Source organism: Bos taurus, chromosome 11 (genome assembly GCF_002263795.3).
Source record: "Bos taurus isolate L1 Dominette 01449 registration number 42190680 breed Hereford chromosome 11, ARS-UCD2.0, whole genome shotgun sequence".
Taxonomy (NCBI): domain Eukaryota; kingdom Metazoa; phylum Chordata; class Mammalia; order Artiodactyla; family Bovidae; genus Bos; species Bos taurus.
The window spans coordinates 33,914,835-34,059,013 of NC_037338.1; positions in this window are offsets into that span (position 1 = coordinate 33,914,835).

Here is a 144,179-nt window from a genome sequence, read left to right on the forward strand (position 1 = left end):
TGGAATCAAGATTGCCAGGAGAAATATCAGTAACCTCGGATATGCAGATGACACCATTCTTATGGCAGAAAGTGAAGAGGAACTAAAAAGCCTCTTGATGAAAGTGAAAGAGGAGAGTGAAAAAGTTGGCTTAAAGCTCAACATTCAGAACACGGAGATCATGGCATCTGGTCCCATCACTTCATGGGAAATAGATGGGGAAACAGTGGAAACAGTGTCAGACTCTATTTTTGGGGGGCTCCAGAATCACTGCAGATGATGATTGTAGCCATGAAACTAAAGATGCTTACTCCTTGAAAGAAAAGTTATGACCAACGTAGATGGCATATTGAAAAGCAGAGACATTACTTTGCCAACAAAAGTCCATCTAGTCAAGGCTATGGTTTTTCCAGTGGTAATGTATGGATGTGAAAGTTGGACTGTGAAGAAGGCTGTGCACTGACGAATTGATGCTTTTGAACTGTGATCTTGAAGAAGGCTCTTGCGGGTCCCTTGGACTGCAAGGAGATCCAACCAGTCCGTTCTAAAGGAGATCAGTCCTGGGTGTTCTTTGGAAGAACTGATGCTAAAGCTGAAACTCCAGTACTTTGGCCACCTCATGCGAAGAGTTGACTCATTGGAAAAAACTGATGCTGGGAGGGATTGAGGGCAGGAGGAGAAGGGGACGACAGAGGATAAGATGGCTGGATGGCATCACCGACTCGATGCTCATGAGTTTGAGTGAACTCCAGGCGTTGGTGATGGACAGGGAGTCCTGGCCTGTTGCGGTTCATGGAGTTGCAAAGAGTCAGACACGACTGAGTGACTGAACTGACTGATTGACTGAAGCACAAGGCAACAGGCAGAGGAGTGGGTAAGAAGACCTTTTGTCCTCCCTCTGAGCTATCATAACATGAGAGTAGTGCTGGCTAATATCAAAATAATTTGCAACCTCTACAGCCTAAGGGCTTCCCTGGTGGCTCAGACAGTAAAGAAATCCTCCTGCAGTGCAGGAGACCCAGGTTCAATCCCTGGGTCAGGAAGGTCCTTTGGAAAAGGAAATGGCTACCCACTCCAGTATTCTTTCCTGGAGAGTTCCATGGACAGAGGAGCCTGGCTACAGTCCATAGGGTTGCAAAGAATGGGACACAACTGAGGGACTAAGCACAAAGGCACACACAGTCTGAAGGAGGTAAGGTGGAAGACAGAATGAAGTGTAGCTGCAGAATCTGCAGAACTTTTTCTTTGCACAACGAGGACAGAAAATAACCAAGGACAAAGAATGGAGCAAAGCTTCTAGACCACATGTCCATTTCCTTTTTTACAACTCAGACCTCAGCACAGGAATGTGCAATGGTAGGAGGCTGAAAGTGGGCTGTGGACAGAGGTTCCCAGCATCACTTCAATCCTGTGAGTACATATGTGTGGCAGTGAGGAAAGTGGGCTGTAGCCAGAAGTAAGCAGAAAGAAAAGTCATGTCTCTGGTCTCAACTGCAGTTTAGGAACATTTAGGTTCTTTCTTCACAACTTGTTAATTTCTCTGAAGGGATGAGAAAACAAAAGATTTACACCTGTATAAAAACAGACAACATTCAGATTTGTGCTTATTTGGACTATATTTCCTTGTGCTTGGGTGATGTATACATAGTATATCAAATTTATAGAAATATTAAAGAGAAATAATTGCTTGCATTGTCTAAGAGTAGTACATTTTCTTAATTATCCAAGGGAGAGATATGCAAAGTTTGACATAGGATGCAAGTTGATAATAGTATCTAACTAGCCTGGATCAGGTAAATTTTTTTGTTTATGTTGTTAATGTAAAGCTATTTAAAATATTTACTTGATGTTTAATACTTTAAACTTTTAATAACATTTTTATATTACCTTGTATTGCCAGGATTTTGGTGTTTGTAAAAACAAACAAACATGCTCAAAAGGAACGTTCAAAATGTGTAAAAGCAAGGGAGAAACACTTTCTTCCGCTGATAAAGGAGTTAGATATAACTTCTTTCTCAAATAGAATGCTCAATGGACTTGTGAACTCTTGTTGCAAATATATATATATTATGGATTAGGTTCAGGAATATTCTTATAGAACTAAAAATACCATAAAATCTTTAACCACAGTGCAAAAATTCTTTCCCAAGAATTACACAATTCATAAATGATTTTTGCAAGCATACTATACAAAAGTAAACTACAAACAGTAAGACAATTTCTAAAGGTGTTTTGGGGTCTAAAATTGGACTTCTCCTCTTGCTTGAAATGACATTTACTTAACACAAAATAATTTGATATAACCATCAAAAGACAACTGGCCGATGAAGACTATTGCAGCTGATTGAGGAGGGGAGTCAGTAGAGACTGAGTAAAAGAAATTTAAACACCAGGTTTCTTCCACTGATAAAGGAGTTGGATATAACTTTTTTCTCAAATAGAATGCTCAAAAGACTTGTGAACTTTTTGTTTCAACAAATATATATATATATATATAAATTTCATAGCTTTAAACATGTCTCCATACAATCATTCCTGTATTAAATATCACTGATACATTTAAAGTTTTAAGTTTGACGTGCTTTTTCCCATTTTCTTTCACATTATCATAGAATCAGCAGTTCGATGTTTCTTGTTTATACTAATGTTTATAAAATAATGTTGAAAGGCAATAAAATATTTAAATGACTTTAAAATGCACTATTGTATATGCTAAAAATGGTGAGCTAGCTGAAACAGGAGTATTGGCAGTCAAATCTTGCCGCATCAATTAAGAAATGGAGGACAGTGAAGCTAACATTTGACTTTGGTATCCTAACTCTCAATTTGAGGTTCTTCTGTCTCTATCTCATTGCTCTCTATCTCTAAATAACTAAAATGAGGTGAGAACCATGAAAGTGTAGACTTTGTTGGGATTTTTCAGTTCTGTGTCCTTATGTACAGAATAACTTGGAACATATTAGGCCTATGATGAATGTTTGTAATATCAGTAAGGAGAATCAATTCTTATACATGTTGCACAGCATTTTTGTCTCCTCATTGCAATAGATATACCAGATGATAGTTATCCAACATAAAAACATATCCCATGACTTGACAATAGAATACATGAAGGGAAAGTTCAACCCAGAGACTGTAAATTTCACAGACAAGACAATAATGATAGATGTCAAGAGTAAAGGAAAAATTCCCCAGGTGGCAAGGGAAGCACTTTGTTTCCTGGAAATGGTTAAATTAAGGAGCTAGATGGTAGACCCTAAGCCCCAAATGCCAGGATATTATGCAGGGGTAAAATGGGGTCAAAGCATTCATTTGATCACCAGCAAGAGATCTACTATTGGGGCTCATGCAAAGTTAAGCTCTGTATCTATAACTAGCGCTAGCTTCTAAGAAAATAATCATTCAAGGATTATAAAATATCCTGGCAGATAACTTTGTCTACCAACATTCACATGATTATTTTTAGTGTATTTGATGTGCCTATAAGAAAGATTCTTGAGTTTGGCAGTTTATGCCACTGATTTCAAAAATATCATTCCAAACCTAGGGAAAATATCTTGTAAATAATATTACATAAGGGCATTAAGAGAAACAAATAAAACAAGAGATTTGGCTTAATTTATTTTAAATATGAGTATTAAATCATTATTTGTTTTTAAATAAAAATAAATTATAGCCATGGATTGTTATGTATGAATACAATAAAATGAATAACCATAAATTTTGAATTCCTATCTTCCTTAATTCTTACCTTCACTAGAAAATAGGTAATTATTTTCCCTTCTTATGAAGCAATGAAATATACACTTGTAAATTAAATATTATACTTCAATATATAAAACTTAAGCAATAATATACACATATATAAGATACAAAATAGATAATTACAACACCATCAGAAGTCATCATCATTATGGTACCTAATACAGACCAAGATAAGTCTTTCTATTCTATTTATGTTTCAGGCTTGGAAAGGTTTTTATTTTTGTTATTTTTTCTAAGAGCAAAGAACTGGTAAATAGCAGATACAGTTTCTGAAAAAGGGACTATTTGATTCTAAGTATTAATTATATGTCTGGAGAGCTTAAAATATTAATCCCTAAGTATTTTTCAATAAGTGCAATATTTGTTCCTTTATAATAAGTATGTTTATCATTTTATCACTCTAAAAATCACATATAGGTCTGTTCTTCTCCATCATAAACTTTCATAAACAAGCTAAATAAAATATTTTTATTTGTGCTTATTTGAAGAAATGTAGTACTTTCTAGCTAGAACTGTATCTATGGAACACTTAATTTCCATGCTATAAACATGCCTGTGTGTCACCCTTGAAACAAACTGCTAAAGGAAAATTTATCTTTCAATGGTATGAAATCCAGCTACTAATGAGAATTAGGCTGTACAGTTTAGGTATTTCAGTAATAGAAATTATTCTGTCTCATTTTCCATAAATTAACATTATTAAAAATAAGCTTATCTACTTAAATATGTGACAAATTAATTTAAACATATTCCATGACAGCCTGATGCTATGCATCTATGCAAGAATTAAGTGAATCTGTTCAAGAAGAACATCTAGATCAATCAGTGTATTTTCCTGCCTGAGTCAATTCGTGTTGTTACTATCTCTAGGTTCAGAAATAGAAAACTTAAAAATTTTGGCAGAAACTCCTTGGAATATTCATTTTAAAAGGGAGATTTTGAGAGTCCTGTGTTCCAATCCCAAACAATCAAGGTAAGGATGGAATTAAAAAACAGAATCCAATTATCCCATTCAGCTAGTAAAGAATCCACCTGCAATGCAGGAGACCCCAGTTAGATTCCTGGGTTTGGGAAGATACCCTGTAGAAGGGATAGGGTATGCACTCTAGTATTCTTGCGCTCCCCTGATGGCTCAGATGGTAAAGAATCCACCTGTAATGCAGGAGGCCTGGGTTCGATCCCTGGGTTGGGAATATCCCCTGGAGGAGGGCATGGCAACCCACTCCAGTATTCTTTCCTTGAGAATCCCCATGGAAAGAGGAGCCTGGCAGACTACAGTCCATGGGGTCACAAAGAGTCACAACTGACTGACTAAGCACAGCACACAGCACAGCATTCAGGTTAAGAAACAAAACAAAACAAAATAATCAGAGATCAAAAACAGATGTAAGGAAGGAAGGTTCACAGGTCAGACCAAAGTATAGAGCAAGAAAAGAGAAAGATCAGTAGGAAAGGTGACTCATACAATGAAACTGTTGGAGGCTTGTGAGAATATCTTTCCCTTTATCTGACTCTATTGTAACCAACCCCATTCCTGCTACTGATGAGTTAGGACCCCAGACAACCTGCTGGTACTTGCCTTTTCTCCCTGTTTGTATGCAGCAGTTTGAGTTTCTGCATTCCCAAGAAGACTAGAAATATGGGAATAAACTGGCTTGAGATGCCAAGAAAATATGATTACAGGAGGAAGAAGTTGAGGAAGATATTATTTTGGGATTTGGACCATCTTGTAAGGTTGTATTTCTAAACTAGTTTGATTATAAAGATTACCTAGAAAAATAGGGATTCTTTTTTTTTAGCAGATGGCCAGGTCTTCTCCTTAATTCTTGATGTATGGGAGGGCTCAAGAATCTATAAAATATTCTCAAAGTATATTATGATTAAGAATGGCTGATAAACATTAGTGCATGTTAAGATTAAGAGGTTTGTACATATTTAGGCTAGAAACAACACTAAAGCATAGGAAGAGCAGCATAATGGTTGATCTTAATTATTTAAATTAAGGATGTGGAACACAAATGGTAGACACGTGTTCTAGAAAATAACATGTGAATTTAAGAGGCATCTTAATTGAATTTTTAAATTATTCTATTATATAATAAAGTTTAGCAAGCCAGTAAAAAATGCCTATGACAGAAAAATAGAAAATGTATTAAACAAAAAATTACAAATAACTAGCCATACGACCATCGTGACAAAAATGAACCATGACTAATTTAACCATGACTAAATATAATAATATTTCAACACTTCAGGGACGTGTTTCAGAAGAGTCTCCATCCTACAGGCATAAAATCTATGTTTAGCAGATATTTCTATAGGAAAAATATTTAAAGAAATCTATTAAAAATGACATTCAATATATTAAATACAATAAATAAACATTCAAGAGGATCCCCTCTTTGAAATCAACTGTTTGTGGTGTGCAAATAGATGGGGAAACAGTGCAAACAGTGTCAGACTTTATTTTTCTGGGCTCCAAAATCACTGCAGATGGTGACAGCAGCCATGAAATTAAAAGACGCTTACTCCTTGGAAGGAAAGTTATGACCAACCTAGATAGCATATTGAAAAGCAGAGTCATTACTTTGCCAACAAAGGTCCATCTAGTCAAAGGTATGGTTTTTCCAGTGGTCATATATGAGAGAGTTGGACTGTGAAGAAGGCTGAGTGCTGAAGAATTGATGCTTTTGAACTGTGGTGTTGGAGAAGCCTCTTGAGAGTCCCTTGGACTGAAAGGAGATCCAACGAGTCCATTCTAAAGGATATCAGCCCTGGGTGTTCTTTGGAAGGAATGATGCTAAAGCTGAAACTCTAGTACTTTGGTCACCTCATGTGAAGAGTTGACTCATTGGAAAAGACTCTGATGCTGGGAGGGATTGTGGACAGGAGGAAAAGGGGATGACAGAGGATGAGATGGCTGGATGGCATCACTGACTAGATGGACGTGAGTTTGAGTGAACTCCAGGAGTTGGTGATGGACAGGGAGGCCTGGCGTGCTGCTATCCATGGGGTTGCAAAGAGTCGGACATGACTGAGTGACTGAACTGAACTGAACTGAACTGTACTTAGTCACTCAGTCATGTTCAACTCTTTGTGATCCATGGACTGTAGCCCACCAGACTCCTCTGTCCATGGGGATTCCTCAGGCAAGAATACTGGAGTGGGTTGCCATGCCCTCCTTCAGGGGATCTTGCCAACCCAGGGGTCAAACCTAGGCCTCCTGCTTTGCAGGCAGATTCTTTACTGACTGAGCCAACAGGGAAGCCCAAGAATACTTAAGTGGGTAGCCTAAGGATCTTCCTGAATTGAACCGGGGTCTGCTGCACTGCAAGTGGATTCTTTACCAGCTGAGCTACCAGGGAAGCCCCAATCAGCTGTATTATTGTAAATAAAAATACTTTTCCTGTGGAAAGTCTTAAAAAAAATATATATATATATTTATATATACACATATATATACACATACATACACTTTTTTTAGAGGCCCTTCTGTGAAAGAAATATTATATTATGATTGTATATTTTGTGTTATGTTCGCTAGGTCTGTGAAGGGATACAAAGACTTGTACACACTTCCTCTGGAATGTGATATTTAGATAAACCAAATGTAGTCAACTTTCAGAGTGTTCCCTTAGTAACTGAACAATCTAATTTTTGGAGAATAAAGGGGAGTTAAAAAATCAAAAGCAGAAAACCAAATGGTTCTTCTGAAAGACATTCATCAGTTTTTAACAAATCATTGTAATCTACTGAGGAAGATTTGTTTGTAAGTCTTATGTTAATAAATCATTTTGTACATGTTCTGGAGTTGTTTTCTCTATTGTTATGGCAAAATATAATGTAAAAATTCAAGGTCTCATATTCTATATCTATATATGTATGCATATATATATGTATATACACACAGACACATATATATATACATAATACATACACACATTATATTTAGAAAGAAAAAATGGTTCTAGTCTATGTATAGCCAGTTTCATTTCTGTCCAATTTTTTGAGGCAAATATAACATTATATAATATTAACTGAGTATTTTATGACTTTTGGTAGCCATACTTTAAAAATACAACTTTTAAATTCAAATCATCTATGCACTGTGAAATGCACTGTGATTTCACCTTAAATTGCATGAAATCTTTCTGAACTAAAAATTAGTACTCAACAAGAAGACTGAGGAAACAACGTTCTCATTTATCGGAATCTGAGGAATGTGTATACTGAGTTTCAGGGAAATGCCAGATATATAACTTGTGATGCTAACACAGTAAATGCTAACCAAGAATGGGACACACTCGTCCCATCTCTTCCTCTGCCAAGTCAAATATGAAGGTAGTTTCTATTAAAATTCCTATTGATAAGAGTATTGGAGATTAGATATATTATAGAGAGAACTTCTAGCAATAAAAGCCTGGCATGGTAAAGGAAGTAAAAAGTAATCACTTTTCATTCTTAGAGTCACCATCTGGGGAAATGTAAGACAGTATTTCTTAAGCCTTAGCTACCACATCATTACAAACACTTCATTAGTGTTTTCAGCTGCTCATTTGTCTCTCTCCTCTCCACCTGCATATCCGCCTAGCCAATTTTCAATAATGGCTGTCCCTTTTCCCAGTCCTCAATGTGCCAAGCACTGGACAGATTCTGAAAGGCTTTGCTTCAATGGATAATGGAGAATTTGGCCAGGACTTAGCTGCCATGGAGACACCCTCGATATTTTCCTACCAGTGCACGTTTGTCTGAATTGAGTATTTTTTTTGTCTTTTCACTTTCTTCTTAATGGTACCTCTTTCCCAGATGCTTCAGGGACACTTCTCCCAATTTATGATTGAGACAACCAGCATTTTCCTTGTTTTTTCTTCTACTTGTTTAGTACAATTTAAGCACTTCTTCCTTTGAAGTCTATAATATTTACTTACTTGACTTCCTGTTCTTATTGTACCTCCTATCCTCTAGGATTTCTATTTCTATTGAAGACTTCACAACCTATTTAACTTACTTTATTTCCATCCAAGCATCTGACAGTTTGATGTTTAATATCAGCCCTTGCCATGAAGACTCACATAACATCCTATACATATTTAGCCTATTCATTTCAAAGTATCCTAACTTATCCGTCCAAATCATAAAATCAACACTCCTTGTACCTGTCACCATTTGGAACTGTTCTTGATTTAATCTGAAAATAAGACAATGTTGAAACTCTCTTCTAATTCTAACCTCATCATCCTGTCCAATTACCATATCTCTGTGCTGGAATGCTAATAGTTTTATATTGGTTTTCTCTGAATTCCCTTTTCCATTCTAATCCATTCTCCATCCTGCATCCAGAGTATTTTTTTTCAAAATGCAAATTTAATCATGTTCCAAATCTTTAGCCCCACTTCCACTTTAAAAATTTTCAAATTTTTCACTGTTAGATAGAGGCAGTATTCTGCTGTTAAATGATTGAAAAATAATTGAGGATGAAAATTTGGGAGATAACACCACCCCCGGGCCAATCTGTAGCATTTGCCAAATTTCTATTGTTTACTTCTATAATGGCTGATTTCTAGCTCCGCTGATTTCTAGCTAGCGGTGCGACATTTCTGAGTGTACTGTTGGAAAAATGTACACTCAAAAAAAAGAATGTAAAAAAAAAATGTACTGTCCCCATGGACAGCCAGTGTAAGCTAACCAACTCTAGAACACCACTGGACAGTGGAAAATTCTTAACTTTAGGTTCTTGCTTTATCTGTCCCTTTTGACCTTGTTGTTAACCTAGACTGTCCACTGACCTCTCTGAACCTTTGTTTATTTATTTATTTTTAAATTTTATTTTATTTTTTAACTTTACAATATTGTATTGGTTTTGCCATATATCAACATGAATCCTCCACAGGTATACATGTGTTCCCCATTCTGAACCCTCTTCCTTCCTACCCCCCTGTACCATCCCTCTGGGTTGTCCCAGTGCACCAGCCCCAAGCTTCCAGAACCTTTGTTTGTATCTCAAACATTATGCCCTCTAGGCAGAGGGACCCTGCACATGTTACTCCTTCCTCCTGGAACATCTCTCAGTTTTAATTTTGCCAAATTTAAGATCTCATCTCTACTGCAATTTTCTTAGAGAAATCTTACTTGATTTCTACTGCACTCAGACTAATCTGCTGCTGGTGCTAAGCTGCTTTAGTCATGTCCGACCCTGTGCAACCCCATAGACAGCAGCCCACTAGGCTTCTCTGTCCATGTGATCCTCCGGGCAAGAATACTGGAGTCGGCTGCCATTTCCTTCTCCACAGACTAATCTAGACCCTCTTATTGTATGCACAGTGGTCATCATTGTGCATGTATGTATGTATTGTATGCACTCCTTCCTCTCTTTTTACATTGTTCTCATTTTTATATCCACTTATATAAATTTTATTAATGACTATCTCCTCAACCAGACTGTAAGCTCTGTAAAAGAAGTGTTGTGCCTGGATTGACTCATTATTGGATCATCAATGCCTATGTCTAGCATAATTCTAAGCATATATTAGCTTCTAAAAAATAATACTGATACTAACATATGTTGAATGCAATAATGAAAAAACTTTATCCTCAACTACATGATATTTTGTATATAGTAGAAATTTATTTGATGTTTATTGAATAATTAGTTGAAGATTTATATACTGTATTTCTTCATTTATGCTAATTTTTTCACTTTTACTATGATCTTTATTCCTCAATATCCTTCAATTCAAAATTATTCTCCAACTAGCTGCTATCTTACAGTTCTCTACTGCATCAATTATGGCTATATTCTCAATTTTATAATGCTCAAAGGCTATATTCTAAATTTTTAACATGCTGTTGTTGTAATCATAACCTGATGAACCATGGACTTTTATCACACTTGATATGGGTAATTCTTATGAATTAGGAAAAATTTATTGATGTTAATTCTGTTCAGTACATGTCATACCGAAAAATGGTAGTAAATCAAATAATGATGATTTAACAAGAAATTACCAAAAAAAATCATATATGAGAAAAGAATATTCATCCTGGACATAGATAATTTATGAGGAAAAAAAGTGATTATTACAAGTAAATGTGAGTAAGATCTTGAAAAATGCTTGATAGTACTCTATCATAGATACTCAGAGAAATGTAAATCATTATATATGATGGATTTAATAAGCTCACTCTGACGTTCTAATTGCTAATATGGATGACATATATGAATGAACCTAAATAATTAAGGAAGGTTCACATAAAATCACCAGTGACATTTAGTAAACACGATTCCAGCGAACCATCTTATGTAGTTGTGATGCTTTAACATAAATAACTTAACGGTATAAAAACAAACACACCAAATCAACATACAGTCTTTCCTGCTTACAATGTCTGATTTTCTTTTTCCTGATAGTATGTTCAATAGAACATGTTGAGATCGTGTCTATTGTTTTGTTTTATCTCTAAAAGTGAGGTGACTTTTTGCCTCTGCATTTTTTGCTTACAAACTCAGACACTTCTGTTTCTTAGAATAAGTCAATTTTTATAAACTAACTTTAAAAAATAAGAGACAGAGAATATATTCTATTTAAACACTGTGTTTAAAGTGCTTGTTGCCTAGTGTTTTCAGAAGCTAGAGGTATTTCTTTTGAAGTGTCAATCTGACTATTACCATGATTTTGATGGTAATTGTAGTGGAATGCCCATATTTCAAAGAATGAGATCAAAAGTTTATTTTAACCTTTGTACTGAATGAATCTGGCAGTGTTTCTATGGCTTTTGAGCCCTGAGTGATACATTTGCAATGTATTTTGATGTAATAAACTTATTGTTTTGGTTTATCTGCACGGTTGACCAGTTGGCTGTATTAGCAAATAGTTCAGTAATTTAAACATAAGACATCTAATATTACAATCAAATTTGGAGCTTGTTTTAAGCACAGATATTATTAGAAAGATACTATATGCTCTTCTATGGAAATTATTTTGAGTATAATTTAACCAAAAATTGAATAATACATAAATGTTTATTTTACTCTTTACTTAGGGAAGGAGAAGGCACTGGTGAACCACTCCAGTACTCTTGCCTGGAAAAATCCCACGGACGGAGGAGCCTGGTAGGCTGCAGTCCATGGGGTCGCGAAGAGTCGGACACGACTGAGTGACTTCCCTTTCCCACCAGGCTACTCCATCTATGGGATTTTCCAAGCAAGAGTACTGGAGTGGGATTTCATTGCCTTCTCTGTTCCCTTACTTAGGGATACCTTAAAATAGATTCTATGAAGAATACAAAAAGGGAAAGTCACTCTTTGATCCCCTCTTGTGGGAATAAGAAAATGCACTGAAAATGGATAAAAAGAAAAGAGTAAAATAACTAACTATAGAAGTCAAGAACAGAGCAAATCACAATGCAGCATCTGGATAATTTAATGGATTAGGCATCTATGTATAAAATCCCATAGCAGCTTCTTTCCAAAAGTAGAAACAGGAAGTGCAAGAATAAATAAATGGAAAAACATAGCACGGATAGTTTTTCACACACTGTTCCCAATCCAATACAGATAAACAGATAAATATAAGTGAGGATAAAGAAAAAACTAACATAAGAATAAGGTATATATTATGATAATATATTGAAATTGGCCCCAGATAGTAATAAATACACATTTTCAAATATATGTATAAGATATTTATGAATATTGACCACATAGTAGTTAGCAAAGGCAAATACAATGTTTAATAAATGTAGGTTAATATTAACAATTTCTTATTCTCATGAAATAAAACTAGACATTAGTAACAACGTCAAAAAACAAGACTTTTCTAAACTGAAAAAAATAAATTATTGGGTCAACAGGGAAATGCACACGAAAAATTTTTAAGCAATTTAAAAACAATAAAGATAATAAAAGTAAGTACATTCTAGAATCTGTAAGATATTTAAAAAAAACTTTATATAGGAAAGCTCACAGTTTTAATTAGTCAGATAAATAAAAATACATTAATGAAAATAAATGTATTAAAATTCAGATGAAAAATGTTAAAAAAAAGACTATATTGAAAGAAAAATAGAAGAAATGGTAAAGAAAACAGCAGAGAGTAATGAGTAAGAATAAAAGCTTTAAAACTAATGAAAACATGTAATAGTTGGTGTTTTATAAAAATTAATTAAAGTAGATAAGTTATTATTCAACCTAATTAATTTCAAATGAGAAAAAATATAAGTTTAAGAGAACATGGTAAAGGATAAATAACTAGAGAGACAGATTTTCTATTATAGGTGAGTGCTGGTCTGTGGGGTTGCACAGAGTCGGACATGACAAGCAACTTAGCAGCAGCAGCAGCAGCAGCTGCCAAGAAAACATTCTTCTCTTTTCTCCTAGTTCCCAGCCAATGGCTAGAGTTTCTCTCCAAAAGAAGAAGACCACCATTTTCATCTATATTGCATCAGCATTTCTCGTCTATATTGCATCAGGTTTTGGTTGCAGAAGCTCTATTCCAGGTAAAACCAACTGAGAAGTCTGGGGCTTACTTCTTTCACACTTGGCTACCAATCACAGAACAGAAGTTCTACTCCAACAGGACAAGAGATAATACTGGACCCCAATTATTCACCCTCACCTGTTTTATAAGATAGAAATTCCGTAATGGAAGATAGGTTGAGAAGAGCAGGGGCTACTGCCCTGACTCGGTGACACACCATAGAACAGAGGTGTCCCCATTTGTGTCTTAAAAGCAGTGACCCAGAGTTCTTCCCCGGGAGAGAGGCAAGTCCTAAGAACAGAGAGCTCCATAGTTAATGGCTTTCACTAATGGGACTGACTTTATTTTCAAAGAGATGGGAAAGTTCAAGGCTAAGAGCACTGTCAAAAACAATGGAAGTATTGAAAGCAAGCAATTAATAGGAGATTGTCAGTTCCATGGCAGCAACAAGTGAACCCACAGGGCTGCTAGAAGTTTAATGGAGAGAACCAGAAGAAGAGACAGATAAAAAGGGTCTTTCTGAGTTCAGAGCAACATCAAAGATTGGTCTCAAAGACAACTCCTTCAGAGTTCAAATTTAATTAGATTATACTGTGGAGTAATTTATTCCTCAGGGATAAATTATTATCAAAAACAATAGAGCAATCAGCTAGCAATTAGTGGAGGCAAACAGCTGATAGGATTTGTCACTAACAGACCTCCCTTACAAGAAATACTAAAAGGAATTCTTGAAGCTGAGAGCAAATAACACCAGAAAGTTAAAGAAGGTGGGGGTGGGGCGGCGCAGAGAAAGCAGTATCTAACATAATAGGACTAGAAGAACTTTAAACAAGAAAATAATAATAGAAATAAAGAGGGATACTAAATGATAATAAAAAGGTCAACCTACAAGGGAGATATAATAAATATAAAGATGCACGCACCTAGCAATAAACAAAATGCACGAAGCAAAAACTGATAGAATTGAAGAGAGGAAAAGACAAGTCAAAGTTAATATCTGGTGGAGTAATAGGAACTCTCATTGATTTCTGATGGGAATAAAAAATAGTACGGAGCCTGGTGGGCTGCCATCTATGGGGTCGCACAGAGTTGGACATGACTGAAGCGACTTAGCAGCAGCAGCAGCAGCACAGTCACTTTGGAAGACAGTTTTGGTAATTTCTTACAAAACCAAACATACTTTTTACCATTCAATTCAGCAATTGCAATCTGTAGTATTTTCCCAGAGAATATGAAATCAATGTGTTGTTCTTTAACATATACATACACATTAATAGTATATATTCATATTTTATATATAATATAAAATCACATATAAATATAATATATATTTATACACTAGTCAAAATAAAGATTTTAATTTAATGAGACTGGATATATTCAGTGAAATTAAGAAAAGACAAAAATGCTTTATATATCTACCACTTTCATATTTTATTGGAAATAAGCTATTAATGGTGAAATATATGACAAAACTTCAAAAATTATGACAGGAAGCTAACTTCAGATATTAGAATATATTATGAAGCTTATATAATGAAAACAACAACAAAAAAAGAAGATAGAATAATGGAAAATAATAAAAAATCCAGTATCTAAAATCATATTCAAGAATAAATGGAAATCTATATGCATATTTCACATGCTAGCAAAGTAATGATCAAAATTCTCCAAGCTAGGCTTCAACAGTAATGAAATTAAAGCTTCCAGATGTTCAAGCTGGATTTAGAAAAGGCAGAGGAACCAGAGATGAAATTGCCAACATCCATTGGATCATAGAGAGCAAGACAATTACAGAAAAAAAAATTTAACTTTGCTACATTGACTATGCTAAAGCTTTTTACTATGTGGATCACAACAAATTGTGGAAAATTCTTAAAGAGATAGAAATACCAGACCACCTAACCTGCCAGACTGGTTCCAAATAGGAAAAGGATTACATCAAGGCTGTTTATTGTCACCCTGCTTTTTTAACTTATATGCAGAGTACATCATGAGAAACACTGGGCTGGAAGAAGCACAAGCTGGAATCAAGATTGCCGGGAGAAATATCAATAACTTCAGATATGCAGATGACACCACCCTTATGGCAGAAAGTGAAGAGGAACTAAAAAGCCTGTTGATGAAAGTGAAAGAGGAGAGTGAAAAAGTTGGCTTAAAGCTCAACATTCAGAAAACGGAGATCATGGCATCTGGTCCCATCACTTCATGGCAAATAGATGGGGAAACAGTGAAACAGTATCAGACTTTATTTTTCTGGGCTCCAAAATCACTGCAGATGGTGATTGCAGCCATGAAATTAAAAAACGCTTACTCCTTGGAAGCAACATTATGACCAACCTAGCTAGCATATTCAAAAGCAGAGACATTACTTTGCCAACAAAGGTCCATCTAGTCAAGGCTATGGTTTTTATGGTAGTCATGTATTGATGTGGGAGTTGGACTGTGAAGAAAGCTGAGCGCCAAAGAATTGATGCTTTTGAACTGTGGTGTTGGAGAAGACTCTTGAGAGTCCCTTGGACTGCAAGGAGATCCAACCAGTCCATTCTGAAGGAGATCAGCCCTGGGTGTTCTTTGGAAGGAATGATGCTGAAGCTGAAACTCCAGTACTTTGGCCACCTCATGCGAAGAGTTGACTCACTGAAAAAGACTCTGATGCTGGGAGGGATTGGGGGCAGGAGGAGAAGGAGACGACAGAGGATGAGATGGCTGGATGGCATCACTGACTCGATGGACATGAGTTTGAGTGAACTCTGGGAGTTGGTGATGGACAGGGAGGCCTGGCGTGCTGCAATTCATGGGGTCGCAGATTCGGACGTGACTGTGCGACTTAACTGAACTGAACTGCACCTGCCTCCTGTGAAACCTGTATGCAGGTCAGTCAAGAAGCACCAGTTAGAACGGGATAGGGAACAACAGACTGGTTCAAAATTGGGAGAGGAGTACATCAAGGCTGTATATTGTAACCCTGCTTATTTAACATATGTACAGATTACATCATGTGAAATGCCTGACTGGATAAAGCACAAGCTGGAATCAATTTGCTGGGAGAAATATCGACAACCTCAAATATGCAGATGACACCACCCTTATTGCAGAAAGCAAAGAGGAATTAAAAGAGTCTTTTGATGAAGGTGAAAGAGGAAAGTATAAAGCTAGCTTAAAACTCAAGATTCAAAAAATAAAGATCATCGCATCCAGCCCCATCACTTCATGGCAAATAGATGGGGAAACAATGGAAACAGTGACAGAATTTATTTTCTTGGGTTCCAAAATCACTGCGGATGGTGACTTCAGCATGAAATTAAAAGACGTTGTCTCCTTGGAAGAAAAGCTATGACAAAGCTAGACAAAGTATACAAAAGCAGAGACATTACTTTGCCGACAAAGGTCAATATAGTCAAAGCTATGCTTTTCCCAGTAGTCATGTATGGATGTGAGAGTTGGACCATGAAGAAGGCTGAGTGACAGAGAACTGATGCTTTTGAACTGTGGTGCTGGAGAAGACTCTTGAGAGTCCCTTGTACTGCAAAAAGATCAAATCAGTTGATCCTAAAGATAATCACACCCAAATATTCATTGGAGCAATTGATGCTGAAGCTGAAGCTCCAGTCCTTTGGCTACCTGATATGAAGAGCTGACTCATTAGAAAAGACCTGTATGCTGGCAAAGCTGAAGGCAGGGAAGGGGATGAAAGAGGATGAGATGGTTGGATGACATCACTGACTCAATGGATATGAATTTCAGCAAATTCTTGGAGGTGGTAAAGGAGAGGGAATCCTGGTGTGCTGAAGTCCATGATACTGCAAAGAGTGGGACATGACTGAGTGACTGAACAGCAATAACAATATGCATCTTATAAAAGTAGCACCTAAATCACTGGATGAGAGAGAGAGATTCTATACTACAAAGCTATAGTAATTGAAACAGTATAGTACTGGCACACAACCAGAAATAAACCCATGTAATATGGTCAATTAATGCATGACAAAGGAGGCAAAAATACACAATGGATGAAAGACAATCTTCAATAAGTGGTGCTGGGAAAACTGGACAGCTGTATGTAAAAGAATGAAATTAAAACATTCTCTAACACAGCACACAAAAATAAATCACAATGGATAAAAGATATAAACATAAGGCCAGAGACTATAAAAGTCTTAGAAGCAAACACAGGCCGAACACCCTTGACATAAATCACAGTGATATCTTTGTGGATCTACCCCTTAGAGAAATGGGAGAAAAAAACCCACAAAAACAAATGGGACCTAACTAAACTTAAAAACTTTTGCACAGCAAAGGAAACCATAAACAAATACAACCCACAGAATGGGAGAATATATTTGCAAATGGCATGACCAACAAAGGATTAATCTCCAAAACATACAACCAGCCCATGTAGTTTTATTTCAAACAAAATCCAAACAACCCAATCAAAAAATGGGTAGGAGATCTAAACAGACATTTCTCAAAAGAAGACATACGGATGGCCAATATACATGAAAAGATGCTCAACATAACTAATTATCAGAGAAATGCAAATCAAAACTCCAATGAGGAATTACCTCAGACCAGCCAGAATGCTGCCATAAAAAAATCTACAAAGAGTAAATGCTGGAGAGGCTGTGGAGAAATGGGGACCCTCCTACACTGTTGGTGGAAATGTTATTTAGTACAGTCTCTATGGAGAACAGTGTGGAGGCTTTCTAAAAAACTTAAAAATAGAGCTATCATACAATCCTTAAATCCCATGTGTGGGCATATATGTGGAGAATACCATAATTAGAAAAGATATATGCAACCCAATGTTCACTGCAGCACTATTTACAATAGCCAAGACATGGAAGCAATGTCCATCAATGGAAGAATGGATAATATATATGTGAAATATATATATATATATATATATATATATATATACTTACACACACATATACGTATATATGTGTACATATATATATATATAGAGAGAGAGAGAGTGAGAGAGAGAGAGAGAAGGCAATGGCACCCCACTCCAGTACTCTTGCCTGGAAAATCCCATGGATGGAGGAGCCTGGTGGGCTGCAGTCCATGGAATCACTAAGAGTCGGACATGACTGAGCGAATTCACTTTCATTTTTCACTTTCACGCATTGGAGAAGGAAATGGCAACCCACTCCAGTGTTCTTGCCTGGAGAATCCCAGGGACGGGGGAGCCTGGTAGGTCTATGGGGTCGCACAGGGTAGGACACGACAGAAGCGACTTAGCAGCAGCAGCAGCATATATACATAAATGCATACATACAGTAGAACATTACTCAGTTATAAAAGAATGAAATAACGCCATTTGCAGCAACATGGATGAACTTAGGTTATCAAACTAAATTTAGTAAGTAAGAAAGAGAAAGATAAATATCATATGACATCACTTACATGTGGAATCTTTAAAAAATGATACAAATGAATTTATTTACAATCAGACTCAAAGACTTAGAAAAAGAACTTATGGTTACCAAAGGGGAAATGTGGGGGAGAGGGACAAATTAGGAAGTGAGAGTTGGAGTATAAAGAAAGCTGAACACCCAAGAATTGAGGCTATTGAACTGTGGCATTGGAGAAGAATCTTGAGAGTCCCCTGGACTGCAAGGAGATCTAACCAGTCCATCCTAAAGGAAATCAGTCCCGAGTATTCGTTGGAAGAACTGATGTTGAAGCTGAAACTCCAATACTTTGACCACCTGATGGGAAGAACTGACTCATTGGAAAAGACCCTGATGCTGGGAAAGATTGAAGGCGAGAGGAGACGGTGAAGACCGAGGATGAGATGGTTGGATGGCATCACTGACTCAATGGACGTAAGTTTGAGTTAACTCTAGGGGTTGTTGATGGACAGGGAAGCCTGGCATGCTGCAGTCCTTGGGGTCACAAAGTATCAGACAGACTGAGCAACTGAACTGAACCGAACTAAGAAAAGTATCTGAAAAAGAATGGATACATATATATGTATAACTAAATCACATTGCTGTACACCTGAAACCAGTACAACATTGTAAATCAACAGTCAATTCAGTTCAGCTGCTCAGTTGTGACCAAATCTTTGCAACCACATGGACTGCAGCACATCAGTCTTACCCATCCATCATCAACTCCCAGAGCTGGCTCAAACTCACATCCACTGAGTCGGTCATGCCATCCAACCATCTCAACCACTGTTGTCCCCTTCTCCTCTCGCCTTCAATCTTTCTCAGCATCAGGGTTTTTTCCAAGGAGTCAGTTATTCATATCAGGAGGCCAAAGTATTGGAGCTTCAGCTTCAGCATCAGTCCTTCCAATGAATATTCAGGACTGATATCCTTTAGGATTGACTGGTTTGATCTCTTTGCAGTCCAATGGACTCTCAAGAATCTTCTCCAACACCACAGTTCAAAAGCATAAATTCTTCGACACTCAGCCTTCTTAATGGTCCAACTCTCACATCCATACATGGCTATTGGAAAAATGAAAGCTTTCATCATATGGAACTTTATCGGTAAAATAATGTCTCTGCTATTTAATATGCTGTCTAGGCTTGTCATAGCTTTTCTTCCAAGGAGCAAGCATCTTTTAGTTTCATGACTGAAGTCACCATCTGCAGTGATTTTGGAGCCCAAGAAAATAAGGTCTGTCACTGTTTCCATTGTTTCCCAATCTATTTGACCTGAAATGATGGGGCCAGATGCCATGATTTAGCTTTTTGAACACTGAATTTTAAGCCAGCTTTTTCACTCTCCTCTTCACTCTCATCAAGAGGCTTTTTAGTTCTCTTCACTTTCTGCCATAAGGGTGGTAGCATTTGCATATCTGAAGTTATCGATATTTCTACTGGCAGTCTTCATTCCAGCTTGTGCTTTTTCCAGCCCAGTGTTTCTCATGATGTACTCTGCATATAAGTTAAAAAAGTAGGGTGACAATATACAGCCTTGATGTACTCCTTTCCAATTTGGACCAGTCTGTTGTTCCATGTCCAGTCCTAACTGTTGGTTCTTGACCTACATACAGATTTCTCAGGAGGCAGGTATGATGGTCTCTTATTCCCATCTGTTTAAGAATTTTCCAGTTTGTTATTATCCACATAGTCAAAGGCTTTAGCATAGTCAATGCAGCAGAATTAGATGTCTTTTTTTTTTTTTTTCCTGGAATTCTCTGGCTTTTTATGATCCAATGGATGTTGGCAATTTGATCTCTGATCTCTCTGCCTTTTCTAAGTCCAGCTTGAACATCTCAGTTCACATACTATTGAAGTCTAGCTTGGAGAATTTGGAGCTTGTAAGCTTACAAGCTTTGCTAGCTTGTAAGATGAGTGAAATTGTTCAGTAGTTATAACAATCTTTGGCATTGCCTTTTGGAGAAGGAAATGGCAACCCACTCCAGTATCCCTGCCTGGAAAATCTCATGAACAGGGGAGCCTGGTGGGCTGCTGTCCATGGGGTCGCAAAGAATTGGGCACGACTGAGGGACTAACACTTACTTACTTTGTGGGGTTGGAATGAAAACTGACCTTTCCCAGTCTTGTGGCCCCTGTGGAGTTTTCCAAATTTGCTGGCATCTTGAGTGCAGCACTTTAATGTCATCATCTTTTAGAATTTGAAATAATTCAACTGGAATTTCATCACCTCCACTAACTTTGTTTGTAGTGATGCTTCTTAAGGCCCACTTGACTAGACTCCAGGATGTCTGGCTCTAGGTGAGTGATCACACCATCATGGTTATCTGGGCCATTGAGATCTTTCTGCATAGTTCTTTGTATTCTTACACCTCTTTTTGATACCTTCTGCTTCTGTTAGGTCCATACTGCTTCTGTCCTTAACTAGGCCCATCTTAGCATGAATGTTCCCTTGGTATCTCTAGTTTTCTTGAAGAGATCTCTAGTCTTTCCCATTTTATAGTTTCCTCTATTTCTTTGCATTGCTTACTTAGGAAGACTTTCTTATCTCTCTTTGCTATTCTTTGGAACTCTGCATTCAGATGGATATGTCTTTCCTTTTCTCCTGTGCCTCTTCACTTCTTTTCTCAGCTCTTTATAAGGCCTCCTCAGACAACCATTTTGCTTTTTTGCATTTCTTTTTCTTGGAGATGGTTTTGATCACCCACCTCCTTTACAGTGTTATAAATCTCTAGGCACTCTGTCTATCATATCTAATCCCTTGAATCTATTTATCACTTCTACTGTATAATCGTAAGGGATTTAACTTAGGTCATATCTGAATGGTCTAATGCTTTTCCATATTTTATTCAATTTAAGTCTGAATTTTGCAATAAGGAGTCATGTCTGAGCCACAGTCAGCTCCTGGTCTTCTTTTTGAATAGAAAAGCTTCAAGTTCTTCCTCTAATTGGGATTTTGACTTTAGTTCAAAGTGAAGTACAGAAAATTCAGAAATTATCTTTTACACTTTGTTAATGTTGTTCAGTTGCTAAGTCACGTCTGGCTCTTTGCAACCCCGTGGACTGCAGCACACCCGGGTCCTCTGTCCTTCACTATCTCCCAGAGTTTGCTCAAATTCATATCCATTGAGTGTGATGTTATTTAGACATCTCATCCTTTGCAGCCTCCTTCTCTGTTTGCTTTCAAATCTTTCCCAGCATCAGTCTTCTCTAATGAGTGCGATGTTCATATCAGGTGGCTAAATTATTGTAGCTTTAGTCCTTCCAATAAAAATTCAGGGTTGATTTCCTTTAGGATTGACTGGTTTGATCTCCTTGAAGTCTAAAGGACTCTCAAGAGTCCTCTCCAGTACCACAATTTGAAAGCAGCCCCAACCACTAAAGCTGAAGAAACTGAAGTTGACTGTTCTATGAAGACCTACATGACCTTTTAGAACTAACACACACATACACACACACACACAAAAGATGTCCTTTTCACAGAGACTTGGAATGCAAATGTAGGAAGTCAAGAGATAATTGGAGTAACAGGCAAGTTTGGCCTTGGAATACAAAATGAAGCAGGGCAAAGGCTAGCAGAAGTCTGTTAAGAGAACATACTGGTCATAGCAAGCACCCTTTTCTAACAGCACTAGAGATGATTCTACACATGGACATCACCAAATTGTCAATACTGAAATCAGACTGATTATTTTCTTTGCAGCCAGAGATGGAGAAGCTCTATATAGTCAGCAAAAACAAGACTGGGAGCAGACTGTGACTCAGATCATGAGCTTCTTATTGCAAATTCAGGCTTAAACTGAAGAAAGTAGGGAAAACCACTAGGTCATTTAGGTATGACCTAAACCAAATCCTTTACACTAAAGTTGCCATAAGCTTGAGGCCTTCACTCACTCTCAAGAACAAAAGAATGTTATCTTGGACATTTTATCAATTAAAGCAATTTGCTTTTAAAATTTCAGTTATATTTTTATATGATAAGAGAAACATCTTCCTTAGATGTGTCACTGTAAGTTCGTAGATCCTTGCTCTTTGAATTGAGGCTTAGTGTACTTTTTAACTTAACATATCCCTATTAGGCACTTACTATGAGCAAGAACTTCTCTAAGTTCTTCACAAATTTTAACACACTTAATTTTCAAAAACTCATATGATATTATGAGTAATAATACAGCTCCTAGTTTAGAGATATAGAAAACTGAAGCATGGAGAGCTTAGGTCATATCATTGATGTTCACAGAGATGGTAATGACAGGGGAAAGTTTCAAATTCGTGATATCAAAGAACTTCTTAAACTTAATTATTACAGTGTGTGGGTGCTAAGTTTATTCAGTCACGTCTGACTCTTTGTGACCCATGAACCATAACCCACCAGTCTCCTCTGTTCAAGGGATTCTCCAGGCAATGAAAGAATACTAGAGTGGGTTGCCATGTCCTCCTCCAGGGGATTGTCCCGACCCAAGGCATGAATCCTAGTCTCCTACATCTCGTGCATTCACAGATGGGCTCTTTACCACTAGTGCCACCTGGGAAGCCCCAATCATTACAGTAGTCAATACAAAATAATTCATTAAATCAGAGTTATCATAAAATTCTTTAGCAACTATGCATTTTATGTTAGAAGATACTGAAAATGTTATTTATATGTTAAATCTGGAGTGGATTCATTTTATGTAATAATAGATAACAGCTTTATAGGCCTAGAATATGTTTTCTATTTTATGAGATATACATGAATATGAAAACACAAAAAGGAAAATACAAAGGTTACAATGGAATAGTAAGCTAAAATTTAATTATCCATTACCATTTTCAAATTCATTGACTGTCCACCTTTTCAAATGGGTTTTGGGTGATAAGAGTGAAAATTAGTTGTTTAATATGTGCTTTCCTTTTAAAGAAGGAGTATTAAAGTAATTATGTGAACATATAAGTTTCACTAAAGGACTCTAGGGTGCTAAATCACTTTATTAGAAAATTTAAAGCTCATTAACATTCCATCCATGACTTTTCCAGCAGCAGCCATATTTGTGGAACAATTTATATGCAAATTTAAAAAATAAATTGATATTGAAGTTATCTAAGGATGGCTACTTTATATGTATGATTTATGATCAATTGTGAGCATGGCATTTATTATGCAGACACAAAAAATAAATTGAACAATGAATGAAAATCATAAAAAGTGAAGAAAGGTATCCAAAGACTATTATATTGACACATGTCCCCAGAAAATTGTATCTCCATTCATATTGTCTTAAATTGTTGATATATGCCATGAAAAAATTTTTCCATGTCTAATAAAATATGTTATAGATGTACTAGTTCACATGAAAGGACTTCACTGCTATTTAATATCAAAAGCCTCTTAAATGTAAGAAAACTCAGATAGATAGGTTTTCATATAGATAGATTGACTTTGCTGATAGATAATGGAAATACTTTTAAACTCTAATTTCCACATATTAAATATTAAAAATGAAAAGCACAGTTACTTTGAAAAATGTGTTCTTATCTTTTTTGCAAGTATCCAAGGAGACAATAAATCTGGATCCTTTTTTCCTTGGCAGTACAACAGAGTGGGGGTGTAGATCAAAGAAGTTAAGAACTAATTAAGACTGGATATTCTGTTTAATATTTTTCAAATTTATGTAGAAAGGTCTTTGATAACATTTCAGCTAAGAGCTGGTTTCATACTAAGCCAGTTGATTTCTTGGCAAATACCACTTAGTCCTACAAAAACAATAAAAAAGTGGTATAAGAAATTCTCTGTAACTATGATCATATATCAGTTTATAATCTATGTGTACATACTACCACAGATTAATACTGTCTAACTTTAACCTTTTTTTTCCTTTTGGGAATGATTACATGAATGTTTCAGCAAGTGGAATAAGCCATGATACAACTGCAGATGAATTATCTCTGTGGAGATGGTAATTATTTTTGAGAGAAGATAGTGACCTACTCCCCTAAGTTATGAGGTAAACAGTTTCCTTTCCTGCATTGACTGGCATTTTCATTCCTTAATCCATGTTGGGTAACATGGTGCCTATTGCTGCTGCTACTGCTGCTAAGTCGCGTCAGTTGTGTCTGACTCTGTGTGACCCCATAGACTGAAGCCCACCAGGCTCCGCTGTCCGTGAGATCCCTAAATATGTTTGAATGTGGCATCTGTAAAAGTAGTTTCTAGACTGGTTTACTATTACTATAAATCATAAGCATAGATCCCATTTGTAGAATTCTCATTACATGACAAGCATTGTGTTAAGCTCTTTAAATACTCATATCAGCATCCTCAAATCCTACAGGGTAAATTCCATGGTTTGTCATGGCTTTGTTCTGTATTATATGTTTAGTGCATAGTATTTACATAGTAAATGAATAATATACAGAAAACAATGATGCACAAATATTTGTATTCAAGTTTATGAACTTAAATCTCTATGAAAAGCATACTTGATTTAATTGACTTCAGGTTATAAACCCTTGCATAAACCTCAGTTGACTAAATTCTAACCAGAATTGTGGTCAGATTCCATTGTGTTTGGCCACTAGTTGGGAGGCTGGTCCTAGTGACCACATACCACTTTGTATGAACTATGAATTCTCCCCTAAATATATTCTCTGTACTGACTGAATACACAGACATAAACTAAAATATATTTTATTTTAAATATTTGATCCTATTGTCTCTATTAAGCATATCTGCATTTTTATATGAAAATGGGTTTCACTTTATTTCAGAAAATGATGTCATGATGTATCATATCTAAATTTAGAAACATCAGTGTTGCTTTGAAGCTGGCCAAGATAATACCCAAATGCTCCACTGGGGTAGCCTGACCTTGATCTTCATTGGCATGTTGAAAACTACTTAAATCAAACAACTGCAATATCGTCAGTGGAACTTTTTACATAATTATCCATATCCATATTATGTCATCCACAACTGAGTATTGTTTTTGCTTTGGCTCCATCCCTTCATTCTTTCTGGAGTTATTTCTCCACTGATCTCCAGTAGCATATTAGGCACCTACTGACCTGGGGAGTTCCTCTTTCAGTAACCTATCATTTTGCCTTTTCATACTGTTCATGGGGTTCCCAAAGCAAGAATACTGAAGTGGTTTGCCATTCCCTTCTCCAGTGGACCACATTCTGTCAGATCTCTTCACCATGACCCGCCCATTTTGGGTGGCCCCCGGGCATGGCTTAGTTTCATTGAGTTAGACAAGGCTGTGGTCCTAGTGTGATTAGATTGACTAGTTTTCTGTGAGTATGGTTTCAGTGTGTCTGCCCTCTGGTGCCCTCTTGCAACACCTACCGTCTTACTTGGGTTTCTCTTACCTTGGACATGGGGTATCTCTTCACGGCTGCTCCAGCAAAGTGCAGCCGCTGCTCCTTACCTTGGACAAAAAGTGTCTCCTCACCACCGCCCCTTCTGACCTTGAACGTGGAATAGCTTCTCTAGGCCCTTCTGCACCTGCTCAGCCACAGCTCCTTGGAGGTGGAGTGCCAGCAAATTTGGAAAACTCAGCAGTGGCCACAGGACTGGAAAAGGTCAGTTTTCATTCCAATCCCAAAGAAAGGCAATGCCAAAGAATGCTCAAACTACCGCACAATTGCACTCATGTCACATGCTAGTAAAGTAATGCTCAAAACTCTCCAAGCCAGGCTTCAGCAATATGTGAACCATGAACTTCCAGTTGTTCAAGCAGGTTTTAGAAAAGGCAGAGGAACCAGAGATCAAATTGCCAACATCCGCTGGATCATGGAAAAAGCAAGAGTTCCAGAAAAACATCTATTTCTGCTTTATTGACCATGCCAAATCCTTTGACTGTGTGGATCACAATAAACTGTGGAAAATTCTGAAAGAGATGGGAATACCAGACCACCTGACCTGCCTCTTGAGAAATTTGTATGCAGGTCAGGAAGCAACGGTTAGAACTGGACATGGAACAACAGACTGGTTCCAAATAGGAAAAAGAGTAGGTCAAGGCTGTATATTGTCACCCTGCTTATTTAACTTATATGCAGAGTACATCATGAGAAATGCTGGGCTGGAAGAAGCACAAGCTGGAATCAAGATTGCTAGGAGAAATATCAATAACCTCAGATATGCAGATGACACCACCTTATGGCAGAAAGTGAAGAGGAAGTAAAAAGCCTCTTGATGAAGGTGAAAGAGGAGAGTGAAAAAGTTGGCTTAAAGCTCAACATTCAGAAAACAAAGATCATGGCATCCAGTCCCATCACTTCATGGCAAATACATGGGGAAACAGTATCAGACTTTATTTTTCTGGGTTCCAAAATCACTGCAGATGGTGACTGCAGCCATGAAATTAAAAGATGCTTACTCCTTGGAAGGAAAGTTATGACCAACCTAGACAGCATATTGAAAAGCAGAGACATTACTTGGCCAACAACGGTCCATCTGGTCAAGGCTATGGTTTTTCCAGTGGTCATGTATGGATGTGAGAGTTGGGCTGTGAAGAAAGCTGAGTGCTGAAGAATTGATGCTTTTGAACTGTGGTGTTGGAGAAGACTCTTGAGAGTCCCTTGGCCTGCAAGGAGATCCAACTAGTCCATTCTGAAGGAGACCAGCCCTGGGATTTCTTTGGAAGGAATGATGCTAAAGCTGAAACTCCAGTACTTTGGCCACCTCATGTGAAGAGTTGACTCATTGGAAAAGACTCTGATGATGGGAGGGATTGGAGGCAGGAGGAGAAGGGGACAACAGAGGATGAGATGGCTGGATGGCATCACTGACTCGATGGACGTGAGTCTGAGTGAACTCCGGAAGTTGGTGATGGACAGGGAGGCCTGGCGTGCTGCAGTTCATGGGGTCGTAAAAAGTCGGACACGACTGAGCGACTGAACTGAACTGAACTGAATTATGTCATGCTGCTGCTGCTAAGTCACTTCAGTCGTGTTCAACTCTGTGTGACCCCGTAGACGGCAGCCCACCAGGCTCCCCTGTCCTGGGATTCTCCAGGCAAGAACACTGGAGTGGGTTGCCATCTCCTTCTCCAGTGCATCAAATTGAAAAGTGAAAGTGAAGTTGTTCAGTCGTGTCCGACCCTCAGCGACCCCATGGACTGCAGCCTTCCAGGCTCTTCAGTCCATGGGATTCCCCAGGCAAGAGTACTGGAGTGGGGTGCCATTGCCTTCTCCTATTATGTCATAAATATCTTTAAAATGGAATATGTTTTAAATGGCTTTCCAGATGGCTCAGTGCTAAAGAATCCTCCTGCAAGGGCAGGAGATGCAGGTTTGATCCCTAGATCAGGAAGATCCCTTGGAGCAGGAAGTGACGCCTGTTCCTATATTCTTACCTTGAAAAATCCCATGGACAGAGAAGTCTGGTGGGCTACAGTCCATGAGGCCTCAAAGAGTTGAACACAACAGAGCACACACACACATGCATACATTTTAACTATTTTTCACTCATTATTGGTAAAATGTTCTATTTTTTTTCCACCTCTGCAATGCTCTTGTAGTACGGAATATGCACTATTTAGAGATGTTCATAGACACAAAATTGCTTATTTACACAATCTCTTCAGGATAACTTTTTTTATGAACTTCAAAGTGGAGATATTTTGAGGTTGAAGTCCCCACTAGAACTTAGTATAAATCTCTCCTACAGATACAACAACAGATAATGATTGCCTGGGAACTTAAAAAAAAAACTTTTATAGCTTTGGGCATTGTCTTCTTGCCAAAATGAACTATCTTCCCATTTATTCTAAATTAAAATTGTAAAGTTAACAAAAATCAAGACAATTATAAACATGGTGCAAAGTGGCTCAGTGGTAAAGAAACCGCCTGCCAATGCAGGAGATGCAGGAGACCTGGGTTCAATCCCTGGGTCAAGAAGATCTCCTGGAGGAGGAAATAGCAAACTATCCCAGTATTCTCACTTGGAAAATCCCATGGACAGAGGAGCCTGGCAAGCTAGAGTCCATTGGGTTGCAAAGAGTCTGATATGACTGTGCAACTGAGCATACACACACACGTGCAAAGCCAGAACAGCATAGCATTTAGTTTTTCTTTTGTAAATACTGCTTTCCCACACTTATTAGTCAAGTACTATTTAAGATTCTACTGGGCCTTAATAGATTGCTCACATCATTAATACTTTAAGCTGGACATTAAAACATGTATGAAGTTCTGTCAAGTATTATTAATGATTAAACAATGAGGAAATATGTTATTACAGTGTATTCAATCTTTAATGTCCATTAAATCCACTTGGCAAGTGTAAGTAGAAATAATACTAACTGCAATTCTTGCTCTCAAGTAGTCCTTTACACATTATAAAGAAATGAGGGTCTACAACACCAATCAATAAGTGATGAAAGGAAACCACACACAGTCACTGTAATTTGAATGGGCCTTTCACAGAAATGATATTATCCTACTAGGGATAGTGATAAACAGACATCCTGCTTCCTGCTTTATAAGCAAATGCCTGTGCATGTAGCACTGTGATTATATTACTATCTTAGGCCTTAGATCATCTTCAGCATCACAGAGTTCTGAAAATCCCATTAAGAAATAATTTCAAGGAAATATAAATATTCTTTGAAATAATCTTCAATACTTTTCTAATTTTTTACATAAATGTTTCCTCTAAATCTCTTCTCAGAATGGGGAATAAATTCATTTCTATATATGCACAGGGAGATACAGATATATAGTTTATTTTATTTTCATTTTAATTGGTCTTCCAACTAAATATAAGACAGATAATGCAAATGTTTGCCAAACTTTATATGCGCTATGCTTAACATGAGAATTTATAATTGAATTGAACCTAAAAAGCCTTTCTGAGTAAAAGCTTATTATTATATTTTTAGAATAGCAAAAGTTTTGCTTTAAAATTGAGTTTTTACTTTTTCTTATGATACCTCCTGAGAAAACTGCATGCAGGTCAAGAAGCAACATTTAGAACTAGATGTGGAACAATGAACTAGTTTGAAATTGGAAAAGGAATATGTCAAGGCTGTACAGTGTCCTTCTGCTTACTTAACTTATATGAAGAGTACATCATGCAAAATGCCAAGCTGGATGAAACATTAGCTGGAATAGAGATTGCTGGGAGAAATATCAACAACCTTAGATGTGCAGATGACCCCAACCTTATGGGAGAAAGCAAAGAGGAACTAAAGAGCCTCTTGATGAGGGTGAAAAAGGAGAGTGAAAAAGTTGGCTTAAAACTCAACATTCAAAAAATGAAGATCATGGCATCTGGTCCCATCATTTCATGGCAAATAGATGGGAAAACAATGGAAACAGTGACAGACTTTATTTTCTTGGGCTCCAAATCACTGCAGACTCCAGATCACTGCATGACTTCAGCCATGAAATTAAAAGATGTTTGCTCCTTGGAAGAAAAGCTATGGACAACTTAGACAACATATTAAATAGCAGAGACATTACTTTGCTGACAAAGGTCCATCTAGTCAAAGTTATGGTTTTTCCAGTAGTCATGTATGAATGTTAGATTTGGATCTTAAAGAAGGCTGAGTGTCGAAGAATTGATGCTTTTCAACTGTGGTACTGGAGAAGATTCTTGAGAGTCCCTTGGACTGCAAGGAGATCAGTCAATCCTGAAGGAAATCAACTTTGAGTATTCATTAGAAGGACTGATGCTGAAGCTGAAGCTCCAGTATTTGGCCACCTAGTGGGAAGAGTCGACTCATTGGAAATGACCATGATGTTGGGAAAGATTGAAGTCAGGAGAAGGGGACAACAGGATGACATAATTGGATGGTATCACCAACTCAATGGACATTAGTTTGAGCAAACTTTGGGAGATGGTGAAAGACAGGGAAGCCTGCCTGGTATGCTGTAGTCCATGGGTCTGCAAAGAGTCAGACATGACTGAGCAACTGAACAACAATGAAAAGTAAATACTTCCTAAATTTAATCTAATTTCTTTTCACTTTTGATTGATTTTCATGGACTTGAGGGAACTTCTCTTTACATATATCCCCAAGGAAGACTTTCCACTTAGCTTTTTTAAGTGAGTCAGCATAATTCAATTTTCAATGTCCAGAGTCCTAAAATAGGTACAGAATTTACATTAAATTCCTTATTTTCTAAAGTATTGTTGGATCAGCAGAAGGTTCACATTAACTATACTAACTGTAAGGGTAAAGTGGGCAACAGATCATGAAAGCTTTGTATTTTCTGATTTTTTTTAAAGTATCATTTTTTTCTCTTTAACGCTTACTCTCGTTTTAATTGTGAAGACTCATAAGTTACTCCTGTAAACTGTCTTAATCTTCTCAGCTATATTTAGAATTCTTGTGTGTCAAAAATTGTTGTCATTTGGACATTTGTTGAATTTCTTCCTGATATCCTGACATGATTAAAAATGCAATTATTCTAATCAAGTTACAAAAGTAAGCATCATTTGTGGTGCCCACCAAGTCCTAGTAATACCTTTTCCTCTGAGAACATATCCTCCCAACCTCCCACTATTGGTACATCCCAGAAAAATAAAAAATAGCAAAACTAGGGTTGTCCTACAGAGTTCTGCTTCCTGGCAATAGCTAATCAGGGAGAGATGACTGCTCTAAGCCAAGCTATATTGAGATTCTCTTTTCTGGGAATATGAAGTGAGAAAGATTTTAATTCAACTGTGTTGTTTGCTTGGACTTGAGTTATACAAACCTGATAAGCACAGGTGGGGAGGAGCTGCTTTATGCATGGAAATGGAGATAAAGCCAATTCATTATAGAGAATGAACACATGTGCAACTAAAGCAGAAAAGTATAAGGAAGAACAAGAGAAAGAGAGAGAAAGGAAGGGAGAGGTGTGCAAGAGTTATTTCTTAGTTTCTTACAGCTTTCCAGTTCTTAGTTTCACTTACTTTAAAGACAGCCAGTTTTGAAATTTTTTGGTTTCTTTTATTAATGTTAAATCAATGAGTTCCACTACTTTGTAGCAATTTATACATATATATGTATATATACATATATACATACATGTATATATATATATATATATATATGAAGGCAAAGATAAGTTCTCATATTTTTCTCCTTGAAATACACGTGAGAAGTCATATATCTAAGTCCTACAGCTCTTTTTCTAAGTTTGGGAAACACACTTCAAACTTTTAAAAAAACCTGATGCCTGTTAAATGTGCTGTGTGACTTGGTTTCCTAGGTAACAGTGTATGTTGATTTAGTTGTAAAATTTCTACTTCTTTGAGCTCAGTCTTGAGTGGGTAGGGAGTTCTAAAGTGAAAGTGAAGTCGCTCAGTCGTGTCCGACTCTTCGCGACCCCATGGACTGCAGCCTACCAAGCTGTTCTGTCCATGGGATTTTCCAGGCAAGAGTACTGGAGTGGGGTGCCATGGGAGTTCTAAAATATATATAAATCTCAGGATCAGAAATTTCCCTCTCATCCTCCACTTCTTGCTACCTGCATCCACACAGGATCTATATTTCCTAACCTTCAAGCAAGATTTGCTGTTCTTCAATTTCCCCATAAGCCCTTAGGAGCTTATTTCTAATTTTATGACACTCTCAACTTACGTTACCTAATGAGTCATAGGAATGATTTAAAAATTTATAAATAATGAAAAATCATAATATTAAGTCATTCACTGAGCATTCATGAATATGAAGCACTTTGTCCTTCACATGCATTATTACATTTGATTTGCACAATCCTAGACACTAAATATGATTATCATTTATTTTTTAAAGCTTTTTGCTTTATATTAGAGTATAACTGATTAATGGGTTTATGTGGTGGCTCAGTGGTAAAGAATCCACCTGCCAGTGCAGGAGACATGGGTTTAGCCCCTGGGTCAGGAAGACAGCAACCTACTCCTATATTCCTGCCTGGGAAATCCCATGAACAAAGGAGCCTGGTGGGCTATATTCCATGGGGGTCACAAAAGGGTTGGACATGACTTAGTGACTAAACAACAACAGAAACAACAACATAGTTGATTAACAATGTTGTGTTAGTTTCAGATGTACAGCAAAATGATTCAGTTAAACATGTAGGTATATCCATTCCTTCTCAGATTTTCCCCAGATAGGCTGTTACACAATATCGATCAGAGTTCCCTGTGCTATATAGTAGGTCCCTGTTGGTTATATATTTTAAATATGTCAGCATATACATGTCAGACATTTCTTTTTGTTAGGTGAGGAAACTGACATTTACGAAGATAAATGGCTTAAAGTCATAAGTTTGTGAGATCAAGACTTAAATCTTTGTCTGTAAATGCCAGACTCATGCTCTGGATCAATATATCACACCAGAAATGCACATCTATGTGTTCATCTGATATTTTTGTATCAAGGCATAGGAGGAGGCAGGAAGAGAGTCAGGTCTCCTCTCTTTGAAGGCACAGAGACTAAAAGGGAGATACACTTGGGATTTGACTCGTAGCATTTGCCACCATTTATTTATTTATTAAGGGCAGGGAGAACACTGCATTATCTTCTTGTCTCACCCATTGCATAATGTCTTACTGGTGACAGGCTTTTAACAACAAGTTGATTGATTAATAATTGGAACCATGAATACAGCCTCTACTGCCACTGCCAGGGCATCTCCCCTAAATTATAGCCTCTCCTTTTACTGCTATAACATAGTTCAACAAATGTAATCTATAAATAATGTCTGTTTTTATTTTACAAAACTTCTTGTATATATACACAGAAAGTGACTGAGTAAACATCTAATAAAATATATGAGTATATGCTAGAAAATTTTTGGTTTGAAATTTTTTTGTCCATTTGAACTCACTTCATTACTTCTCCCACTTTGAACCTCCTATTAATACTATTTCTATAATGATGTGACTGATTTTCCTTCTAAGAACATTAGGGGTTGAAGGAATCCTGTACTTTCTCATTATTTTTCAGGTTAAAAAAAAAAAAAAACCCTGAAGGTTTAAGAGATAAAGGGGCTCACCTAATGATCTGCTCCATATACAACTGGAGATTGCAGAATGAGAAGTAAAGTTAGGGTTTTCCAATCATCTATCTGTTGTATCTCATGTAACAACTTTGGTATATACTGCTTTGGTCATCTCTATTAGCTTTGTCTTTAGTTATGATATATAAAATGAATAGACTGGACAATTGGGAAAGATTTGAACATATTTGAAAAGCACTTGAAATTGCACAAAGTTGGTGGGATGTTGAAGAATCAGATTCAAAAAGTTTCAAATCCTGAAAGATGATCCAGTGAAAGTGCTGCACTCAATATGCCAGCAAATCTGGAAAACTCAGCAGTGGCCATAGGACTGGAAAAGGTCAGTTTTCATTCCAATCCCAAAGAAAGGCAATGCCAAAGAATGCTTAAACTACCACATGATTGCACTCATCTCACATGCTAGTAAAGTAATGCTCAAAATTCTCAAAGCCAGGCTTCAGCAATACGTGAACCTTGAACTTCCAGATGTTCAAGCTGGTTTTAGAAAAGGCAGAGGAACCAGAGATCAAATTGCCAACATCCACTGGATCATGGAAAAAGCAAGAGAGTTCCAGAAAAACATCTATTTCTGCTTTATTGACCATGCCAAATCCTTTGACTGTGTGGATCACAATAAACTGTGGAAAATTCTGAAAGAGATGGGAATACCAGACCACCTGATCTGCCTCTTGAGAAATCTGTATGCAGGTCAGGAAGCAACAGTTAGAACTGGACATGGAACAACAGACTGGTTCCAAATAGGAAAAGGAGTACGTCAAGGCTGTATGTTGTCACCCTGCTTATTTAACTTCTATGCAGAGTGCATCATGAGAAACGCTGGACTGGAAGAAACACAAGCTGGAATCAAGATTGACAGGAGAAATATCAATAACCTCAGATATGCAGATGACACCATTCTTATGGCAGAAAGTGAAGAGGAACTAAAAAGCCTCTCTCTTGAAAGTGGAGGGTGAAAAAGTTGGCTTAAAGCTCAACATTCAGAAAACGAAGATCATGGCATCCGGTCCCATCACTTCATGGCAAACAGATGGTGAAACAGTGGAAACAGTGTCAGACTTGATTTTTCTGGGCTCCAAAATCACTGCAGATGGTGACTGCAGCCATGAAATTAAAAGCGGCTTACTCCTTGGAAGGAAAGTTATGACCAACCTAGATAGTATATTCAAAAGTAGAGACATTACTTTGCCAACAAAGGTCCGTCTTCTCAAGGCTATGCTTTTTCCTGTGTTATGTATGGATATGAGAGTTGGACTGTGAAGAAGGCTGAGCGCTGAAGAATTGATGCTTTTGAACTGTGGTGTTGGAGAAGACTCTTGAGAGTCCCTTGGCCTGCAAGGAGATCCAACTAGTCCATTCTGAAGGAGACCAGTCCTGGTATTTCTTTGGAAGGAATGATGCTAAAGCTGAAACTCCAGTACTGTGGCCACCTCATGTGAAGAGTTGACTCATTGGAAAAGACTCTGATGCTGGGAGGGATTGGGGGCAGGAGGAGAAGGGGACGACAGAGGATGAGATGGCTGGATGGCATCACTGACTCAATGGACGTGAGTCTCAGTGAACCCTGGGAGTTGGTGATGGACAGGGAGGCCTGGTGTGCTGAGATTCATGGGGTCGCAAGGAGTCGGACATGACTGAGCAACTGAACTGAACTGAGCTGAACGAGATTGGGCACCCAGAACAATTGCCAAAGTCCCGTCTTCCTTCAGGAGCACAGTCAAGAGCAGTGGGGAAAGCAGTGGTCACCATGTTACTAGTGGTCCTGCTGCTCCAGACAAAGTTCAGCCTTTACTACCACTGCTCCTGGAATAATTTCCAGACTGGATCCTGCATATTTGCACAAACCGTTAGAGAGTCAAAATCCCAATAAGGCATAGCTCAAGGCAAGTTAGGGTCAGAGACTCACATTTCAGCTGCCCAGGACCTAGAAGACAACCCCCAATGCTTTTCAGTTTTTGTAGTGGGAGATAAAATTTTGTCTTTCTTTCTAGAGATTTCCCCAAGCAGAAGGGATTTAGAGACTGGGCAGCTGCAACTGAGATATGTCCACTAAACACTTTCAAATGGTTTCTTTTATTGACGAAAAGTGCCTTGGATAAGTTACACTGACAAGGAAGACTCTAAGACTGTTGCAGTAGGGGAGAAAACTTGAACTCAAAAGCAGGAGAGTTTTTGAGTGCTGGGATAAGCTAGTAGAAAAGTACTGGAGAAAGTTGGAGGGGAAGCTGACCATTGAGATTAGGCCATCTGATTTATTAATTGGTGCTTATTACAGTGGGATAAATTGAGAAAGCAGCATATCACCATCCTTTTAAAATATAACAGTGGTAAAAGATGACTAAGTATTGAATGAACATAGTGGAAAGTCATGAAACTTCTTTTAGCTTCCTTTTTTCTATAATAAAATGTTTTGGACAATAAAAGATGTCACAAATAACCAGAGGATAAAAACAAGAGATATTTCTAAAGATACAAATATATAATTAGATTAGATGCATTTAATTTGAAGGAAAAGTAATTTCCAGGCTAAATTTTATTTTTGGTTGTCAGTGAAGGCAATGGCACCCCACTCCAGTACTCTTGCCTGGAAAATCCCATGGATGGAGGAGCCTGGTAGGCTGCAGTCCATGGGGTCGCTAAGAGTTGGATACGACTGAGTGACTTCACTTTCACTTTTCCCTTTCATGCATTGGAGAAGGAAATGGCAACCCACTCCAGTGTTCTTGCCTGGAGAATCCCAGGGACGGGGGAGCCTGGTGGACTGCCATCTATGGGGTCGCACAGAGTTGGACACGACTGAAGTGACTTAGCAGCAGTAGCAGTTAACTCCGGGAGATGGTGATGGACAGGGAGACCTGGTGTGCTGCGTGACCACACAACTAAGTGACCAAACTGAACTGAAGAGATATTGATAAGGAAAATCTGAATTTTTTTCAGCAGGTTATTTAGAGAAATGACAGTAAGTGAAAGTGAAATTCGCTCAGTCATGTCCAACTCTTTGCGACCCCATGAACTATAGCCTGCCAGGATCCTCTGTCCATCGAATTCTCCAGGCAAGAATACTGGAGTGGATTGCCGTTTCCTTCTCCAGGGGATCTTCCCAACCCAGGGATTGAACCTGGTCTCCAGCACCGCAGGCAGACTCTTTATCGTCTGAGCCACCAGGGAAGTCCAAGGGAATATGTGTATGTGTGTGCAATATCTTAGACAAAGATATAATTATTGATATTTATACCCAGCTAAATTCCTAAAACAACAATGTTCATGCCTTAATCTATTTTCGTTTGTGAATAAAAAAACCACTATCAAAATATGGCCTTCACATGATAATCTCTATAAGGGATAATATACTAACTTAAAGATTGACAAAGGCAAAACATCTTTATCCTGCAAAGGTAGATCCTGCAGATCTTTAGAGAACTCTAATTACCTACAGTAGAGACACTGAGCATTGCAGAAGAAGAAACCCTTGAAATAATGAGTGAATACTCTGATGGTGTTTTTGTTATAGTTAGTATTAAAAAGGACTATTTGGAGGACAGTATTTGAGACATACAGTTTCCTTTTCTCTGGAATTTATACCTAACTGCTTGAAACATAATATAATAATGATTCATTTTTATTGATGTGCTTTAACATTCACTGTGTATTTTTTACATGTTGTATGTATTTGAACCTCACTGAAGCACAGTGAAGTCTACAGAGTAGGTTTTGTTTACATTTTATAGGATGAGAATGAGAACACTAATGTCATTGAAAAGGAAAAGCTCAACTTAGAATTCACGTTTGCTGATTCCAAGTTCACTGATGTAATGGATATAAAGAACATAACACATTTTTGATGTACAGAAAATGCTAGCCATCAGTATTATTACTATTATTACTATCTTAACAAATCTTTTATAATATCTCTTCTCTGAGTCAACTGTAAACAATTTATAAGATTTTTGCTCTGAGAAAGCATTTTCCTAAATTCCTTTCTCGTAAGATCTTTCTTATTATTCTACTTTAAAGGAGACTGCTGATTCTTCCCAAGACAGCAGGACAGCATTGTAGGTAGATGGGTTGTTTGTTAGTATGTATGAGCCTGATATCTAGGGTTAGCCTAATAAGAAAGACATATTATTTTCTTCCCATCCAAATGCAGGCTCCTATGTTCCAACTAATTCCTCTTTTACCACAAGTACACAGACCCATCTGGGAGCCCAGGGTTCTATTGTTATTTAAGATGGTAATCTGCTACAGTTGTCTGCCTTTATTCACAACCAGTCCCACTGGAAATCTCAATCACAACTTGGATGACATGGAAGTTAAGCAAAAGAGGAATCATTCACTAGAGTGGAACTCAGAAAAGAGTAAAGAAAGATGAATCTGACTGTCAAGTAAGTAATTTCTATTCTGCAAAACTGACTGTTGCACTGTGATCGACAGCTAATTTTGACAGACACTGAAGTGAAAAGATTACAAATTAAACCTCCACCAAGATGGAAAGCTGTTAAAACCTCAACTGGATTAGGCCTATTTGATTTTTTAGAAGTTGCATTCATTCATGACGTTTTGTCCCAATTCTTACTGTCTAGGTAATTTTGTCGGTCTTTTTTCCATGAAATCTTTCTGTAAAGGAATATATGATTAACAGAGACCAAACACACAGTACAAGCCTAGTTCTTTCAGGCATGTAAAAATCATTTTAGCCTTCACAGATCACAGCTTTGTCGTGGGCAAGGAGATTGAGTAACTCAAGTAAGCCATGAGCCTTGCCATGCAGGGCCAATCAAGATGGACAGGTCATATTGAAGAGTTCTGACAAATGGTGGTCCCCTGGAGAAGGAAAAGGCAAACTACTTCAGTAGTTTCAGTTCTTCTTGCCAGGAGAATTCCAGGAACAGTATGAAAAGGCAAAAAAATATGACACCAGAAGATGGGTCCCTGAGGTCAGAAGGTGAAGGTAGAGGGCATATACTAATAGCTTCAGAAAGAATAAACCATGGGGAGAGCAGAGGGCAGATAATATAGGGAGAGTATGCTACTGGGGAGAACAGAAGGCAGATAATAATAGCTCTAGAAAGAATAAACCAACTGGGCCAAAGTGGAAATGACAATCAGTTGTGGATACATCTGTAGTGAAAATAAAGACCAATAATGTAAAGAACAATATTTCATGCAAACTTGGAATGTTAGGGCCAGGAATCAAGGTAAATTGGACATGGTCAAGCAAGAGATAGCAAGACTGAACATCGGCATCTTAGGAATAAGTGAAGTAAAATGGGTGGGAATGGGCAAATTTAATTCATATGACCATGATACCAACAGGCAAGAATCCCTTAGAAGAAAAGGAGTATCCCAGAGTCAACAAAAGAGTCTGAAATGCAGTATTAGGGTGCATCCTCAAAAACTACAGAATGATCTTGGTTTATTTCCAAGGCAAACCATTCAACATCAGAGTAATACAAGTCTATGCCCCAATCGCTGATGTCAAAGAAGTTGAAGTTGACCAGCTTTATGAAGACCTACAACACCTTCTAGAACTAATGAAAAGTTGTTGCTGAACCATGAAAGATCCAGGATTCTTGGCCTCAGGAGGAAAAGAATTCAATCCAGGGCCAGAGACGAGCCTTGGTCACTCAGGGCTTTTGTGTAATAAAGTTTTATTAAAGTATAAAAGAGATAGAGAAAGCTTCTGACACAGACATCAGAAGGGGGCAGAAAGAGTGCCCCCTTCCCTAGTGTTACCAAGGGAGTTATACACTTTTAAATTAGTTATTACAATGAATCAAAAGAATGTTTGGAGATTGTAATATATATAATTATAGTATATATAATAATATATATATAATTGTGATATATATAATCTTTAGTACAGAGTTTAAACTGAGTTGTTTGTTGTGTAGTCATCAGTTCCAGGCTTAAAGATAAAAACGTTGTATGTGACTAAGGTTATGGAATATAAAGAGAAAAAAGTGTCCTTCCTTCCTCCTTGAGAATTCCAGACCCCTATCTCCTCCTTGAGAACCCCAGACCCCTCTGTCCTTGGGGACCCCCAGACATCTTATCAACCTGCCTAGAGAATTGACTGTCTCACTAACACCAAGAAAAGATACACTTTTCATCACAGGGGATTGGAATGCAAAAGTAGGAAGTCAAGGGATACCCAGAATAATAGGCAAGTTTGGCCTTATAGTACAAAATGAAGCAGGGCAAAGGCTAACAGTTTTATCAAGAAGACACACTGATCATCATAAATGCGCTCTTCCAACAATACAAGAGATGACTCTACACATGGACATTACCAGATAGTCAATACCCAAACCAGATCAATTATATTCTTTGTGGCTGAAGATAGAGAAACTCTATATAGTTATCAAAACAAGACCTGGAGCTGACTGTGGCTCAGATTATTAGCTCCTTATTGCAAAATGCAGGCTTAAATTGAAGAAAGTAAGGAAGACTACCAGGCCATTTAGATATAACCTAAACCAATACTCTTATGATTATACAATGGAAATGACAAGTAGATTCAAAGGATTAGATCTGATAGAGTGCCAGAAGAAGTATGGACAGAGGCTCATAGCATGGTACAGCAGAAAGTGACCAAAAACATCCCAAAGAAAAAGAAATGCAAGGAGGCAAAAGTGGCTCTATCTGGAGGCTTTTGAAATAGCTGAGGAAAGAAGAGAAGCAAAAGGCAAGAGAGAAAGGGAAAAATACACCCTAGTGAATGCAGAATTTCAGAGAATAACAAACAGAGACAAGAAGGCCTTCTTAGATGAACAATGCAAAAAAAAAAAAAATCAATAAAAATAGAAGTAAAAACAGAATGGGAAATACTAGAGATCTCTTCAACAAAATTGGAGATATCAAGGGAACACTTCATGCAAGAATGGGTATGATAAAGGACAGAAATGGTAAGGAGCCAGTGGGGCAGAAGACTGGGCTGCAGGCATCCATAGAGAAGACTGTTTAAGACAGGGTGGCCTTGCTGGCTGCTCCCAGAATCGAAAACATTTTTTAAAAAAAGGAATGGTAAGGACCTAACAGTAACAGAAGAGCTTAAAAAGACGAGGCAAGAATATACAGAAGAACTATACAGAAAAGGTCTTAATGACCTGGATAATCACAGTGGTGTGGTCACTCACCTAGAGCTGTACATCCCAGAGTGTGAGGTCCAGTGGGTCTTAGGAAGCATTACTAAGAACAAAAATAGTGGAGGATATGGAATTCCAGATGAACTATTTTAAATACTAAAAGATGGTGCTATTAAACTACTGCATTCAATAGGTCAGCAAATTTGGAAAACTCAGCAGTGGCCACAGGACTGGAAAAGATCAGATTAGTTTTCATTCCCATCCCAAAGAAGAATGATGCTAAAGAAAGTTCAACCTATTGCACAATTGCACACATTTCATATGCTAGCAAGGTAATGCTCAAAATCCTTGAAGCTGGGCTTCAACAGTATGTGAATCAAGAACTTTTAACTGAACAAGCTGGATTTAGAAAAGGCAGAGGAACCAGACATCAAATCGCCAACGTTCATTGGATTATAGAGAAAGCAAGGGAATACAAAAAAAAAAAAAAAAAAATCTAATTCTGTTTCATTGACTATGCTAAAACATTTGACTGTGTGGATCACAATAAACTGTGGAAAATTCTTAGAGATGGGAGTATCAGACCAACTTAACTTTCTCCTGAGAAACTTGTATGGGAGTCAATAAGCAATAGCTGGACCCATTGACTGATTCAAAATTGGGAAAAGAGTAACACGAGGCTGTACATTGCCATTCTGCTTATTTAACTTATATGCAGAATAAATCCTGAGAAATGGTGGGCTGGATGAATTACAAGCTGGAGTCAAGACTGCTGAGAGAAATAACAACAACCTCATATATGCATATGATACCACTCTAATGGCAGAAAGTAAACATGAACTAAAGAGCTTCTTGATGAGGGTGATGGAGGGGAGTGAAAAAGCTGGCTTAAAACTCAATATTTGAAAAACTAAGATCATGGCATCTGGCATCATCACTTCATGGCAAATGGAAGGAAAAAGTGGAAGCAATGACATAATATATTTTCTTGAGGTCCAAAATGACTGAGGATGATGACTGCAGCCATGAAGTTAAAAGATGCTTACTCCTTAGAGGGAAAACTGTGACAAACTTAGATAGCATGTTAAAAAGCAGAGACATCACTTTTCTAACAAAGGTCCACATTATCAAACTTATGCTTTTTTCCTGTACTCATGTGCAGATGTGAAAGTTTGTCAATAAAGAAAGCTGAGTGCCAAAGAACTGATGCTTTTGAATTGGGGTGCTGCAGAAAACTCTTGAGAAATCAAACCAGTCCATCCTATAGAAAATCAACCCTGAATAATCATTGAAAAGAGTGATGTTGAAACTGAAACTCCAATACTTTGGCCACTTTATGGGAAGGTCTAATCAAGATTGAAGCCCATTTCTATGATGCTCTTTCAAAATCTAATTGGTATGTAAAATAGTACTAGACATCAAGAAATGACTGAATGAAAACATGCTGACTATTAGACGTTATAATTCAAAAAGCTGAATTTGAATTATTTAAAGTAAAATCTGAACTTTAGTATTTTAAGGCTTCTCTTGTTGAGGGTATGGGTAACTTTTTAAAGTCTCCCATACCATTTTTCATGAGATCTTTCCATTCAAGTATATGTGTATCTGTAAATAGGAAAAAAAAAAAACTTGCTGTGAATAAAGAAAACATCTTTTACTTTAAACAAACTCTGTCATACAGCTATAAAATTTGAATGTTTGAATAAAAAAAATACAGCATGAAGAGTGTTTTTCTCCCATTTTCCCTTAAAGAGGACTTTTGGAGAAGGGAAAGCTTAGCAGGTGTGTTCAACAAAGACATAGGATAGAATGACATATTGAAGAGATCCTGGAGTACACAAATTGAAGTGCTGTAAATAGATAATAAAAAGAGACTCAGAAAACGTCACTTTTTTGCCTCTCTGTGGGGAAATTAGAAGGTAAACTTTTACATCAAACAGAGAGATAATGTTTCCTCCCCAAGGTGATGGACAAGCAGTTATTGAATTTCTGCTTTTTCACTATGCAAAGCATTGTGGGATGTACAGGGGATTAAAAGCCCTTAATCTTGAGCAATTTAGATTCAAGATGAAAGTGAAAGAGAAAGTCACTCAGTCGAGTCCAGCTCTTTGCTACCCCATGGACTATACAGTCCGTGGAATTCTCGAAGCCCGAGTATTGGAGTGGTTAGCTTTACCCTTCTCCAGGGGATCTTCCCAACCCAGGGATCGAACCCAGGTCTCCCGCATTGCAGGCAGATTCTTTACTAGCTGAGCCACCAGGGAAGACCAAGAATAGTGGAGTGGGTAGTCTATCCCTTCTCCAGTAGGTCTTCCAGACCCAGGAATCCAACCAGAGTCTCCTTACTTGCAACCTTATAACACTAAAAAATAGGAAAACAAACATTTATGAGATAAATTTTGTTATAACGATGTAGTCTAAGTTTTACATAGATTCACAAAGCAGAACAGAGTGCTACACTGATTGCTGTTGATTTGACTTGAACTGAACTTAAGTGATTTAAATTAGCAAAGGATTCCTAAAGAAAACATACCTTGAGACAAAACAAAATGACGCAATGGAAGGTTGTCTTTTATTTATTTTTTTGGTAGTTATATCAGTACATATACAAAACTCCTATTTTACCTCTATATCTTTGTAAATGGGCCCTTTGCTTCCTAAATATCTAAAGTGAATATCAAAACAAAACTTGTGGCTTGCTCCATTGTGGCTTAATAACACCACTGACCCTGATATTTCTCTAAGAAGAAACTGCATTTTTCCTTCCATAGTTTTGTATTAACAAACTGTTCTCCAAAACCAGTACATAAATAATGCAAGGAGACAATCAAAAGTGAAGACAATTAGGTATGATTGTCTTCTTTACAACATATGGTCTTATGAGCATTTCAATGACTATTACCTGTTATGATTGAAATTACCATGATCATTTAATGCTCTCCTGTACTCTGATTGGGGCTTCCCTGATGGCTCAGATAGTAAAGAATCTTCCTGCTATGCGGGAGACAGGGGTTCGATCTTTGGGTCAGGAAGATCCCTTGAGAAGGGTATGACTACCTACTCCAGTATTCTTGTCTGGAGAATTCCATGGAGAGGAGCCTGGTGAGCTATAGTTCATGGGTTACAAAGAATTGGACATATCTGAGCAACTGACATTTTGACTTTGACATTCTGATTAGCTAGCGACAAAAAAATACTTAGTTTCAGGAAATAAGGTTATGGATAGAAAACCAGTTTCTGGCTATGAAAGTAAAGTTACAACTAGGAATATTTAATGCTCCCCTGAGTTTCCTGAATACTTCCATCTATATGTTTATTTGACTGATTTAGATAGATGTTTTATCCACATTCAATTTCTATTCTAAAATGATTTCCTCTGCCACACAAAATGATTACATTGAGTACTTCTAACATGTCATATATTTTGAATGAACAGTTGAAAGAATATAGGCTGTGTAAATTTATAACTGGGAATCGCCTGATGTCATTTTTTATGTTAATAAGAAAACAATTAGGAAGTAAAAACATATTTATATTGCTTTACTCATATAGATAAAGTTACATGAATGGTACAATTATTATATACACAGAGATACATATGTATGGATATGTACTCATATGTAAAGAAATATAAAAATGTTACTAGAAGTAAAAAACGACATTATATATTAAATTTATATCTCCCTTTCTAATTCTCTCCCATCTCAAAGTTTTATGATTTTGTAGTTACCTTTAAAATTTTTTTTCAGACTGAATTATCATAATAATTTCTTGATATGTATTGCAGAGTTTACTGTTACTCTCTCCATCTAAGTCCACTAATGTTAAACTCCTATCCGAACTATTCTTGGAATAAGGAAATAATGTAAGACAGATGGTCCTCTGCAGTTTAAAATATGATGCTAACATCTTTTGGTGATTACAACAAAAGGGTAACTCTTTATCCTGCCTACAATGATCTATGTGATTTGATATCTAGCTACCTTACCAAACCTATCTTCTAACTCTCCCATACAGTGTCCTATAGCCTCACTGGGCTTTGGTGTTTTACATGTAGCCATTCCTTTTACTCCTTGGAACATGTGCATGTGTTGCTTCTTTGTCTGCAGTGTTCTTCCTTTAGCCCTTTCCACAGCTGGATCCTCTTCAGAAGTCAGCTCTCAGCTGACTATTATCCCCTCAGTAATACTTTCCTTGATTATGCATACAAAGTGGCTTCATAGCTTCTTCTAGCTTGCTATCTTCTTTATTATATTCATGGTACACATCACAATCTGTAATCATCTTGTTTACTGATTTATATTGTGATCTAAATTTTCTTAGAGGGATTTCCCATTAGTAATATTTTGAGAAAGGTAAAGAGAAAAAGTAAGTCTATGACAACAACTACCAAATCTCTCAAGCAAAGAGATGCAGAGCACACTCCAGAATTTTATAACCCCAGAAGACAAAGCATTTTGAACTGAAAAGCATTCTACTCCTTTATGATATCAAAAGGAACAGTAAAATCTAAGAGGATAATGGAACAAAAGGAAGGAAAATGGTATCCCAAGCAGAGGAAACATTTACAAAGGCCTTTTTCTGGAGATAAGAGAGAAGAGAAATTATATTATGAGTATGAAAAACCAAAGAGAATTTAGCTTGGATGAAGCAGAAAGTGGAAAGGGACAGTAATGCAAGATAATGTTAGAGAAATAAGCTAAGGGAAATGAGGGTCATGATTTTACCTGTAAGCATCAAATAACAAATGTTAAAATAACTTCAGAGAGGAAAGGAATAATTCAGGTTTAGGGTATTCATTTTAGAAGAAGCAAAGTGAGGTGCAAAGAACGCTTGTTCCATCAAAAGCCACAAGACCTGGGAATATGGGCTTGGCACTACTAGAAATAAGCCATGTGATTTTGAATAAGTCATTTTAGGATTGCAGACATATTTATAAGAATAAATATTTGAACAAGTGATTTCTATGTTCTTTTTTTTGCTTAAAAATTGGAAACACAAATGAATCTTTATAGCCACTTTTCCACTGTTACTCCCTGCAAAAACTATTTCAAATGAATGATGATGTTTCTTCTGTCTACTCTTAACTATCCTTGCAGATTGTTACTTCTTTTATTTCATTGATATTTATCAACTGGTTACTTTTCACTTTCTCCATAATATGGCATCATCCTGTTCATGACTGGTGTTAAAGAAAATAATGTTATGCTTACTATATACTGTATTTGTTTTTTGGTCCCTTATATTGAAGTTTTAACCTGACCTAAGTTCTAAGCTCACAGGTTGGTGGAAGATGCCATCTCTGGGGCTGAGACTATAGCAGCCCCTTGCCTTCTGGCTCTTGCATCTCAAGCCTGCCTCTATGCCTCCAGGTGGGGAGGGGACAGTACACAGTCGCTAGCTTCCTTTTGGTATTCACTCAGTCCTTTGTTCTGTGAGCAGGCCAGGCTGCGCTTTAGTTTGTTAGGTTAGAGCCTTTCTCGGGAAACTTTTCTTTTCCACAGTTGTGATAAGAATGTATTCAGTAGGTCTTTTGTTTTGTTTTGTTTTCTTCTGGTTATGATATGTTGCCTTCTGAGATTCCAAAACTCCCCACAGACTCAACTGTGAGAGGGTTTCCTACTATGTGAAAACTTCTTCTCCTTCTGGACTCCCTCCCCAGGACAGGTCTCCATCCCTAACTCTTTTCTCTCTTTTTGTCTTGTATATTTTGTCCTACCTCCTTTCGAAGAGAACTGGCTACCTTTCTGGGTGCCTGGTATTCTCTGCCAGTGTTCAGAAGTTGTTTTGTGGAAGTTTCTCAGCATTCAAATGATCTTTTGATGAATTTGTGGTGGAAAAAGTGGTCTTCCTGTCCTATTCCTCTGCCATCTTGAAGCTTTTGATTATATTCTTTCCAGGCAAAGAAGGAGAAGTTCTAAAAAGTCATAAAAACAAGACAGGGAGCTGACTGTGGCTCAGATTATGAACTTCTTATTGCTGAGTTCAGACTTAAAAGCCAAATTCAGAATTAAATTGAAGAAAGTAGGGAAAACTACTAGACCATTCAGGTATGACCTAAATCAAATCCCTTACGATTATACAGAGGAAGTGAGAAATAGATTCAAGATTTAGATCTGATAGACAGAGTGCCAGAAGAACTGTGGACAAGGGTTGGAACATTGTACATGAGGCAGGGATCAAGACCATCCCCAAGAAAAAGAAATGCAAAAGGCAAAATGGTTGTCTGAGGAGGCATTCATATCTGTGAAAAGAAGAGAAACAAAAGCAAAGGAGAAAAGGAAAGATAAACCCATTTGAGTGCAAATTTCTTAAGAAGAGCAAGGAGAGATAAGAAAGCCTTCCTCAGTGATCAATGCAAAGAAATAGAGAAAAACAATAGAATGAGAAAGACTAGAGATCTATTCAGGAAAATTAGGGATACCAAGGGAACATTTCATGAAAAGATGGGCTCAATAAAGGACAGAAATGGTATGGACCTAATAGTAAGAGGAAGACATTAAGAAGATGTGGCAAGAATACACAGAACTATACAAAAAAAATCTTCACAACCCAGATAATCGTGATGGTATGATCACTCACCTAGAGCCAGACATCCTGGAATGTGAAGTCAAGTGGGCCTTAGGAAGCATCACTATGAACAAAACTAGTGGAGGTGGTGGAATTCCAGTTGAGCTATTTCAAATCCTGAAAGATGAGGCTGTAAAAGTGCTGCACTCAATATGCCAGCAAATCTGGAAAACTCAGCAGTGGCCACAGGACTGGAAAATATCAGTTTTCATTCCAATCCCAAAGAAAAGCAATGACAAAGAATGTTCAAACTACCACACAATTGCACTCATCTCACACACTAGCAAAGTAATGCTCAAACTTCTCTAAGCCAGGCTTCAACAGTACAAGAACTGTGAACTTCCAGATGTTCAAGTGGATTTCAAAAAGGCAGAGGAACCAGAGATCAAATTGTCAACATCCGTTGGATCATTAAAAAAGCAAGAGAGTTCCAGTAAAACATCTACTTCTGCTGTATTGACTATGCCAAAGCCTTGTGGCATAGTCTGTGTGGATCACAATTAACTGTGGAAAATTCTTCAAGTGATGGGAATACAAGACCACCTGACTTGCCTCCTGAGAAATCTGTATGCAGGTCAAGAAGCAACAGTTAGAACTGGACATGGTACAACAGACAGGTTTCAAATCGAGAAAGGAGTATGTCAAGGCTGTATATTGTCACCCTGCTTATTTAATTTATATGCAGAGTACATCCTGTGAAATGTTGGGCTAGATGAAGCACAAGCTGGAATCAAGATTGCCAGTAGAAATATCAGCATCGTCGGATATGCAGATGACACCACCCTTATGGCAGAAAGTGAAGAAGAACTAAAGAGTCTTTGATGAAAGTGAAAGAGGAGAGTGAAAATGTTGACTTAAAACTCAATAATCAGAAAACTAAGATTATGGCATCCAGGCCTATCACTTCATAGCAAATAGAAGGGGAAACAGTTGAAACAGTAAGAGACCTTATTTTGGGAGCTCCAAAATCACTGCAGATGGTGACTTCAGCCATGAAATCAAAAGATGTTTATTTCTTGGAAGAAAAGCTATGACCAACCTAGTTCAATTCAGTTTAGTCACTCAGTCGTGTCCAACTCCTTGCAACCCCATAAATCACAGCACTCCAGGCCTCCCTGTCCATCACCAACTCCCAGAGCTCACTCAAACTCACGTCCATCGAGTCAGTGATGCCATCCAGCCATCTCATCCTCTGTCATCCCCTTTTCCTCCTGTCCACAATCCCTCCCAGCATCAGAGTCTTTTCCAATGAGTCAACTCTTTGCATGAGGTGGCCAAAGTACTGGAGTTTCAGCTTTAGCATCATTCCTTCCAAAGAACACCCAGGACTGATCTCCTTTAGAATGGACTGGTTGGATCTCTTTGCATCCAAGGGACTCTCAAGAGTCTTCTCCAACACCACAGTTCAAAAGCATCAATTCTTCAGTGCTCAGCTTTCTTCAGAGTCCAACTCTCACATGCATACATGACCACTGGAAAACCATAGCCTTGACCAGATGGACCTTTGTTGGCCAAGTAATGTCTCTGCTTTTCAATATGCTGTTTAGGTTGGTCATAACTTTTCTTCCAAGGAGTAAGTGTGTTTTAATTTCATGGCTGCAGTTACCATCTGCAGTGATTTTGGAGCCCGAAAAAATGAAGTCTGACACTGTTTCCACTGTTTCCCCATCTATTTCCCATGAAGTGATGGGACCAGATGCCATGATCTTCGTTTTTTGAATGTTGAGCTTTAAGCCAACTTTTTCACTCTCCACTTTCACTTTCATCAAGAGGCTTTTTTGTTCCTCTTCACTTTCTGCCATAAGGGTGGTGTCATCTGCATATCTGAGGTTATTGATATTTCTCCTGGCCATTTTGATTCCAGCTTGTGCTTCTTCCAGCCCAGCATTTCTCATGATGTACTCTGCATAGAAGTTAAATAAGCAGGGTGACAATATACAGCCTTGACGTACTCCTTTTTCTATTTGGAACCAGTCTGTTGTTCCATGTCCAGTTCTAACTGTTGCTTCCTGACCTGCATATAGGTTTCTCAAGAGGCAGGTCAGGTGGTCTGGTATTCCCCTGTCTTTCAGAATTTTCCACAGTTTATTGTGATCCACACAGTCAAAGGCTTTGGCATAGTCAATAAAGTAGAAATAGATGTTTTTCTGGAACTCTCTTGCTTTTTTGATGATCCAGCAGATGTTGGCAATTTGATCTCTGGTTCCTCTGCCTTTTCTAAATCCAGCTTGAACTTCTGAAAGTTCACGGTTTACGTATTGCTGAAGCTTGGCTTTGAGAATTTTGAGCATTACTTTACTAGCATGTGAGATGAGTGCAATTTAAAAAGCAGAGACATTACTTTGCCAACAAAGGTCCATCTGGTCAAGGCTATGGTTTTTCCAGTGGTCATGTATGAATGTGAGAGTTGGGCTGTGAAGAAAGCTGAGTGCTGAAGAATTGATGCTTTTGAACTGTGGTGTTGGAGAAGACTCTTGAGAGTCCTTTGGACAGAAAGGAGATCCAGCCCGTTCATCCTAAAGGGAATCAGTTCTGAATATTCATTGGAAGGACTAATGCTGAAACTGAAACTCCAATCCTTTGGCCACCTGATGTGAAGAACCAACTCAGACCCAGTGAGTTGGTTCTTCACATCAGGTGGCCAAAGGATTGGAAAGATGAAGGTGAGAGGAGAAGGGGATGACAGAGGATGAGATGGTTGGATGGCATCACTGATGCAATGGACATGAATTTTAGTAGGCTCCGGGAATTATTGATGGACATGGAACCCTGGCATGGTGCAGTTCATAGGATCACAAAGAGTCAGATATAACTGAGCAACTGAACTGAACTGAACTGAAATTCTAGGCTCACATAGTTGTTTGGAATCCCTGTTCTAACATATGTGTAACCTTTATATCTGTCTTTAAAAAGTATATACATATATTTCCTAAAGTAAAGAGAAACTGGTAAACAGAACAAAAAACCCGATTGAGGTTGCATCAACAATTTCAACAAATCAACGAAGAAATTAAAGGGAATGACCTTAGTTCCTTTCAAATAGCAGTTTAGTTTGTTTCCATATTGCCCTCTTTTTCCTATCATTATGCAGTTAATGCAATTTATTCAGTAATGTCTTCTGGCTGATTAAGCCATTTATGATTGAACCTGTTGTAGAAAATGAGAAAAGCCTCTTAAATATCTAAATAGTATAATTCCTATTAGCTGTTGTAAATCACAACCAAAATGCTACTGAATTCAACATTTTGCTCAGGCACAAATACTTCCGGGATTGAATCATTTTTATCAATGTTTGTAATGAAACTTAGAAAAGAAATGAGAACTCCTGACCTTAGACTATTTTTATGGTTTGTTGAATTTTCTCTCTGAAAGATGTTTTGTAGAGATGTCTGTGTTCCCTGTTCAAGAACTTCAAGTGGAAAGATTAGGACAAGTAGCAGATTTTTCAAGCTAATGCCCTTCAACATATCAAGGGGATTAACAGTCTTTTTAGAGTCTGATAGTATCTGATATTATACTTTGCAGCATAATTCAGATTAAATTCTGAAAATTGTAAAGGGTACAGGACAATACACAGTTGTTTAGCTTGAATTTTTAAATATATATATGTTAGTAATTTTTAATGTTAATAGACATGGTCCTCCATATATGCCAGTTACCAATATTAACTATTTGAATAATATAAATGCACTAATTGTACCAGAAAGTTTACTCATGTTAACATAATCCTTGAAATAAATATGCTTTGCTATCTCTGCTCACACTTTTAAATGGCTTGTATATGCATGGTCAATGGTTAGAAGTTTATGGCTCTCTAATGATTTTTTTAATCTTAGGTTTGAACATACATCTCTCTTCCAACTTGCATAAACAGGGACACTGCGCCATTCTGTAGTTCCAGGCTCAGTTGATGCCAGGCAAGGTTAATATACATCTGTTCCTGCATGTTCTTGGGTGGAATATTGGTTTGTTGCAAAATAACAATCATTATTGTTATGTGTTGTAATAACGTAATATTACAGAAGGTTTCAGATCATTTTTTATGGTTGCTTATCTAATACTTTTGTATATATGTTATTTTATTTTAAGTAAAGTGAATACATTCAAAAGACCATATTTTACATAGGTGAATAAAATAATTTCCCTTAAGTATTTTTTAAAATGACAGATCAATCAGGATTTACAAGACATGACACTACCAAGACCAGGTAATTCTTCAATGACTTGACAGAATAGAAAGCTATATAAAATGAAAAAAAGCGACAGAATCCATACTTCCACACAGTCTTTCAAAGGAAGAATATATGTTCTGCTCTGAGACATGGGCTAGTGGGGCCTCTGCTTGAGGTCCTATGCCCCTAGGAGTCCATAATTTAGAATATCTTCCTTGAAATTTTCTGAGCTCGCCTCTGTTGTCTGGGATAGAATAGGCTGTTGGTGTCATCTGGATAGTATTTCCCAGATGTCACCTGGGGTCCATGTGGGCCTTGGAGAGCTCCTCAATCCTTCCCTCATGTGTGAATTGGTCAAATACTCCTGGAAACTTGAAGACTCATGCCTTTGATATTGTCCTAGGGCCTTGTAGCCAGTTTAACCTCAGCAGCAAAATATCTCTTCACAATATCATGCAAGATTGTGTCAACAGTATGGTGCTGAAGACATTAGTTTAGATGCTCAAACTGTTTATGTAGATAAGACTGCCACAGAAAGTTTTGTCCAGGATCCCACATATTATAGAGGCAATCTGAATTACATGCTGTGTAAAAATCATTCAATTCTTATGTTTTAGTCTATACATTTGAACAATAGATGCAAGTACAAAGTACAACAAAGTCATTTTGAAGCAAACATAGTGAACATAAAAATAAATCTCTTGGTCTCTTCCATTGAAAATAAAATAAGCTAATATTATCAAACATTATATCAATAAATGTTGAAGTTGACAATGAAAATGCTATTCTAACACCACTCAGGGAAGTTATTGCATCATATACCAGGAGGAAACATATATAATTAGGAAAAAAATTGAAGTTTATGTTATTGACAGAGTGATGTTCTAGTGAATTGCCATAACACAAACTTGTCCAAAACCCACTGGTGTTTAGAGAAACACAATAATTTATTTTGGTCACAGATCTGCAAGTAGGTAAAGTTCATAATGGATGGCTTTAATTGTTCCATACAACAGTAGCTGGCACATATCAATTAAGGCTGAAGGATCCACTTCCAAAATAATTTCCCAATTTTATGGCAAAGTTGTTGTTGGGCATTGTCTGGTAGCTCAGTCAAGGCTGTCAGCAGCCCTCAAGTCCTCTTCATGTGGACCTTTGCTAGTTGGGCTTACTTATAGTATGGCAGCTGGATCTAAGAATGAGTATTACAAGTCGTAAGAAATGGCAACTGCCGGTATTTTCTTGACTGGTACCAGAACTTGGGTCAGTTTCACTTGTACAATTCTATTAGTCAAAGGAGCCACAGAGATTCTACTGCCGATTTAAGGAACAAGGACATAAATCTCATTTTTCAGTGGAAGCAATGTCAAAATACTTATTTGTTCAGTTCAGTTCAGTCACTCAGTCATGTCCAACTCTTTGGTGCCCGCATACTCTGCAGCATGTCAGGCTTCCCTGTCCATCACCAACTCCTTGAACTTGCTTTCAAAGTACTTGTGATCTTCTTTAATCCACCACAGGTAGGCAAAAAAGATTACTACAAAAATATGATTAGAATTACTGTTTGAGTCCAAAGAAACTGTTTAGATTCCAGAGGAAAAAAAAATGTCTATTCTAAGAATACAGTATGAGAAGATGAGTGTCTAAAATGTATTTTGCCACTATGAGTCTATGAGGACACCCAAACAGATAAAACCACTTCACTGGAGGCAAGGGTATCAGTTTTACCCTTAATTTCATAAAAGAGGCAAAAAAACTACTGCTACATGCCATTGTTTAACTGTTTAAAAAAAGCCTCATCTGAAGCTCTATGCCAAATGTGAAATTTACAGGTATGTGAACAACTAAAGTTATGACCAACCTAGATAGCATATTCAAAAGCAGAGACATTACTTTGCGAACAAAGGTCCGTCTAGTCAAGGCTATGGTTTTTCCTGTGGTCATGTATGGATGTGAGAGTTGGACTGTGAAGAAGGCTGAGCACCAAAGAATTGATGCTTTGGAATTTTGGTGTTGGAGAAGACTCTTGAGAGTCCTTGGACTGCAAGGAGATCCAACCAGTCCATTCTGAAGGAGATCAGTCCTGGGTGTTCTTTGGAAGGAATGATGCTAAAGCTGAAACTCCAGTACTTTGGCCACCTCATGCAAAGAGTTGACTCATTGGAAAAGACTCTGATGCTGGGAGGGATTGGGGGCAGGAGGAGAAGGGGACGACAGAGGATGAGATGGTTGGATGGCATTGCTGACTCGATGGACATGAGTCTGAATGAACTCCGGGAGTTGATGATGGACAGGGAGGCCTGGTGTGCTGCGATTCACAGGGTCGCAAAGAGTCGGACACGACTGAGCGACTGATCTGAACAACTAAATTCCCTACATTTGTTTAATCTAATTTCAGTGATCTTTTCTATTAGCTGGAATTAAGATTATACTAACTAGTTCAGTCATTTAAAAATATAAAAACAGAGGTTCTGTTAGCTAAAGTGATGATTTTCAAACATTTAAACAGCCGTTTGATAGTAGAATTAGTACTCAATCTACTGCTTCTTTTTCCCTACTTTGTATCAGATATTTCAATCATGCTACATTTATCCTCATATATTATTTTGAAGGAGTTGTTTTTATTTTTATTTTTTATTTTAATTTTTTTAACTTTACAATATTGTATTGGTTTTGCAATATATCAAAATGAATCTGCCACAGGTATTCATGTGTTCCCCATCCTGAACCCTCCTCCCTCCTCCCTCCCCATACCATCCCTCTGGGTCGTCCCAGTGCACCAGCCCCAAACATCCAGTATCATGCATCGAACCTGGACTGGTGGCTCATTTCATATATGATATTATACATATTTCAATGCCATTCTCCCAAATCATCCCACCCTCTCCCTCTCCCACAGAGTCCACAAGACTGTTCTATACATCAGTGTCTCTTTTGCTGTCTTGTATACAGGGTTATTGTTACCATCTTTCTAAATTCCATATATATGCGTTAGTATACTGTATTGGTGTTTTTCTTTCTGGCTTACTTCACTCTGTATAATAGGCTCCAGAAATTATTTGATAAGGCAGGGATAGAAAACAAGTAAATATATTAAAATAAGTACAATGCCATAACAAATTTTTCTATAAAAGTTAAATAGACATAATTACCTGAGGATTCCTCTTTTTCATAGTAAATATTCTTATCCATGGCACTCTTAAAAACAAATCATACAAAGATATCTAGGCCAAATATCAGTTGTTGAATCATTTTAAGGGCTGCAAAAGTCAGGTCTGCAGTGTCAAAGTGAATGGTTTTTCACTTTGAAATGTTGCCTGAGAATTATTTTCAGATTTAAAGATTCTTCCTTAAGCTTTTTAGAACAGACTCTTTGGCATGTAACATTGTCCTATTCATCATTAATTGTCCTTCAGAAAAGAAGACGTATGAGTTTTGCACGTGTGTGCTCAGTTTCTCAGTTGTGTCCAGCTCTTTGCGACCCCATGGACTGCAGCCTGCCAGGCTTCTCTATTCATGGGATTTCTCAGGCAAGAATACTGGAGTGGGTTGCCATCTCCTCCACCAGGGAGTCTTCATGATAGAGGGATTGAGCTTGCATCTGCTAAGTTTTACCACAGGCAAAATGGACTCAATTACAATTTTCTCCTATGCCAAATGGCAGATTTGTGAGTAAATGATGATTCACAAGTATAAGGCTTTAAATATTTAAAAAAGAAATTGTAAAATATCTTGGATATTAAATTAGTAGAGCTTAATGATAATATTAATATATAATGGTAATTCATTCATTCATTCATCTGTCCATCCAACTAGCATTATTGAACCCTTGAAGTAATTAGCAAGATTAAGTATCCAAAAAATTATAAAGAATTGAGATGGGAAATAGCTTCCAAAATATTAGCTAATAATAGTAGCTGACATTAATAAATTTACTTCTGTGCTTGAAACTTGAAATTCTAATTTTAAGCATCATCTTATTTAATGTTTATCATGAGCTGATCAGTTAATTTCTGAAATTATCTCCTTTTCAGATATGAGGTAACTGAAATGTTGCCCAAAAGCTTCATGCTGAGAATTGAGCTCACTGAGAAATAGAGATGAAAGGGATGTTGACAAAAATTATGTAGAATGAAAAAAAAATCATTTTTACTGTATGTTAGTATTTTTCTATTCAGAATTTCTATGAGCAATTTCTTCTGCCCTTCTCTCCACCATCATTTAAGTAACAATCAGATTCTCCAGAAGAAGAGATGACAAAGCAAAGCATAGAGATTAAAAGAATCCAATTACTTAACCTCAAAAACTGTTTCAAAAATTACACAGTTCAAAAACTGTGGAGTAGACCTAAGACAAAAGAGTTGAAAAATATCCAGAGCTAGATTTTGCTGCTCTAGAGGTTGGCAAATTTCCCCTGAACTAGAGAAAGTGAAAGCCCCTCAGTCGTGTCCAGCTTTTTGCAATCCCATGGAATATCAGTCCATGGAATTCTCCAGGCCAGAATACTGGAGTGGGTAGCTGTTTCCTTCTCCAGGGGATCTTCCCAACCCAGGGATCAAATCCAGGTCTCCCACATTGCAGGGGGATTCTTTACCAGCTGAGCCACAAGGGAAGCCCAAGAATACTGGAGTGGGTAGCTTATCCCTTCTCCAGCAAATCTTCCTGACTCAGGAATCGAACCAGGGTTTCCTGCATTGCAGGCAGATTCTTTAACAACTGAGTTATTAAGGAAGCCCAAACTGGAGAAAAGGGGAAGAAAATAAATTTTCCTCCAAACTGGATAAAAGGGAAGAGAATAAAATTGGAAATGGCCATTTCCCCTCAGGCTCCCTTCATGGATGAGAAGAGAAGTAATGTGTGTAAACTATGTGGATGCCTAGACAAAAGGATCTGAGAGCTCTCCAGTGTTGTCCAGATTAGAAATGACAGGGTAGAGACACTGAGAAACCTGAGTTCTTGTGGTCAAGAGAAAAGAATAGCCATTATAGACTAATAAGTGAAATCCAGATGGAAATGCAGATATCATAGCTATCTTCATCAAGGAGAGGTGACAACATGGAGAACCAAACATCTCTGTCCTTACTCCTCTCTCCATTATTCTTTGAAACCATATTAGCCCCTGAGATTAAATACATCATTGGAAAAGTAAAGGGAAATCATAGCTTGATCGAGATCAACTTGTATTGCCCTTTATAATGATGTTTAAGTGGAAACTAAGTTCACTTATGGGAAAACAAATAAATATGTATTTCTTAGAAACCTGATACTAATTATTGCTATCAATACATTTACTAGATTAGTTTAGAAATAAAAGGATACAAATAATGCTTAAAAAAATCAAGCAGTGATTTATATTTCCTTTTTTTCTCTTTCTTGATGATATTTTCCCTGATATAAAATGGGAAAGAAAAAATGAATCTGGCCAGGCCTCGTGGTAACCATTTGTGTGAGTTATTTTATGACAGGAGGGTCTAGTAAGGAACACAGGACTAACAAGCCACCATTATCTGGGAAGAATGTGGGAAAGGTCAAAAGGGGATGCCACATGTCCTACCAACTCCCAGAATCCTCCTCACTGAAATCCATTTTAGCTGAGCAATCCATGCACCACCTTGTGGTTCCAGCTTACAATGTATTTAATATCTAGAGAATATATAACTGATTACAGATAGTATTTGTTGGGGAAGTAAGGCACAAGCAGAACTACTACAATATAAAGCATTCTTATATTCAGTCAAGTAGAGAGAAATGAATTGGATTATCATTGGTAAGACTATACTGACAGTTTTATTCTTTGTGTGTCAAAGATTGAGATAAAGCAAATGAAAATTTCATGATAATCCCATAAACGCACACACACAGCCACCTGAAAGTACTTTCCAACATTTCCTAAGAAACGGAATTAACCAGTGTAAAGAAGAAAATGTCATTTCCTAGACGGGTAGGTTGTTATTATTATTTTGCAATAGCTTTTAAAATATTCATAAAATTTGGCCCCAAAATCCTAGTTCTAAATATTTAAACTTTAAAATAATTATAAAACCTAAAACTTCTTGACGAGTCACATATAAGTCATTCTTCAGAAAGATATTTGTAATAATAGAATAATAACAACAATGTAATTTCCTAACAAGAGAAAATTGGTTAATTAAATAGTATGCCAGTAGTTCTTAAAAACTCTGAATTTGATACTTATTTAGCAGCATGGTTAAACATTTCACAAAGCAGTAAATAACACAGATTAAAAGCAAAAATTAAAGCTATGTTATTTTAGAGAAATAAAATTATTTACAACAGTTACATCTAGTGTCAAGGTTATGGATAATTTTTATTTTCTTTATAACTTTCTGTATTATCCAAATTCATCTTCTAAACATATTCCTTGTTTTTGTGTGATATTTATAATAAAATGACATTATTTAAAAACAAAGTAAGCATACAAAATGCAATGTAAAAACCAAAAACTTAGGTAGAAGCTGTTACTTGGTATTCTACCTGCATGGGTCCATCTTTGAATGCTGCTGAGAAGGAAGAAAATCAAACCACAAGGTCAACACACACCAGTGCTCAATGAGTCTCCAAAGGATGAGCTTGGATGAGCCCCAAAATATTCAGCTGTGCTATTGAAAATTAACCTGTACCATCTGAACCTCTGAGGTTTATAATATTACAGATAAAAATTGTCTGAATAGAAGAGATAAAAGTAGAAAGAACAGTACAACTCTGAATCAAAATTTCTCATTGAGATTAAAATTTATTTTAGCCATTATTACTAAGGCTGAATGAAATGATAGATTTAAATCTACAATAAAGTATAAGCTTGATCATGGTTATCTAAAGCATGATTTCACTAGACACAATTCTTTTTTTAATTACATAACAAAAATGGCTTCACTGTTTGTTTTATCCCTTTTGATAAATTTATAGGTGCTTACTATAAACATACCTCACCAAACATGTATACACACATAGAAACACATAGAGAAAAAAATCAATCAACAAATAGAAGACTAGGTAATAAAACCTTGACACATATTCCAATATTTCAAGTATTTCTGTTTATAGGTACACACACAGTATAGCATTTCAAAACTATTATAAATATTTTCATCTACTTCTCTCAGATAATATGACTTAAACTAATATATTCTTAGCTTTAAATCTGCATTAAAATATTATTCTCCAATTTATTTTAATTAAATATAGTATAAATATTTCTTTGTCAATAGAACTAAATTTCTGTCACCAATTTCACCAACAGAATACTATTTTATTGTATGGCTAACCTGTTATTCAATGTTTCTTCTAATAATGTACATTTAGGTTATCCACTGCATGAGTCACTAGATAAAGTACATTTTTAAAAGAAATACAGAGTAATTACCTCAAGAATTATTATGAATGAACTCAAAATAGATTAAAGACCTAAGTGTAAAGCCAGATACTATAAAACTCCTAGAGGAAAACATAGGCAGAACACTCTTTGACATAAATTGCAGCAATATCTTTTTAGATCCACCTCCCAGAGTAATGAAAATATACACAAAATAAACAAATGGGACCTAATTAAAAGTAAAAGTTCTTGGATAGCAAAGAAAACCATCAATCAAACAAAAAGACAACCCACAGAAAGGGAGAAAATATTTGCAAATGATGCAACCAAGAAGGGATTAATCTCCAAAATATACAAACTGTGGCTCTATATCAAACACAAACTCAATCAAAAAGTAGGCAGGAGTTCTAAATAGACATTTTTCCAAAGAAAACATACATATGGCTGAAAAGCACATGAAAGATGCTCAACATCATTAATTATAGAAAAGCAAAAATCAAAACTGCTATGAGGTATCACCTCATGCCAGTCAGAATGACCATCATCAAAGAGTATACAAACAAAAAAAGTCTGGAGAGAGTCTGGAGAAAGGGGACCCACCTACTCTGCGGGTGGGAATGTAAATTACTGCAGTCTCCATGGAGAACAGTATGGAAGTTCCTTAAAAAACTAAAAATATAGCTACCATATGATCCAGCAATACCACTCCTGGATGTATTCCCAAAGAAAATCAAAATTTGAAAAGATGCATATACCCTAATGTTAACTGCAGCACATTTACAATACCCAGAACATGAAAGAAATCCAAATGACCATCAACAGAAAAAATATTTTTTTTTAAAAAATATGTGGTGTTATATATACAGTGCAATATTACTCACCATTCGAAAGACAAATATATGATATCGCTAATGTGGAATCTAAAAAATGGTACAAATCATCTTATTTATAAGACAAAATCAAACTCATCGACATAGAAAACCAATTTATAATTACCAAAGGGGAAATAGGTATGGGGGAAGGATAAATTAGGAGGTTGGGATTAAGATATACAGACTACTATATATAAAAACAGATAATCAACAAGGACATACTCTGTGTCACAGGGAGGTCTATCCAATACTCTGTATTAACCTATACTGGAGAAGGGAATGGCAAACCATTTCAGTATTCCTTCCTTGAGAACCACATGAACACTATGAAAAGGCAAGAAGATAGGACATTGAAAGATGAACTCCCCAGGTCAGTAGCTGCCCAATATGCTACTGGAGATCAGTGGAGAAATAACTCCAGAAAGAATGAAGGGATGGAGCCAAAGCAAAAACAACACCCAGTTGTGGATGTGACTGGTGATGGAAGCAAGGTCTGATACTGTAAAGAGCAATATTGCATAGGAACCTGGAATGTTAGGTCCATGAATCAAGGCAAATTGGAAGTGATCATACAGGAGATGGCTAGAATGAAGATTGACATTTTAGGAATCAGTGAACTAAAATGGACTGGAATGGATGAATTTAACTCAGATGACCATTATATCTACTACTGTGGGCAAGAATCCCTTAGAAGAAATGGAGCAGCCATCATAGTCAACAAAAGAGTCTGAAATGCAGTACTTGGATGCAATCTCAAAAACGACAGAATGATCTCTGTTCGTTTCCAAGGCAAACCATTCAATATCACAGTAATCCAAGTCTATGCCCCAACCAGTAACACTGAAGAAGCTGAAGTTGAGTGGTTCTATGAAGACCTACAAGACCTTCCAGAACTAATACCCAAAAAGATGTCCTTTTCATTATAGGGGACTGGAAATGCAAAAGTAGAAAGTCAAGAAACACCTGGAGTAACAGGCAAATTTGGCCTTGGAGTACAGAATGAAGCATGGCAAAGACTAATTGAGTTCTGCCAAGAGAACGCACTGGTCATAGCAAACACCCTCTTCGAACAACACAAGAGAAGACACTACACATGGACATCACCAGATGGCCAACACTGAAATCAGACTGATTATATTCTTTGCAGCCAAAGATGGAGAAGCTCTGTACAGTCAGCAAAAATAAGAATGGGAGCTCCCTGTGGCTCAGATCATGATCTCCTTATTGCCAAATTCAGACTTAAATTGAAGAAAGTAGGGAAAACCATTAGGTCATTCAAGTATGACCTAAATCAAATCCCTAATGATTATACAGTGGGAGGGAAAAATAGATTTAAGGTTCTAGATCTGATAGAGTGCTTGAATAACTATGGACAGAGGTTCATGACACTGTACAGGAGAAAGGGATCAAGACCATCCCAAGAGAAAGAAATGCAAAAAACAAAATGGTTGCCTGAGGAGGCCTTACAAATAGCTGTGAAAAGAAGAGAAGTGAAAAGCAAAGGAGAAAAGGAAAGATATACCCATTTGAATGCAGAGTTCCAAAGAATAGCAAGGAAAGATAAGAAAGCCTTCCTCAGTGATCAGTGCAAAGAAATAGAGGAAAACAAGAATGGGAAAGACTACAGATCTCTTCAAAAAAATTAAGGATACCAAGGGAACATTTCATGCAAAGATGGGCTCAATAAGTGATAGAAATGGTATGGACCTAAGAGAAGCTGAAGATATTAAGAAGAGGTGGCAAGAATACACAGAAGAACTGTACAAAAAAGATCTTCATGACCCAGATAATCACGATGGTGTGATCACTCACCTAGAGCCAGACATCCTGGCTTGTGAAGTCAAAGTGGGCTTAGGAAACATCACTATGAACAAAGCTGGTGGATGTGATGGAATCCAGTTGAGCTATATTAAATTCTAAAAGATGATGCTGTGAAAGTGCTGCACTCAATATGCCAGCAAATCTGGAAAACTCATCAGTGGCCAAAGGACTGGAAAAGTCAGTTTTCATTCCAATCCCTAAGAAAGGCAATACCAAAGAACGCTCAAACTACCACACAATTGCACTCATCTCACAGGCTAGCAATGTAATGCTCAAAATTCTCCAAGCCAGGCTTCAACAATACGTGAACTGTGAACTTCCAGATGTTCAAGCTGGTTTTAGAAAAGGCAGAGGAACCAGAGATCAAATTGCCAACATTCACTGGATCATCAAAAAAGCAAGAGAATTCCAGATAAAACATCTATTTCTGCTTTACTGACTATGTCAAAGCCTTTGACTGTGTGGATCACAATAAACTGTGGAAAATTCTGAAAGAGATGGGAATGCCAGACCACTTGACCTGCCTCTTGAGAAATCTGTATGCAGGTTAGGAAGCAACAGTTATTACTGTACATGGAACAATAGACTGGTCCCAAATCGGAAAAGGAGTAAATCAAGGCTATATATTGTCACCATGCTTATTTAACTTATATGCACAGTACATCATGAGAAACGCTGGGCTGGATGAAGCACAGGCTGGAATCAAGTTTGCTGGGAGAAATATCAACAACCTCAGATATACAGACGACCCCACACTTATGACAGAAGGTGAAGAACTAAAGAGCCTTCTGATGAAAGTGAATGAGGAGAGAGGAAAAATTGGCTTAAAGCTCAACATTCAGAAAACCAAGATTACGGCATCTGGTCCCATCATTGCATAGCAAATAGATGTGGAAACAGTGGCACACTTTATTTTTGGGGGCTCAAAATCACTGTCGATGGTTACTGCAGCCCTGAAATAAGAAGAGGCTTACTCCTTGGAAGAAAAGTTATGATGAACCTAGACACCATGTTAAAAAGCAGAGACATTACTTTGTCAGCAAAAGTCCATCTAGTCAAGGCTATGGTTTTTCCAGTAGTCATGTACAGATGTGAGAGTTGGAGTATAAAGAAAGCTGAATAGCAAAGAACTGACGCTTTTGAACTGTGGTGTTGGAGAAGACTCTTGGGATTCCCTTGGACTGAAAGGAGATCCAACCAGTCCATCCTAAAGGAGATCAGTCCTGAATGTTCATTGGAAGGACTAATGTTGAAGCTGAAACTCCAATACTTTGGCCACCTGACACGAATAACTGACTCATTTGAAAAGACCCTGATGTTGGGAAACATTGAAGGCAGGAGGAGAAGGTGACAACAGGATGAGATGTTTGGATGGCATCATCGACTCATTGGACATTAGTTTGATTAAGCTCTGGGAGTTGTTGATGGACAGGGAGGCCTGGTGTGTAGTCCATGGGGTCGAAAGAGTTGGACACGACTGAGCAACTGAAATAACTAACTAATAACCTATATTTGAAAAGGATATGAAAAAGAATAGATATATGTATACGTATAACTGAATCTCTTTGCTGTACATGTGAACCTAACACACTGTTAACCAGCTATACTCCAATATAAAATTTAAAAAGATTTATTATGATGACTGTTTATACAATGTACCAATACATTTGCCACGATATCATAAAGATAATGGCTAAAGCACAAATCTTTAGAACTATATCCATAATTTATTTTAAAGTACACAATATATTGCAGATGATCACCTTAAACTGCCAAACTAGGACCAATTTAAGCAAGTAACAAGTGGCACAAGTAGAAAATCCAAAAGGCTGAAAGAGTGTGTGTGTGTGTGTGTATATATATATAGAAACACTTCATATATAAAGGTGTATATATATTATATATAACTATATATAATCTTTATATATATTTATATAATCATTCTTAATATTTCTTTGGTGAACTCATTCACAACTAGTAATATATAAATATAAATATATATACATATATATATATATATATAAATATATACCTTGTGAACAAGTTCACAGAAGAAAGATTAAACCCTTAGGTATAGTATCAGGAGATAAAATCAAGGCTAATAGGGGAATTACACAGAGAAATATGATGGCTCTGATGTATACTGGTTATAAAATATCTGTAACTTAATCAAATTACCCCAGCTACTCTGTTTCTGGCTTTTATGAAGTGCCATAAATTTGGCACCCATGAAATTAAAAGATGTTTGCTCCTTGGAAGAAAAGCTATGACCAATCTAGACAACATATTAAAAAGCAGAGACATTACTTTGTCAACAAAGGTCCGTCTAGTCAAGGCTATGGTTTTTTCCAGTAGTCATGTACGGATGTGAGAGTTGGACCATAAAGAAAGCTAAGCACTGAAGAATTTTGGCTTTTGAACTGTGGTGTTGGAGAAGACTCTTGAGAGTCCCTTGGACTGCAAGGATACCCAACCAGTCCATCCTAAAGGAAATCAGTCCTGAGTGTTCATTGAAAGGACTAATGTTGAAGCTGAAACTCCAATACTTTGGCCACCTGAGGTGAAGAACTGACTCATTTGAAAAGACCCTGATGTTGGGAAGGATTGAAGTCAGTTGCAGAAGGGGATGACAGAGGATGAGATAGTTGGATGGCACCACTGATTCAATGAACATGAGTTGGAGTGAACTCGGGAATTGGTGATCACAGGGAGGCCTGGCATGCTGCCGTCCATGCGGTCGCAAAGAGTCGGACACGACTGAGCAACTGAACTGAACTGAACTGAGGGAATATCTGACATAATATATGAATAATGTATTTCAGTTCAGTTCAGTTCAGTCGCTCAGTCATGTCTGTCTCTTTGCGACCTCATGAACCTCAGCACGCCAGGCCTCCCTATCTATCATTAACTCCCAGAGTCCACCCAAACCCATGTCCATCGACTCAGTGATGTCATAACCATCTCATCCTCTGTCGTCCCCTTCTCCTCCTGCACTCAATCTTTCCCAGCGTCAGGGTCTTTTCAAATGAGTCAGCTCTTTGCATCAGGTTGCCAATGTATTGGAGTTTCAGCTTCAACATCAATCCTCCCAATGAACACCCAGGACTGATCTCCTTTAGGATGGACTGGCTGGATCTCCTTGCAGTCCAAGAGACTATCAAGAGTCTTCTCCAACACCACAGTTCAAAAGCATCAGTTCTTTTCTGCTCAGCTTTCTTTATAGTCCAACTCTCACATCCATACATGACCACTGGAAAAACCATAGCCCTGACTAGTTGGACCTTTGTTGGCAAAGTAATGTCTCTGCTTTTGAATATGCTATATAGGTTGGACATAACTTTCCTTCCAAGGAGTAAGCGTCTTTTAATTTCATGGCTGCAGTCACCATCTGCAGTGATTTTGGACCCCAGAAAAATAAAGTCTGACACTGTTTCCAGTTTCCCCATCTATGCCATGAAGTGATGGGACCAGATGCCAATGATCTTAGTTTTTGGAATGTTGAGCTTTAAACCAACTTTTTCACTCTCCTCTTTCACTTTCATCAAGAGGTTTTTTAGTTCTTTTTCACTTCTGCCATAAAGGTGGTGTCATCTGCCTATCTGAGGTTATTGATATTTCTCCTGGCAATCTTGATTCCAACCTGTGCTTCATCCAGCCCAGTGTTTCTCATGATGTACTCTGCATATAAGTTAAATAAGCAGGGTGACAATACACAGCCTTGACGTACTCCTTTTCCTATTTGGAACCAGTGTGTTGTTCCATGTCCTGTTCTAACTGTTGCTTCGTAACCTGCATACAGATTTCTCAAGAGGCAGGTCAGGTGGTCTGGTATTTCCAGCTCTTTCAGAATTTTCCACAGTTTATTGTGATCCACACAGTCAAAGGCTTTAACATACTCAATAAAGCAGGAGTAGATGTTTTTCTGGAACTCTCTTCCTTTTTCCATGATCCAGCAGATGTTGGCAATTTGATCTCTGGTTCGTCTGCCTTTTCTAAAACTAGCTTGAACATCTGGAAGTTCAAGGTTCACATATTGCTGAAGCCTGGCTTGGAGAATTTTAAGCATGTATTTACCAAAACCAAAAAAGTATTGAGATAAACTAAACTGGATCTAAATAAATGGAGAATTATATCACATTCTTAATACTTTTTTTTAAATTAAATTTTGTTTTAATTAGAGGCTAATTACTTTACAATATATATATAATATCGTATAAGAAACGAATCACCAGTCCAGGTTCGATGCAGGACACTCTTAGTATTGATTTGAAGCATAGTAGTTGTAAAGAGGGAGAAGGCAATGGCAACCCACTCCAGTACTCTTGCCTGGACGGAGGAGCCTGGTGGGCTGCAGTCCATGGGGTCGCTAAGAGTCCGATACGACTGAGTGACTTCACTTTCACTTTTCACTTTCATGCATTGGAGAAGGAAATGGCAACCCACTCCAGTGTTCTTGCCTGGAGAATCCCAGGGACAGGGGAGCTTCATGGGCTGCCATCTATGGGGTCCCACAGAGTCGGACATGACTGAAGCGACTTAGCAGCAGCAGCAGTTGTAAAGCTGTCAGTTCTCCCCTAACTGCTTTATAGATGCAAAAAATAACAATCAAAATTCCAGTTGGCATCTTTTGAAAAAGATACTGACCAAATGATTCTAAAAATTCATACAGGAATGTAAATGAACCAGAATTTTGAAAACAATTTTGAACAAAATTAAAGTTGAAGGATTAATACTACTTGATATCGAAACATTAAAACCCTCCAATAATTGAAACAGTGTGGAATTGGAGTCAAGGAAGACAAATAGATGGATAAAACAAAATAAAGAGTCAAGAAACAGACTCACATATTTATAAAACAAACAATTTCGGCAAAGATGCAAAGACAAATTAATGAAAATTTATATACTTTTGAATGATAATTCTGGAACAATTAGGTGTTCATATATGAGACAGAACTTTCATTCATATCTCATATCACACTAACATTAAATGATAATGAATCAAAGATTTTAAAATATAAACCTTTTGGAAAACATAAGTGAACCATTGTCACTCTGGATTAGGCAAAGTTTTCTTAGATTAAAAACAAAAGCATAATCATAAAAGAAAAAGGATGAATTGGACGTCATCAAAATTAAAATCCCCTGCTGTATAAAAAGACACAGGAAAATGAAGAGACAGTAAGAAAATGTTTGCAAATCATATATGCAATAAAAGATTTATATAAAAAACCTCAAAAGATAACAATAAAAGTACTAAAAATGGGTAAAAATATTTACCAAGGAAAATATTGGGATATCAAGTGAGCTCACAAAAAGATACTCAGGTTCATCACTCATTAAGTGGCAGAAAGAAGTGAAGTTGCTCAGTCGTTTCCGACTCTTTGCGACCCCATGGACTGTAGCCTACCAGACTCCTCCATGGGATTTTCCAGGCAAGAGTACCGAAGTGGGTTACCATTTCCTTCTCCAGGAGATCTTCCTGACCCAGGGATTGAACCTAGGGCTCCCGTTTTGTAGGCAGATGCTTTACCATCTGAACCACCAGGGAAGTACATTACTCATTAGGGAAACACAAATTAAAACCAAAATTAGATATGATCACAAACCAATTAGAATGACTAAAATCTAAAAATTCTGAATTCTAAATGTTAACAAGAATATGGAAATCTGGAGCTCTCAAATACTTCTGGGGGGAATGTATAATGGTATAACTAATTTGGAAATCATGTTGGCAGTGTCTTGAAAAATTAAACCTTTTTTAAGACTTCAATTTTACTCTGGATGAGCTGTAAAATTATGTCACCATTTCAGCAGGAATAAAAATGGCTCTAATCATTGTATTCCAAAAGATATAACTTAATCCAAACGCACTTACAATGCAGTATAATTAGAAAACAAAGTAAAAATCTTCATCAGGAAGCTATTCACTAGTGGCCCCTACATTAGCGAGTAAAGATTATCCCTACCTCCTTGAAGGCTCTGGCTATTTGGCACCAAGAAATCACATGTTACACATCCTTCTCATTTATTATTAGGGACTAGAATTCATGCCTTTTTTCCTTTTTCCTAATGCAATATTCTCTCAAGTGAATGATTATGTCTACATATTGAATAAAAATCATTATTAGTATAAAATAATCTTAATTTCTAAGAAAAAATTACTTAATTTGCATGAATGAAGTCTATAGTTAATACAGCAAATTTAACTCTTCAATCCAGGGATCCAGTGGTCTCCTTTCTGTTAAGACTTAAAGCTGAAAGCTCAGACTAAACCAATCAAGTCAGTTCATATTTTCTAATTCCTGAAACTCTCTGGATTTCAACTTAAGTGCAAATTAATATCATCTGAGTATAAAACAGAAATTATTAGGCAGTTATAGATGTTGTATAATCTCTAGGGATTTAAATTTAAAAAAATACACTTCAGATGTAAGGCTGAAAACTACTTGATTTATGTTAATACTGATGTGTACTTAGTGATTTAGAAAAGGATTTTATTACTATCTAAAACTTACTTACTAGTTTTAAACTCACAAATTAGCTTCTCTTTTGTTGGAATCTAATTATTTTTATGTAGGGCAACAGTCCAGCTAGCCAGGGGCAAAATTTTACCTTTTAAATGGAAACTTGAATAGGGAAAATGATAGATTTCAAAGCTAAACAATATCTACTGCAGAACGTCCACATGGGACTGGGGTGAGGAAATATGAACAGCACAAAGGTGTGTGCTGCCAATTCAAGGGTAGATAGGGAGGTCCAATTTTTCCTTGACATTTGATGAGGTTTTCATCTTTCTTAGAATGTATTCAAAGTTAGTTCTTATTTCTTGCTTAAAAAAAATCCTTTTGGGTACTCAATTCTGTATCAAAAACATACTAGCTGTCACCTCTTTTCAGGCTTTTGTAAAGATCAAGTCTCCATCTTTTATGGGCATAGCATGAAATCACTAATTTAATAATTTTCATTTCTTTTATCTTTTGCTTTTATGATCTACCATTGATCCTACACATTTCTTTAAAGACTCAAAGGCAGTGACCAGGCAAGTATGGAGCAGACATGCTTGTAAAATATCCATACAGAAATAAACCTGGCTAAAAATAATCCTAAAAGAAATAATTTTTTTACTTGATAAAGCTAGTTTAGATACTTTGAAGTATGATTAGTAATATAGAAAACTGACTAGAGGGATTCCTAGGATTCTGTGATAAAGAAGAATTAATAGAAAATGTTTAAAAAGCACACTAAGGAATTGATTATATAAATTTAGAGGCTATTAGACTTAACTCAGATAAAGCAATGGCACCCCACTCCAGTACTCTCGCCTGGAAAATCCCATGGATGGAGGAGCCTGGTGGGCTGCAGTCCATGGGGTCACGAAGAGTCGGAAACGACTGAGAGACTTCACTTTCACTTTTCGCTTTCATGCATTGGAGAAGGAAATGGCAACCCACTCCAGTGTTCTTGCCTGGAGCATCCCAGGGACGGGGGAGCCTGGTAGGCTGCCGTCTATGGGGTTGCACAGAGTCGGGCACGACTGAAACGACTTAGAAGCAGCAGCAGCAGCAGCAGCAGACTTAACTCAACATGAGGGTAAACCACAAATTGTTATATATTGAAACTTCCATACCATGCTATCTAACAGAGCTTGTTAATGCATTTAGGCATGCATTGTTAAGAGGATTTCCTTATTCTTTTTTAATTAAATGAAATTTATTGAGCATCTTCTCTGTGGGGTATTATGATAACCACTATGGTTATTTCTCCACTCCATATGTGGCGCTGTGCAGCCAAGGTCAAAAAAGCAGTTAAGTGTCATCCAGGGAAGAGACTAGTTCCTGATTCAAGGTCACTGTGAGCAAACACCCAAGTGTGCAAGGCTCAAGTTGTACGGTCTTTCCTTACAAGAGAGAATAGAGCGTGCACATAAGATCTAGCCTCTTGCAATGTGCTAGTCTCCTATGGCCTAAGTGGACCCACTGCACACCCAACAAGTGTTCTAACTGCAAGCACCACACCACTTTATGCTCCTGCAGAAGGATCACAACACTGCCCCTATGGGAGCTTTCTGTGAAATATAAAAAGTGAGGGATATGCCTGCGGGCCAGTGATGCACATCTTATGCAGAACTCAAGCCCAGCACAGGCTGCCAAAACTCTTAATCTTTCTGTAAGGAAGTGTTCCAAGACCAAGGCCATTCTTATGTTACTGCACAGTAGATGGGGAACTAAGTCTAACTACCTCTCCCAACAAGAAATACAATGGCGAACAAGGCATAAAAAATATTGCCTTTCTTGTGAGATGAATATAATGAGGAAAAAGACTAAAGCAGTTTTTAGAAAATACCCTTTGAGGAAATTAAGACAGTGAAACCTAAACTGACACCTGATTATTGAGAAGGGGCTGGCAAAGTGATGAGAAGGGGAACACAATATAATGAGATAAGGCACAAGTTTGAAGACCCTTTGCCAGAATTAGTTTCATGCATTTTAGGAATGAAAGAAGACTATGAAGTTGGTGAGTTAAAGTGCTGAAGAAGAGGAGGGCTATGAGAATAGGGAGAGGAGAGGAGGGGATAGTGGCATGAGATGAGCATGCATTGGGAAATCAGCAGATACAAGACCACAGAATGCTTAGATTTCTTACTTTCTTTATATATGACTTTACTTTTTATTGTATGTCCTCCTGAAATATAACTTGATATTATCAGTTCTTTTGACAGTATTTGCAGATGGTAATTAACACATATTCAGTTCAGTTCAGTTCAGTCGCTCAGCCAGGTCCGACTCTGTGACCCCATGAACCAGAGCATGCCAGGCCTCCCTGCTCATCACCAACTCCCGGAGTTCACTCAAACTCAGGTCCATCGAGTCGGTGATGCCATCCAGCCATCTCATCCTCTGTCATTCCCTTCTCCTCATGCCCTGAATCTTTTCCAGAATCAGGGTATCTTCAAATGAGTCAGCTCTTTGCATCAGGTGGCCAAAGCACTGCAGTTTCAGCTTCAACATCAGTCCTTCCAATGAACACCCAGGACTGATCTCCTTTAGGATGGACTGGTTAGATCTCCTCGCAGTCCAATGTCTCTCGAGTATTCTCCAACACCACAGTTCAAAAGCATAAATTCTTCACCTCTAAGCTTTCTTTGTAGTTCAATTCTCACATCCCTACCTGACTACTGGAAAAATTGTAGCCTTGACTAGATGGACCTTTGTGGCAAAGTAATGTCTCTTTAATAATATGCTTTTTAATATGCTGTCTAGATTGGTCATATCTTTCCTTCCAAGGAGTAAGTGTCTTTTAATTTCATGGATGCAATACCATCTGCAGTGATTTGGGAGCCCAGAAAAATAAAGTCTGACACTGTTTCCACTGTTTCCCCATCTATTTCCCATGAAATGATGGGACCGATGCCATGATCTTAGTTTTCTGAATGTTGAGCTTTAAGCCAAATTTTCACTCTTCTCTTTCACTTTCATCAAGAGGCTCTTTAGTTCTTCTTCAGTTTCTGCCATAAGTGTGGTGTCATCTGCAGATCTTCAGTTCAGTTCGGTCACTCAGTGGTGTCCTACTCTTTGGACCCAATGAATCGCAGCACGCCAGGCCTCCCTGTCCATCACCAACTCCCAGAGTTCACTCAGACTCACGTCCATTGAGTCAGTGATGCCATCCAGCCATCTCATCCTCTGTCGTCCCCTTCTCCTCCTGCCCTCAATCCCTCCCAGCATCACAGTCTTTTCCAATGAGTCAACTCTTCACATGAGATGGCCAAAGTACTGGAGTTTCAGCTTTAGCATCATTCCTTCCAAAGAAATCCCAGGGCTGATCTCCTTCAGAATGGACTGGTTGGATCTCCTTGCAGTCCAAGGGACTCTCAAGAGTCTTCTCCAACACCACAGTTCAAAAGCATCAATTCTTCGGTGCTCAGCTGTCTTCACAGTCCAACTCTCACATCCATACATGACACAGGAAAAACCATAGCCTTGACTAGACAGACCTTAGTTGGCAAAGTAATGTCTCTGCTTTTCAATATGCTATCTAGGTTGATCATAACTTTTCTTCCAAGGAGCAAGTGTCTTTTAATTTCATGGCTACAGTCATCATCTGCAATGATTTTGGAGCCCCCAGAAAATAAAGTCTGACACTGTTTCCACTGTTTCCCCATCTATTTCCAATGAAGTGATGGGACCAGATGCCATGATCTTCGTTTTCTGAATGTTGAGCTTTAAGCCAACTTTTTCACTCTCCACTTTCACTTTCATCAAGAGGCTTTTGAGTTCCTCTTCACTTTCTGCCATAAGGGTGGTGTCATCTGCATATCTTAGGTTATTGATATTTCTCCAGGCAGTCTTGACTCCAGCTTGTGCTTCATCCAGCCCAGTGTTTCTCATGATGTACTCTGTATATAAGTTAAATAAGCATTGTGACAATATACAGCATTAACATACTCGTTTTCCTATTTGGAACCAGTCTGTTCCATGTCCAGTTCTAACTGTGGCTTCCTGACCTGCATACAGATTTCTCAAGAGGCAGGTCAGGTGGTCTGGTATTCCCATCTCTTTCAGAATTTTCCACAGTTTATTGTGATCCACACAGTCAAAGCCTTTGGCATAGTCAATAAAGAAGAAATAGATGATTTTCTGGAACTCTCTTGCTTTTTTGATGATTCCAGCGGATGTTGGCAATTTGATCTCTGGTTCCTCTGTCTTTTCTAAAACCAGCTTGAACATCTGGAAGTTCACGGTTCACATATTGCTCAATTCTGGCTTGGAGAATTTTGAGCATTACTTTACTAGCATGTGAGATGAGCGCAATTGTACAGTAGTTTGAGTATTCTTTGCCATTGCCTTTCTTTGGGATTGGAATGAAAACTGACCTTTTCCAGTCCTGTGGCCACTACTGAATTTTCCAAATTTCCTGACATTTTGAGTGCAGCACTTTCACAGCATCATTGTTCAGGATTTGAAATAGTTCAACTGGAATTCCATCACCTCCACTAGCTTTGTTCATTGTGTTGCTTCCTAAGGCCCACTTGACTTCCCATTCCAGGATGTCTGGCTCTAGGTGAGTGATCACACCATCGTGATTATCTGGGTCATGAAGATCTCTTTTGTATAGTTCTTCTGTGTATTCTTGCCACCTCTTCTTTAATGTCCTCTGCTTTTTTTAGGTCTATACCATTTCTATCCTTTATTGAGCCCATCTTTGCATGGAATGTTCCCCTGGTATCTCTAATTTTCTTAAGAGATCTCTAGTCTTTTTCATTCTATTGCTTTCCTTTATTTCTTTGCATTGATCACTGAGGAAGGCTTTCTTATCTCCTTGCCATTCTTTGGAACTCTGCTTTCAAAGAGGTATATCTTTCCTTTTCTCCTTTGCTTTTCTCTTCTCTTTTTTTTCACCGCTATTTTTAAGGCCTCCTCAGACAGCCATTTTATGTTTTTGCATTTCTTTTTCTTGGGGGTGGTCTTTATCCCTGTCTTTTTTACAGTGTCACGAACCTCTGTCCGTATTTCTTCAGGTGCTCTTTCGGATCTAATCTCTTTATTTGTCACTTCCACTGTCTAATCATAAGGGATTTTATTTAGGTCATACCTGAAAGGTCTAGTGGTTTTCCCCATTTTCTTCAATTTAAGTCTGAATTTGGCAATAAGGAGTTCATGATCTGAGGCACAGTCAGCTCCTGGTCTTGTTTTTGCTGACTGTACAGAGCTTCTCCATCTTTGGCTGCAAAGAATATAATCAGATTTCGCTCTTGACCATCTGGTGATGTCCATGTATAATGTCTCTCTTGTGTTGTTGGAAGAGGGTGTTTGCTATAACCAGTGCATTCTCTTGGCAAAACTCTATTAGACTTTGCCCTGCTTCATTCTGTACTCCAAGGTCAAATTTGTCTGTTACTCCAGGTGTTTCTTGACTTCCTACTTTTGCATTCCAGTCCCCTATAATGAAAAGGACATCTTTTTTGGGTGTAAGTTCTCAAAAGTCTTGTAGGTCTTCATAGAACCATTCAACTTCAGCTTCTTTAGCATTACTGGTCAGGGCATAGACTTGGATTACTGTCATATTGAATGGTTTGCCTTGGAAACGAACAGAGTTCATTCTGTCATTTTTGAGATTGCATCCAAGTACTGCATTTCAGACTCTTTTGTTGACTATGATGGCTACTCCATTTCTTCTAAGGGATTCCTGCTCACAGTAGTAGATATAATGGTCATGTGAGTTAAATTCACCCATTCCAGTCCATTTTAGTTCACTGATTCCTAGAATGTTGACGTTCACTCTTACCGTCTCCTGTTTGACCACTTCCAAGTTGCCTTGATTCATGGACCTAACATTCCAGGTTCCTATGCAATATTGCTCTTTACAGCATAGGACCTTGCTTTTATCACCAGTTACATTCACAAGTAGGTGTTGTTTTGCTTTGGCTCCATCCCTTCATTCTTTCTGTAGTTATTTCTCCACTGATTTCCAATAGCATATTGGGCACCTACCGAACTGGGGAGTTCATCTTTCAATGTCCTATCTTTTTGCCTTTTCGTACTGTTCCTGGGGTTCTCAAGGAAGGAATACTGAAGTGGTTTGCCATTCCCTGTAAAAAAAATATTTCTCAACGAAATAGAAAAAAATATCACTTTCTTTGTTATAGGCACATATGCTTGTCTAGTTGAGCAGAGCTATACCAGCTATTTCTAAAAAGTTTGATAATTAGAAGATGTAAGTTATTTTGAGGTCCTAGGTTGATTGTCTTTACCTTTGAGAATAGGCCACATTTCTAGTTTTAATTTGCAGGACAAGGGCTCTTAGATTACACTTTGGAAACTGAAGACATTATGCTGTAGATAATATAAACCCTGCTTATTTCTCTGAAGAGTATTACTTTTTTGTTTTAGCAAGGCAGTAACATATTTAGAATAAAACTGAAGATTTGTCTTGAGTACCTGCCCAAATAACATTTCAAAAAAAATTTTTTTTTCTCTAGGTGAACTATTTTGTGTCTTCTTTGTGTATGAACAGTTAAGGGCCAGCCAGAGATTTGGGCATAATTTATAATCTCATTGCTTTCTTGTGGCAGTAGTTGCCATGGAAGCAAGATGTAATGACTGACTTTATCTCTCAGTTCCTCAGATCAGTAAACGGCAGTTTTTAAAAAAAATCATCTGAGTATTAGTTGTTGTGGCAGTGATACATCTTCAGTACACTCTCAGGATAACACCATAACAGGAGAAATTTCAATTAATGCTAGCTTCTCCTTCCAAGGTTCAGTTCTCCAAAATCTGCTTGCTTTTCATGCATTCTCCAGAGTCCAAAATTTCATAGGATGTATAATTCACAAAGCATTTCAGAATTTGGTAAACACATTATAGGTTTGTTTAATTATCACTTAAAATGTCATAAGTAGGGATTATCTTCTCCTAGTTTTTGTTGTTATATAATGTTAAATTTATAAGTATATTTTATATTGCATGATTGGTTTACAATAACTTATTTAATTATTACAAATAATAAATAGTGTGACTCTCTGGGTTATATCTGGAAAACAGTTTGGTATCATCTTTCAGAAACAAAATATAAATCTCTAAGATCTCTTTCCTGAATTAAGACCAGAACCTGTAATTTACACAGAGTTAATATAATTTATTTCAACAAGAACAGCCTTATGTATAATCACATGAAATCTATTTTAAAGTAGCTGTAAATGAGATTAATGTTGTCATGATGTCAATTTAGAAGAATTAAAAAAAAAAACACTTCTAACTAATAAATTATACCATATAATTAGTGGTTTGGCTAGTAAAATAATAGTGGTCAGTACACTGGAATGACCCAGAGGGATGGGATGTGAGGGAGGTGGGAGGGGGGTTCAGGATGGGGAACAAATGTACACCCATGGCAGATTCATGTCAGTGTATGGCAAAACCACCACAATATTATAAAGTAATTAGCTTCCAATTAAAATCAATTCATATTAAAAAAAAAATGGTGGTCAGAGTTTCACCAAAAGGAATAAAAGGTTTTTTTTTTGGGGGGGGGGTCCATTATTTTCAAAAAGCTCTTTTATAAAGTTCAGAATAACAAATAACGTAAGAGCATATTCATTTATTGTTGAACCATTAGACACTTGGTAGGGATAATCATTGGAGAAGGCAATGGCAACCCATTCTAGCACCCTTGCCTGGAAAATCCCATGGACAGAGGAGCCTGGTAGGCTGCAGTCCATGGGATTGCGGAGGTCGGACACGACTGAGCCACTTCACTTTTCACTTTTATGCATTGGAGAAGGAAATGGCAACCCACTCCAGTGTTCTTGCCTGGAGAATCCCAGGGACGGGGGAGCCTGGTAGGCTGCTGTCTATGGGGTCACACAGAGTCGGACACGACTGAAGCGACTTAGCAGTAGCAGCAGCAAGAATAATCATACATGTTGATTGAAATGGTGGTTGCTAATGTTATAACTCCAAGGTAAGGGACTTCCATTGATTAAATGTTCCTATTTTTAGATACTTGCACATATGTTTAAATTGTCGACTTTCATAAAATCCCTGAGAGTATTAATTGCTTATTGTATATAAGAAACTAGGACCAAAGAAATTAAATATCTTACGCACAATCATCTCAAAACCACCATGTGAGGAATTTGTACTCTGGACAGTTTTAATTATAATTTACAGCTTCTAACCACTCTAAGAAAGGCCTCCATTCCTCTAAAAACTTTCCCCTTTGTTTTTACTGCTTAAAATTCAGCACGTGAAATGTGTAAAATTTAGAAATAATGTTTAAAATGCAAGCCTCATCATCAGGAAAGATATTACATTGATTCAAATTCAAATTTAGGGAATTCACATCATATGTCAGGGTCCATTATTTACTCAGTATCGTATTCAACATGTACTATGTTCTTTGCCTGTCATATCCAATTCACAGTAGATTGCAGAAACAGGTTATGATGGAGTAAAAAACATGGTGATAGATGAAGGGAAAAACATAAAGGATTGAACGTTACTGCATAGCACAAAAACACTGATAGGAAAGCTTCAGATGGCACATTCATCCTTGAAGAAATTTCAGTTTTTGCTAAGAATGAGTCAGTCAGTCTGTATCCTCTTTACATTAATTATGAACCAAAACTCTCCTTTTAGAGTAATGCAAAATCTTTATTCTGAATGTGGTACTAAGTAACAAATATACTTTCACTTTTATTGACTGAAACTAGGTGATGATTTTATGAAAACTTGAAAGCAGAGAAACCATAACAAAAGGTTATTAAGTGCTATGCCAGGCAGCTTTGATAGCATAAAAGCAGTTGATAAGCCTTATTATTTGGGGAAGGAAAAGGCAACTCACTCCAGTATTCTTGCCTGGGAAATCCCATGGACAGGGGAGCCAGGCAGGCTAGAGGCCAGGTTTGGGGTTGCAAAAGAGTGTAACACGGCTTAGAGACTAAACAAAAACAAGCTTTGTTATTAGGGTGATATGATGACATTTACTTTCAGAAATAAAGTTAGTAGAAAGTAGGCTATCACAAAAAGTTTTGTTTGTTTTTTAAATAATACATAAAGTTAATGGTTATTTCTAAAATATTGGTTTCAAAAATAAAGCCTCAATCACATTCTATTGAGATAAATTCAGAAATCTAAGTTTGGTGAGCTTTTGAAAGCTCTTTCATAGAAATATTACTGGATACTACCCAACAAGGATATTTTCTTAGTCACGAATCTCCCTCACATAACTCTAATTTATAAAATAAGATCACGTAGTGTAGAATTACCCTGTGATTATACCCAATGATAGTAATATTTTGAGAAACACTAGGAAAAGATCCAGAAAAAGAGAGAGTAGGGATAGGCAGATGGTGATTATAAATGCAATAACACTGTTTAAAGGCAGCAGAATCTCCTATTTTAGAAATATCATATTGATATGCTTTAATTATTCTCAGACCTCTGATCCCAAACATGATTATTCATTTAGAGAGACATGCTACCAATACTAGTAAAAATAAAGTAAAAATTAAAAAGAACACTTCGATCAGCTTAGTCTTTTATCTCTTCTCTTTGTTCATATAAAGAATCATTAAATACATTTTAAATAATGATTCACAAGGCACACTTTGAAATCATAGTCTTTTCAGCCGAACTTTCATGAGAGGATATTTATTGAGATAAATTCTCCATCCTTTAATATTTAAAATCACATTTTAGCTTTAGCTTATGAACTGGATAATTTATTTCCTACTCTTCTAAACAAATATGCTACATTGTTTTACCTTGTGTAACTTTTCTAATTAGATCTGATTTTCAGTGCAAATAAAATTTACCTAAAGAACTAGATTGGTTCAGAAGTCTGAACACTATCAAATAAGCATCTACATTATTTTATTTTCCCAGAATTTTTATTATAAAATGCATATCTATCTGATTAGAGTCTGAATACCCTTCAGAGGAACCAGAGATCAAATTGCCAACATCTGCTGGATCTTAGAAAGAGCAACAAAATTCCAGGAAAACATATTTCTGATTCACTGACTACACTAAAGCCTTTGACTGTGTGGATCACAACAAACTGCAAAATCCTTTAAGAGATGGGACTAACAGACCACATTACCTGCCTCCTGAGAAACCTATATGCAGGTTAAGAAGCAACAATTTGAACTGGACATGGAAAAACAGACTGGTTTAAAATTGGCAAAGGAGTGCAGCAAGGCTGTATATTGTCATTCTGCTTATTTAACCTATATGCAGAATATATCATGCAAAATGCCAGGCTGGATGAAGCACAAGCTAGACTCAAGATTGCTAGGAGAAGCATCAGTAACCTCAGATACATAGATGACACTACCCTTATGGGAGAAAGTGAAGAGGAAGTAAAGAGACTCCTGATGAAAGTGAAAGAGGAGAGTGAAAAAGTTGGCTTAAACCTCAACATTCAGAAAACTCAGATCATGGCATCCAGTCACATCACTTCATGGCAAATAGATGGGGAAACAATGGAAACAGTGACAGACTTTATTTTCTTGGGCTTCAAAATCACTGCATATGGTGACTGCAGCCATGAAATTAAAAGAAGCTTACTCCTTGGAAGAAAAGTTATGACCAATGTAGACAGCATATTAAAAAGCAGAGATATTACTTTGCCAACAAAGTCCATCTAGTCAAAGTTATGGTTTTTCCAGTAGTCATGTATGGATGTGAGAGTTTGACCATAAAGGAGGCTGAGTGCTGAAGAATTCAAACTGTTTTGTTGGAGAAGACTCTTGAGAGTCCCTTGAACCGCAAGGAGATCAAACCAGTTAATCCTGAAGGAAATTAACTCTAAATATTCATTGGAAGGACTGATACTAAAGCTGAAGCTCCAATACTTTGGCCACCTGATGGAAACAGCCGATTCATTGGAAAATCCCTAATGCTGAGAAAGATTGAAGGCAGGAGGAGAAGGGGATGACAGAGGACAAGATGGTTGGATGGCATTACTGATTGAATGAATATTAGTTTGAGCAAGCTCTGGGAGATGGTGAAGGACAAGGATTCCTGGTGTGCTGCAGTCCATGGGGTCACAAAGAGTCAGACACAACTGACTGACTGAAAAAATTCATATGACACTAGAAGATACAATATATCATTTTATTTTTTGAAGTGAAAACTGAAAATGTCTATGAATTTATTGAAAGTAGGAACTTATATCCTAGAAAATAGTTCAGATAGTAGATTGACCGGAGAAGGCAATGGCACCCCACTCTAGTACTCTTGTCTGGAAAATCCCATGGACGGAGGGGCCTGGTGGGCTGCAGTCCATGGGGTCGCTAGGAGTCGAACACGACTGAGCAACTTCACTTTCACTTTTCACTTTCATGCATTGGAGAAGGAAATGGCAACCCACTCCAGTGTTCTTGCCTGGAGAATCCCAGGGACAGGGGAGCCTGGTGGGCTGCCGTCTCTGGGGTCGCACAGAGTCGGACACGACTGAAGCGACTTAGCAGCATCAGCAGCAGTAGATTGACATGTCAGTGTGTATGAACTAAGTGAAAGTGAAAGTGGAAGTCACTCAGTCCTATCCGACTCTTTGTGACCCCATGGACTATACAGTCCATGTGATTCTCCAAGCCAGAATTCTGGGGTGGGTAGCCTTTCCCTTCTCCAGGGGATCTTCCCAACCCAGGGACTGAACTCAGGGCTCCCGCACTGGGGGCAGATTCTTCACCATCTGAGCTATAACGAACTAAACTAAAGCTATGTAAGTTGTACTGGTTTTACACCCATCACTTTTGGACTTCTCTCTTGTCAATTGAACATTGCTATAAAACAGTGTTCTAAAACAGGGATCTAGAAAACCCAGGAGTTCTCCATATAATGAAACAAGAATCAGCACATTTGGAGTGCTAATTTATAGCCTTGTCAACATATAAATCACATTTTCTGCACATGCATAATACAATTAAAGCTATGGCTTTTCATGTATGTACGTATATTATTTATATATATATAAAACACAGGACACATATTTCTAGACATACAATGAAAAGGCAGCCAAAAAATATAATTTGTGGACATAAAAACACTTTTTGTCCCAAGAATTTTTTTTCCCATGGCATTGCTGCTACTACACACACATTGTGTGTGCGTGCGTGCGTGTGTGTGTGTGTGTGTGTATACATGTATATATATGTTAACTTAAAATTACCAAATGCAGCAAACTCCCATCAGGAATATACTTGGGAGTATGATATCACATTGATGGTTCTGGGTATTAATAATGTATTTTGAACCTGGGAGGAAAGAGAAACTGAAGGAAAAAAACAAAGACTGCTCAGGACAAATTTCACTTACCACTAAATGTTTGGTAAGAGCACACAAAGCTTATTTCTTTTCATCTGTGTCATCTACATCTGGTACAGATCTCTTATCTGTGTTAAAAAACTTGTGGTTATTGTTAAGAAACTTCTGACTTTACCAAGTAAAGATACTTTTTTAGGATATAGAGGAATTGAACCTTTTTATCTACCCTTTGGAATAGCAATAGAGACAAGCAGAAGAAAGATACAGGAAAAAAAATTAGGCAAAGTCCAAGAGGAGAAAAGAGGCAAAAAATTGAGAGCAAAAATATAAGTTATATGTAAGGAAGGGTAAGAATAAAAAGTCTCTGAAAAAAATGTATTGAACACTATTCTGTTCCCTCAGAATAGGTTTAATTCATTTGATAGTAAGAAGAGGCTGAGAAAGGAATGAAGATATCAAGCTGCCACAGTTGATAATAATTAAGTCAAAGCATGAATCCAGCAGAATATGCTCTGCCATGTCCCAGTCCAGGGCCCTTGGAACAGGAAAGTGAGGCTGATTTATAAACACTTCTTTTATTTTATTTTTCATATATACCATGCTGCTGCTGCTGCTGCTGCCAAGTCGCCTCAGTTGTGTCTGACTCTGTGTGACCCCATAGATGGCAGCCCACCAGGCTCCCCCGTCCCTGGGATTCTCCAGGCAAGAACACTGGAGTGGGTTGCCATTTCCTTCTCCAATGCATGAAAGTGAAAAGTGAAAGGGAAGTCACTCAGTCATGTCCAACTCCTAGCGACCCCATGGACTGCAGCCCACCAGGGTCCTCTGTCCATGGGATTTTCCAGGCAAGAGTACTGGAGTGGGGTGCCATTGCCTTCTCCGATATACCATGCTAGTAGGAATAAAATGGCAGGCTGGTAACTAAGTTCAAGGATCCAATTGCTCTTGATATTTCCTGCCCCATTTATACAGGCCAATAACTGCAGTTCAGTGTATGCAGACAAAGGTTTGTGCTCTAAAATCAAATAATTGTTGTCTGATGTTTCTATTACCTCAAGAAACAAAATGTTTCCAAGCTTAGGTAACAACAATGTTAAGCCTTTATGAATATTCCATTTTAACTTTTTTCTTATACACCATTATATTTATATACTTAACATTATATATGCCCAGCTCTGATTTCTTAATCTGACCTATAGCACTCATGGAATACTGGAGTTGTTAAGCATGATCCTTGACTTTTCCAGATAGTCTTCTGAATGAAAAAGTAAAAATAAAATTAGAGAATTGGGTAAAATAGTAAAAAATATGCTTCAGAGAGATAAAAGATGACAAATGCAGAAATATAAAGTTACTGAGCAATATTAAAGAGAAAATGCAGATTGACAGGCTTGAAAGCACAGGAAGCAAGTTATAATAGTTAACACATAAAGCATTGTACACACATAAAGCAATGTACTGACATTCTTATTGTAGTAGCATATACTAAGCTCTATACACCGTTCCTCACTCCCTACTTATTTTGGAAAGGAAACTTCTCATTCTGACTTTCAATGGAAGGATTTCAGTGGGACAACTAATCCTGGATTCTCATCCTTCATCCTCAAGCTCTGAAAATCATAGTTCTATTTACACCTCACCCCAAACCCTACTTATCCCCTCAATGACAGGATTACCTTTAAAATTTTTTTCCAAAGAAAAATACTAATCAGAGATGAATAGCTGATAAGAGAGAACCCTAGAGGTATAGGTCAAGATTTCAGTTCTTTAAGTTTCCAAAACTTCTCTGGTACTGCAAAGAGATCTTTTTTGTTGTTTTGTTTTTGTAACTTCAATGTATCTTCATATAGCTTTGTTTTAAGTTATTTGAGTTAGGCCTTTATCGCTTATAACCTAAATAGCCTTGACTAATAGACTAATTAAAGCCAGTATAGTTTATTTGTAAGGAATCTAGCATTAGTTCACTTTTTATGGGTCCGATGAAAAATAAATAATTAATCCAGCAAGCTCTGATTCTGTACAAATGAAAATTAGGGTATAAGAAAGGTTAATATATGCAGAGTACATTATGAGAAATGCTTGGCTGGAAGAAGCACAAGCTGGAATCAAGATTGCCGGGAGAAATATCACTAACCTTAGATATGCAGATGACACCACCCTTATGGCAGAAAGTGAAGAGGAACTCAAAAGCTTCTTGATGAAAGTGAAAGAGGAGAGTGAAAAAGTTGGCTTAAAGCTCAACATTCAGAAAATGAAGATCATGGCATCTGGTCCCATCACTTCATGGGAAATAGATGGGGAAACAGTGGAAACAGTGGCAGACTTTATTTTGGGGACTTCAAAATCATTGCAGATGGTGAGTGCAGCCATGAAATCAAAAGACACTTACTCCTTGGAAGGAAAGTTATGACCACCCTAGATAGCATATTCAAAAGCAGGGACATTACTTTGCCAACAAATGTCCATCTAGTCAAGGCTATGGTTTTTCCAGTGGTCATGTATGGATGTGAGAGTTGGACTGTGAAGAAAGCTGAGCACCGAAAAATTGATGCTTTTGAACTGTGGTGTTGGAGAAGACTCTTGAGAGTCCCTTGGCCTGCAAGGAGATCCAACCAGTCCATCCTAATGGAGATCAGTCTTGGGTGTTCATTGGAAGGACTAATGCTGAAGCTGAAACTCCAATACTTTGGCCACCTCATGCGAAGAGTTGACTCATTGGAAAAGACTCTGATGCTGGGAGGGATTGAGGGCAGGAGGAGAAGGGGACAACAGAGGATGAGATGGCTGGATGGCATCACTGACTCGATGGACATGAGTGTGAGTGAACTCCAGGAGTTGGTGATGGACAGGGAGGCCTGGAGTGCTGCAATTCTTGGGGTCGCAAAGAGTCGGACACAACTGAGCGACTGAACTGAACTAAACTGAATCTTCTAAATTAAAAATATTGATAACCAAGACTGCTGACAGAATATTTTACCTGAGACAATAGACTATTTTCAAATATTGAACAGTTTGTTTTCAAAATATGTACCAGTTACAAGTGATAATTGATGTTTCACTACAATATGTCTCACTGAACAACTATATGGAAATCAGCCTGTATTTCTGCTGGAAGGTGTTTGATAATACAAAAACACTTATTTTGCTGTTATTATGCACGATGAATACGTTTTTATTTTAAAATTGCCAGACAGTATTAATTAAAGTTAGATTTCTTTTGATGCATATGAAACACAAAATGAGTATTCTGCCTAGAGGCAACGACTAATTTAAATCTGACATTTATCTTTCCAGGTGAAATTCTTACGTATCCCTATTTTCCTTGTGTGTGTGTGCGCACACTTGGTAGCTCAGTTGTGTCCAACTCTTTGTGACTCCACAGACTGTAGCCTGCCAGTCTCCACTGTTCATGGAATTTCCCTGGCAAGAATACTGAAGTGGGTTGTCATTTACCACTTAGGGGATCTTCCTGACCCAGGGATAGAACCCAGATCTCTTTCATTGGCAGGTGGATTCTTTATCACTGCACCCTACTTTTCTTAGAAAATGCATATAAAATTAACATAATTATGTGTATTTGTAACAACACTTTTTCTCTGTGTATTTTAATATAGATCCAACATTTAATATTGTATTAAGCTCTTTACATTTATAAATATTCTTAGAAGAGTTTTTCATAACAGTAGACACAAAATTAAACATCCTTTTAAACTGTGTATTATTTTCCTTAATTTTGATACATCATGGTTTACTTAGCTCCAGTTCTCAACTGGGGAAAATGTGGGTGGAGTGTGTACTGCTAAGCAGTTGACCTTATTTTTGTGCTTGCTGCCAACAAAAAATTAATCAAATTTTTTGTTTCACTTGGGCTTTTAGCTACTCTTATTGTCTACCCTTTTTGCCACTGTCAATATAATATGGGGCCAATACTCCATGAAGTACACACATATCACATATGCTCACTATACATTTGAAAGAAATATGAACACTCTAAGTTTAAGAAAGAGAGTAACTTGTCTAAAATAAGCAAGCAAACAAATACTTGTCTAAAATAAGCAAGCAGAAGCTTTTAAGTTTAATTAGGTTCCATTTGTTTATTTTTGCTTTTATTTCCAATATTCTGGGAGGTGGGTCATAGAGGATCCTGCCGTGATGTATGTTAGAGAGTGTTTTGCCTATGTTCTCCTCTAGGAGTTTTATAGTTTCTGGTCTTACGTTTAGATCTTTAATCCATTTTGAGTTTATTTTTGTGTATGGTGTTAGAAAGTGTTCTAGTTTCATTCTTTTACAAGTGGTTGACCATTTTTCCCAGCTCCACTTGTTAAAGAGATTGTCTTTAACCCATTGTATATTCTTTCCTCCTTTGTCAAAGATAAGGTGTCCATAGGTGCGTGGATTTATCTCTGGGCTTTCTGTTTTGTTCCATTGATCTATATTTCTGTGTTTGTGCCAGTACCATACTGTCTTGATGACTGTGGCTTTGTAGTAGAGCCTGAAGTCAGGCAGGTTGAAAACTATAAGCAAGGTGAAAAGACAGCCTTCAGAATGGGAGAAAATAATAGCAAATGAAGCAACAACTAATCTCAAAAATATACAAGAAACTCCTACAGCTCAATTCCAGAAAAATAAATGACACAATCAAAAAACGGGCCAAAGAACTAAACAGACATTTCTCCAAAGAAGACATACAGATGGCTAACAAACACATGAAAAGATGCTCAACATCACTCATTATCAGAGAAATGCAAATCAAAACCACTATGATGTACCATTTCACACCAGTCAGAATGGCTGCAATCCAAAAGTCTACAAGCAATAAATGCTGGAGAGGGTGTGGAGAAAAGGGAACCCTCTTACACTGTTGGTGGGAATGCAAACTAGTACAGCCACTATGGAGAACAGTGTGGAGATTCCTTAAAAAACTGGAAATAGAACTGCCTTATGACCCAGCAATCCCACTGCTGGGCATACACACCGAGGAAACCAGAATTGAAAGAGACATGTGTACCCCAATGTTCTTCGCAGAACTGCTTATAATAGTGGAAGGAACCTAAATGTCCATCAGCAGATGAATGGATAAGAAAGCTGTGGTACATATACACAATGGAGTATTACTCAGCCATTGAAAAGAATACATTTGAATCAGTTCTAATGAGGTGGATGAAACTGGAGCCTATTATACAGAGTGAAGTAAGCCAGAAAGAAAAACACCAATACAGTATACTAAAGCATATATATGGAATTTAGAAAGACGATAATGACACCCTGTATGTGAGACAGCAACAGAGACACAGATGTGTAGAATAGTCTTTTGGACTCTGTGGGAGAGGGGGAGGGGGATAATTTGGGAGAATGGCATTAAAACATGTATAATATCATATAAGAAATGAATCACCAGTCCAGGTTTGATGCAGGATACAGGAAGCTTGGGGCTGGTGCACTGGGATGACCCAGAGGGATGGTATGGGGAGGGAGGTGGGAGGGGGGTTCAGGATGGGGTTCATGTACACTCGTGGTGGATACATGTTGATGTATGGCAAAACCAATACAATATTGTAAAATTAAAAAAACATATATTATACATAAGTCATCCAGGACCAGAATATGAAAATGTAAAATTTTCAATAAATGTATCATTATCATAATCAAAAATAAAAAAATAATAAATAATAAATAAAATAAAATAAGCAAGCAAACAAAATTCTGCTAAATTCTGGAAATAAATTTGGGCACTAATCTCAAATACTCTAATCAACACAACATTAAATAATTACTCTCAAAATTAGGATGAATTAAATTACAACTACTCATGTTAAGATAGGACTCAAGTAATTATTATTGCTATTTTACTTTCTAAGTCTTGTCTGACTCTTTTGCAACCCCATGGACTATAGACTGCAAGTCTCCTCTGTTCATGGGATTTCCCAAGGAAGAATACTGGAGTGGGTTGCCTTTTCTATCTCCAGGGGATCTTCCCCACCCAAGGAGAGAACTCGTGTCTCCTGCATTGGCAGGCTGATTCTTTACCATTGAGTCATCTGGGAGTCAGGGTACTCATGATCTAACTGAAATTTTTCTGTCCCTTTTTTGGTAATATTCACTTTTTGAAAAAGCAATCTGTGAACTGATTTGAGATTGTTTCAGCCGTGTACCACAACTGGGATAGGGGCTTCCCATGTGGCTCAGTTTGTAAAGAATGCACCTGCCAAAGCAGGAGATGAGGGTTCAATCCCTGGGTTGGGAAGATGCCCTGGAGTAGGAAATGGCAACCCACTCCAGTATTCTTGCCTGAGGAATCCCTGGAACAGAGGAACCTGTTGGGCTATAGTCCAGGGGGATGCAAAGAGTTGAACACGGCTTAGCAATCAAATCACCACTACTGCATCTGGGATCACTGCTTTATGCATGTTTATATTTGACATCATAAATTAATTAAACATTTGATGGAACCAATAGTAATACTTCTTTGCTGAGGTCCTTCTGAAAGTAAGATATTTACTAATGTTAAAAAAATGAAGCTTTCTGGTACATAACATTATTTAAGAAAATTATTGATAACTGTAAATAACTAAAATGCTTCTTAATTATGCTAAAAAAACTTAGCCAATGTGCAACTTCATCAGTGTCCTGGGAATGCTGTTGATGTTCTAAACTATTAATAAATATTGTTCACTGTGTCTAGTTGTCTTGATACCAACAGATAGTCAATGTGAGTAACAATAGAAGGAAATAATATCTGAAAAACAGAGAACTTACGGGAGGGAGGTGGGAGGGGGTTCAGGATTGGGAACATGTGTACACCCGTGGCGGATTCAAGTTGATGTATGGCAAAACCAATACAATATTGTAAAGTAATTAGCCTCTAATTAAAATAAATAAATTTAAATTTAAAAAATAAAGTAAAAAATAGCTCCTAGAGTAAAAAAAAAAAAAAAAAGTAGTGACCATGGCAACTGCAGACAAATGAAAAACATCTGCTGTTGGTATTATTCAAACATTATTTGTTAAGGAGGGAATTTTCAAAAAATTAAGGAGCATTCTCTTGTCAGACTTTGAGTCTTCAGCATTTCCTGAAGTAGAACAGGTGCTAAATTTAAAAGATGGAGTTTCAGTCTTCAACCAATCATCATCTTACAATTTCATTGTCTAAAGATAAAATATGTTATATAAGCATCTCTAGGGCTAAATGTCACTGAGAGAACTTTGGTTTCCATCTACATGGTCCACTTTTATTTGTAGCATCAGCAAGGAATAAAAATTTCTAATTTGATGGAGTAAGACATGTTGTAGACAAAGAAGAATTGTAATAACTGCTGGAGTAAAAAGGGAGGAGGTCATTTTATATATTTCCAAACTGAAAAAAAGTATTTAGCAAATTTAGCTAAATTAGGGCAAGAAACAGATGCCAAGACTGTTGAATTTTCTCTAAATCAAGAAGATATTGAATATTCTGCATATTTTAAATAAATTAAATCATCCAGGAATCTATTATACTTATGAGCCATGCTAATCTATGCTGTATTATAGAACCTGTATTCTAACATAAAACATCTTACAAACTGAACAGATGGTTGTGTTAATATATCTCAGATGAGTTAAACTTGTCTCACTGTTTATAAGGAAGTGATCTTAAATGCACCTCAGTAAGGATATGAATAGCTTATTTTAACTACATTTAAGGAAATGTCAGAAAGCTACACATTACCAAAGATATGTAAAATAAAATTAGTTTTACTATTTTCATAAATTTAAATTACTAGTATAAAAATATTTTATGTTCATTATACAAATTAAAATCTTCTAAATTAGAGACAAAAAGATATTACATAGTATATGAAATAAATATATGTATGTATAGGATGAATGAAAGAGCTGGCAGTTTTTCTTTTTCACAGAAAAATTTTACCTTTTCTTTTTTTTTCTTTTTATAAGACTGCCTCATGACTAAAAGGCAGGATTGCAGTAAAAAAAAAGAGTTTAAAGCCCTACAAAAGTACCAAATAAAATGCAGCTTTAACCTGTGAAATAAATGATTACAGAAATTAGAATTAATAAAAGGTAGTATAGCTCCATAAAAGTACATGGAGAAGGCAATGGCACCCCACTCCAGTACTCTTGCCTGGAGAATCCCATGGATGGAGGAGCCTGGTAGGCTGCAGTCCATGGGGTCGCTAAGAGTCGGACACGAATGAGAGACTTCACTTTCACTTTTCCCTTTCATGAATTGGAGAAGGAAATGGCAACCCACTCCAGTGTTCTTGCCTGGAGAATCCCAGGGACGGGGGAGCCTCGTGGGCTGCCGTCTATGGGGTCGCAGAGAGTCAGACACGACTGAAGCAACTTAGCAGCAGCAGCAGCAAAGTACATATTGTTATTCACTTAAAAGTGATGGAAAGATATGATGAAATCTGGAAGATGAAATTCTTTTCTCAGCCCCTCTGCAATTGTTGATTAAGGAAACCTTGAAATCTTGGCTAGCAGGTTAGAACTTCTTTTTAATACTGCTTTATGGATTTGGGTTGTAGAAGATGTGCTAATAGAGATGCTTGATTTTCTTCTGTCTTGAAAAATTATTTAGTGATTTGCAACCTAGTCTTAACTTTTAATAAAATGAACCAAAAGAAACAAATTTTTGGATACTTAAAAATATTTATCTGCTTAGGTAATTATGTGACAGGCATTGTACTGGGCCCTTTAAAGCATTCTTATAATGCACATATATATTTATAAGTTGTAAGTTTTATTTTTTATTACTATATATACAAGTCAAATCCACATTAATTTTCTCTGTCTTATGTGCAAATACCTCATTACTTATTTTGGATTACTTTGCTTAATTTTTCTCATATTAATTTCCCCCCAAAGAAATAGTGAATGAGGAATAAGTTTTGGTTGTTTGGATTTTTAGTAATCTGGACCAGGACCAGGAATGGCTCAGAAAAATGATGATGACAAATAGTGGCAGTAAAGGTTGAAAGTCTAAAAAGTATATTTGAATGCTTAAATGGTGTTAACTGTGTAAAAAAAAAAAAAAAAGTCACTCAGTTGTGTCCGACTCTTTGACACCCCATGGATTGTAGCCCAGCAGGCTCCTCTGTCCACGGGACTTTTCAGGCAGGACTACTGGAGTGGGTTGCCATTTCCTTCTCCAGGGTAAATTCCCAATCCAGGGACTGAACCCAGGGATTGTACCCAGGTCTTCTGCATTGAAGGCAGATTCTTTACCATCTGAGCCACCAAGGAGGCCCCTTAGAGCCTCTTTAATCCCAAATCTCTCATTTCTTCCCTGTCCTGTCATTGTTAATCATTGCATTCCCCCCGACTAAATTCCTGTACCACTGACAGCTTCTTCCCCTGATTACCAGAGTGTACAACAGGACAAAGGCTTCGCCCCCTGCATCTCTGCACACCTGTTACTATGTAATCCGTCCCCAGATTTATATCCTTTCTTTGGTTGCACATCACGAAATGTTGCTATATTTTTAATTCCCAAAGTTTCAAGGTATTATAAGAAAAATATAGGCACTCTGAGGAAAAAGAAAAGGGAAGCTCAAGTCCTATCAAACATTTAAAATTGACTGAATGACTTTAAAATGAAAGGTGAAAAGTAATTCACAGATTGACACTATAGCTGTGTGAAAATTTTTATAGAATCATCATTTGGAAGGAAAACAATAATGCAATCTAACTCTACAGATGTAAAAATTTACTATTAGAGGTAAAAATCAAAGATATAAATCAATTTGGTCCAATAAAAAATGGCCTAGATGGTTGTTAGACAATGACCAACATAAGAACAGGCAGAAATGCAGTTCTTATAGCTGAGGCTTTCAAACACAGGCTGCAAGCAAAAATAGGTATTTTCACCTTATTAGGAAATTACTGCAAAACTGTATTTATTGTTTTGCCTTAATTATCTTAAAAACTTGACATTTGCTCTTCAAATAGGGTGACAATGTTTCCAACTGCCAAAACACACAAGAAACCTCTGGCCAAATAAAGACCACATAAGACATTACATTTTATATCTGTAATAAGTTGTTTGAAAGCAGCCAAATACCAAATAAGCATTTACGCTTAAGAGTAATTAAAGTACCAGAGGCAGAAAACAAGGAGAATAAAGAATACTATCTGTCTTAGATTTATTTGAAATTCAACCTGGTGAATAAGCCAAATATTGGTTTTCTAGAACTCATTCTAATTTGTTTGCTTTTCTCTTCTTCTTCTTTTTTAAACTGTTTGTCAACTTCCTTTCCTTTTTTCCATTTTTCTATAGTCCTTCACTCTTCCCTCATCTCTACCCCTATTACATTACTGTTCTTTATCAGTTCAGAGTTAAGGCAAAGATTTAGCAACTGGATGTGAGTCCACATGGAGATGTAGGAAGCAACTCCCCTCTCTGGTGCCATCTGTGGAAGGAGGTCAAGGGTTAAGCTAAAATAAAAGAACATCCCAGTCTTTAGAAAGAACAACTCTCCTAGAAAAATTTTCAGATTCATTTGGAATCATATCGTCCTACTGGAAGACCATGGCTTTTTTTTTTTTGAAGCCCATGGCCTTCAAAGTATCTGAGAAAAAATGGTAAAATGAGTTGCAGCTATAGCAGAATACTTACTGATATAGTATTATTTTAAAAAAATATTGCTGATATAAAATAATTGGAATGATGTTTAGTGTATTGCAATTATTCTTAATATTGTTTAATTATCTTTTCACCTTTCAGTTCAGTTCAGTCGCTCAGTCATGTCTGACTCTTTGCGACCCCATGAATTGCAGCACGCCAGGCCTCCCTGTCCATCATCATCTCCCAGAGTTCACTCAAACTCACGTCCATTGAGTCAGTGATGCCATCCAGCCATCTCATCCTCTGTTGTCCCTTTCTCCTCCTGCCCCCAATCCCTCCCACCATCAGAGTCTTTTCCAATGAGTCAACTCTTCGCATGAGGTGGCCAAAGTACTGGAGTTTCAGCTTTAGCATCATTCCTTCCAAAGAACACCCAGGGCTGATCTCCTTCAGAATGGACTGGTTGGATCTCCTTGCAGTCCAAGGGACTCTCAAGAGTCTTCTCCAACACCACAGTTCAAAAGCATCGATTCTTCAGCACTCAGCTTTCTTCACAGTCCAACTCTCACATCCATACATGACCACAGGAAAAACCATAGCCTTGACTAGATGGACCTTTGTTGGCAAAGTAATATCTCTGCTTTTGAATATGCTATCTAGGTTGGTCATAACTTTCCTTCTAAGCATCTTTTAATTTCATGGCTGCAATCACCATCTGCAGTGATTTTGGAGCCCAGAAAAGAAAGTCTGACACTGTTTCCACTGTTTCCCCATCTATTTCCCATGAGGTGTTCAGTTATTTTGGAAGATTTTGTGGGAAAAATTAAAAGATGTTCATAGATGGCCTTTCCCTTTATCTCATGAAAGATTCAAACAAATTAAGATATTGGGTTAAAGATTCCAAAGTAAAAGGGGAGGAAAAACAAGTCATTGAGTTGAAGTAGAGGCTAAACTCCAAGGTATTTTTCTTGAATTAGTAGTGAAGGTTAGTGTATACATCCAGAATAGGCAGATATCTAATTCTCCAGGTATATAGTCAACTCCCAGAGGTGTACTGCCTCTAAAGGCATGCAGATAGACTAGATTCTAGGAATCAGATATTTAGATAACCAAAAACCTGCCACACTCCTACTTGGAAAGAAAGATAAACTATTGGCCATGCCAAGGGAAAATATGGGTTTGGGCAAGGAACAGCCATGGCAGGTTGAAACTGACCTGGTTTCTGCTTTAATATGCCACAAAAGCTTCTGGAGATTTTGTTCATACTTCTAAGAGAAGACAACTTCTAAGACAGAAAACTGGGACTGAATTTCCTGCCGCTTCTATAGGATGAGGGTCAGAGTTAAAACTAATAAATTATTCGGTAATGGACACAGGTAAAAAGACACTTTACAAAGATATCTAAAACACCTGAGATGAGAGACTGAGATTCAAAAACATTACATAGCACTATGAAGGGAGTCCAGCAATTATTTGTTTTAATAATATTGTTTATTTTAACAATTATTTTAATAAAATTATTAAATTATTTTAATTGTTATTTATAATATTAATATTGTTATTATTTTAATATTATTATTGTATTTAATTATCTTAATAAGTAAATTATTTTATTTTAATAATATTGCTTATAATAATTATTTTAATAATGTTTTAATATTAAATTAATATTAATGAATATAAATATTTGTTTTAATAATATTTTTTAGTTTTTAAGGTATAATTGCAAATCAAAAAAGCAGATTTTTATATATTATATACCAGAAGGGAACATAATGGAAATCACTAATTTGTTAACTTGGGCTAACTGTTTTTCTTGTTTTTGTGCAAGCTTGGAAACACATTTTCTCCAAAAGGAGATTTGCATCACCTATCAATATGCAATTAATTAGGAAGTTTATAGATCTGCACTGGCTATTTTAAAAGATTTATGCCTGTGCATTTCTATTCCCATAAACTTGTATAACTAAACACAATGAATCAGTATCTCCGAACCAGGTTTTTGAATGCTAGGTGAATATCAGACTTATCTCACTAGATATAAAACACAATTATGCAATTACAAGAGCATAATTACATATTTTCTCATTAAATATAGAAATGCTTTTAGCAATTACTACAGGTTTAATATATTTCCTGTTTAAAGTTGTATTTACAATAAAGAAATAAAATGATTGTTTTAAAAACTTTATGCTTCTTCTATCAACCTTCCAGACTGATGAAATTGAATGTATTTAGAAATTGGAGAATGAAGTGATTAAAATTTATAATACTTAAAAATATGAAACAAATATAGGAATGAGATTTTTCATGTTATTGATCAACTGAAAAAAATCAACAATTTGGAAGCTAAAGCCTCAAATTCAACTCATAACTCTTTATGGCAAACATTTGTTTTTATTTAAAAGTCATGTTATTCATTGACTTTATATAAATATTCTCAGTTTAGTAAACAAATACTTTTATTGGTGAGCAAATAAAAGAGGTAATTTCAGTAATGGTATTATTGTTGAAATTGTGGGAAAAAAGTCATGTGGTTTAGCTACATAAGTGAAGTAGGAAATATATTTGTCACTGGGTATTTGCCAGAAACTACTCACTGTTATTTAATACGTATATACATATCCATAGAGCATCTAGATGGTGCTTCCCACGTGGCACCAGTGGTAAAGAACCTGCTTGCCAATGCAGGAGTCCTAAGAGCTACAGATTCAGTTCCTGGGTTGGGAAGATTCCCCTGGAGGAGGGTACCACAACCCACTTCAGAGTTCTTGTCTGGAGAATCCCATGGACAGACAAGCCCAGTGGGCTATGATCCATAGGGTCACAAAGAGTCAGACACAACTGGAATGACTTAGCACAGCACAGCGCAGTCCCTCAAGACATGATATCAATGATTTGCTTCAGCCAGTCCTTAACTTTCCCGGCTGCTGGTTTCTTTGGATTAGACAATTAAAAACTCAAGAGCTTGGACTCTATCATTTCAGTTCAGTCGCTCAGTCATGTCCAACTCTTTGCCACCCCATGAATTGCAGCACACCAGGCCTCCCTGTCCATCACTAATTCCAGGAGTTCACCCAAACCCATGTCCATCGAGTTGGTGATGCCATCCAGCCATCTCATCCTCTGTCATCCCCTTCTCCTCCTACCCCCAATCCCTCCCAGCATCAGAGCCTTTTCCAATGAGTCAACTCTTCACATGAGGTGGCCAAAGTACTGGAGTTTCAGCTTCAGCATCAGTCCTTCCAATGAACACCCAGGACTGATCTCCTTTAGGATGGACTGGCTGGATCTCCTTGCAGTCCAAGGGACTCTCAAGAGTCTCCTCTGACACCACAGTTCAAAAGCATCAACTCTTCGGTGCTCAGCTTTCTTCACAGTCCAACTCTCACATCCATACACGACCACTGGAAAAACCATAACCTTGACTAGACGGACTTTTGTTGGCAAAGTAATGTCTCTGCTTTTGTATATGCTGTCTAGGTTGGTCATAACTTTCCTTCCAAGGAGTAAGTGTTTTTTGATTTCATGGCTGCAATCACCATCTGCAGTGATTTTGGAGTCCCAAAAAATAAAGTCTGACACTATTTCCACTGTTTCCCCATGTATTAGCCATGAAGTGATGGGACCAGATGTCATGATCTTAGTTTTCTGAATGTTGAGCTTTAAGCCAACTTTTTCACTCTCCTCTTTCACTTTCATCAAGAGGCTTTTGAGTTCCTCTTCACTTTCTGCCATAAGGGTGGTATCATCTGCATATCTGAGGTTATTGATATTTCTCCCGGCAACCTTGATTCCAGCTTATGCTTCTTCCAGTCCAGCGTTTCTCATGATGTACTCTGCATATAAGTTAAATAAGCAGGGTGACAATATATAGCCTTGACATACTCCTTTCCCAGTTAGACAATCTCAATAACAAACTAACATTTAGCAGTTATGACCATTAAATGTATTAAAATATATTAGACCTGGATATGTCATTTATGGCCTTCCTAGGTGAAACAGTGGTAAAGAATTCACTTGCCAATGCAGGAGACACAGGAGTCAAGGGTTCAATCCTTGAGTCAAAAAGATCCCCTATAGTAGGCAATGGCAACCCACTTCAGTATTCTTGCCTGGAAAATTCCACGAACAGAGAAGCCTGGTGGATTAGGTGTTATAAACAATTGGACATGACTGAACATGCACATGCATGTCATTTATCAGATTCTTCCATGGCCCTAATTAACTTATTGTATATCAAGCAAGCCTATCTACTGTTAGGTGAATCACTTTTACAAAAAAAAAAAAGAATTCCCAGGACTAGAAGAGGAATAAAAGTCACAAGAATATAATAATGCAGAGCATCCTAACATGCTCTCTTCTGAAGTCAAGTCAACAAAAGTATTACAAAAATGTAAGGATGGATTCCTTTGCAAATCCACTTGGAAAACCCTGAGTGAACTCCTTAGATTCTACCCATGGCTAGTACAGAACAAAAGAAAATGATTATCTGATATTGTGACACTCTACAGTGTTAGCAGTTTAGATTTTTCATAAGGGCATTTTATAGAAAAAGGCTCTTCACGGTACCTCAGAATGTATCATATACTGCTGCCTTTTGGTACATGGAATGTTGCTGTTTCACTCTGGGGTTTCCTGGGCCAATGATGGGCTTATGGAAAGAGTTCGGGTACAAGGTTAAAAAGGAAGAAACAATTCAAGTCCAGAGGAGTTTGAATAACATAGATTTTAGTAAGAGATAAAGAACTTTGTTAAAGGAGACTATTCGCTGAGAAGGGAAAGAAAAAACCTGAATCTTTGTGATTATGAAAAGGGAGAGAAATTTAAGAAAGAAATTCCTGATGCCTCATTACTATTTCTTATGTATTAAGAGAAATATGACAAATATGACAAATATGTGTTTCTCATCAGTGTTTTGGAACATCTGCTGTCATCTGCATTCCATAATAGGTGAAGAGATCATCTTTCAAAGAATGAAAACAACATGGCATTTTGCTCCAGGCATGTTGTACAGATATAGAAAGAATGTTCAGATGTTGACCAGACAAGAAAGAAAGGGAAGATCACGCTACTCATCTCAATAAGGCTTTTCCTTTGTACATTTTGTGGCAGTGAATCTTTTTGCTAGACTTCAGGCTGTTCTCAGAGACAGGTGTAGTTGTGTAGCTCTATGTGTGGTTGTATTTCTGGTGTGTTTATGAGGTGAGGTGAGCCTAGCATCTTCCTATTCTGTCATCTTCTCCTGTGTGCTCCCATTGTCTGCAAGTGTACTTTTGAGATAGAAAATATAATAGCCATACACATATTTTAAGTCCAGTAATGCTTAATTATTGGCATTAATGTGAGTTATACTTACTCTGTATTGCTAATGACATACTTAGTATTCTAAGGCTTAACCCTATAAAATTATTTTAGATGGGCAATAATATGTGATTCTTTTAAATTTTGTTTCCTATATGATCTCCCTTTACTTATAGTATTAGACAATGCTTGAAAAGTAATTTCTTAGTCATTAATATCTTCTTTTAATTCAAGAATCTGACAGTAGTCTTGGAAAATCTGGGTGGGTTAACTACTGACAGATGATAGCAATTAAGAGTGATTCCACTCTAGTTAACTACTTGACCTGCTGAATGATGAAAAAACCAAAGAGGGAATCAATTGCGCATTTCAGCATTGACTTGGAATGAAATCTTATTAGAATACTGAAATACATTAACTTATAATGATGACAGAAATAAATCTAATTGACAAATAATTAACTTAATATCAAAGGAGTAATAGAAAATGTTATGCATTTTTGTTAGCATGTTACATTTAGGATAGAAATTATATTAAATGTATTCAATATCTAAAAATAATTGAGGTAAATTTAAGTGGATTTCAATTAATAGCTTGTGTTAATAGATGTAAATTTAATATTCATCTAACTATAGCTAGAGTTTTAAAATAGTTCAGCAGTTAAATTTTTTCATATGTAAATAGGTTAGATCAACTTAGAAGAAGAGTATTCTAAATATAAAAATAATTTAAATAAATTATTTAAAACAAATTAAAATATTCTTCTTCTTAATTTGTTTCAATAGATTCAGGCACAAAACACAAAGTAAAAATTACCAGCATCACATTACCTAAACTTATTCTTTTGTATATATTTATCCATACTTTTCTACTCCACCACAGGTATTCACATATCTATATCTTAGGTAAATTATAAAGAAAATGCTGCTTTGCCTATTTTTTGACTAAATTAAATGTTACATCATTTTTATTATAACTATTTTTAATATTAACAGTTAGGTTTAAAGAGTAAGGTATAAAAAGTATACTTTATTTGTCCATGACCAATCACATTTATAGAAACAACTGTTTGTGAGATAACATAAAATATATATACTAGTCTCTGAGTCTGGTTTTTGGCACAGAGCTCCTGAAACTCTTGAACATAAATCCCTAAGTGATAAGAGAATTAGGTGCACCTTTCATTCAACTATTTAGTCTTTGACCCTGGTTCCTGATATATGGCTCCTAAATTCTTTGGAAGGTACAGGGTAATAGGAATATCTTTTGTTTTAGTGCAGCAGCTCTGAGTGAACTCTTAGATATCTCCTGAATGGGCACTGGTCAACAGAAAGACCAAGCCTTTAATAGAAGCTTCAAGTTTTCAAGCTCTGTTGCACTCTCAACCTTACTTCTCTCGAGAGAGGAGAAAGGCTAAAAATGGAGTTAATATTTGATCATGGCTATGTTAGAAAGCCTCCAAAAATCCTAATTATATAATATTCTGATTCTAGATTGGTGATTACATACAGTTTACCAGGAGGGAGACACACCCCAACTCCATGGGGACAGAAGTTTTTTGCGATTTGGGAACCACCCAGATATCATCACCCTATGTATTCTTCATCTGGATGTTCATCTGCATCCTTTGTCATATTCTTTAATAAATCATTAAACAAAAGTGTTTTCCTAAGTTCTGTGAATTATGGCAAGTCAATTGAGCCTGAAGAAGGACATGTAGGAATCACGAGTTTGTACCGAAGTCAGACAGAAGTTGTGGGTATAACTTGTGTGCCTACTAGAAACTGTCATCTGAAGTAAGAGGCAATCTCATGGGACTGTGTTCTTAACCTGTAGGATCTGCTGCTATCTCCAGGTAGGTAATGTTAGAATAAATTATAGTATACCCGGCTGATGTCAGAGAATTACTTGGTGGGAGGAAATGCCCACACATCTGGTGTCAGAAGTACCATGAATGCAGTAGTAATGTGAAAATAAAGGAAAAACACAGCAGGCAAGACTGAGGTTTTTTTCCCCAACTTAATGTTATTAACAGTTTATCTGCAAGTGTCCAGGTGTTTTTCATGAATATATAGATCATACATATTTAAAATATGTTTTTGTGCATGGCATTATGTTATATATACCATTCAGTAATATTTTCACAAAATGGGTATTATTACTATATACCCACATCAGAATATATTTGTCTGTGTTATTTTTGTGATAGCTTCAAGTTTTTAAAAGTATAAATGTATAGTGTAACCTAACACTTGATGGTTAGGTTATTTCTGATTTTTTCCTATTACAGGTGTCCTATTCAATGGACATCCTAGTGCCTGTATCTTTGCATATTTATTCAGTTAGGTTTAATTCCCATAGGCAGAAGAAGTAATTCAAAATATATGCATTTTTCACTTTTATTAATATCTCCAGATTGCTCTTTGAAACAGTCATGGGAGAATGATTTTTCTCATGAACTTATCAGAAATTTTTTTTTTCAACTTTATAAAATCCAGCACTATCACATTGCCATTTCAAAGTTGTTATTTTATAACAAGGAAGATACCATACTGGCTTTAGAAGAGAGAAGAAAGGAAGCTGTGTATTTATATATTTGTGACTCTTGCAAGTCTAACATTTCATATTTGCAAATAGTCTAGACAAGAAGATATCATTTGTTTTTCTTCTAATGATTTTAGTGATTTCCTCAGGAAAAATGTTTGAATACATAGCAAGTGCTAATCTTTGGAGAAATGCTAGTAAATCTGAAAGTCATGGTATTCCCTCCCTAACTCACAAAATGTATAGTTTTGAACTTTAACCCATAAAAAAGAAATCACCTGAAGTTAATGTAAAAATAAGGTTACCTAAAATTATTACCAACAATGCTAATTCACCCAAATGGGTTTGTAAAGCAGAACTCTGGAATTTCATAAGCATCTGACTCTGATACAGGTAGGCTGAAAATCATAATTCAGTAATCAATGTCAGTCTTGAAAAAGCCATCATTTTTGCTTATGTCTAAGGACATGAGCAAGATGAGCAGTTAATGTCTTATTCATTATCAGTTATACCTACCCCAAGGGGAAAAGTTTAGACTTTGAGGGTACACAGTATTGGGAAGAAGGGTTGAAAGATAGGATGATGGGCCAATTTTATATTTCTGTATTTGTCTATAATATCAGAGAAGCAGAAGTGTTCTCTTGTTTAATATACTTTATCTTTTCAGTCTTTAATTCAATTGATTCCTATAGATGGGTAAGGAGGCATCCAAAACTGATTTGCAAGTCTATCTGTATTTATTTTTTTCTATCAAACTTTAAATTCCTTGATGGTGGTGGCCATAACTTCTTAAAATTCATATACTTAAATTCTTGGTTTTTTTGGGAAAAAAAGTTTAAAAAAAATGAAACAAATTTTGCTCTTTGTATTAGATTTCTATTACCATGTAAAAATTATCACAAATTTAAGAACTTAATACAACATAAATTTATTACCTCACAGTTTCCATGAGTCAGGAATCTAGACAAAGCTTAGCTGGGTTTTCCCCTCAGCTCTCACAGCAGCAATCAAGGTGTTAGCTGGGGCCACAGTTTTCATCTGAGACCTGAGATCCTCTCCCAAATTCCTTTGTTAGCCAATCCAGTTCCTTCTGGTTCTATGATTGAGATCTTTGTTTTTCTGCTAACTATTCACTAAGGATTTCTCTCAACTCCTAGATGCTGCCTCCCTATGTAGATTTTTTGCAATATGACTGTTTTACTCTTCTGAGACCAAATGGAAAAAACAAGTAAACAAAGAAACAAAGAAAAAAAATCTCTGCTTTTGAAAGATTCACTGCTTAGGTTAGGCCCACTGAGGATAATATCCCCTTTCTCATTATTTCAAAGTCAATTGATTAGATATATTGATTATATTAGAAAATCCCTCTGTCACATAGTCAGGGTAGTGATGTCTTTAGTATATTCACAGGTTCTGCCCTACATTCAAGAGACAAACTTATAAAAGAGTGAATGCCATTAGGAATAATCTTAGTATTCTCCCTATCATACTTTTTCATTGTACATTGAATGACATACTTTTCTGATAGTTATTTATTTTCCTCTCTATAGTAATATCTTGGAAAAGGCAATGGCACCCCATTCCAGTATTCTTGCCTGGAAAATCCCATGGATGGAGGAGCCTGGTAGGCTGCAGTCCATGGGGTCACTAAGAGTTGGATATGACTTCATTTTCACTTTCACTTTCACTTTCACTTTCACTTTCATGCATTGGAGAAGGAAATGGCAACCCACTCCAGTGTTCTTGCCTGGAGAATCCCAGGGATGGGGGATCCTGTTGGGTTGCTATCTATGGGGTTGCACAGAGTCGGACACAACTGAAGCGACTTAGCAGCAGCAGCAGCATAGTAACATTTGGTCTGCACAACAAAATAAAACTTGCCCATCAAAATGAAATCAAGTTGAAAATAGGATCCAAAATCCTGATTAAAAAAAAAATCAAACATTTTTCTTTCCCCAAATGTTCAATTTTCTTTACCTCCAATTACTAATGTTGATTATTTGGCCTTTTATTTCTCCTCAAGATTAACTTAGAAAATCCAAGCAAAATATGTTGCTAATATGAAATATTCTTTCCTAATTCTTGTGTATCCTATATTCACTATCTTAAAACAATAATTGAATAAGAAAAATTTTGAGATTTGGCATACTAGAGAAAAGTCAAGACACATTTTAAAAGAATATATATGTTTGTTTCACAAGTTCAGCTGAGACACACAAATATATTCTTGTTTTAATGAGTTTAGAAAGGAAAATTATCTTCTAATTAAGAAATGGTAAAACAAATAGAGTAATACCCCTTTGGGCCCTGTTATCAAAGCATTAATAAACCTTTAAGCAGATATCCTCTCCAAATTAAGTTCTAATTCTTACAGAGTGCTACTTTCCTTGTGTGTGTTTTTTTTTAATTATTATTTTGCTGTACATTAAGCGCTACTGAAATTTAATAACTGGTCAAGACATGTCACAATCAAGATGTGAAGAAAATTTTTTTAGCTCTTTTGAGTTGTTCACTTACTTATTCACCTATTCAACAAATATTAATTGAATGCATACTATTTGACAGACTCTGTGAAGCACCATGTCTATAGCTGAAAAATAAAAAATACATGATTTCTAACCTCACAGAGTTAAAACTGGAGGAATTAGTCAAACATTAAACAGATATACATTTATATCACAGATCATTTATTTAGCATTGAGTGGTGAGTTGTGAAAAATATGTAGAGAAGAATATACATATAAACATATAGCAGTATACTATATACTATAAAGGAGTATACATATATATATACATAGCAAAGCAATTTTATATGAATTTAATGAGAAATGGAAATATTTGAATAAGTGACATTTCATCTGAGACCTGTGTATAAAGTAGATATAAATTCCAGGGGCACAGAGGAAGAGGAAGAGTAGGGTAAGCGATGCAGAGAAAAGGAGTGTGCATATGAGACTTCTGAGGTTTGAAGACCCTTAATACAGAGGAAGAAGTGAAAACCAATCCAAGTATGCAGACCTTCAAGGACAAGAAGAGGCTCAAGATGAGGAGCAGGTGCCAGGACCGTAGAAGTCATATGAAAGATCCCAGGTTTTTATGAAAATAATTAATGACACATTTTAATGAACAGAGTGTTACAGTCTGAATTTGTTAGAGCCTGAAACAAGCTCACCTGTTTTCCTTGGGGTTTCAATGCAAAGGAAGAAAAAGGGAGGGCCAAATGCAAGTAAGAGACAAAAAACAGAGAAAGCCAATGTGATGCATCTGTAAGTGAGCTGGGCCCCACTTCATGAGAAAATATTTCTAGGCTCCTAGTCACACAAAACCTTTCTCAAGAGGCTTTGTGGAGTCGGTGAATCTAGGAGTACTCTCTCTGGATTAAGGAGAGATCAATTTATATGGATTCGTGTGGTCCTTTGAATCCTATTTGTTGACATTTGGTCTACATGTCAGTGAGTTTTTCATATTCCTGGCCCCTTCAGGCAATCTCTGGAGAAGACAAAACTTCTATGGATCCAGGAGCAGAGCTCAGAGCCAGAAAGACTGTGGTTTTCAACAAGAGCCACAATGGAGGCAAAGCAGACACTGGCCTTCACCCCAAGGGGACTCTGAGACAAACAGTAGTTGTGTTAAAGGATGAGCAATGATGACATCAGGAACTTGAGAACACTGAGAAAGCTGTGACTACTCCTGTAGAGAAGCATAGCAGCTGAGTCAGGCTAAGGGGTGAATGAGACCAAAAACTGAATCAGAAGGTTCATAACCTAGCTTCCTTTTAGGGTCTGACATAATTCAGTATGCATTTGAAAGGTGACTTTTGGGATGCTTGGTGGGGGAAAGGGTCAGTAGGGGATGAGAGAATATGAGGAAAAAGCAGCATTCCAGGTGAGAAAGTAAGATAGCTTGGTAGTGAAGACAGTGGGGAAAAGTAGACATAATGCAGACTGTTGGAGAGTAATATGATTTTTTTAACGTTTCTATATAGACAGGATTTTCTGAGCAAAGAGAACTGGAACCTCAGTAAGAAGAAAATTTTTAGAAATTGAAGGTGACTGAAAAGCAAAACTGAGATAGTGAGAAACCTCCAGAGATATTTAGACATTTATCTCTGTGGAACTGTATGTTTACATTTCAAAGGGCAATGAAACTCAGAGGAGCCATTTCCATTCCAAAGGATGGTAAGACATTAGAAAGCAAAGTTTTTCGCTCTCTTTTGAGGAGAGAAGTGGCAGCTGTCTAGCTTATATGCAAATTTCCAGAGTCATAATTTCAGGTACAGGGCAAAAATCCCTTTTACATGTGTAGAGTGACATCTCTCTGTCATCACACCAATCCGAAAGGATATAATGAGGTGTGGGGGGCCAATGTGGTCATTACTATAGGTAATAATAGCTCTATCCCTGATCTGAAAACCTAGTATTCTCATTCAGGACAAGGTAAACACATTATACAGTTATCATAGACTTTGTTTAGTGGATAAGCTAAACAAGACCAGGTGATTATTTAGAAATGGGAGTTCATTCATTCTTTTGAAGAAATGTATAGAGCATAAGTATTGCAAGACACAGTCTTCCGTTCTAAAGATAGAGCTACAAACATAACTGACAATGTCTATGATGTAATATAAGTACAGCTAATCAGGTAATATCAGCATCAAAAATTTATTTATTTATTTTTCTTTTTTAAATTTTATTTTATTTTTAAACTTTACAATATTGTATTAGTTTTGCCAAACATCAAAATGAATCCGCCAAAAATTTATTTTACTCACTGATATAACAGTTAGTAGGTCACATAGATGGAAAGACATGACTGATGGATGTTTTAAGTTCAACACCATGAACCTGATGCAACTTCTAGCAATTTCTTCTTCTAAAAATTGTGGATTTCTCACAGTGTCATCCATCAAAGTAATGAGCCCTCCTTCACCACTTAAAAGCTGTCTATTACAAACAATGCAAATGCTTTTAGCTGAGAAAACAGGGGCGGGTTGACTCAGCTCCACAAGAGCTAGCTGTATGTCTTCTTGAAGCTACTATGTTGGATCTCAGATACCATATCTTTAAGATTCTATGCCATAGATGTCTTAAATCTATTTCAGTCAAAACAGAGGTGCTAAATGAACAATTTAGTCAATTTCACTATCTTTATCAAATCAATGCACTATATCAACAGAAAACAAAAAAATATATAGTCATATAAGATATCATAACTCTCTTTACAAACCTCTTAGAAATCCATCAAATACTTTTTAAAGCACTTTGATGTGAATTTAATTAATTACATCCACCAATCCTTGAGAACTGTAACAGAAGCTTGTTTCAATGACATTGTCAAGATGTCAAGGATGACTTAACATTAGAGATACTGATTAGAGACTTAAAACTATTACCAACTAAACTTATCATGTACACAGTTTCTATAACTGGGGGTAAGATGATGTGTTGTATCAACATTTATTGTTCCTTTCTCTGAAGAAGACAGCACTACCACCGCCCCACTTAGAACAGGTCTGGTAGTTGGTGTCCCTTTGCAATTTACAGCTTTCTGGGCACTCTTTGAACTTTCAACTTCTCTAACATTATATATTACACATCTTTGAGAGAGCCTGAATAGTTCCCTTTGGAAGGTTGTTTTGTGTTTTATCAGATATAATTACTATAATCATAACCCAACGCTGAAAATATATTTACAACAGAGCACATTCTTGACAATGACAACAATTCTTATATTCTAGAGTACCGTTCTCTTTTAAGGTCATTAAAATTAGGGACTAGTAACAAACTCTTGACTAAACATTGAGGAAGTTAGGTTTAGATCAATTTTTTGCTAATCAACACTCTATCACTAGATATGTGCTTTTTTTCTGTCTGTTTTATTTCTCTCTTTGCTTTATTGACCTCTTGGGATTATCAGGAGAAAAATAAAGCTAGTGTTACAGAGTTTTGACAAAGCAGTATGGAATTACAAACAGAATGATGATTTGCTGTTTAATTAAACAGCAAATATAATTTAAGCCAACCCATTTCAAAACACATAAAAACCAGTCTCTCCTAACATTTATTTTCTTATAGTTGGATTTTCCCCCACATTTCTCTTTCATTAAAAATATTATTTAGAAAATCATTAAATACAGGATCATGTTTTCACACTAATAATTCAATATATTTAGAATATATATAGAATAATTAAATATATTTAGAATATATATATAGAATAATTCAATATATTTAGTTATTTGTTCTTTCAAACATCTCTTCTCTCTTTTCAGTCATGTAAGTATCTTTTTTCTGTTTTATTTCTTTGATAACTTCACTATCTACTTCATCCAGTAATCTTTCTCCATCTAATCTTTAACAAAAAAACTGTTTCAAGTTTTCCTGTCATTCTTCATTTCCCTGGCAATGTAATCATGATAATATCTATTTGCATTTTTAGTTCCTACCATGACAATACAGTAGGATTTTTCAAATTCTTGCTTTCCTTTGTACTAAAGACTTTTTTCTATTCTATTTTTTTTAGAATTTTCTAACATTTTCCCTGTTTTTCATGATATATGCATTGCTAGTTTTTTTTTTTTAATTCAACTCTTTTTTTTTTTTGCAAATATTTGCAAATGTTTTTTGCTGAAGAAATAGTAAAGTAAAGAAGTTACTGAGAAGCACAATAAATATGAATGGGTAGCCTTGAGATTTATAGGCTATTTTATTAGATGATGAATATACAATATTCTCTGATATGGAGACAAAGTCAGTGAGATTTTATGGCAGTAAGTTTTCCCTGCAAACTAAAAAAAAAAAAAAAAATTCCGTTGATCTCTCAATGCAGTTTTAGCTTTGAAATATGAATGAAAGGGTACAGTAAACATCTATTTTTCATTAAGCCCATAATATTAGATGGACCTCCTGGAATTAAAAGTAGTGGTTTTGTGACTCTATGAAGTAACCACTTATTTTGCACAGTAGGTAGTAAACATACAGAACGCTTATCACAGGACCTGGTCTGACTGAAAGTTGCACTAAACTGAAAAGAATTTAAAATTCAGTCTTGGATCACAAAATCATTGTTGCTGTTGACATTTTGAAATCAGCATCCTAAATGTCAACTTTCCTCCCCATATCCTATTTGTCATTATTAGAAAAGCTGAGTCTTTATTTTATTCAGTGAGATACTTTTCCTAAACATATTTAGAATTTTAATAAAATTTAAAATATGTAATAAATGTATTATTCCATGTTTGTTCCTGGGAAGGAAACATGCCCACCTATAAGTGAGTTTTGCATCTTAAGAAAATTGGAAGCAGGTAGGATTATTCTAAAACTATAACCCAATAGCTCATCTTGTATTTATTTTACTTTTTAAGTCTATTCTGTGAATTGAGTTTAGTGGCTGGTGGTTTAAGGATTAGTTGCCATTTGTGACTGGGCAAATGATGTCATGTGAATTTTATTTTCCTTAAGTCAATACATGAGCAGTGACTTAATTCCAGGAGATAAAGATGGTGAAAAATTTAATTTATAATAAAAGGTGAGCTGCTAGTTAAATTCTAGAAATTATATCTATTTATATTTTTGACAATCTCAATTTACTCCCTAACCTGGTAAATCTTATCTTGATTATTCATATTTAGAATGAAAACTAGTGCTGAAATAGATATCATCATACTGAAAATGTGTGATGTCATCCTGCTCCAGGCTCTACTGCATATTGTTCTTTGACCTTAATCATATAGCCTAATTCATGAATCCTTGATTATACGCTAAAACAGAGAAGCTTGACTGACACAGAGAAGAACCCACATGAATAAATGCAACGTTACAATATCCTTGAAAGAAAAATGACACTGTAAATATTAATTTTCATTAACAGATTCAATCAATTTGACTTCTAAATTACCTCTAGTTTAGAAGGCAGTGCATTGGCTTGCTTTGCACAATATACAAAAAAGAAGTTTGCCAATAAATATGAAAAATGCATATAATACCATAGGAAATATTTAAGAACTTACAAGAAAAATCTTGAATATTTATTCAAATACTTTTATGTTGAGGTTACCATTGAACAAAATTTAATGACTAATTAGTGTAGATATCACTGAAATTTTTCACAGAGAAGTCAAAGATTTTTAACACATTTAACTCACTCATGATTTCATCATAGAAACTATTTATGAATCCTTTGGTGTAATGTATGCTGAAATATCTCAAATCAGACAGTTTTAAAGAAATGTACCTGAGGTTGATAACATTTGGTTTGGAAGACTAATGAAGTTACTAGTCATCATCTCTGCTACTGCTGCTGCTAAGTCGCTTCAGTCGTGTCTGACTCTGTGAGACCCAGAGACAGCAGCCCACTAGGCTCCTCTGTCCCTGGGATTCTCCAGGCAAGAACACTGGAGTGGGTTGCCATTTCCTTCTCCAATGTATGAAAGTGAAAAGTGAAAGTGAAGTCGCTCAGTTGTGCCCGACTCCTAGTGACCCCATGGACTGCAGCCTACCAGGCTCCTCCATCCATGGGATTTTCCAGGCAAGAGTACTGGAGTGGGGTGCCATTGCCTTCTCCAGTCATCATCTCTGGTGACTGATAAATAGTTCAAGTACAAAAGCTCACCATATTTTGAATCTAGAGTATAGGTTATCCAATACATTATTAAAGGGTGAGATCATACATATTTTGAACAGGCCATATGATCTCTGTCACAACCACTTAATTCTCTCCTTGTAGTGCTAACATAGATAGGAAATGTGTGTGTTTGTTTCAATAACACACTGTGGGCTACAATTTGCCAAATTCTGGTCAAGAAGATTGGTGGGGCAAATAAAATGAAAAGAAATTATATCTAAAAAAAAGATGAGATAGAATCAAAATATTATGTCCATTTACTTTCTAAATTTTTGAAATTCTTGACTGTATTCTTAGGCTCTGAAAATTCAAAAAGAGACAGTGGATATTTCATTAAAGACTCCCAATTTTGATTTAAATATTATGTACTTATACTATATTCATTCTTGAAAATATTTCTCTTAATCACACTTTAAAATGAAATTATTCCCATTTTGGAATTGACATTGAGAAATTGAAAATACAATAAGACATAATTGAAGTGCTAATGGAGAGTTCCTCAATCATTTGGTTTTTAAATATTTTCTTCATGAAAAATGTACAAATTGTAACTTTAAATTTCATTCCTTATTCATAAGCCCCTTTGGGAAAAAAAATAAATATTTTCAAAGTATCTATTTAATAAATCTTTTGGCTAAACTTAAGAACATTATTATATTTCTTTCTACACTAACTGATATATATATATATATATATATACACATATATACACACATATATAAATATATAAAGTTCTGAAGATTGTTACTAGTAAAGAATATCCTTGATAATTCAGAGAATTCTGAAATTTGCTGCAATACAACTATGGCCTAAGACCTTGTATGTCTGCAATTGTATAGCCTTATGGTGTTTCAGCTACAGTCTGTAAGACATGATGATGTAAACATAATGTGAATGATTCTAACTTGGTATTAGCATAAGAAGAAAGCATTTTCCACTGAGTGACAGCAAAGGTCAAATAATAGAATTTAAGGATATAAAATGGGACATTTAATATGTTCTACTGAATGTTACACTGCATTATGCTTTTGAGTTTATTATGGCATTTTTCTTCCAATTATTTCCCTCCTTATCACCATAAATGTAAGATGGCCAAGATAAGGCTAGGATTTTGCCAAAGATAGATATACACACTGGCTTCTTTACAAATCATCTAAGGCAGAGAGTATGTGTATTGAGGAGGTGTTATTGTACAGGTAAGGACTGTCTCCTGTAATTTCAATATAATTAAAACTCCCTGTTTCAGTATTTTAAGATAAGTATATTTAAAATTTGAAATTTGTCTGTTCATCTAAATCATCCCAATTTATCCTTAAAAAGTGTTGCTAAATCACTATCCTTGAAGACTCAGATACTGACATCTTATAGTAAATGTAGTGATCATTTCACTGTGTAGATTTAGTAACAGGAAATAAATTATTTTCACTAATTTTACACATTACAGAAGTAGTAAACTGAGTATAAATCTGGAGTACAATTACTTATGGGAAACATCTAATAGATTGACTGAATTCTGGCATTTTTGATGAATAACTCACCATGTCAGTAAAACAGTGTAATCCCTGTTAATACTCTGGGGAAAAAAATTAATGATGCCTGAAATTATTAATGCTATTTTCAAGGAAGCATAAGTTACTCTCTAAGAGTTACCTAGACATTGTGAAGACAGTGGCTTCTTACAAGGCTAGATGCTTTGAATCTCTGATTCCTATCCAGTTCTAATTTACTGACAGAAACCTAAAGAGCAGTGTGGAAACAGATCTTACAATCAGGGGGTCAAGTTGAAAGTAATGTAAAATAAGATTATAACCAATTTATTGATGTGAGTTCATTAAACAGAGATTCCACATTCAGTGTTTTAAATCAAATGTTTAGGGGTGTCATAACAGTTTGCTTCTTGGTTAACTAAAACATGTACTCAAAGATGAGTTTATACTAAATAAAGTTTAAATGCCAGAACTTTCATGGTGTACTATAGAAGAAACTATCCAAAATATTTTTAAAAATGTGGTTATTCTCTGTGGGTTGGAATCACAGTGGGGACTGATATCTTCAAATGTTTATGTACATGCTAAGTCACTTCAGTCATATCCAACTCTTTGTGATCATAAGGACTGTAGCCCACCAGGCTCTTTGTCAGTGGGATTTTCCAGGCAAGAATACTGGAATGGTTTGTCATGCCTTCTTCCAGTGGATCTTCCAGACCCAGAGAATCAACCTGCTTCTTTTATGTCTCTCTCCTGCATTGGAAGGCAGGTTCTTTAGTTAGTGCCACCTGGGAAGCCCTGTTCCTTCAAAAGGGATCCATAAACTCAAGAGAAATGACAAGATCTTGTGGCATTAAGGGTATAGTGTTAAAAATTAATATCTAAATCAAAAAGGGGTATGGTTACTGTAATGGAGAATAGAGCCAAATCAATAATTAAAATAATTCAAATCGAAGCCAGTACTTTTTTAATCACACTGGCTAATTGATTATGTTGTCTCTACAAAAAAATTGATGGGTAGTCTTTTGATGTTTGATTTGATCTGCATAAGGAGAAAAGCTCTAGCCATCCAAGAATAGAAATATAACTCCAACCACTAAAACAAGATATTGTGGCCACCTTCACTAAGATTTGAATCAGTTTACAAGACCCTCTGGAAGAGGGAATGGCTATCCACTCCAGTGTTCTTCCTTGGAGATTTCCATGGCCAGAGGAGCCTGGCAGGCTACAGTCCATGGGGTCGCAAAGAGTGGCACACAACTTAGTAACATTCACTCACAGACCTCATCAGTTCACTTCAGTTCAGTAACTCAGTCGTGTCCGACACTTCGTGACCCTATGAATTGCAGCACGTCAGGCCTCCCTGTCCATCACCAACTCCCAGGACTCAGACTCATGTCCATTGAGTCAGTGATGCCATCCAGCCATCTCATCCTCTGTCGTCCCTTTCTCCTCCTGCCCCCAATCCCTCCCAGCATCATGGTCTTTTCCAATGAGTCAACTCTTTGCATGAGGTGGCCGAAGTATTGGAGTTTCAGCTTCAGCATCAGTCCTTCCAATGAACACCCAGGACTGGTCTCCTTTAGGATGGACTGGTTGGATCTCATTGCAGGCCAAGGGACTCTCAAGAGTCTTCTCCAACACTACAGTTCAAAAGCATAAAAGCATCAATTTTTTGGTGCTCAGCTTTCTTCACAGTCCAACTCTCACATCCATACATGACCACTGGAAAAACCATAGCCTTGACTAGACGGACCTTTGTTGGCAAAGTAATGTCTCTGCTTTTCAATACGCTATCTAGGTTGGTCATAACTTTAGTTCCAAGGAGTAAGTGTCTTTTAATTTCATGGCTGAAATCACCATCTGGAGTGATTTTGGAGACCAAAAAAAGAAAGTCTGACACTGTTTCTACTGTTTCTCCAACTATTTCCCATGAAATGATGGGACCAGATGCCATGATCTTCATTTTCTGAATGTTGAGCTTTAAGCCAACATTTTCACTCTCCTCTTTCACCTTCATCAAGAGGATTTTTAGTTCCTCTTCATTTTCTGCCATAAGGGTGGTATCATCTGCATATCTGAGGTTATTGATATTTCTCCCAGCAATCTTGATTCCAGCTTGTGCTTCATCCAACCCAGCATTTCTCATGATGTACTCTGCATATAAGTTAAATAAGCAGGGTGACAATATACAGCCTTGACGTACTCCTTTAACTATTTGGAACCAGTCTGTTGTTTCATGTCCTGTTCTAATGGTTGCTTCCTCACCTGCATACAGATTTCTCAAGAGGCAGGTCAGGTAGTCTGGTATGCCCATCACTTTCAGAATTTTCCACAGTTTATTGTGTTCCACACAGTCAAAGGCTTTGGCATAGTCAGTAAAGCAGAAATAGATGTTTTCTTGGAACTCTCTTGCTTCGTCAATGATCCAGCAGATGTTGCCAATTTGATCTCTGGTTCCTCTGCCTTTTCTAAAACCAGCTTGAACATCTGGAATTTCACGGTTCATTTATTGCTGAAGCCTGGCTTGGAGAATTTTGAGCATTACTTTACTAGCGTGTGAGATGAGTGCAATTGTGCAGTAGTTTGAGCTTCCCTGGTGGCTCAGATGGTAAAGCGTCTGCCTGCAATGTGGGAGACCTGGGTTCAATCCCTGGGTCAGGAAGATCCCCAGGAGAAGAAAATGGCAACCCACTTCAATACTCTTGCCTGGAAAATCCCATGGTTGGAGGAGCCAGGTAGGCTACAGTCCATGAGGGTCACAAAAAATCAGACAAGACTGAGCGACTTCACTTTCTTTCTTTCTTTTCTTTGAGCATTCTTTGGTATTGCCTTTCTTTGGGACTGGAGTGAATACTGACCTTTTCCAGTCCTGTGGCCACTGCTGAGTTTTCCAAATTTGCTGGCATATTGAGTACAGCACTTTCACTGCATCATCTTTTAGGATTTGAAATAACTCAACTAGAATTCAGTCATTTCCACTAGCTTTGTTCATAGTGATGTTTCCTAAGGCCCACCTGACTTCACATTCCAGGATGTCTGGCTCTAGGTGAATGATCACACCATCGTGATTATCTGGGTCATGAAGATCTTTTCTGTATAGTTCTTCTGTGTATTCTTGCCACCCCTTCTTAATATCTTCTGCTTCTGTTAGGTCCATACCATTTCTGTCCTTTATCAAGCCTATCTTTGCATGAAATATTCCCTTGGTATCTCTAATTTCCTTGAAGAGATCTCTAATCTTTCCCATTCTGTTGTTTTCCTCTATTTCTTTGCAATAGAAATAGATCACTGAGGAAGGCTTTCTTATATCTTCTTGCTATTCTTTGGAACTCTGCATTCAAATGGGAATACTCCTTTGCTTTTTGCTTCTCTTCTTTCACAGCTATTTGTAAGACCTCCTCAGAAAGCCATTTTGCTTTTTTGCATTTCTTTTCCATGGGGATAGTCCTTATCCCTGTCTCGTACAATGTCACTAACCTCCATCCATAGTTCATCGGGTACTCTGTCTATCAGATCTAGTCCCTTAAATCTATTTCTCACTTCCACTGTATAATCATAAGGAATTTGATTTAGGTCATACCTGAATAGTCTAGTGGTTTTCCCTACTTTCTTCAATTTAAGTCTGAATTTGGCAATAAGGAGTTCATGATCTGAGCCACAGTCAGCTCCCGGTCTTGTTTTTGCTGACTGTATAGAATTTCTCCATCTTTGGCTGCAAAGAATAGAATCAATCTGATTTTGGTGTTGACCACTTGATGATGTCCAGGTATAGAGCCTTCTCTTGTGTTGTTGGAAGGCGGTATTTGCTATGACCAGTGTGTTCTCTTGGCAAAACTTACTAGCCTTTGCCCTGCTTCATTCTGTATTCTAAGGCCAAATTTTCCTGTTACTCTAGGTGTTTCTTGACTTCCTACTTTTGCATTCCAGTCCCCTATAATGAAAAGGACATCTATTTTGGATGTTAGTTCTAAAAGGTCTTGTAGGTCCTGTATTAAAAACCAGACACATCACTTTGCCTGCAAAAGTCCATCTAATCAACGCTATGATTTTTCCAGTAGTCATGTATGGATGTGAGAGTTGGATCATAAAGAAAGCTGAACACTGAAGAATTGATGATTTTGAATAGTGGTGCTAGAGAAGACTCTTGAGAGTCCCTTGGACTGCAAAGAGATCAAAATAATCATTCCTAAATAGGAAAAGGAGTATGTCAAGGCTGTATATTGTCACCCTGCTTATTTAACTTATTTGCAGAGTACATCATGAGAAACGCTGGACTGGAAGAAACACAAGCTGGAATCAAGATTGCCAGGAGAAATATCAATAACCTCAGATATGCAGATGACACCACCCTTATGGCAGAAAGTGAAGAGGACCTCAAAAGCCTCTTGATGAAAGTGAAAGTGGAGAGTGAAAACGTTGGCTTAAAGCTCAACATTCAGAAAACGAAGATCATCACATCCGGTCCCATCACTTCATGGGAAAAAGATGGGGAAACAGTGGAAACAGTGTCAGATTTCATTTTGGGGGGCTCCAAAATCACTGCAGATGGTGACTGCAGCCATGAAATTAAAAGATGCTTACTCCTTGGAAAGAAAGTTATGACCAACCTAGCTAGCATATTGAAAAGCAGAGACATTACTTTGCCAAAAAAGGTCCGTCTAGTCAAGGCTATGGTTTTTCCAGTGGTCATGTATGTATGGGTGTGAGAGTTGGACTGTGAAGAAGGCTGAGCACTGAAGAATTGATGCTTTTGAACTGTGGTGTTGGAGAAGACTCTTCAGAGTCTCTTGGACTGCAAGGAGATCCAACCAGTCCATTCTGAAGGAGATCAGCCCTGGGATTTCTTTGGAAGAAATGATGCTGAAGCTGAAACTCCAGTAGTTTGGTCACCTCATGCGAAGAGTTGACTCATTGGAAAAGACTCTGATGCTGGGAAGGATTGGGGGCAGGAGGAGAAGGGATGACAGAGGATGAGATGGCTGGATGGCATCACTGACTTGATGGACGTGAGTCTGAGTGAACTCTGGGAGTTGGTGATGGACAGGGAGGCCTGGCGTGCTGTGATTCATGGGGTCGCAAAGAGTCGGACATGACTGAAGGACTGAACTGAAAGGAAATCACGTCTGACTATTCATTGGAAGGACTGATGCTGAAGCTCCAGCACTTTGGCCACCTGATTCGAAGAGCTGACTCATTGGAAAAGACCCTGATGCTGGGAAAGTTTGAAGGGCAAAGGAGAAGAGGGTGGCAGAGGGTGAGATAGGGAGATGGCACCACTGACTCAATGGACATAAGTTGAGCAAATGCTAGGATATAATGAAGAACAGGGAAGCTTGGCATGCTGCAGTCCATGGCGTTGCAGAGCTGGACATGACTTAGTGACTGAACAACAATACCATTGATTATATTATACTATTAGACCTACTGAGTAGTAAGTTGGAATTTCTCAACATGCATCAAGAAGACAATTATGGACCAGAGCGTAGGAAATAAAACCCATAAAATTTCAAGAGCCTGCTACCTCATTGAACTTTGTAGATTTCCTGTGATGTGCGGGACATTTTTCGCCTTTTCTGTTCATTTAAAATTGTCCATTATTTGACATAAATATCTAGCAGCAATAACAATATCTTAAGAAGGACTTAAACTGTGGGTAAACAAACAAGCAAAAAGAAAAGAAAGAAACACATTTAGTACAGCTATGAAAAAAGATACCATCAGGCTCATTATTAATGTAAGTTCCATATATCACATTTTCAGTGACATACTTAAACTTAGAGTTTAAAATATGGCAACTGATTAAAGTAAACTTTGGAGAAGGAAAAATTAAAGGTAAAATACAGACGTTTTCTAAAATATGTGGATGGCATTGTTAGTCATTATAACTTTGAAATGAATAAAAATGTCTCTACAATGAATGAGTATTGCAGCATTTGAAATGATCACATAATGAGACTCTCACACTAAGAGTAGCCAAATGTGGATTTCATTATCAAATGTACATTATTTCTTAAATTCAATGTATGTGAGAACACATAACAATCTCAGAGCATCTGTTCTTAGACAGCTAAAGAAATTAAGAATAAAGAAAAAGAGTAAAAAAGTGGTACAGAAGGACAATGGCACTCTTTCACTTTTCCTTAATATACATAGCTACTCTCTAAGCTATTGCAAAAATTGCCATCAATATACTAAATTGCAAAAACTGTTTATGCAAAGCAATATGAGTTAAAGGGAAGATTGACAGAATTATAATAATAGTTTGCTTTTTTGAATAAAATCAATTCATATAAATATGACTGTAAATTTAACAATTGTCAAAATCACCACTACCAAATCTGTGATTCTAAATTTTGCAGAAGCATAAATTATCTTGGAGGAGAATTTTAAAGCAATCCTCTGGAATGTCAAGTAATCTAATTAGTATGATTTTTTATTTCCATTTTCAGTTTCATTTTAAGTCCTTCTTAATTTTAAAAATGATTAAATTTCCTTTTCACCAAAAAAAAAATTTCAAACTGATTCTTATTTAGTAGCATCACAGTGGATAGTGTACCAAGCTGTTCAAGATGACTTTATAAATATACAAATTTTTAAACTGTTGTGTTGGCTTCTGTACTTTTTAAATATATGAACTAATAATTAATGATATTTGTCTCATTCATAGTTCACCAAGGATATCAGTATTAACATTCTAATATTTGAATGTCTACGACACTTCCACAGCATGCGTATATATATATAAAATGTTGGTTGCTCAGTTGTGCCTGACACTAATACACCCCATGGACTGTAGCCTGCCAGACTCCTCTGTCTATAGAATTCTACAGGCTAGAATACTAGAGTGGGTAACCATTCATATATATATATATATATATATATATATATATATATGTATGTATATGTTGTGGGATACTTTTGGCCATAGTGTTTCTGGTTTTAATGTTGCAAGGTCCTGAATTTAAAAAGCTTCCTAAGAAGAGTTTTTAATTGTAGGAAAGTAATTAGTTCATATGATTTATAACCAGTTGTACGAAGATTAAATTTAAGTTCTGCCACTTTATTTGCTCTGTGCCTTTGAAAAGATTAATTCACTTTATAGCAGTATTAAAAGAGAAGTTGATACTACCTTTTAAGGGTACTGGAAGGTTTACTTATAAACTGTCTTGCATAGTATCTGAAACTAAGTTGTTCTCAGCTACTCTATTTAAGGTAATTCTTTGGGTATGAAAATAAATATTTTATGCTTCTGGTTTCAAATTTTAGCTTCAAGCAGATAATCAATTCACTTTTATTCAAGAACACACATTACAATTTTAGTTTAAATCTGTGTTTTGTCTAAGATAAAGGATAGTTAATGGACCCCATTATTTCTTGCAGCCTTCTCAGATGACTTTTTCTGATACTGAACTTCAATAAACTTCAGTACCCTTCTTCTCTAAGGAAGATCCTTTATTATTTCTCCCTGTTCCATAGAAAAGACTTAAAACACAGTAACCTCACCCACAGAACCAAACAATTGTCATGTGTGCAAGAAGTAGTGTCAATGCGTGTCATGCACAGCTTCATGTTCCAGTAGATGTTTGATCAACACCTTCTTGATACAGTTTCAGAAAATTATCTTGAGGTAAACATGTATCTGCTGAAATGGTGCTTTTTCATATTTATAATATATTACTTTATAAGCTTGTTTATTTTTTTCTTACATTTAGATTATTGATGATTCTGCTAGAATTCATATAAAATTTTGTAACAAAAAAGTTTTTACTTAAGAACATTTTTATAATTTCATCCAAATATGTAGGGAGAAATTATTACTGTCTAGTAACATCACTTTAGGGTTTCCCTAATACTTCAGTTGGTAAAGAAGCCACCTGCAATGCAGGAGACCCGGATTCAGTTCCTGGGTTGAGAAGATCCGCTGGAAAGGGAGAGGCTACCTACTCCAGTATACTGGCCTGGAGAATTCCGTGGATTGTATAGTCCACTGGGTCACAAAGAGTCGCACATGACTGAATGACTTTCACAACCTCACTTTTGGATAGTATTCAAAAAATTGAAATGAGGATTTTGAAGAGTATTTCCACTTTCATGTTGCTCATAGCATTATTCATAGTAGACAAGAGGTAGAAACAATTTAAATGTCCATTGACAGGTAAATAGATAAAGCAAATGTGATCTACACAAACAATGGAATATTATTTTGCCATAAAAAGAAGGAAATCCTACCATATGCTACAATGTGAAGGAAACTTGAGGACATTATGTTAACTGAAATGAAACAGTCACAGAAGGAGAAAATGCATGATCCCATGTGCATGAGGTACATCTATAGTAGTTAAACTCACTGAAGGAGTATGTAAAGGGTAGGTTGACAAAGGTTGGGGGAAGAAGGAAATGGAATGTTTCTGTTCAATGGGTACACAGCTTCAGTTATGGAAGATAAAAAAAGTTTAGAGATATGCTGTATAACAGTGTTCTTACAGTTAACAATACAATGTGTGTGTGTTTTAGTTGCTCAGTTGTGTCTGACTCTTTGTGACCCCATGCTCCTCTTTCCATGGGATTCCCCAGGCAAGCATACTAGAGTGGGTTGCCATTCTCTTCTCCAGAGGATCTTCCCAACCCAGGAATTGAACCCAGATCTCCTTCATTGCAGGTGGATTCTTTACCATCTGGGCCACCAGGGAACTATTTATACTGTACACTTAAATATTTAAGAGAGGAGATCCCATGTTACTTTTTTTCTTTTAACCACAGTAAAAATCATCTAATGGTATTATATGACTGAGTAGCTGGCATTACAGTGAAAACCACCATTCTATTCTCTGTATCTACGAATTTGGCCTTTTCTAAAGATTTCACATATAAATAGTGAAATATAGTATTTATCTTTCTCTGTCTGGCTTCTCTCACTTAGCATCATGTCCTCAAGGTCTATCTATGCTGTTGCAAATGGCGAGCCTTCATCTATTCATTGTTGAATAATATTCCACTGTATATATCCCACATTTCCTTTTCTATTTTTCTGTCTAAGGATGTTTAGGTTGTTTCCATATCTTAGCTATGTATACTGCAATAAACACGAGACTACAGGGAGTACACTATCTTTCAGGTACTGATTTTATTTTCTTTGGATATATATATTTCACATTTGGATATGAAATATATATATATATATATACACACACACATGAGTTGGATTACTAGAGCATATGGTAACTGTAGCTTTAATTTTTTGAGAAGTTGCTACACTATTTTTCATAATGACTGTTCCATAAACAGTGTATTTAAAAGGCTTTATTTTCTTAAAAATTCCACTGGTATTTTTCCTTTTAAAATATTATACTAAAGAAATGATGAAATCTTCTTACTATATCTTATGTAAAATAACTGCTTGCAATGCAGGAGACCTGGATTTGATCCCTGGGTTGGGAGGATTCCCCTGGAGAAGGGAAAGGCTACCCACTCCAGCATTCTGGCCTGGAGAATTCCATGGACTTTATGGTCCATGGGGTCACAAAGAGTTGGACATGACAGAACAACTTTCACTTAAAAAACTGAATGAACACTCTTGTACAAAGTTGCAGAAAAAGTTCAAGTTTTCAATATAGAACTGGCAAAAGAACTGCTTGTATATTAATAGTTTCTTTCAAATATGAAAGTCATTTGTCCTATAAATTATATTAGTTTACTCTTTTTCAGTTACCAGAATCAGAAGTACATCCAAGTTACCCAAAGTGACAAGAATTTATAGTATGTTAACACAAAAAGACTGTCTCAGTAGCTACATATAAATGATTCCTTGCGACAGAGCAGCCCATCACTCACCAAAATGCATTGGCAGCTCTCAAGTAGTCTTTTTAATGTTCATTGAAAGCTGGACTTGCATTTTTCTCTTTTCCAATGATGGCCACTCATGGCCATCTTCTCTTTGTTCCAGCCTGTCTCTCTATAGGCTTGGCTCTTTACTTTTTATCTTTCTGATCGAACATCTGCCGTATTTGTTTGTGTGCTCTCTCTGCTTCCACTAACCCTAAACTGCTTTCTTTCAAAATTTCTCCTTGAATGAAGATCTGCTTGAATCACTATTTAACGTGATACATGCTTACTGAACACAGTCTTTACACAAAACACTCAGTAGCCTGTCGAACTTCCTCATATCATGTTTATACATATCTTTGGATAGAGGAAATTTTCACTTTAATGGGTTGTGCCTTGAACAGAAGAGTGAGAGAGTACAGAGCACAGTGTGTTAGCAGAGGGAAACCACGCAGCTTCTTCCAATGGAAGGCAGGCTTTCTAAGACCAGCACTGAGTCTCCCAAGTGTGCCTCACCATTCCAGTCACATAAAACTGACATGAAGAGAAAGGTCACTGTGGGTTGGATGTCCTTAAGTCATGAGTGAAAGTCAGGAGAGAAGGATAAATCATCTGTATTCATATCATTCTGATTCTTTTGAGCATCTTAGAAAGACATGCTCAGGTTTTCAAATAACCTACAGAAATTTGACAATTTTGCTTCCCCACTATGACTTATAAAATGATAGACTGGTCTCAAGCTTTAATGAAGTATTCATTTATATAAATATATATTTTCTAAATAAAGTATCTGATACGTACAAGAGTATATGTACATATATATGTAGCATACGGAGAAGGCAATGGCACCCCATTCCAGTACTCTTGCCTGGAAAATCCCATGGATGGAGGAGCCTGGTGGGCTGCAGTCCATGGGGTCGCTAAGAGTCGGACACGAGTGAGCGACTTCACTTTCACTTCTCACTTTCATGCATTGGAGAAGGAAATGGCAACCCACTCCAGTGTTCTTGCCTGGAGAATCCCAGGATGGGGGAGCCTGGTGGGCTACCGTCTATGGGGTCGCACAGAGTCGGACACGACTGAAGCGACTTAGCGGCAGCAGCAGCATATGTAGCATGTGTCTATATTATGAATCTTAATAATAAAATGTGTACCCACACATCTATCATTCTACTTAAGAACTAAAGCAACATCTAGCATGGATAATTCATTCTTTTATCAAATTACTGCTTTGTGGACATCCCAGCAATAACTATAGTGTGCCCTGAGATGTGGACACTGTTTTTCATAAATATTTGTTATGTTACTATGGATGATCTTTTAGCAATTAGCCAAAGAGAATTTTACATCACTCTCCTCTTGGTTTTCTTTCATCTTAGTTTATATTTATAATCTCATATATTTTAAGTTAAGTACAAAATGGTTAAAATATTTGAGGTAGGAGTTGAATTTGGAGAAAGATCATCAAGAAAGAGTATCATTATCTTCTTCATTCAGGTTTAGATTGTCTATTCTTTAGCTAATATTTAATTTCTATTTTTAACCATCAATTAGTCTGTCTTCTCTAATACTCAGATTCTGGGAATCCTTCTGTTACTTAGAAATCCAGGGTGGTATATCTTGCAGGAAAATTGCTATTCTAGCAAGTAAACATGTTAAAATATAAACATATAAGGCCTATGAAGATGGTGGGAGATGTGTAGGAATTAGAAGAAACAAGATGGAAAAAGAAGGAAAACAAATTAGGAAATTAGGAAATTAAACATAATATTGTAGTAAATGTTATGAAAAGTGAGAAGAAATAATAAATCATATCAATAGGATTGGTAGAACACTTAGTAAACTAAAACAATACTGAGCTGAAGTCCTGCCTATAATACAACCTAAGTTTCACAAGTTGTATATACAATCTATGCCTCAATGCCCTCACCTTTAATATGGATACCATAGTATATAACATGAAGACTGTCTTCAGTACTGACTTAAATGAGTGTCTGACATATAGAACATTCTCAATACATACCAGTTATTACTGCTTACATTTTGTGGGATTTGGGGGACATTATTTATATTTTTTCTCAGTCTATTTTCCTGAACATGAAAAGATAATTTTCTACACAATTTTATTAAAACTTTCTTTCCTAATCTGCAAAAGTGCTATGGAAATTAATGAGATCATTTCTGAGTGGAGAACATTATTCTGACCTTTATGGGATGAAAAGGGCTCTAGAGCTATTAATTAGAGTTATATGATATACTCATATAGTAAGATTACAGATAAGTTAGGTTGCATAATATGACTAATGTTTCAAAAGTATTTATTAATAATAATATTGTATGAGATCTTACCTGAATAATCATAATTTATTGAAGCAAATAAATCCCCCTTTTTTGATCATTGCTATCCACTGATATAATAAATCACTCCACTGAAACAGACTCTGCTTGTGCTCAAGGTGACATCTAAGCTAAGTTCTTAGTGTGTGTCAAGAGATTGTACTCACAAGCCTATTTCTTTCAGAGTGACATTTTCTGTGCACCCCTGAATTTCTTCTGTCAACTCCATTAAAGGATGAGATCTAACAATTTTTGACATTAACCTGTGAGAAGGGGGATCAGGCAAAAATAATATACTGCTGTTTCAGGAAATTTGAAGTTTATATAGCAGATGAGTCAGGGATTTCCAAAGAAATAGAACTAATTGGGGGTGTGGGAGAAAAAAAAGAGAATTCTCTCTTCCTTCATCGTTTTGTTTCGTTCAGGTCCTCAATAGATTTTGATGATGCCTATCCACACTGGTAAAAGGAAATGGCTTTCTCCACATGGATAAGGAAATGACAACCCACTCCAGTATTCTTGCCTGGAAAATCCCATGGACAAAAGGAGCCTGGCAGGCTTCAGTCCATGGGGTCACAAAGAGTCACACATGACTGAGGAGGGAAATAGTCTTTACTTAGTTTATTAATTAAAACACTATTCTCCAGAAACATCTTCATAGACACAGCCAGAAGTAGTATTCAACCATAAATTGGGCATCTCGCCATCCAGTCAAGTTGACACACAAAATTAATCATCACACTACACAAAGCACACCTTCCAAAATTGTTTTGAAAAACAGGAAAGTAAATATTTATTCATAGGTGTGACCTTTAAAGCATGATGAAACTAATTTAAGGTATGAGGTGTTTAAGAAGTATATTTTACACACATACTATATATATATATATATATATATATATATATATAATTGTTAATGTCTATGTTTATATGCATGCACATGTGTTCAGTCCCTCAGTTGTGTCTGAGTCTTTATGACCCCATGGACTGTAGCCTGGAGCCTCTTCTCTCCATGGGACTATCCAGGAAAAAATATTAGAGAGGATGAATATTTCCTCCTCCAGGGCATCTTTCTGACCCAGGGATTGATCAAACCCATGTCTTCTGTGATGATGCTCGGGGCTGGTGCACTGGGATGACCCAGAGGGATGGTATGGGGAAGGAGGAGGGAGGGGGATTCAAGATGTACACCCGTGGCAGATTCATGTTGATGTATGGCAAAACCAATACAATATTGTAAAGTAATTAACCTCCAATTAAAATAAATAAATTTATATACAAAAAAAAAGAAGTGGAAGGCAGATGTATTAGATCCCCAAACCTCTCTGTGCTGCTAAGGAACATCTATTTTATCCCAACATCAATGGGAAGAGGAATAAGTATTAAAATAAGGGAACTGTATAGCTGGATTTGAACTGTAGAAAGAGACAGAAGCCAAAAAGTAAAGGCTAAGAATTTGATATTATGGTCATTGTCAATGATTCAGGAAGCAGATTATAAGAGCTTGAACTGAGGCAGTGACATTTAGGAGGAAGATGCATGTATGCTGAGTCACACAGTCTTATCTGACTCTTTATGATCCCATGGGCTTAGCCCACCAGGCTCCTCTGTCCATAAAATTTTCCAGGCAATAATACTGGAGTGGGTTGCCATTTCCTACTCCAGGGGATCTTCCCAATCCAGAGACTGAAACCATATTTATTGTTTCTCCTGCACTGGCAGGTAGATTCTTTACCATTGTGCCACCTTGGAAGTGCTTAGGAGGGGCAGATGCATTCAAATGACATCAAAGAGTTTGATTTATAGGCCAATGGGTTTCCTCAACTCCATATTTTAAAATGGCATTAATTACTATAGTACAAAATTCATTTTCAAGATATCATAAATAAAATAAAATGAAATATTTTAGTGGATCTTATGTCAAATACAATTGTAAATATATATTCAACCCAAATCAGAGTACCTAACTATATTAAGCAAATACTAACAGATCTTAAGGGAGGAAAAGGAAAACAACACATCAACAGTAGGGGAATTCAATATCCTACAATTTAACAAAGAGTAGATCATCAGGAAAGAATCAAAGAGAAAACCATGGACCAGAACTATACTTTAGAGCAAATAGATCCAATAGACATATGCAGAGCACGTTACTGAACAATAAGAGAATACATTCTTCTCAAGCTCTCATGGGATATTCTCCAGAACAGCTGATAGGCCATAAACAAACCTTACCAAATTCAAGTAGACTGAAATCATGCCAAGTATCTTTTCTCACCATAATGGCAGGAAAGTAGAAATCAATAACAGGAGGAATACTGGGAAATAAGTGAAAATCAGTCAACATCCACCTAAGCAACCAATGGGTCAAAGAAAAATTCAAAAGGGATATAAAAATATCTTCAAACAAATAGAAATGGAAATACAACACACAAAGTGGATGGGATTCAATAAAAGCAATTCTAAGAGGAAAGTTTATAGTGATAATTGGCTATATTAAGAAAAGAGAAAGATTTCAAATAAACAATCTGACTTTACACCACAAGAAACTAGAAAAAGTAGACAAAACTAATCCCAGGGCTACCAGAAGGAAGCAACAAAGATCAATCAACAGAATGTCAAGACAATTCATAGACTAGGCAAAAATATTTTCAAATTATGCATCAGATAATTGTATAACATGCAAAATGTAAAAGAACTCATATAACTCAATATCAAAAGGCAAACACTGCAATTAAAAATGAGCATACCTAAATAAATATTTTTCCAAAGAAGACATAAAGTAACAAATAAGTACATTAAAAGATACTCAATATCACTAATCATCAGTAAAATGCAAATAAAAACCAAATGAGGTAGCATATCATATCTGTTAAGATGGCTATTATCAAAAATATAACAGAAAATAAATACTATTGATGATGTAGAGAAAACGGAACTCTTGTGCCCTGTTGGTTACAGGTACATTTTTGCAGCCACTGTGGGAGGCAGTATGGAGTTTCCTCAAAAATTAAAAATAAAACTGCTGTATGATCCAATAATTCCTCTCATTTATATATATCCAAAGAGAAGGCAATGGCACCCCACTCCAGTACTTTTGCCTGGAAAATCCCATGGACAGAGGAGCCTGGTAGGCTGCAGTCCATGGGGTTGCTAGAGTCTTCACTTTCACTTTTCACTTTCATGCATTGGAGAAGGAAATGGCAACGCACTCCAGTGTTCTTGCCTGGAGAATCCCAGGGATGGGGAAGCCTCGTGGGCTGCCATCTCTGGAGTCGCACAGAGTCGGACACTACTGAAGTGACTTAGCAGCAGCAGCAGCAGCATATATATCCAATGGAAATGAAATCACTATCTTGAGGGTTGCCTGCATTCAACTCACCACAGAATTGCATTAACCAAGACATAGAAACATTTTAATAGTCCAACATGGTATAAATGAATAAAGAAAATGTGATCATGTATATTTAATGATGATTTATAATATAATAATAATTTAAGATATGCATATTTGATAATAATAATAATACTTGATAATGCATATTATATATTATATGTGTATATACAACCTGGAATAGTATTCAGACATAAAAATGATGGAAATCCTTTCATTTGCAATAACATGAATGGACCTTGAAGGGATTATGAAACGTCAGACAAAGAAAGTCAAATACTCTATGATCTCACCTACATGTGGAATCTATACAGTAAAACTCATAGATACAGAGTAGAATAGTGCTAGGGCCTAGAGGGTGGAGGAAATAGAGTGATGTTGGTCAGAGTACAAACTTTCAGTTATAAAATTATTATGTTTTGGAAATCTAATAAACAGCCTGGTCATTACAGTTACCAATACTGAATTGCATACTTGAATACAGTAAGAGAACAGATCTTAAATATTCTTAGCACACAAAAAAACAACTATGTGAGGTCATGGAGGTTTCAACTAATCTTTCTGTAGTAACCATTTTGCAACATATATATGTATCAAATCATGTTGCATACCTGAAATTAATATGTCAATTGTATCTCAATAAAGCTGGAAAAATAAGCTTATTTCTTTGGAAGGAATGATCCTAAAGCTGAAACTCCAGTACTTTGGCCACCTCATGTGAAGAGTTGACTCATTGGAAAAGACTCTGATGTTGGGAGGGATTGGGGGCAGGAGGAGAAGGGGACGACAGAGGATGAGATGGCTGGATGGCATCACTGATTCGATGGACGTGAGTCTGAATGAACTCCAGGAGTTTGTGATGGACAGGGAGGCCTGGCATGCTGCAATTCATGGGGTCACAAAGAATTGGACACGACTGAGCAACTGAACTGAACTGAACTGATACTTTCTTAAGTAAAACAACAAGCATGGATTGGGAAATACTTTCAACTAAGTAAACAAACTTAATACCCAAGAGCAATTTTTAAATTACTGAAAATAAATAAGAAAAAGATAAATGACTTAGGAAAATTATGCCAATATTGCAAGACATTTCACTGGAGAGAAAATAACATAGCTAATAAACATAAGAATGTTTCTCCTAAGTAGTAACCAAGGAAATGAAAATTAAAACACAAATTAGTTCTAGTCATTGAGAAAGAGATCGTGTAAATGTATAATAAAATCATAGGAGTATGAGCAGATATTTGCTATACTTGCATCCAACGAAACACTCTTTCTTAAAACTATAAATGTAGAGAAAGAAATCGGACAAATAGCAAAAATGGTACTGAAAGGGTCACTGGGCACATGTAAAGGTAGTCAACTTTACTAGTTAACAGGGAAAACCAAATCAAAAATGTTAGATGTCATTATGCCTCAGAATAAAAAAGATAGATCATATCAAATGTTGGCAAACATATAAAGAAGCTGATTTTATGGTAAAGCTGTAAAACCAATTTGGAAAAGTGTTTGACAGTGCCTACTCTGACTAAATATATCCATACCTTATGACACAGCAATTTATTTCTAGATATATTTTTAGCAGCTATGTATACATATATTCTGCCTAAAATATGGACCAGAATAGTCATTGCAGCACTATTCAAAACAGCTTTAAACTAGAAATAACTACCAACAAACAGTTAAAATAGATAGAATAGTTATACTTTTATTATTACAAAATAGAATAAATAGAATATTGAGATATAGAAACAATGTGGCGTAGTATATAGTAATGAGAAAGAATAATCTACAGTTTCACATAGTAAATTATTTCAAAAACATAAGTTTGAGCAAAGGAAACAAACAGAGGCATTGCTGCTGCTGCTAAGTCACTTCAGTCGTGTCCAGCTCTGTGTGACCCCATAGACGGCAGCTCACCAGGCTCCCCCATCCCTGGGATTCTCCAGGCAAGAACAATGGAGTGGGTTGCCATTTCCTTCTCCAATGCATGAAAGTGAAAAGTGAAAGTGAAGTTGCTCAGTCATGTCCAACCCTCAGCGACCCCATGGACTGCAGCCTACCAGGCTCCTCCATCCATGGGATTTTCCAGGCATGAGTACTGGAGTGGGGTGCCATTGCCTTCTCCGAACAGAGACATTACTATTATATAATTCCATTTCTATGAAGTACAAAAAGAAGCAATAATAATTTACACTTTTAGAAATTAAGATAGTGCTTACACTTACTGGGAATGACTAATGTACTGGGAACATGATACACAATTTTAAAAAACCAAAAAAAAAAAAAAAAATCCTCCTAATCAGTAACTAACTTACAACCATGCACTCTTCTGTATTTATATTAGAATAAAAATATTGTTAAAAGAATAGTGATATTGATTAAGGTAGAATGTGAAGATATAAGTATCTTGATACATCTAAATGTTTATATAAAAGGGCAAAGTCACAATGAAGGTTGATGTAGCAGCCTTATGAAAATTAAAATGTACACATTCTACAGGTAATTAGTTCTCAATTTTCAAGAATAGTTGAAGACATGCAGAACTTTACAAGAATTTCCATTTCAGAATTTTTTTAATTAAAAATATTAAAATACATTAACATTATATCTTTTTATACCTTGTCACAGGTCTTGACTAAATTAAATATGCTGCATTCCTTTCAATTCAAGTAATTTTGTTCATTCACTAAGCTGTGTCCGAATCTTTGGATCTGATGGACTGTAGCATGCCATGCTCTTTGTTCACTATCTCCTGGAGTTCGCTCAAATTCAAGTCCATTGAGTTGGTGATGCTATTTAACCATCTCATCCTCTGCTTCCCCCTTCTCTTTTGCCTTCAATCTTTCCCCGCATCAGGGTTATTTCCAGTGAGTTCGCTCTATGCATCAGGTGGCCAAAGTATTGGAGCTTTGGCTTCAGCATCAGTTCTTCCAATGAATATTCAGGATTCATTTCTTTTAGGATTGACTAGTTGGATCTCCTTGCAGTCCAAGAGACTCTCAAGAGCCTTCTCTAGCACCACAATTCAAAAGCATTTTTTTTTTCTGTGCTCAGCCTTCTTTCTGGTCTAACTCTCCCATCTAACATCTCCCATGACTACTGGAAGAATCATAGCTTTGACTATTGGACCTTTGTTGGCAAAGTGATGTCTCTGCTTTTTAATATGCTGGGTAGATTTGTCATAGCTTTCCTCCAAAATAATATAGCAATTCAGATAATTAATTAGATATATGGGCATGGAAAATATTCTGTGATAACATAATGGGAAAAAAAAACACACATTTTTCCCAAAGACATACAGATGGCCAAGAGGTCCATGAAAAGATGTTCAACATTTCTAATTATTAGAGAAATATAAATCAAAACTACAAAGAGATATCACCTCCTACCAGTCAAAATGGCTATCATCAAAAAATCCACAAACAAGGAATTGCTGGAAAGGATGTTGAGAGAAGGAAAACACTATTGATGAGCATGTAAATTGGTACAGTCACCATGGAGAACAATATGGAAGTTTCTTAAAAACTAAAAGTAGAACTACCATGATCCTATAATCCCACTACTGGGCAGATATCTTGAGAACAACATGGTGCAAAGGAAAACATGTTCCAAAATGATACATGCACCCCAGTGTTCATTGAAGTACTGTTTTATAACAGTCAACACATGGAAGCAACCTAAATGTCTATTGACAGAAGCACTGGTAAAGAAAATGTGGAACAATAGACTGCTACCCATTAAAAAGAATGAAACACAGTAAGCTGCTTACTTGTAAATCTTCAAGTCGCAAAATTTCAAAGATGTGAACATATGTTCACAAGTCCAATCATGTAAGTTAGTTCATGTGTCTGGCATACATCGTCACATGTGCACCCTCTACAAATGGTTGTGCTTTGTGTACTTTACTGTACATTATCTTTATTTCAAGCCCAGGATGTCTAGAAGCAAGCATAAAAATAGCAGTGATGTAGCTGATACTGCTAAGAAGTATCAGATGTCTTCCTGTAATACTGTACTTTTCAAAGCACTGTAAGATCAAAAATGTTTATTTTTTGTGTTTGTTTATTTTTATGTATTATTTATGTGAAAAGCTTTATAAAGTTATTACAGTACAGTACTATATAGTTGATTGTATCAGGTATTGAGGCTGACTTTGTGTTGGACTTAGGAACAAATCGGACTTAACGAATGTACTCTGGAATGGAACTCTTTTGTATCTAGGGTACTTAGTGTAATGTCATTTTAAGCAACATGGATGGGCCTAGAAATTGTTATACTGAGTGAAGTAAGTCAGACAGAGAAAGAGAAATCTTGTATAATATTACATATGTGTGCATGTGCTAAGTTGCTTCATTTGTGTCTGACTCTGCGCAATCCTATGGGCTGTAGCCCACCAAGCTCCTCATGGGATTCTCCAGGCAAGAATACTGGAGTGGGTTGCCATGCCCTCCTCCAGGGGATCTTCCTGACCCAGGGATCCAACTCGTGTTTCTTTCCTCTCCTGTATTGGCAGGTGGGTTCTTTACCACTAGTGCTAGCTGGGAAGCCCAATATGGCTTATATGCAGAATAAAAAAAAAAAGATACAAATAAATTTATTTATAAAACAGAAACAGACTCACAGGCTTAGAAAATGAACTTACGGTTACCAATGGGGAAAGTTGAGGGGGGTAAAGGTAGTTAGGGAATTTGGGATTAACATGTACACACTTCTGTATTTAAAACGGATAACCAATAAGGACCTACTATATAGAACAAGGAACTCTGCTCAGTATTTTGTAATAACCTAAATGGAACAAGAATTTGAAAAGGAATAGATACATGTATGACTGAATAACTTTTTTGTACACTTGAAACTAACACAAGATTGTTAATCAACTGTATTCTTATATAAAATAAAGTTTTTTTAAAAGCAATGATTGACATTATACTAATATTTTCCTCAAGATGGGGATAGTTTCTTTCCATCGACGTACACCTTCTTATATTCTCATATCCCTAGTGTCAAAATTCACAGGAGAATTACCTTAAAAAGTGAAACTTTTCACTTTCACTTATAGGCAAAAAATTTTTTCCAAGGTCAGTCTCTCTGACCACTCTTGCTTTTTAGGCCTCTCTCTCCTTCTGTAGGAAAATGCTAATAGTCACAACAATTCCTGGGCAATTGTCCAACTCCAGTGCCCACTGAGCCCACGTGTAAGAATTCGTTAACACACAATCTTTAACCCAATTTTATGTATACTGAAAATGCTGTCTTTTGTGTGTAGTTGTTAGGTAAATGAAATTTAAAAATTATTAGATAGTCCATTTTCTCCAGAGTGTCATGCCTCAAAGGTAATAGACACCCAAATAATTTATCTGATCATTGAAATAGATTTTGTATTTAGTTTATTGTCCAGTAGTACAACCCTTAACAAGAAGGTCAAATTCAAGGTGTGGATTTTAGAAAAATTTTATCCGAAGTGTCCTTTAACATTTTTAACACTCACAGAGACCTTCCCCCAAAGATTAATGCAACTCCACTGAAATATTCTGGAATAGGTTCTTCGTGGGCCCTGTAGTGACAACCTGTGGTGGTAACTAATGAGTATGTTACACCAGGTACTTTTCAAAGGTAAACAAATTTAAGGTGATGGGTAAATGGGTAAAATTAGCTTAAGAAATTCATGGTCAACCAGAACTGAACAAGTCCCTTATTGCTGGCATTATTAAAATATTTAGTATCCTTCATCAAAACATATGTGTAAAACATAAAATGGCCCATTTTAGGAATTCTTCATGGAAATACTTTCTTTCAGTGATAATCATTTGGGAATATCAGTATTCCACAAAACACATTTTGGAAAATACTCAGCTAAACTTGTTCACATATGTATATAAATCAGGTTTTACATACTTTGATCACCATCAGCACTTTATTAACATGCTGTGTGATTTATCAGAATTTAACATGAACAAAAAAGAAAGATGCTAAGTAACAAATTATTTTTAAATAAAAGTCAATTATTCCCTCCTTTCTCTTATGCTGCTCTTTATATTTTAAATATTCCTCCCCTTTTGTTTCCCCTTCTTATCCTTCCCTCCCTCCTTCTCCAGTTCCCTATATTTCTTTCCTCTTTTTTATCCTTTCCTTCTTTCTTCCTTCTCTCCCTGCCTTCCTTCTCTTTCTTCCTTCTTTTTTATATAAACTTTTTTTCCCGATTCTAGCTTATTTAGGCAGAAAGAGATAAGCTGGAGAAAAGAGTGACAGGAGTTTGGGTGTTCTCTGCTGCCTCCCAGGAAGCAGTCAATGCTCCCTCGTGAACTTGAAGCTTATCAGCTCAGGAAAGGTGATTACAAAATTGAGTTTTGGTTTATTAGTGATTTAACTTGCAAATTGCCTTTTTGCCTCCCTGGGATTCAGCTAAGGGTATTAGAAGTAAAGTTGAAAAATTTGCTCTTGTTATTCTCCTTAAGTTTTGACATTTCACTAAATGAATCTTTATTTATTTATTTATTTTCCCACAAAGAAAACTGAGAAGGAAAATATCACTGAACCATTTGGGTTTGGTTCTTTTCATTTCTCTTACATTCCTTGTTCAGATTCTTAAGAGAACCATTTCAGAGATTTTTAGTGGATGCATTTTAAGGATAAACATTGAAGATGAAAGTCGCTCAGTTGTGTCTGACTCTTTGCCACCCCATGGATTATGCAGTCCATGGAATTCTCCAGGCCAGAATCCTGGAGTGGGTAGCCTTTCCCTTCTCCAGGGGATCTTCCCAACCCAGGGACTGAACCCAGGTCTTCCACATTGCAGGCAGATTGTTTAACCAGCTGAGCCACCAGAGAAGCCCTATACATTAATGAGGATAAAAATATAGTTGGTATTAGAAAAGCGGGTCTCCACATACCTGACAATAGCAGAGCAAAAGTTGCTATATAAGAAGCATAAAGAGATATAAAAACCTAGAAGAATAGAATTCAATTACAACTTAAGGCATCAACTTGGGAATGGTATTTGAATTGGGCCTTGAAGCTGACAGAGCCAATGAGAATAACTGGGGAGCAAGTATACAAAATCTCTCTGAGCAGAGAGACTGGGACAGTATGAGAAGCAGTGATGTGGTACAGTCAGAACAATAGGAGTTAAGAGTCATGGCTCTGACATTTCTGAGTTCTGTGACAAAGCTCCAGCCATGTGACTATAACAATAAATGTAACAGTAGTATCTAAATTACCAGAGAGTTGTGAAGATTATAAGGGAAAATGGATTTTAAAATGCTCAGCATAATCCCTGGTGCACAAGAAGCACTTATACTTGACTAAAAGTGTTATTCTTGCTGCAATTAAGAAAACAGTAAGAACGTAGCAGCGGCTGCACAGCACTGGAGTGGCGAGCAGCCAAGAGGAGATACTCCACGTCCAAGGGAAAGAGCAGTGGCTGCGCTTTGCTGGAGCATCTGAGAAGAGATACCCCACGTCCGAAGTAACAGAAACCCCACTAAGATGGTAGGCGCTGAGAGAGGGCATCAGAAGGCGAATAAACTGAAACCACAATCAAAGAAAACTAGCCAATCTGATCACATGGACCACAGCCTTGTCTAATTCAATGAAACTAAGCCATGCCATATAGGGCCACCCAATATGGATGGATCATGGTGGAGAGGTCTGACAAAATGTGGTCCACTGGAGAAGGGAATGGCAACCACTTCAGTATTCTTGCCTTGAGATCCCCATGAACACTATGAAAAGGCAAAAGATAGGACACTGGAAGATGAACTCCCCAGGTCAGTAGGTGCCCAATATGCTACTGGAGATTAGTGGAAAAATAACTTCAGACAGAATGAAAGGACGGAGCCAAAGCAAAAACAACACCCAGTTGTGGATGTGACTGGTGTTAGAAGCAAGGTTCGATGCTGTAAAGAGCAATATTGCATAGGAACTTAGAATGTTAGGTCCATGAATCAAGATGAGTTGGAAGTGGTCAAACAGATGGCAACAGTGAATGTTGACATTCTAGGAATCAGCAAACTAAAATGGACTGGAACAGGTGAATTTAACTCAGATGACCATTATATCTACTACTGTGGGCAGGAATCCCTTAGAAGAGATAGAGTAGGCATCATAGTCAACAAAAGAATGCAAAATGCAGTACTTGGATGCAAACTCAAAAATGACAGAATGATCACTGTACGTTTCCAAGGCAAACCATTCAATACTACGGTAATCCAAGTCTATGCCCCAGCCAGTAACACTGAAGAAGTTGAAGTTGAATGGTTCTATGAAGACCTAAAGACCTTTTAGAACTAACATCCAAAAGAGATGCCCTTTTCAAAATAGGGGACTGGAATGCAAAAGTAGGAAGTCAAGAAACACCTGGAGTAACTGGCAAATTTGGCCTTGGAGTGCAGAATGAAGGAGGGCAAAGGCTAATAGAGTTTTGCCAAGAGAATGCACTGGTCATAGCAAACACCCTCTTCCAACAACACAAGAGAAGACTCTACACATGGACATCACCAGATGGCCAACACCAAAATCATATTGATTATATTCTTTGCAGCCAAAGATGGAGAAGCTCTATATAGTCAGCAAAAGCAAGACAGGGAGCTGACTGTGGGTCAGATCATGAACTCCTTATTGCTAAATTCTAACTTAAATTGAAGAAAATGGGGAAAATCACTAGACCATTCAGGTATGACCTAAATCAAATCCCTTATGATTATACAGTAGAAGTGTGAAATAGATATAAGGGACTATATCTGACAGACAGAGTGCCTTATGATCTATGGATGGAGGTTCATGACATTGTATAGGAGACAAGGATCAAGACCATCCCCAAGAAAAACAAATGCAAAAATGCAAGTCTGAGGAGGCCTTACAAATAGCTGTGAAAAGAAGAGAAGCAAAAACTAAAAGGGAAAAGGCAAGATATACCTATATGAATGCAGAGATCCAAAGAATTGCAAGGAGAGATAAGAAAGCCTTCTTCGGTGATCAGTGCAAAGAAATAGACAAAAAACAATAGAATGGGAAAGACTAGAGATCTGTTCAAAAAAATTAGAGATACCAAAGGAACATTTCATGAAAGATGGGCTCAATAAAGAACAGAAATTGTAGGGACCTAACAAAAGCAGGAGATATGAAAAAGAGGTGGCAAGAATACACAGAACTGTACAAAAAAGATCTTCATGATCCAGATAATCACAATGGTGTGATCAATCACCTAGAGCCAGACATCCTGGAATGCGAAATCAAGTGGGCCTTAGGAAGATTCACTATGAAAAAAGCTAGTGGAGATGATGGAATTACAGTTGAGCTATTGCAAATCCTAAAAGATGATGCTGTGAAAGTGCTGCACTCATTATGCCAGCAAATTTGGAAAATTCAGCAATGGTCACAGGATTGTAAAAAGTCAGCTTTCATTCCAATCCCAAAGAAAGGCGATGAGTGCCAAAGGATGCTCAAACTACCACACAATTGCACTCATCTCACATACTAGTAAAGTAATGCTCAAAGTTCTCCAGGCCTGTTTTCAGCAATATGTAAACCATGATGTTCCAGATGTTCAAGCTGGTAGGAAGAAAGGAAGAGGAACCAGAGATCAACTTGCCAACATCCACTGGATCATCAAAAAAGCAAGAGAGTTCCAGAAAAATATTTACTTCTGCTTTATTGACTATGCCAAAGCCTTTGACTGTGCAGACCACAAGAAACTGTGGAAAACTTTTAAAGAGATGGGAATACCAGACCACCTGACCTTCCTCTTGGGAAATCTGTATGCAGATCAGGAAGCAACAGCTAGAACTGGACATGGAACAATAGACTGGTTCCAAGTCGGCAAAGGAGTCTGTCAAGGCTGTATATTGTCACCTGCTTATTTAACTTATATGCAGAGTACATCATGAGAAACATTGGGCTGGATGAAACACAAGCTGGAATCAAGATTTCTGGAAAAATATCCATAACCTCAGACATGCAGATGACACTACTCTTATGGCAGAAAGTGAAGAACTAAGGAGCCTCTTTATGAAAGTGAAAGAGGAGAGTGAAAAAGTTGCTTTAGAGCTCAACATTTAGGAAACTAAGATCATGGCATCTGCTCCCATCGCTACATGGCAAATAGATGGGGAAACTGTGGAAACAGTGTCAGGCTTTATTTTCTTGGGCTCCAAAATCACTGCAGATGGTGACTGCAGCCATGAAATTAAAAAACACTTCTCCTTGGAAGGAAAGTTATGATAAACCTAGACAGCATATTGAAAAGCAGAGACATTACCTTGTCAATAAAGGTCAGTCTACTCAAAGCTATGGTTTTTCCAGTAGTCATGTATGGATGTGAGAGTTGGACTATAAAGAAAGCTGCTGCTGCTGCTAAGTCATTTCAGTCATGTCCGACTCTGTGTGACCCCATAGACGGCAGCCCACCAGGCTCCCCCGTCCCTGGGATTCTCCAGGCAAGAACACTGGAGTGGGTTGCCATTTCCTTCTCCAATGCATGAAAGTGAAAACTGAAAGTGAAGTCGCTCAGTCTTTTCCGACTTGTAGCAACCCCATGGACTGCAGCCTACCAGGCTCCTCTGTCCATGGGATTTTCCAGGCAAGAGTACTGGAGTGGAGCCCCAAGGAAATGGTGGTTTTGAAATGTGGTGTTAGAGAAGACACTTGAGAGTCCCTTGGACTGCAAGGAGATCCAACCAGTCCATCCTAAAGGAGATCAGTCCTGAGTGTTCATTGGATGGAAGGATGTTGAAGCTGAAACTGCAATACTTAGGCCACCTGATACGAAGAACTGACTCATTTGAAAAGACCCTGATGCTGGCAAAGATTGAGGGCAGGAAGAGAAGGGGATGACAGAGGATGAAATGGTTGGATGGCATCACCAACTCACTGGACATGAGTTTTGGTACACTCTGGGAGTTGGTGTGGAAAGGGAGGACTGGCGTGCTGCAGTCCTTGGGGTCGCAAAGGGTCGGACATGACTAAGTGACTGAACTGAACTTTGTGTATATGAGCCAGAGTTGTTGGGAAATCAGTTTGTCTAATCTACTGTCTATATATCTTTGGGTTATTAACTTAAGTTTTCTGGTCCTTCTTTATCATCAGCAAAATATAGGTTACTATATCTACAAACAAGGTCTTAAGAAAATTTTATAGAGAGGTAAATCTGCTTATCAAGATACATAGTATAGGATATGACCAAGATATTTAACAAGTAAATGAATGTATGAATGACTCTGAAGCCTAAAGGTACATGAAAATAATAGTTTATGAAGATAATGCCTAGCTGTTCACATTTAGTAAATACACATTGAAAGAAAGGAAGAAATTGAGATGCCGAATAGAGAATAATTATTATCCTTTGTTCTATAAAACTGGTATGCTGCAGTCCATGGAGTCACAAAGAGTTGGACAGGATTGAGCAACTGAACTGAACTGATTTTATAAATCTGTGGAATAGTGATTTTTAAGCAGGAGATGAAAGAAAAGTCAATAGATTTCCTTTAATAAGTTAATCAATGCATCTGCATATTCTATGTGAAATGAAAGTTAAGACACTTTACTCAATGTGTACAAGATCTGTTGTGATATATGCCACCTTGCCCCATGTTGAAATTCACTGCCCCACAGGAAACTGGATTATGTTGACAACAACGGTTGATCTCAATGTTAGGAAAATGTTAGTCACTCCGTCATTTCCGACTCTTTGAGAACCCATGGACTGTATCCAACCAGGCACCTCTGTCCATGAGATTCTCCAGGGAAGAATACTGAGGGAAGCCTTTTCTTCCTCCAGGGAATCTTTCTGACTCAGGGATTAAGCCTGGGTATCCACATTGCAGGCATATTCTTTACCATCTGAGCCACCTATGGAAAATATATTCTTCTTCTTTTATAATGAGACTTAAGCACATCATGGATAGAAATACATTATGGGGTTATTTCTTTGCATTGATCGCTGAGGAAGTCTTCCTTATCTCTTCTTGCTCTTCTTTGGAACTCTGCATTCAGATGCTTATATTTTTCCTTTTCTTCTTTGCTTTTTGCTTCTCTTCTTTTCACAGCTATTTGTAAGGCCGCCCCAGACAGCCATTTTGCTTTTTTGCATTTCTTTTCCATGGGGATGGTCTTGATCCCTGTCTCCTGTACAATGTCATGAACCTCAGTCCATAGTTCATCAGGCACTCTATCTATCAGATCTAGTCCCTTAAATCTATTTCTTACTTCCACTATAGAATCATAAGGGATTTGATTTAGGTCATACCTGAATGGTCTAGTGGTTTTCCCTACTTTCTTCAATTTAAATCTCAATTTGGCAATAAGGAGTTCATGATCTGAGTTACAGTCAGCTGCTGGTCTTGTTTTTGCTGACTGTATAGAGCTTCTCCATCTTTGGCTGCAAAGAATATAATCAATCTGATTTCAGTGTTGACCATCTGGTGATGTCCATGTGTAGAGTCTTCTCTTGTGTTGTTGGAAGAGGATGTTTGCTATGACCAGTGCATTCTCTTGGCTAAAAAACTCTATTAGCCTTTGCCCTGCTTTATTCCGTATTCCAAGGCCAAATTTGCCAGTTACTCCAGGTGTTTCTTGACTTCCTACTTTTGCATTCCAGTTGCCTATAATGAAAAGGAAAGTTATGACCAACCTGGATAGTATATTAAAAAGCAGAGACATTACTTTGCCAACAAAGGTCTGTCTAGTCAAGGCTATGGCTTTTCCAGTATTCATGTATGGATGTGAGAGTTGGACTGTGAAGAAAGCTGAGTGCTGAAGAATTGATGCTTTTGAACTGTGATGTTGGAGAAGACTCTTGTGAGTCCCTTGGACTTCATGGCGATCTAATCAGTCCATCCTAAAGGATACCAGTACTGGGTGTTCATTGGAAGGACTGATGCTGAGGCTGAAACGCCAATACTTTGGCCACCTCATGCGAAGAGTTGACTCATTGGAAAAGACTCTGATGTTGGGAGGGATTGGGGGCAGGAGGAGAAGGGGACAATGGAGGATGAGATGGCTGGATGGCATCACCGACTCGATGGATGTGAGTTTGAGTGAACTCCGGGAGTTGGTGATGGAACAGGGAGGCCTGGCATGCTGCAATTCATGGGATCGCAGTCAGACACGACTGAACGACTGAACTGAACTGAACTGATGGGGTTATTTTGATGAAATTTAATGATGGTTAAATTTTCTCTTTGGTCATAAATGGTATGTGAAAACAGTTCATTACCTACATGAATTTTCGTTTTTCCCTGGCTATCATCATCACACTTTTCACAATTACTTAAATGTTCTATACAATTTACCATTTACAAACAAGCACATCTTTCGTATTCTGTCATCCAAATTATTTAACTATTTGTACTATTTACACTGTGGCTAAAAGGTGAACTAGATTGCCACCTTAAGTTAACTGGTTAAACAGATCCTTACTCATTGCTAATTTTTTTTTTTTTTTTAACAGTAGAAGAGTTCTCCACAAAAGGTAAAATTAAGAAATGTGTTTTGCTGTGTGTAAATTCACCTACACTCAATGAGAAGTATGTACTTTTTTCTTTACCAACAAATATATGGCCTTAAGAATAGCATTAGCATCAAATTACAATAACAAAAGTAAGGAATATAAAGAGACTTTTATGTACAGATGGTGCCTTGCTATTTATCACTGAGCCACAAACAATTATCCTAGAAATATTGAGATTAATAGACCAATTTGGTAAAAGAGCTAAATGTGAGAGGCATTGGGATAAATCTGAGCTATTTTCCATATCAAAAGTTTTATCTAGGGCAATTGCATTTTCCACAGCATTATAGCCAATCCACCAATGCCAGAATTTTTTTAATGCAATATTAGAATGCTTTATTTATGGGAATGAGATTATTCTGGAATTGTGGGATTATATACAGATAAACACAGAAAGTGGCACTAAGGGATGTCAATTACTTGCAACACTTTTATAAGTTCAGTTTTTTTACATCTTAACTCTTTTTTCTCTTTATACCTCAGAGCCTAAAACAACCCAAATGTTTTGGTAGTAGTTTCCATTTAATGAATATTCATGAATAGTGAACATTTGAGAGGGTTTGGATTTTTACTCTTCTGATAACTGGAGGGTTTGATGCAGCTTCCTTAAGTCAGCACACAGTAAACAAAGCCAGGCAAAGAAGTTTTGTGTCAAGAGCATAGGTGACAAAATACAAGGTAAAGTTAGACAACACAGAAACAGGAGACCAAGTTCAGGAAACATAGATGCAAATCCCAGGTCCTTCACTGGTTGTGTGATTCTGCACAAGTCAATCACTGCCCCTGACTCTTTTCTTTGAGATGGGATTTAAGATCCTGTAAACAAATGGGACCATATATGAACTTAATAAACAATAAAGCATGAAAAACATGATATAAATGTCAGCTTTGGTTGTGCTCTGCAAATTAGTGAATTATGCTATCTCACTCAAAAATAATTGTTAAACATGTTTTCCCCAAACACCTTAGTGAAAGTGAAGTCGCTCAGTCATGTCCTACTCTTTGCGACCCTGTGGACTGTAGCCTACCAGGCTCCTCCGTCCATGGGATTCTCCAGGCAAGAATATTGGAGTGGGTTGCCATTTCCTCCTCCAGGGGATCTTCCCGACCCAGGGATTGAACCGAGGTCTCCCACATTGCAAGCAGACACTTTAACCTCTGAGCCACCAGGGAAGCCCTGGATGGTAAATTTCAGTAGGAAGAACTTCCATGTTAGAAGTCAGAATACTCTTAATCTTGCTGGAAAAAAAAAAGCATTTTCAAGTTGTATTTATTTGACTACTTGTTAATAAGTTTCATTCTTCTTTAAACACACAAAGAAGATAAAGCAGAGCAAATAGTTCTTAATTTGAAAGCTATAGTTTTGCTTTTCACATAATGTACAATGCAGCAATATTACAGTTGGAACAAATTAGTGGAAGTAGAGATGAAATAAAACTGAAATCATTAAACTAAATTTTACCTTATGTAACTTCAGTTCAGTTCAGCCTCTCAGTCGTGTCTGACTCTTTGTGACTCCATGAATTGCAGCACGCCAGGCCTCCCTGTCCATCACCAACTCCCGGAGTTCACTCAAACTCATGTCCATCAAGTCGGTGATGCCATCCAGCCATCTCATCCTTTGTCGTCCCTTTCGCCTCCTGCCCCGAATCCCTCCCAGCATCAGAGTCTTTTCCAATGAGTCAACTCTTCGCATGAGGTGGCCAAAGTATTGGCATTTCAGCCTCAGCGTCAGTCCTTCCAATGAACACCCAGTACTGGTATCCTTTAGGGTGGACTGGTTGGATCTCCATGAAGTCCAAGGGACTCACAAGAGTCTTCTCCAACATCACAGTTCAAAAGCATCAATTCTTCAGCACTCAGCTTTCTTCACAGTCCAACTCTCATATCTATACATGACCACTGGAAAAACCATAGCCTTGACTAGATTGAACTTTGTTGGCAATGTAATGTCTCTGCTTTTCAATATGCTATCTACATTGGTCATAACTTTCCTTCCAAGGAGTAAGCGTCTTTTAATTTCATGGCTCCAATCACCATCTGCAGTGATTTTGGAGCCCAAGAAAATAAAGTCTGACACTGTTTCCCCATCTATTTCCCATTAAGTGATGGGACCAGGTGCCATGATCTTCATTTTCTGAATGTTGAGCTTTAAGCCAACTTTTTCACTCTCCTCTTACACTTTCATCAAGAGGCTCTTCAGTTCCTCTTCACTTTCTGCCATAAGGGTGCTATCATCTGCATATCTGAGGTTATTGATATTTCTCCCGGCAATCTTGATTCCAGCTGTGCTTCTTCTAGCCCAGCGTTTCTCATGATGTACTCTGCATATCAGTTAAATAAGCAGGGTAACAATATACAGCCTTGACGTACTCATTTTCCTATTTGGAACCAGTCTGTTGTTCCATGTCCAGTTCTAGCTGTTGCTTCCTGACCTGCATACAGGTTTCTCAAGAAACAGATCAGATGGTCTGGTATTCCCATCTCTTTCAGAATTTTCCACAGTTTATTGTGATCCACACAGTCAAAGGCTTTGGCATAGTCAATAAAGCAGAAATAGATGTTTTTCTGGAACTCTATTGCTGTTTCGATGATCCAGCGGATGTTGGCAATTTGATCTCTTGTTCCTCTGCCTTTTCTAAAACTAGCTTGAACATCTGGAAGTTCACGGCTCACGTACTGCTGAAGCCTGGCTTGGAGAATTTTGAGCATTACTTTACTAGCATGTAAGATGAGTGCAATTATGTAACTTAGGCTACTTATTTAAATGACAACCAGTTTTAACTTTTTGATTATCCATAGCTCGACAAACATTCACAAATAAGTAACAGCATACAAAAACACAGAATTATATTTTCTTCTTCAGCTTTATGTAAACTAAGGATGATAATAAGAAGCATATTTCTTCATGTCTATATATTCATTTGATCAGATAAATTCCTCTTGCCCTGTTAGTATCTGTCCTTGAAAAAAAATTGAATTAAACTGGAATCCTCAAGAAAAAAAGAAAATAAAGGAATATTTACTTCATTGGTCTATAGCCAAGGAAGAAACTATAAGATGAGTATTATGCTTTTTTCTTCATTTCAATCTGATACTTCTATAAAGTGCAATAAATACATTATCAGTAAAATTACATTTTTAAAAGAAGTACCAAAAAAAAACACCAAATGCTGTTGTTGTTTTGTTGTTGCTGTGATTAGATTCAAAGATACATTATTAATCTGTCAAATATCAATGCAAATTTCTGAAATATTTAGTCTTCAATTTCTGTACCTATATCCTCACTGACAGTAACAAACAGGTTGGGGACAGTTATCAGATTATCAGTTGAGTAGTTAACTATTTCTTCTAGAAAGGGCTAGATGGCAAATGTTTTGGCTTTGTGTGCCACATGGTCTCTGTCATGAACATTTAACACCATTGCCATATATAGCATGGAAACAGCAATTGAAAAAGCATAAACAAATGGTCATAGCTGTTTATTGCAATAAAAGTTTAGTTATAAAAACAAACACTGTCTATACTTGGCCCACAGGCTGTAGGCTGCTGATAACCTGTTCTAAGTTATGACATTTGAGATATGTATCGATGTAATACATGAGGGAAATCCTAAAACATTGGCATGACAGATTATGGAAATTCCAATGATAGTTGAGAACTTCTCTGAGAATAAATGGAATGAGGTGATGAAAAGAAATGGATAACTGAAGGAACCTAGGCCTCATTTAGGACAAAACAAATTGAAAGCTGAAGAAAAAATCAGATTGTCACATAGAGAAAGGAGAGAATATTCTTCATGACTGGATGTAGGTGGGATAAGTCTGTACCACATGGTGGTTTAGAACTAGGGCTCCAAAGCCAATCAGTTCTGTGTGCCAATCTTGGTTTCGGTGTCTGTTAACCTATTTAAAAAATGAACAATTGCCTTAGGAAAGTTTCTCATCCTACTTTTTCTCATAGTAAGATGGAAAAATATACTACTAAAAGGGCTATTGATATAATTCACTGAAATATTTGCATGCCCTTTATCATTCTTCTTGACATAGTACATGTTCAAAAAATGTTTAGAGTAATTCTTTCCTATAAGAGATGAAGTTATATTTTTCCAAGAAAATTATTGTTCTGTAACTAAGGTGATATTTTAAAATCTAAAGCTATTTGTAAACAAATAAATTTTATAGAGAAATAGCATCCTCTTGTTAATCATGAGACTTGATTATATCTCAAGATAGTTCCCATTATCTTCTGACTTTGACCAATTTTTCTTCAGTCTCTTCACTTTTAAAATAAGATTATCAGTTCAGTTCAGTCACTCAGTCATATCCAACTTTTTTCCAACCCATGGACTGCAGCATGCCAGGCATCACTGTCCATTACTAATAACCAGAGCCTGCTCAAACTAATTCTGTCGAGTCAGTGATGCCATTCAAACATCTCGTCCTCTGTTATCCACTTCTCCTTCTGCCTTCAATCTTTCCCAGCATCAGAATCTTTTCCAAAGAGTCAGTTCTTTGCATCAAGTGGCCAAAGGACTGGAGCTTCAGCTTCAGCATCAGTCCTTCCAATGAATATTCAAGACTGATTTCCTTTAGGATTAACTGCTATGTTCTCCATGCAGTACAAAGGACTCTCAAGAGTCTTCTCCAACACCAGAGTTCAAAAGCATTAATCCCTCAGGACTCAGCTTTCTTTACAGTCCAACTCTTACATCCATATTGACTACTGGAAAAACCATAGCCTTGACTAGATGGACCTTTGTCGGCAAAGTAATGTTCTTTTTTTTAATGTGCTATCTAGGTTGGTCACAGTTTTTCTGCCAAGGAGAAAGTGTCTTTTAATTACATGACTGCAATCACCTCATCATATGCAGTGATTTTGGAGGCCAAGAAAGCAGTCTGTGACAGTTTCCATTGTTTCCCCATCATTTTGCATGAAGTGATGGAAGCAGATGCCATAATCTTAGTATTTTTGAATGTTGAGTTTTAAGCCAACTTTTTCACTCTCCTCCTTCACTTTCCTCAAGAGGCTCTTCAGTTCCTCTTTACTTTCTGCCATAAGGGTGGTGTCATATGCATATCTGAGGTTATTGATATTTTCCTGGCAATCTTGATTCCAGCTTGTGCTTCATCCAGCCTGGCATTTTGCATAATGTACTCTGCATATAAGTTAAATAAGCAGGGTGACAGTATACAACCTTGACATACTCCTTTTCCGGTTTGGAACCATTCTGTTGTTCCATGTCCAGTTCTAACTGTTGCTTCTTAACTTGAATACAGATTTCTCAGGATGCAGGTAAGGTGGTCTGGTATTCCCATCTCTTGAATTTTCCAGTTTGATGTGATCTATCCTGTCCTAGGTTTTGCCATAGTCAATAAAGCAGAAGTAAATGTTTTTCTGGAACTCTCTTACTTTTTCAGTGATCCAGTGGATGTTGCCAATTTGATCTTTGCCTCCTCTGCCTTTTCTAAATCCAGCTTGAACATCTGGAAGTTCATGGTTCACAGGTTGTTGAAGTCTAACTTGGAGAATTGTGAGCATTACTTTGCTAGTATGTGACATGAGTGCAATTGCGGTCGTTTGAACATTCTTTGGCATTGCCTTTATTTGGGTTGAAATGAAAACTGACCTTTTCCAGTCCTGTGGCCACTGCTGAGTTTTCCAAATTGGCTGGCATATTGAGTGCAGCACTTTAACAGCATCATCTTTTATGACTTGAAATAGCTCAGCTGGAATTCCATCACCTCCACTAGCTTTGTTCGTAGTGAAGCTTCCTAAGGCCCACTTGACTTTGCATTCCAGAATGTCTGGCTCTAGGTGGGTGATCACACCATTGTGGTTATCTGGGTCATTAAGACTTTTTTGTATAGTTCTGTGTATTCTTGTCACCTTTAAAAAAAAAAATCTCCTCCAGTTAGATCCAGACCATTTCTGTTCTTTTATTGTACCCCTCTTTGCATGAAATGTTCCCTTGGTATCTCTAATTTTCTTGAAGAGATCTCTAGTCTTTCCCATTTTATTGTTTTCCTCTATTTCTTTGCACTGATCATTTAAGAAGGCTTTTTTTTTTTTTTTTTTTTAATATCTCCATGCTGTTTTTGGGACTCTGCATTAAGATGGGTATATGTTTCCTTTTCTCCTTTGCCTTTAGCTTCTCTTCTTTTCTCAGCTATTTGTAAGGATAGTTTCCACTATCATGTGGCTTTCATCAATTTTTCTTCAGTCTCTTCATTTTTAAAATAAAACTATAACCTCAGCCAAATATTTCTTTCTCTCACAATGTAGAAGTTTTATGCAGTGGAAGGAAGTCTGGTTTAAGATGCACCATTAAGGTTCTAGTACTTCCTGTGCCATTGACCAGCTATGCAGTCA